The sequence below is a fragment of the Gymnoscopelus microlampas genome, assembly GCF_963454915.1.
Source record: "Gymnoscopelus microlampas genome assembly, chromosome: 21".
Taxonomy (NCBI): domain Eukaryota; kingdom Metazoa; phylum Chordata; class Actinopteri; order Myctophiformes; family Myctophidae; genus Gymnoscopelus; species Gymnoscopelus microlampas.
Window position 1 is genome coordinate 15,295,903 of NC_139958.1, and position 144,179 is coordinate 15,440,081.

Consider the following 144,179-nt stretch of genomic DNA (forward strand, 5'->3'; position numbering starts at 1 on the left):
CACCAGCAAAGAAGAGATGCACCCAGGGCCAGCCGCTAAATTCTAGGTGTGCCCTGGGATATTTTGGCTATGCCAGGTGTGCCTTGGCACCAAAAAGGTTGATAAACACTGCACTAGACCATACCCGTAGGGGAATATGAGCACCCAAAGTGTGCTGTTTGGCTTATGCGCTGAGAACAGAGAGTTTATCAGGGATCGAAAGTGAGTTTGAGATCCGTGACTGTGGAAACACAGCAGACTTTTTTCGCACACACGCTCACTTTTAGATCCAGTCCTATTTTAAAAGTCTGCGTATGGGGGACTCGCGTATCCGCGCGCCTGGTGTAGCCGGTATCATTGATAATCAATTGGATCTAAACAAACGGTACGCACAACGCATACGCTCGCTTTGAAAAGTCTGGCGTGTACTGTGTAGATCGGCCGACCCCTAAGAGTGCACTCAAAGAGTGGGCGGGGTCTATGGTGCAGCGTGGTGTTGCCATGTCGGCCTATTGTAAGCGCTACATAGTTGTTATAGTATATGATATATATCTTCTACCCACGGTATGCATTATGATTCATGGTGATATATTCAATGTGCGACGTCTTTCTCCATCTGGGCAACTGACTAGAGCCTGACAGATACTGATTTTAGAGTCTAATCAGACCACTGATTACCATGTTATATTATTATGTCATGTTATGACCTTTAGCCTATATTGTCAGAACATTGTCCAAATCAATTTGAAAAACATTTAAACAAATAAATACACACAGGCCTAAACACATAATGTTTTGATGGATAAATGCACAGACAGACAGAGAGAGAGAGACAGACAGACAGACAGACAGACAGACAGACAGACAGACAGACAGACAGACAGACAGACAGACAGAGACAGACAGACAGAGAGAGAAGCTGTCCTTCAGAAATCTTCTATCTCCGTATTTCAACTTTTTATATTTTTCTCATAAATAAATGCCCTACATCATCATACAAGAGTATCACACTAAAGTAGTGAAAATAGCAGATAGGCCTATACAAACTCACAACGCATTGGGATGCAACGCGTTGTGTGCTTGTAGATCGTCTATTTGCACTATTTTAAATTGTTCTTAAATTTAAAAAAAAAGGAACAGTTTTTGGACATAACAATCCTTATCCTTATATACAAGGTTTCCACCCGACAGCGACAACGTATAGCCTATGTGTGGTTCTGTATCAGTATATGAGTCAGTTTGAGCAGATTCCATTCCAATCACCTTCTATGCCTATGAATTTCACAGGCCTGGGTAGACAACCCGGCCTCGTGGGGATCTGGCCTGTTGCGTAGTTCCTTATCAAAATCCCAAAATTATAAGTCTTAATATCCAGCAAGCAGACATTAATAACTACAAACAAATGAAAAGTTTAGACTATCAATAGCCATCATACAAAAGTAGAGAGAAGCTGTGACCTCATCACTCTGATGGACAATGAATAAACAAATCATCCTTTATTCAAACAACGTCCATGTTCTGTTGGTCAACAATGATGAGTTTATTTCAGCAGCTAGAATCAGTCAGTTTGACCTTGTTTGAGCCCATTTTTGGTGCAACACAGTCACAAATTCCCCTCGTTGACGTTCAGTTTTCACCTGTTGTGCAGGTCTGTCACAATTATTACATAATCGTAATAATTATTAGATAATCGTCATAATCGTTTCCATGTTGAAACATTTTCACACATTTTCAAATACTAAAAATAGCAGAAATAGCTGATCTACAGACCCACCCAAGACCCACCCAAGACACCGCCGTGAGATTACTAGAATTATAGTAGGATAGTAGGATTATAGTAGGATAAACCCCTGAGATGATCACAATTTAGGAGGACCCCCTCTGGTGGTCAAAATAAATCATTACACATATCTCCAGTTGGGACAGTTTTTGGGAAGTGATAGATAGGCCAGTGCACAAGAGGATTTAATTTGCCCTTTTAAACCTCTCCCATCAATAACAATACCTAACCCTAACCTCAGTAAAACTATGCCTAAACCTAACCTTATCCCTAACCATAACCTCAGTAAAACTATGACTACACCTAACCTTAACCCTAACCCTAACCTCAGTAAAACTATGACTAAACCTAACCAGAAGAAAGTATTTTCAGATGGGGTTCTGCGGCCAAATACATGCATAGCAAAATATGTTTTTTCAACAAACAAAAAGATATATGTATTCAAAGATTTGCATACATTTTCACGATTTTTCAAAAACATTGCAGATAGCGTGGCACTCTGTGCTGCGCTATGAGCTTGTAGACCTGCTATTTTTGAATAGCCAAAGAAATGTAAAAATTACACAGATGCGTTCCCGGTCTTAATGTGTTAACTGCAAAAGACCCTGTGAGGGTACATTTTTACGCTCATGCACATCAAACTGGGGTCCTTGAATTAAAAAAAAGGTTATAAACCCACTGGTCTATAGCATTGGTTCTCAAAGTGGGGTCCGGGGACCCCCAGGGGTCCTTGAGGGAGTTCCAGGGGGTACCCAGCTAAATGAAGGATAGTTAGGAACCAAATGCACCCTTACGGTTCTGTAACTCTGAGTGTACAAATGGAACCAAATGGACCCATAAGGGTACATTTGGTTCCATGTGTACACTCTCAGAGTTAAATTGTAGTATATTGTACAAGTGTCAAACATAGTTGGAAGGTCCAGACAAGTACAAGTTCCTTAAGTTGGTTTATTGTATAAAACAGCACAGACGTACAGGAGGCCTTGCTGCTACATGTGGTCGGTGGAAGTGGCCGTAGCAAGGGCTCTGGGGCTATTGTCCTGTCTGAGGTACTTATAGGCTGGTTGTCCATGTATGTGTATGTATGTGCTCTCACTGTCCACACGTGTAGGTGGTCAGATGTCCGTGCGTGATGGAGATGCGCATACATGCGTGAGTGAGTGAGTGTGTGTGTGTGTGTGTATTAGACAATCGTGCACGGATGGAGATAGCGGTATTTGTCCCTATAAGGCATCGGAGTGAGACTGTGCGTGCGTACATGTGTCGTGCATGTATGTGCACTTAATGTAAATCATGTGTTACCCGATGTCCTTTGTCTCTTTAATGAGTGACTGGGTGTGTGTGTCCTAATTTATATAAGATGCTATGTGTCTGTGTGCATGTTTAGGGAATGTGTATGTGTGTGTGTGTGTGTGTGTGTGTGTGTGTGTGTGTGTGTGTGTGTGTGTGTGTGTGTGTGTGTGTGTGTGTGTGTGTGTGTGTGTGTGTGTGTGTGTGTGTGTGTGTGTGTGTGTATGTAGGAGTGTGTGTGTGGGGGTGTGTGTGTGTGTGTGTGTGTGTGTGTGTGTGTGTGTGTGTGTGTGTGTATGTATATGTGTTGAGGTACGTGCGTGTATTGTGTGTGTGTGTGTGTGTGTGTGTGTGTGTGTGTGTGTGTGTGTGTGTGTATGGGTGTGTTTGTGTATGTGTACTTATCTGTGTGACTAAGTTGTATGTGTGTGATTTTGCAATATAATTTGGGATCCCGGAGATAGAAATGCTGTTAAATGGGGGTCCGTAGCCTAATGCATGTCAAACTGGGGGGTCCTTGAAATTAAAATGGTTGAGAATCACTTCTAGAGCCGTAAAGATCTTCTCTTATGGGGGGGTCACTGGCATATCTTTTCAAATGGGGGTCTGCGGGCCAATAAGTGTCAATTTGGGGGTCCTTGACATGAAAAGGTTTAATAACCACTGGTCTATAGAGCACCGAAGTCTGACGTAATTTACTCATCCTACCTTGGTTGCGGTTTATTTCCCCCATTCAGAATTCCCATAGACTTGTTTAATATCGTGTCAAATAAGAACTGTGTTCCAAAAATAAACAAATGACCCTGGCGGTTTTACTCTTATGGATATGAAGCATCAACTGACGGTGAGAAAACACTAATGTTACTGCGGCCAAATTAGTTACATTTTCGCCAGAAACAGACTGTATCAAATGAGTGACTGACTATCATAAACGATACAGAGCCACCTCCCTGACAATATCGCCGAGACAGTTTGTTTATTTTTTAACTACAATTCTTATATGAGACGATTCTAAGATGGCCCAATGTTATTCTCCATAGAGAAATTACTTTACGAACCTGTGGATGAACGAGTGACGTCAGGACTTCTGTACTCTATAGAGTCAGACTATGTTGAACTTGGGACTAACCTCTGAGCGGCACAGGGACCATGCTTCGTAGCGCCATCGGTAGCAGGGTTTGACGGGACAGGGTTTCTGCACTGCTCCGTCTGGGAGGGACACGGCCTGCCGTCCCCCTGAGGGGCCTGGAACCACCAACCTCCGGCGCCACAGCTTGCCTGAGACATGAAGACACAACGTGGAGACAATGTGGTGGACAGTAACGGATAAAAGCGTCTGCTAAATGACTGTAATGTAATGTAAGGTAAATGTACTTGAGTGTGTGTGTGTGTGTGTGTGTGTGTGTGTGTGTGTGTGTGTGTGTGTGTGTGTGTGTGTGTGTGTGTGTGTGTGTGTGTGTGTGTGTGTGTGTGTGTGTGTGTGTGTGTGTGTGTGTGTGTGTAAATTAATTGTACGATTATTGGATTATTATTACATACTAGGTCATTATATATCATATATTATACATTATGTATAGCTTACAACATAACATGCACACAACACTTTTGTACACTTATGGCCCAACACAGAAGACCAAGCCCTGATAGACCGTAAACTGTGGGCTCGGACCTGTGTCCACAAAGTCAGTAACACACAACAGTGGACAGTGGGCTAAATTATGGATAGTTAGGAACCAAATGCACCCTTATGGTTCTGTAACTCTGAGAGTGTACAAATGGAACCAAATGGACCCATAAGGGTCCATTTGGTTCCATTTGTACACTCTCAGAGTTAAATCAACATTGATTTTACAATATAAATTGGGATCCCCGAGATAGACATGCTGTTAAATGGGGGTCCGTAGCCTAATGCATGTCAAACTGGGGGGTCCTTGAAATTAAAATGATTGAGAATCACTTCTAGAGCCCTAAAGATCTTCTCTTATGGGGGTCCCTGGCATATCTAAGCTAGTTTCTTCCAACTCCGACTCCTCACCAAGGTTAAGGCCTATCTCCCCCGACAACAACTAGAAATAGACATTCATGCCTTCATTTCCTCACGACTCGATTATTGCAATTCCCTCTACACCGGCTTAGAGCAGGTGTAGAGGGAATTGCAATAATCGAGTTGTGAGTTGTGAGTCAGGCGCCCTTCTGTTGTTTTAAATGTGCTTTATAAATAAAGTTTACCATAAGGGTCCATTTGGGCCTGCCGTCTCCCTGAGGGGCCTGGAACCACCAACCTCCGGCGCCACACAGCTTGTATGGAGGACATAGAGACATGAAGACACACCGTGGAGACAATGAGAGACTGATCAGTACTGTGGTGGACAGTAATGGATAAAAGCGTCTGCTAAATGACTGTAATGTAATGTAAATGTACTTGTGCGCGCGCGCGTGTGTGTGTGTGTGTGTGTGTGTGTGTGTGTGTGTGTGTGTGTGTGTGTGTGTGTGTGTGTGTGTGTGTGTGTGTGTGTGTGTGTGTGTGTGTGTGTGTGTGTGTGTGTGTGTGTGTGTGTGTGTGTGTGTGTGTGTGTGTGTGTCATAGATTCAACATCAGCGTTCCGATTCCACAACCTGAAAAAAAAACTGCATAGCAACATCTTTGACCACATCAGCACACATACGACACAATCACACATACGCCACCAGCAGCGTCCAACAGCATACGCCACATCCAACAGACTGCAGCATGAGCTGCAGCATCCAGCAAAGGTAAAGGAAAGGTTTCCTACTTTGAGGTGTCTTCAGAGGAAACGCCCGGCGGACGGAGGTCTTTGGCGGAGACCACCAGTGGAGACCGCCGTGCGGTGACCAGAAATCTGATCACTCAGCGATCAACCACAGTGGAGGTCCACCGAAGACCAGGGTCAACAGCGCGGACGAATCCCCCCCATGCGGGCGAATCCATGGATAGAGCGAGATCTCCATCTCTAAGGGCATCCTCGGGTTGAGCCTTCCAGCGGCGTGAGAACCTCAGTCTTCTGGGCATTTAGGGCACAAGAACAATCTCAGCACATTCTGTGTCTCCACTCTCAGAAAGAAAGAAACAAAGAAACAAATATTAATTCAAGTGACCGAGAGCCAAATATACGTGTAGTGCAGTGGTTCTCAAACTTTTTCATGTCAAGGACCCCCAAATTGACACTTATTTAGCCTGCGAACCCCCATTTGAAAAGATATGTCAAGGTCAGCTCTAGCAGCGATTTTCAACCATTACTTAAGTACAATTCTGAGGCGATGCGACGCGTTGTGAGCTTGTAGATCTGCTATTTTCAAACATTTTAGTTCTTTTACTTTTGGTACTTTAAGTACATTTTGATACCAATACTATACATTGTCTTCATTACAAGCTGCTAGAGCATGCTGTTGAGAATTTATCTGCATTTTTTTTTAATCTGTTTCAGACTTTTCACCAATGGCCTGATGCGGAAATATAATATGTCCGGTGGTGGGCAGCAAAACAAGAGGGCGTTCAAGAATACGAACTTCTTTTCCCTCATCCAGGGTAAATAGAACAATTGTCTGTGCTAGTTCTTTGTTGATGCTTCTTCGTGTTATAAATGTGTGACTGACATGATGACATACATTAACAAAATATATTTGTCACTGTTTTGATTGCAGAAGCTGTTCGGGAGAATTTCGCAGAGGCAACGGAGGCCCAGGTCAGCGCATCAATGGCCGACCACTTCAAGCAGGCGCCAGCTCGAAGTGGTGGCCAGGGGGGGGGGTACAAGAGGCCAAGGACCCCAAAATGACTTTATCAATTACTCACCCCATGGAAACTTTAAGTCATTGATTATTATTTTTGTCTCATTCATAAGCCAATAATTTGATGAGCATTCAATATACCAGAGCTGTTTCGCCAAAACACAAGCAGCAAGTTTGACCATTATTAATATTATGTATCAGTCACTCTATCTACCTGATTTGCATGCACGTGCACACATAGACATCAAAGGGGGCTTGAGCCCCTGCCCTTTTGTCTGTCGGTAAAAAGTGCCCTTGTCTCCTGACTCTCCTCTGACTGTAAACTGTAGAAACCCCTGAGCGCCCGTTGGCCTCGCACCTGCAGTAAAGCTTACTTAATTGAGGCCCGTGCCGTGCAGTGCTCGCGCAGAATTATAGTTGATTTACAAGCTCACAACGCGTCGCAACGCCAGGCATTGTGAGCTTGTAGATCGGCTATTTTTTGGGTGCGCGATACCGCCCGGCAAACAAAGTATATTATACACAATCGAAACCTAACTGAGGGCACAACAGAACGCAGTGAATGCACGCAGAACACGGACCAATTGTTTGAGACAGATTAGGTATGTATGGACAAAAAATATATATATATAGCTGTTAATTTGAAATTACTTGTCAAGCAGGAGCCTATATATATCTCTCTCTCTCCCTCTCTCTCTCTCTGTGTCAGCAGCAGTGGTGGGAAAAGTACTCAATTTCTTTACTTAAGTAAAAGTACTCATTATACAGAAGAATAAGTGGCGTCGTTAGGCGGGGGCTTCGGTGGCTATAGCCACCAATGTTTTATCCAAAGCCACCAATAAAAAAAAATATTTAAAAAAGTTTTTTTTATTTTTTTTATTATATATCTATAACCCTAACCCAACCCTACCCCTAACCCTAAAACCGAAATAAAGTAACAAAAAACGGGTAAAAAAGTACCCGAATCCGACGAATATCCGCAAAATTTCGCGCGCGCGTGCATGTGCCCTTTTTAAATTCCAGCCCATGCCTCTCCAAATCTCTCTGCACGTCTCTGCTGATTTGTATGTAAATACACAGAGACAGAGCCTCACCTCGGCAGAAGGAGCCCACGTTGTCCACGCTCTGGCGACACACGCTGCACTGACGTTTCTTCTTGAACGTCTTCTCCTTGAAGACGTGAGGCTCCCCCTTCCCCGCCTGCAACGCACAAACACACATACAAATGTACACTGTTACAACTACAGTACATGATGAGAAGTGCTGAATAAGTCTGTTGTGGCCAAGAATCCATGTTGGACCTGTTTCCAAGAGTTTGACAAATGTACAATCTGTGCTGACATCACTCTCATGGTTTCTACACAGCATCTTAGTTTTTCTTTGACAAGGTGACAAAAAAACGCATGATGTGGACTGACCTAATCTCCTCTCATCAAGAGAGGAATAGAACAAAAAGGTAAAGAAAGGCTGTACAGAAACATAAGGAGAAGTATGCTATTATTATTGTCCTGTGACAGCAGCTCTATGTCTGAGGTGGAACAAGGTGTGCGTGCGCGCTCTTTCTACCTGCCTGCTGTACCTCTGTTCTGGTTGAGTAACTGTCTTCTAGTACTAATCCTTGTGGTTCCCGTCCAGACCACCATAATCCTGCATATTTGTGTGTGTGTGTGTGTGTGTGTGTGTGTGTGTGTGTGTGTGTGTGTGTGTGTGTGTGTGTGTGTGTGTGTGTGTGTGTGTGTGTGTGTGTGTGTGTGTGTGTGTGTGTGTGTGTGTGTGTACTGTGTACACAGTACTGAGTGTGTGTGTGTGTGTGTGTGTGGGGAGGGATCAGAATGTGTATGATAGTCAAATATATATGTGTGTGTGCTTGTCTATAGCAAAGTGTACCCACAACCACAAGTATAGTAAAGTTCAACAAATTGTTATATCTTGGTTTGGTTCTTGACTCTTACCTGCACCTCTCCATTGTTTCACTCAATATGAGGTGAAAAATAAGTTAAGGAATAAAAAGAGTTCAATTTTGAATAATTGTTGAAACATGTATTGTGATTGAAATATAGTTGAGGGATAGTTCTGTTCAAAGTAGATCAATTTTAACAAAAATACATTTATTTATATCCTGTTGTACAGTATAAATAATTATGACATTAGTGTTACACTCAAAGCTATTTAAAATATCCAGAAAGATAACAAACATAATGTAAATAAATTGTCAGAACATCCTGGGACTACATTACCACATTTATCAAGGTAAGCATAACAGGCTAAATTTGGTCCCTTTAGTATTTTTTTTAAAATAGAGAAGCTGGATCTGCATTAAATATTGAGGCTGTTAAATGAATATATGTCTTGTAAAGGTAGTAAAGGTTTAAAAAAAAAAGGTTATAAACCCACTGGTCTATAGCATTGGTTCTCAAAGTGGGGTCCGGGGACAGTTAGGAACCAAATGGACCCTTATGGTTCTGTAACTCTGAGTGTACAAATGGAACCAAATGGACCCATAAGGGTCCATTTGGTTCCATTTGTACACTCTCAGAGTTAAATCAACATAGATTTTACAATATAATTTGGGATCCCGGAGATAGAAATGCTGTTAAATGGGGGTCCGTAGCCTATAATGCATGTCAAACTGGGGGGTCCTAAAATGGTTGAGAATCACTGCTAGAGCCCTAAAAATCGTCTCTTATGGGGGTCCCTGGCATATCTTTTCAAATGGGGGTCTGTGGGCCAATAAGTGTCAATTTGGGGGTCCTTGACATGAAAAGGTTTAAGAACCACTGGTTCATTTAGACACTTCAGCTCAGAAATAACCAGACTGTTAATGAACCATTTACCATTTATTAACCATTCCCATATTAACCATTATCATATATGCAATGATATTGCATTCAAGTTTGGCGGTGTGACTCTGCTCATGTGATATTAAAAGATTCCCTGTGCAAAATGTCACAGATCTTCAATCACAAACCCCCCAGAGCAGAGCATAAAATACAGTTTTACATAACATTGAACCTTCAATGCATAATTAAACTACCACAATCATAGTACAATCCATAGAAGACAGTACAATACACAGAATCATAGAACCACAGTGCAAACACAGAATCAACCTATAACAATATGAACTAAAAGCCACGGGGAGGAGGCCGGATAGGTGGAGGGAATTTGAAAACAAACCGCTGTACACCAAGCTTAGACAGCGAAGCACATAGACTGAACAGAGAACAGAGGTTGCTTAAATGAACCGCCAGAGTTGCACTGTGGGTATCAGGGCGTGAGTAAATTAGCTTGTAGCGAATGAGAATGACAAGAGGTTGAACGTACTGACTTAAAGGAGTACGACTGTATAACTTGTTAGCGAATGGGGGGGGGGTCCGGGGAGTGTGAATCAAGTATATCAACATTCTGCCTTCCGTGTCTACATGAACTATCGTTACACTGAATTCTACAGAGTCAGACTATAGTGTTGGACTTGGGACTAACCTCTGAGCGGCACAGGGACCAGGCTTCGTAGCACCATCGGTAGCAGGGTTTGACGCGACAGGGTTTCTGCATTGCTCCATCTGGGAGTGGGGCACAGCCTGCCGTCCCCCCTGAGGGGCCTGGACCACCAAACGTCCGGCGTCACAGCTTGCCTGAAGGACAGAGAGACATGAAGACACACCGTGGAGACAATGAGAGACTGATCAGTACTGTGGTGGACAGTAACGGATAAAAGCGTCTGCTAAATGACTGTAATGTAATGTAAATGTGTGTGTGTGTGTGTGTGTGTGTGTGTGTGTGTGTGTGTGTGTGTGTGTGTGTGTGTGTCACATGCCACAAGGTATTGGCATCAAAATGTACTTTAAGTACCAAAAGTAGATAGTACTCATTATGCAGAATGTCCTGTTTCACAAGTTTTTGTATAAAAATGTATAGGGATATATATATATATATATATATATATATATATATATATATATATATATATATATATATATATATATATATATATATATATATATATATATATATATATATATATATATATATATATATATATATATATATATATATATATATATATATATATATATAATCATAGAATAATAATTGTAATATATGGTTAGTAATAATCTAAATCTACAAAGTAACAAGTAACTAAAGTTTTCAAATAACTGTAGTGGAGTAAAAGTACAATATGTGTCTCTGTGTAGCAAATTGGAAATACTCCAGTAAAGTAAAAAATGTACTCCTACATGTAGGCCTACAGTACTTGAGTACATGTACTCGGTTACTTTACAGCACTGACTATAGGCCTGTGTCAGTAAACACAGCCCAATAAAACATATATACTGTATATACATATATTCACTTCACATATGCTACATTGTTGCTTTTTACAAGTAACATAAAAGTGAAATGTATTCTAAGCACTTAATTAGCCAAACTCACCTTTTTAACTTAGTTTTAACAACAAACACTCGGTTGTGTCTTGTGTTTGCTGGAATACCAGTCATTTCGCCCAAACATTCGGACATTTCGCCCAGACATTTCGCCCATAGATAGTGAAGCTAGCTGGCCGTTTGTGTGCGAGAATGAGAGAGGGTAAGGGTTAGATAAAAGCTCTCTCTCTCGCTCTCGTGTGTGTGTGTGCGTGTGTGTGTGCGTGCGTGCGCGTGTGTGTGTTGTGTGTGTTGTGTGTGTGGGGCGGCTGCTCCATTGGCGCGCTCTGCCCCTTTCATGTCGCCGCAAAGCAGGTCTCGCGGTGACATAAAGAGCGGGCATGAAATAGCCGACCTACAAGCTCACAATGCGTCGCACCGCGACGCATTGTGAGCTTGTAGGTCTGCTATTTTCAATTGGCCGCAATGTACATAGGGTTGAAAGTGGTTAATGTATGTTTTGTAATAATAATCCAAATCTACAAAGTAACTAGTAACTAAAGTTTTCAAATACTTGTAGTGGAGTAAAAGTACAATATTTGTCTCTGAGCCAGGTGTAGTGGAGTAGAAGTAAAAGTACTGAAAATTGGAAACACTCCAGTAAAGTAAAAAATAAAACCTCAAAATTGTACTTATAAAGTAGGCCTACAGTACTTGAGTAGCCTACATGTACTCGGTTATTTTACAGTACTGACTATAGGCCTCAATAAAAAAAACACATATATTCACTTCACATCAAACAATGCTTCATACTGAACAGTTGTTGCTTTTTACCAAGTAACATAAACGTGAAAATGACATGCTACGTCATCAATTCCTTTAAGCACTTATTAGCTAAACTAACAACAAACACCTGTAGAAAACTCACATTTTTGGAGACAATTCTCTTGTTTTTGTAGCTTGCTTCACCTTCCTAATAAACTACTGTGATAACACTCATATATAATATTACAGTATGAGTTGTTTAGTTCACTATAATAGTTTTTTTACAAACTTTAACAAACATTTAATCCTGTGGCTCTGCCGCCGCTCGTGCTGTTCTCCCTGCTGGCTGCTGGTCGCTCGTGCGAAGTGCGTAGAGAGAGAGTGACGTCACCCTTTGATCTTACCGAAAAGCGCGGGCCGGTGTGGGCGTTTCTACCCCAGGTCTCAGTAGCAGGGGGCGGGGGGCTTAAAAAAAAAAAAAAACAACGTGTTTATTTTATTTTACCTTACTTATATAGCATATTTTTTGCTCCAGCAAAAACATTTAGTGTTCAGTCAAAAAAGCAGTGGTGGAAAAAGTACTCACATTTTCTACTTAAATAAAAGTACCAATACTGCACTATAAAAATACTCTGTTACAAGTAAAAGTCCAGAATTAAAAATTTACTTCAGTAAAAGTACAAAAGTATTGGCATCAAAATGTACTTAAAGTACCAAAAGTAAAAGTACTAAATATTTGAAAATAGCCTAGGTATAAAATAGGGCTAAAGTGGTTAATGTATGTTTCATTATATCATAGTACATAGTTTAAACTAAAGTTTTCAAATAAATGTAGTGGAGTAAAAGTTCAATATTTGTATACGAGATGTAGTGGAGTAGAAGTAAAAGTACTGGTTTCTAAAATATTCCTAATTTTAAAAAATGTCTTCCAAGATTTTTTTGGAAATGGGCTTGTTTTCATAAACCTGGTTGCTTGTTTCTCTCACAAAACATGGCAACGCACGCTGTGTCACACCCGGAAGCAGTAGTAAATATTGACATCTCAGAGCTCAGAGTTCAAATCACTTTGATAAGTGATTATTTATTACATCATCACTAACCTCGCATCACCAGTCTTTCCACCTGCAGGTTCTCAAGCTATATACGATTTGAATTACTGTTTGGTGTAATCTGTGTCATGGGAGCTGTACTGACCAGCATTAACATGGTGAAGCCTGCTGTTTGCTTTGAGGAGGAGAAGTTCTGTCAAAGTGTGAAGAACCCTGGTTGTCTCAGCTATGATGGTGACAGCTTTGATCATCCAGACAGACAGACAGACAGACAGACAGACAGACAGACAGACAGACATCTCCACTCTATGTGAACAGGAGTTCAGACACACACATACATGACTTTGAAGTGAAGAAGCTCATAGGTAAAATATGTTTCAATGTTATGGGTTTACAGCAGGGGTCTTCAACGTTTTCAGGCCAAGGACCCCTTGGCTGAGAGCGAGATAAAGCAGGGATTTCATACTTCATAGGCAGCTTCATAGACTTGTTTCACAGCACTATCATGTTGGATTCATGTTGATGTGTATTTCCAGACATTTAACCATGCACTTAAACAATACTTAGTAAACCCGACCTTTCACTCTGTACTTAGCCTGCTCTTTTCCCCCCTAAACCACTTTGCCAAAAATAGCAGATCTACAAGCTTGTAGATCTGCTATTTTTGGCTAAAGTTCTCCTCAGAATAGGGATGCTTGGTTGAAGTGGTTAATGTAAAAATCACACATAGATTTGGCGGACCCCCTGTAGTAACTCTGAGGACCCCCTAGGGGTCCCGGACCCCCTGTTGAAGACCTCTGGTTTACAGTTTAAAAAAATACAATATTTAGAGCACAGTAATGTTATTTTGATAGATATAAGAAGAGTGTGCACTAAGAAAGAGTAGGCACTAATGAAGTGGGCACCTCAAATTTGCTATTTTGTCCAAAATGTAAAAAAATAAGTAAAGTGTACATATTTGAACATGCACGGTACATCACAATCACACTTAACTGTACCCTTCAACTTCTTGTTTATGCCCAAAATGATTGGAAATACAGGTTTTGTAGCAATTTAGCAATTGTAGAAATATTAGACCTTAATGGTCAAATGTTCATTCATGTTCTCTAATCATTTATAGCTTACATTGCTTAAGACCCTTTTCCAAATTTCTCTCTCTCTCTCTCTCTCTCTCTCTCTCTCTCTCTCTCTCTCTCTCTCTCTCTCTCTCTCCATTTTCGACCAAGTAGACAATTTTACATCGAGGTGCCCACTTTTCCTCTTACCAGATATACAAAGTGTGGTGTATAATACGGTTGTCTACTTTCATTCCTCTGCAGAAGCCTTCCGTCTTGATGAGGTTCCCGGTAACTTTGTCCGCTCTGTGAAAAACTGCATTTTCTCCAGATCCATTCCAACCTCTCTGAAAGGCCCGCTGAGACTGGCAGCAGTTTCTAAGGTGAAGTTTATAACATTGTCACATGTTGTGACTATAAGGCAACCTTTATGTAATAATGTTGTGAAGTAACATAAAAAAGCTAAAGTATATTAATACATATTTCTTTGGTACATCACGGGTGTAAAGAGCATTTTAACCACAGCCTGCCTGTGATATTATAAGCAGGTTTAAGCAACGGTGCTGTCAAAGCTTTGATTGATTGATTGATTGATTTATTTGATTGAATACTTTATTAGTCAGAAATGTAAACAGTTAGTGGTACAGTAAGACATTAAGGCTAAAAGAACACAAAAAAGTCCTGGGGACTGACTTGTTTCCATTGTGGTCCTATGTAGTCAATTCATCAACATACTGTAGCATAACAAATTAACACAATAATACTGTGACAATGACAATACATATCATCAACAAATACAGTACAAAACACTACACTACACTACAAAAAGGAAAAACGGTGGCAGTGAATGACACCTCCTTTCGATTTACCTCCCCTTGTGGTCTCCTGATAGATGTTTTTTCAGGACAATTTTGAAAGAAACCAGTGTTACACATCCTTTAATGGATGGTGTCAGGGCAGTCCACCTTTTGGTGGCAGAGCAGTAGAATGAGAATTATCTGTGCTGTCCAAGCTCACTGTCAGATGGCTCCTTGTGTCTCCATAGGATGTCATTGAGAACATCTTAGATTTGGAGGTGTCTTCAACACAGTCTGATGATTTTCTGCATTACGCCAGTGGTGGCGGACTGCTGCGTGGATCAGACCCATTGGCACACAGATATATGGGGGCCATCAGGTACACTGTGTTTAGGTATTGATGTTGCCCTGGCCTAGAATGGCTGTGATATTGTGATTGTGATAGATACACAGCCATAGATCACCCCCATGCCCTCGCGGGTAGCAGACTCATTGTGGCGGCATAAAACGTTGTGGCGCCCCGTGTGTACTCACCCAATAATTCCTTTCTGTGACTTATTTGGAGTCAGATATTGTCCTCTAGTACTTTAATTCATATCCATTTGAAAGTTCTGAAGGAAAACGTGTGATTAGTGAAATATCTTCACTTTTCCACAAGCTTCACACAGACAACATTCTCTGCCCGCAGCAGGGCCCAAAATGATTGCTGGACTGAACATATGAAAACGTCTATGGGGAGCACACACGTATGGGGCACAGAATTGACAGGTGACGATTAATTACCCCGCACCTTTCGCAAAGCACCTGTCGAGTTTAAATGCCACCACGAAGAGTCTGCTACCTGGGCGGGCCTAGGGGTGATCTATGGCTGTGTATTTGGAATACATGAAATGTATGCGATGTCACAGCCATTCTAGGGCTAGTATTGATGTTGCATCAATTTATTGGAATTGCTACTTCAACTTATTTAAAGAACTCGTATCTCTCTGTTACACTAGTAGTTTGGCTATTGGTCTGGGCAGCTGGGAGATGGTCGGGCACATCTCCTTGGTCAGCACACTAACAGGCAAGCAGGTTTTTGAGTTATACAGCTTAATATTTGCAAAAGTCTTGACTCACTCATATTTCTGTTTTAAACGTTCCATTTCTCTAGGAAGGGAGAAATATGGGAACTCCAGCTCAAAGGCTCAGGGAAAACTCCTTACTCAAGGTGTAACACAACGTTCTGACTCCTTTATCATTTAATTTCTCATTTTCAGTTTGACCAGTTAAATGTCTTGAGTTACCTGAAATGCAACTCAAATACAGATCCATACTTTATACTGGAGAGATCTCTAGAATACCAAACCAAAAACAACCACCCCAATAGCATAAGTTATATTGTCAACCTCAGTTGTGCATCAGTGCCTTTTTAATGATTTGCAAGGTCGATTGAAGGCAACGAAACACCACTACAAATTGATACGTGTGTGTGTGTGTGTGTGTGTGTGTGTGTGCGCGCGTGTGCGTGTGTGTGTGTGAGAAAGTGCATTTGGCTTCTTGACTGTTTGGATAAAGACACATCTAAGCCCTGTTTCAAAAAGCCCAACTACAAGTTCACAACGCCTCACAATGTCGATGGCCAAAATGGGCATGCCAGGCAATGTCAAGACAGTCCACTATGATAATCAAACAATTTAGTGCCCACAAGTTATTACCTCAACGGTCGTGGTCTTTCCTTTAATCTTCTTGTTTTCACCGTCATTCCTCCCATAGATGTAGGAGACAGTTCAGTCAAGACTCCTGGACCACAGGCCCATCACCCAAGGAGAGATTCGCTACTTTGTGAGGGAGTTTGAGGTAAACCACGTTGAGCAAGTCACAGATGCACTGTCGGAGATGGAGAACACCCACAACACTGACACATGCTCTGTTATTGAGATGTTAAATAGGTTTTCACTGTAACACACATCCTTGGGAAGCCACAGTGTATCTATCTGATGAAAGCTAGTCTAATCTGTGTTCGTAATGATGATGATAATGATCTTAATTTATATAGTACCTTTCATACATGGAATGCAGCTCAAAGTGCTTTACACAAAAAAGGAAGATCATAAAAAAATAAGTAATAAACAAGTACATAAAGAGGAAAGCATAAAGAAACAAATCAAATGTTTATTTTTATTTTTTTAAGAACAGAAAGAAGAAACGCTGTTTCCTGTAATAAAGGGGAAAAAATAACAGTGGTGTGAGCTATTAACTTCTATCATAGCAAGATATAGATTATATAGATTAAGATTTATATAGTGCCTTTCTCCAAAGCGCTTAAAAAATAATGTATATTTACATTTCCCCCATTCACACACACATTGACACACAGACGGCAGCGGAAACCATGCAAGGCACCAATCTGCTCATGAGGAGCAGTAGGAGGTTCTTAGGGACACTTTGACAGTAACCCGGGGGATCAAACAGGGAACCTTCCGATTCCCAAGTGGCCGATCTAGCTCCAGATTGGGGGGGGGGGGCGCCCCTAACTGTCACATGATGGCCTACATGTGATATTTTTTATATGACTTAGCACAGGGGTCTTCAACGTTTTCAGGCCAAGGATCTCCTAGCTGAGAGAGAGATGAAGCAGGGACCCCATACTCTATATTGTATAAAATTGTGTTTCAGATTATTATTTTTTTAACTTAGTCTGCTATTTTTTCCCTCTACACCTATAGCCTCTTTGCCAAAAATATCTCAATGTTCTCCTTTAACAGCATGTCCAAAAATGTATATGCCAGATTGAAAGTGGTTAAGTGTGTCTGTGGGCTTTATAAATGTTTAATCAATTAAAAGTATCAACAAGAGCTTGTGAGTAAATAATAACCACAGGACCACAGGTTCTATTTTCCAATTTCCTGAAAAGTTATGGTTTTGATACAAGGTTTCCACGTGACAACAACATGTAGGAAGGTAGGTCTTAACTAACACCCATTAAGACCTGAGGCTGGTTCTACAGTCTTCTGAAAACAGTTTTCTAAAAAACATATGTTTCGATTAATTGAGTAGCCTACAAAGGACCCCAATGGAAACAAGCCATAGTGCTTTCTTGGGTTTAAAATCCTCTTAACAGACAGTATTGAACTGTACTTCCCTGTGCTTGTCTTTGCAAACTGTTAATAAAGTATTCAATCAATCAATGCTATATCAGTGGTGCGCAAAAGTTTTTCATGTCAAATAATATATATTTGGTCACCCCATCTCAAAATGTTTTGTTCCAGGGATCCCGAGAAGCAAAGATTTGAGTAAAAACTGTTTGCTTAAAATAAATATATATATATATTCAAAGCAAAGTTTTTCCAAATATTTCAAAAATAATAGAGCGTCACTTCATGCCGCGCTATGAGCTTGTATATCTGCTATTTTTGGGAAATTGTGACACACACACAAACACACACACACACACACACACACACACACACACACACACACACACACACACACACACACACACACACACACACACACACACACACACACACACACACACACACACACACACACACACACACACACACACACAGATGCTTCCTAGGATTGAATGAAAGGCTCCAGCATTAAGTGTGTGAGACCTAAATTCATATTAACGTTTGATATCTTTGTCTCTGCAACCTTGACATGCTTCTCAGGTGTGCTTTTATTTTGTCAACCTGACACTCAATGTTTTCTCCAGGATTTTCAGCAAAGATATTGAGCATAGAGAGTAAAGGTAGGGGCCAGGTATACTCCTGGGGGACCCCAGTGAAATGACATTCGATAGCAAAACAAACATATTTGGAACATATATAGAACATATTTACTGAAATCTATTTATTAATATACATTGACCCACTGCTTACAGATGGTGTTGTATTAGCCTCAGTACCAAAGTTTGCAGCCTGGTTGCTGTTTTTTTCCCCATAGCTATCTCTAAAGCCTGATTTATATTTAATTGTGTGCCAGTGTCTCACACTCAAGATAGCAGATCTACAAGCACGCAACCAAGTATAAATCAGGGGTGTAGTTCTGTCAGAGGTGAACTGGACCAGAGGTGGCCAGGCCTGTGGATTCTCAGTAGCATGCCCATGGTCCCACTGCGGCCTGTTTCGCAGGTCTGTCTTCACCTACTGTATATCAAACAATAAAAACAATGAAACCAATCAGTAAGACGGCCCCTCCCGTCTTACTTTTATTGTATGTATGTTTTAATATCCCAGTAAACAAACAAGGATGTGTTACAAAGCTCTGGGACGGTAATGGAGGCAGCAACAATTAGCTTCTCTGAGAACCTAATTGTTACTGCCTCGTCGATTGTAGTTCGCAGCTAATATTTGTTCCATATTGACAGTGGAGGACAACGTTTTTCCTCCATTGTCAATATGGAACAAATATTTGTTAGGAACTACATACAGTAGACCACATAAGACTACATTATGTGTACTTAGTAAGGTGCTGCAGCAGAAAATAGATCCGTATCTGAAATTGGTCAGCATGATTCACCTCTATTTTATACAACCTGACTGGCCATCCTTTGCCATGTGTTGGGTGCCACAGTAGAATATTTTCTATAAAACTATCCTTGGCAAACTGCCCATAACCATGTACATAAAGTTTTAGTTTTTGTTCTTGCAAGGTAGTCACAATTCAGCAGGCATGGAACAAGTTGTCCATGTGGCATTTCTGCCAGACTGCCAGTCAGTCTCATCATGATTTGTGTGCATGGGGATCTCATCTTAAACAAGCTCAGTGCTTAATGAGTCTGTTTAGTAGACCTTGTATTGTGAATTTGTACTTCCATGTACTGATGTTCTCATGTCTTACTAAATAAAGTACATCAATCAATCAGTTTGTATGTAATTGCATGTGGCAGAGAAATATTCAACGTCTTGAGATACCGAAACCTTTATTAGCCTACAGACAGACTGATGTTTTCTTGCTGACATTTGCAGTTCAGATTCCATGACAGGTCACCTACTGAACTGAGCTCTCTTGGCCCGATTTAGTCGTTCCTCAAAAAAACTCTTCTGGAGTTTGTGCTTCTGCATCAGCCACCATCTTTCTTTCAGCCTGGAAAAGGGACAAGAGGACAGAACAAGAGAAGCAAGGGAAGAAGAGAGGAACAAGTATACAGAGGGAAGGTAGAGAAGGTAGGTGGGAAGGGAAGAAGAGTGAGGAATAACAGTTTATTGTCTAGTCGCACAATACAGTTTTGTGTCATTCCACACAACCACACTCCCTCTCAATCTGTAAAGACTGATAGAATGAGAGAAAAACTCCACTTTCCTCTAGCACTCCCTTTAGGCCAAATTTCCACTTATTTGTCATTTAAAAGGCACTTGGTAGGTCTTTAATGTTGGTACTATTTTTGATTCCATGTGGTTCAGTGTAATGAGCAGTATGGCCTCTAGGGGGCACTAGCAGGACTCTTAGTCAGTTCTAAGACTTCATGAGGGCTCTTGTTGTAGCCTGTAGGTAGGCATCTTTGCAGGCATCTATGTTTGCCACACACAGCTTGGTAACTTTATGAGCCCACAAAACACCAATGCGTTTACAGCCCTACGGTGGCTTTGTTAATGCCTTGTCCAGCCTTGTCAGTCATCACATAGTAGCCTGTGAATGTTGATTTGAGCCGGCGAGTTATGTGTTTAATGCCGGAGATCAGCTGATATCTGTGGGATACAATGACATAATGCTAGAGATGAAGAGGGGTTGGAGAAGAGGATGAGAGGGGTGAGAGCAGGTTAACCACTTAAACCTTTTAAGGTTACTTTCATAACCGCAGTTCACTGATGATATTTTATACGATACATCGTAAATAGCCGCTATACAAGCTCACGGCGTGTTGCATCGCAACGTGTTATGAGGTTTATAGATTGAGGTTTATAGATAGATGATGATGATGATGATTATTATTATTGCGGGGCCAGGCTTCCAGCATGGACCCGTTTTGATATTGGCATTATTCCATTTCTTCTTCTTCTTCTGACGTTTTTGCCAGTTCTGGCTGAACCGTGCATACGCTTTTTACGAAACTCGGCCATATGATAGATGGTCATAAAAAACTATCAAGAAATAAATCTCACAATCTTTCGTCAAAAGGTGGCGCTATAGCACTCAATTGAAAATGCCAACTTTCAACAGGTACAACTCATGCCCTGTTTGACCTACAGCCATGAAACTTCAATACACATATGCGTCTACTCATGATGAACAACTTTCACACTCTGACTTTTGACCTCTGACCTTTAGATCTACCACCATTTTGAATTACATGAAAAGCTGTTAAAATCTATCTCCTCCTGGGATTTTTGTGCAATCTGCATGAAACTTTTTACACTTTTTATTTGTGTGAAACTGTATCATCTCTGTCATCACCTTTTCCCAAATTCTTGTCTGTTGGTCCAATGGCTTCTTGCTTAAACGTGTGCCTCTCAGCCACAAGGTCGCCAGTTCAAGCCTCACTTGATGCGGACTTCATTAAAGTTGCATTGCACACAACATGATTTTGTCAATTAATTCATGTGCAATTGTTAAAGATAACCTGAAATGCTTATTTGAGAGTATGTTTTTTCAATGTATGACATACTTCATTCTGAATATAGCCAATCTACAATCTCAAAACGTTTCAGATAGCAACGTGTTTCTGAGCTTGAAGATCGGTTGCTTTCACTGGTTTCGGTTCCGAGGAGACATACAATTTCTCTATTGGTAAATGGTTTGTGAACGAGTGATCTTAGTGTTAGTGAAACAGGGGCTTGGTTCATGGAAGAAGGCAAAAGTTTATGATCTTCAACAGACAACTTCAGCCTGGATGAAGCTATAGCACTACAGGTAGTGTCTCTCCATGTCTCTCTCTATTCAATCTATTCCGTTTCCATGTCTCCCTCTCTCTTCAATCTATTCCGTTTCCATGGCTCTCTCTTTCTCTCTCTCTCTCTCTCTCTCTTCAATCTATTCCGTTTCCATGTCTCTCTCTCTCTCTCTCTTCGATCTATTCCGTTTCCATCTCTCTCTCTCTCTCTCTCTCCAATCTATTCCGTTTCCATGTATCTCTCTCTCTCTCTCTCTCTCTCTCTTCGATCTATTCCGTTTCCATGTATCTCTCTCTCTCTCTCTCTTTCTCTCTCTCTTTCTCTCTCTCTCTCTCTCTCTCTCTTCAATCCATTCAGTTTCCATGTGTCTCTCTCTCTCTCTCTCTCTCTTCAATCTATTCCGTTTCCATCTCTCTCTCTCTCTCTCTCTCTCTCTTCAATCTATTCCGTTTCCATGTCTCTGTCTCTGTCTCTCTCTCTCTCTCTCTCTCTCTCTCTCTTCTTCATTCACTGGCCCTGTATTATCGCTGCTTGCAGCTATTTTTGGAATTGTTGTTTGTGCAGAAACGTGCTATTGCAGTGACAGAAAAAGTTAAGCAAAAAAAAGGAACACAGGTTTCAAATCAGTGTAAAAATAAAACGCATTTCAATTAAAGGCCATGGTGTTGGTGACCAGCGCTTAGCACTTGTTCAGCAGACTGATTGTTGCTAGATAAAAACTGCTCAGATGTCTGGTGTTATGCCTCCTGCAGTCACTGCAGGACCCCGGGCCCATACTGTACCTCCTTGCTTTGTTCTGCTGGAGCTTGCACGACAGCCTCTTCTCCTTATAGCTGTTCTGATCCCTCTTCAGCTCCTTCTGGACTGACCTCCTCACCCCCTGTCTGCTGCCAAGAATGTCCTCTTCTTCTTCTTCTTGCAGCTCTGGGTTTAGGCAACCCGGACTGGCAGAGATGCGCTCCGCGGAGCGCACCTTTCTAGTTTATAATAAATGAGGCCCCATCCATGACCTGCATTTAGGATAGCACCTACTGGCACTTTGCAATGTGCCATCCAAATGAAGCTGATCAAATATTCTGAGGCTCAGAACACAAGAATCCCTAGCCCTAGAATGTCTGTGATCTTACATACATTTCATGTATTCCAAATACATGTAAGATCACAGACATTCTAGGGCTACAGAAACCCTAGCCCTGCATAATATGGCCATACTTTAACTGGCAACTTGTTTTACAATTTTTTTTATTTTATTATATCATTTAGGGTCTAAATTAGACCCCAGAGAGAGACATTTAATAAAAAAAATGTAAGTAAAAATGTAATGTAAAAATTAAAGATTTCGAGGGTCCCCCTCAGGGTAGAATCGGATTTGCGCCCCTGCGGGTCTGATATCACAGCGTCCCTTCCATATGGATCTTAGACGACTTCACGACCACCTGTCATTATGCCATATGGCCACTAGTGGTCCGTGGACCACTGGTTGAGAAACAGTGTTGTACTACTCTACTCCTTGGGACAATGACAGTCCATCAGTAAAGGTAGGTAGGCGGTGGCTCCAGTCAGATGTTTAGTGTGTGTCTGTGTCTGTGTGTGTCAGTGTCTGTGTGTGTGTGTTTACCTTTAGAGAAGCCTTCACTACGGTATACTGTAGTAACGTCAGGTTAATGCAACGTTAGCAGCATTAGCAGACAGGATTAGCTGCATTGCAGCTAGCCGCCGTTAGCCTGTTAGATGCTGGGGAGAGCCTCTTTATTTGGTGTTTCGACCAGGTGGGCGTGGTTTCGAAGCCATAGTTTTTTGGGTGGTTAGGGTTAGGGTTAGGCATATAACCACGCCCACCCGGGCGAAACACCAAAGAAAGGCGGAGTCCCATATAGATGCAGACAGACCTTCCTATCTGTACTGTATGTATGTTGTCGGTGTAACATGGAAATAATGAGAGACAATTTGTGTCGTTGTGTCGAATGCCCGCGTTTCGTCGCTATAGGTCATACTGGTGGAAAATGGCAAGGTGAATTTATGCTGTTCTGTAGGCTGTCATGTGGATCAGCTGTCACTACCATAGCAAACTGTAACACAGCAGCAACGGTGCTGCCAGCAATATGCTGTAAAAATAGCTCCCAACAGGCTAGGCAGCTAATGTTAGGCAACTCACATTATTAGCCAGAATGTTGAACTATATATATATATATTTTATACTGCATGTCATCACAGTTAATATCTGTTTTCCCCGGGTGGGGATAAACGTAGAGGTGGATAATGCAATGTTATAGCTTTTATCTGATTTGATTGTAAATATATATATATAGCCTTGGATCATATAGATGTATTTAATCTATTTGGACATTTTTGTATCGTAGATATAAAAATATCGATCATCAAAATCGATAAAATACATCTAGTCTTGATCCAAGGCTAGTATATATATATTTTTTTTTAAACATAATCATGCGTCATCAAGGCATCAATCAGTCAGGTATACTGATATCTTGCTACATTAGGTCTTATAGTCTTGATTTTAACATTTGATGTGAGTAAAATGCATGTAATGTGATGTGACTGAGGTGTGATTATAGCTGTACCTGCAGCCTGCAGAGAGAGAGTTGCTGCTGGGAGAGATCATGCTGCATGACACCTTTTGGAATTAACCCATTAATGACCAAGGTTGGTGACATCTTTCTTCAGAATATCTTGGTCTGCCGTAAAACAGATTCTCATCAAATCAGATCTGATCTAATGCTGCCTGCATTCCGATTTGGCCATTGGGTGTTTAAATCAGGACCCTGAGGGTGTTCCAGCGGGGGTCCCTAGCAAAATTATTTAATATAGCATCAAAATCTGTTTAACCTACTTTGGCTATTTGAAAATAGCACATATACAAGCTCCACAGGAGCTTGTATATGTGCTATTTTCAAAACATCTAGAAATTATTTGTCAATTTTTTTATATGTTAGAAACATTTAACCACACAATCTTGTATGCGGGTCCCTGGCACAAAATATTTCTGATGGGGGGTATGCGGCCAAATGGATATTTGGGTTTCCTTGACATGAAATAGTTTGAGAACCAATGGTTTAAATTATGGTTGCAAATTTGTGACTGTGCTGTGTAAAGCCTGACAGGTGTAAGGCAAGCGATAGCCTTTCAGTGCAGGAATTGACGGTTTAGGTCCTAAATGCTCATGTTTGATCCTTCCACACTGGAGGCGTCATGACATGGTCCCTTGCGCCCACACTACTGCTGGTTGGTTGTTATAATGAGGGAGTTGACTCAACTGTCAAGGCCTTTGCTGTATCACTGCTTCTTGTTATTTTTGTCAAGAGTGGAAACCATATAGCCGGCGGGCCATAGGCGAGGCAAGAGAGATGAAGAGCTGTGACTGCACAATACCGTAATGAAAGAGGCAGTCAGTAGGTCATATAATGAGACCGTGTACTGCTGTGCATGTTCCTCGTTGATGGAAGGTATGAATGCCAATGAGGAACATAAGAATGTGGTTTGGCTTGAGTATGGAAATAACCTGGTACAGTAAGTAGCTTCAGTGTTTTTTACAGCTCAACATTGTGCTATGAAATGTATATGTGTGTATTTTCTTTTTTTGTATTAGTTTTTGACTGAATGGCATGAACCAGTTTGTGACTTGTACACTTGGCTATAGTAGGCTTGGTAGGACTAGCCGTGTGCTTAATGTTATTCCTCAAAACTTTGCTGTTTGTTAGTTATGAAAGCAGGATGGGAATGTGGAGCATACAGGCTGGGTCGAGGCTGTGTGTGACCCTTGCTGTTTTTTTTTGCACCGTATTTGGATCGTGTGTCAAAGGGACACCACGTGTGCCCAGTTGAGAGACGATGATGACAGCTTTCTCTCTGAAACAGAACATATGTGTAGATAAGATCACAGGGGGGGAGGACGGGGACACGACAGGCATCAAGTTGCCTTACTATTTACTACTGGTGTGTTCCTTAGTCCAGGACAGGCCCTCTGTCGCTGACTTGACCCCACCATGGAAATCAACACGCACATATATTGATGAGTCAGCCCTTCCCAGTGATCCTATATACAGTATAATTTAACTCCTACATTCTTCGGAGTGAACTTAACACGATTTTACTGTGTACGTCTGGACTGGAGGGATATGTGTCTTGTCTTCATTTCATAGCTAATGGGTTGTGTGGCAACATAATCGAAGAAGGCAGTAATGTGCATGCAGTCATAATCACATCCATAGGAATTCCTCATCAATACAGCTAAACAGACAGATAGGCTACATCGCTTGGGTGATTATTTGGTTTGATGTTTAAAATGTCAATAAAGACGGAAGATCTTAAAAAAATGTTTTACCTGTACATATTCAGAGCACAAGTCATGAAGGATAATATCAATGCTTCGTTCTGGTTTGAAAATACCTGAATATCAGCATACATGTATTGTATGTATTGTATTCAGTCACACATAAAGTATTCTAAAACATGTGGCAATATATTGGTAAGAAGTCATTTTTGGCTGCCAAATGTTTATTTATTGAATTATTATTGCTTCCTAAAAAATCCATGTGGGACTATATATAACTACTGTTTAGTCATACTGGATTTGTCATGCCGTATCATGTCATGAGCTTCATTTTGGAGGCCCAGTTGACCCAGTTTATCATCTGCATAACGTTCCTGTCTGGAAGAAACCTTGTATCTTAATCTTTCATATTTTTACGTTTTTTTCATTAATTAATCTATCTGTGGGTTTTATTAAACCAATGAAAAATATTAACAAGAGCTTGCGATTAGATAATAACTACTTTGTGTACATTGGATCCATTGAAAGTTAACACAGGTTATTTTTTCCATTTCCCGAAAAGTAACGGTTTTAGACATACTGTACAAGGTTTCTGCCCGACAGCGACACTATAGAACACTTTCCTACATGGGCATTTGATATTAGTATATTAGTGTGGTAAAGCCAAGGAGAGAGTGGCTGGTACATTCCTGCAGAATTCTAAAGCCTTTGAAACAATATTGGATACTTGAGAGGAATAAAATATCGTCTACAAATATGAGAAACAAACATTGTAAGCAAATGAGTAGCTATACTGTATTTGTGCCATTTCCAAAATGTAAGAAGCGTGGATATGAGGGAAGGGGGGCATTGGCGCATGTGAATGTTGTTAATTGTTAATTACACACAGGTTCCATTAACTTATCCAATGGTTGTCTCTTTCTCTTAGGTGTACTCCAGAGTTGATTTAATGCTCTGACATGGTGCCTTTCCAGACCCATGTGATGAAAAAGTGGCAGGATCATCTAAACAGTGCCTGGGCGTCAGAAGATGGTGTCCAAACAGCCACGAGACATGGTGCCGCCACTCTCTATGACAAGCTGCTCCACAACAAGGAGGTGGTGGGCCTGTCGCAGCCTGTCCAAGAGCTCATCGGTCCTCGCCTACCGGACTTCCAGTACGAGTCTTGTGCCGTCGAGGAGAGGGAGGAGTATCTGTCGGCGTTGCTCGACTGCCAGCGGCGCCTCTCTAACCACGTGCTTTCGCGGAGCCCCTATGCTCTGGGCCTCCACCACAGACTGGTGGCGCTCCAGAGGATCTACTATGCCCTCCACAACAAGCACCACGACCGATTCCGCACACAGCCGCCGCCCCAGTCCACAACTACCGGGGAGGAGAACGGTGCCGTGGAGCCAGCCTCGGAGCCTTGGCTGCCTGGCGACACGTGCAGAGCAAAATCGGGCACAGATGTTCTGATAGAGATGGGTGTGAGGACTGGCCTTACTCTGCTGTTCTCCTTGCTACAGCAGAACTGGCGATACGCGGCATCTTTGGATCCCGGGGCGGCGCTCTGCAACGATGTGCTGGAAACGGCGTCCTCGGTGCTGGCCTCGCTGCCGCCACTCTCCCTGGCCAATGAGAACAAGATCCCGGCGGTTGGATTGGACTGTTTGGCGCAGGTGACTAACTTCCTGAAAAAGACATCTGTGAGCTGTGGAGCTGGCGGGGCGGACCGGGCTGGTCGTAGGCTGGCCCTGGAGCTCTTGCTGGGACTTGCTATGCAGAGGGGCTCCCTGAAGTTTCTGCTGGAGTGGGTGGAGGTAGCGCTGGCTGCCTCCGCTGCATCTTCTTCCGTGTCCTCCCAATCTTCGTCATCTTCAATGACATCCCAGCAGTCCACGACAGAGGCAGGTGTGGGCTTTGAACTCATTCATCAAACCCTTCTCCAAATGAAGCAGTACTCGGTACGTAAAAAACAATCCTTAATATTTGGGCCTATGCGTCATTGTCAGTCACTCAGTCAGTCTGTTCTGGATCATAAGCATAAATCACACATGTATTGTGCATTTGTCCTTCACCCTGTCATAACTATAGCTATCATTAATAACAGTGGGCATGTCGTAATAGGTGAACACGTTTTTGACACCAAAACATGTTAGTGTGTTGTTGCTGCCCTTGCCAGACGATAAAACATAAGGATTTGAAGTGAGTGCTGGTGATCTTGTGATTTTGTTGTATTGAAGTCGTGCAAAGACAGTTTTTTTTGTGATGAGTGCATCACACTCATTTTGCAGTAATCCATACACTACCCACAAAGCACTGTGGCTCCAACTAGCACAAAGGCAGCTGTTGTGTTTCCCACTGTTGCATCTGTCTCTGCACTGAGCTACTCTGGCTCAAATAAATATCCCTTGTTCGTTCCACTTACACAAAACCTGATTGGAGTTGTAGTCGTTCACCGTTTACCTGGCATCCAAGCTTCCTCGAGGCACTACGCTACATTATTCTCTCAGTACTTGACTATTTATCTTTATATTGACTAGAGAGTTCATGCTTACACAGCTTTGCCGATTCTGCCCTCTCTCTCTCTGCTAAATAGGGTTGCAACAAGTAATTATTTTCTAGGGGTTAATCCATCGATTACTTTTTGGCTTAATCAAATAATTGAGAAGCACCTTTTTTTCATATTCACTCATTTCTTTTTTACACTTCAACGAATCAATGAACCACTTAAGCATTATTTTTATTCTTCATCGTCCAACAGTGTCGTACATAAATAGTGAAAATATCAACAAGCTTGTCGAAGTTTTAGCCTATAGCCGAAATAGATTATTTTATTAAAATAACGATTATATTTTATAATCGATTAAATTGCTGCAGATTGCAGCCCTATACTGCTAAATGCCTACATTGTGGTTGTTCAATTACAGCAGTACAGACATCATTTTTTACAGAGGTCATTCTGTACTGTTCTCTATTTGCTTCACAGCAAGGAGAAAATAGAGAACAGTGTGACTCTCCATCTCATGCGGAGTGTGTCATATACACACACACACACACACACACACACACACACACACACACACACACACACACACACACACACACACACACACACACACACACACACACACACACACACACACAGTGTACACAGGTCTGAAATCTCTCCTGAGACTACTGTATGCTGGCATGGTCTCATTGGTCTGCCACATTTCAGATATACGTAGCTGTGTACAGCTTACAATTTCATGTACAGTTGATTGTCAACTTGTGTAGCTGTATTGTCAATTTGTCATTACTTCCTCATGCAAAAGACTTGCAAAGTGATTGTGGGACAGCAAAAACCTGACACTTACATTTCAAATAGCAACCTTTGATGAACTGGTGATTCAAACATAAGTCACACTTTGCAGATAACACATGCAATTGTAAGTGTGTTTCAGCACCACTATAGCAGCGGTGCTCAATGTCTGTCTGTCTGTCTGTCTGTCTGTCTGTCTGTCTGTCTGTCTGTCTGTCTGTCTGTCTGTCTGTCTTGTGTTTTTTTTAACTTATGTAGTATGGCCAAAATCGAGTATCGTAATATTTTTCAACATTCATATTGTGGGTAAGGCTATTTATGCTTTCACAACATGTTTACACAATGAGATTTTTGGTATAGCCTAATCATCAGTAGCGCTTATATAATAGTGGTTAAAGGCAGGTAAAGGAGGTAAGTTCAGAACATTACATCACTTTACTGCAATGCAGACTGCACAAAGACAACACTTTTGCCATACTGTATCTCAATATTACACTATAGCCAAAATCACAGACTATATCACGATCACAGATAATATAATATTGATATGGCCCAGCCCGGCTGTAGTACGATTATATATCATCTTCAAAGGTTGATTTGTTTAAGATCAAGATCAAACGCAGTTACTGTTTTTTGATACCTTCAGGGTTTCGCTGGGGACTCCGTCAATACTCAGGTACTGCAGAAAGATGCAGATGGACTCTGTAGACTCTCCCAGGTGGCTCTCTGTTTGTTTGAAGAGGTAAGAAATGAAACGTGTGAATCAATCGTGGATTTTACAAGGACTCGCAAAATGTTCATGTGATTTGTGTTTTTAATACAGAACTCCTTTACTGTCCACCCTATGACTGAATCTTTATCAGTGGTAGAAGTAGTGTTCAGATTTTGTCGCTATACCACAATATAGAAATACTCTGGCCTGTATTCAAATGTGTACTTGAGTAAAGCATTGGCATCGAAATACAGTACTAAGTAAAAGTACTCATTATGAATTTCACAATTGTTTACAAAGACTAGTTGATCTACTCACGGCGGAACGGCCATTTTCAAATAGCTGAAGTACAAAATATGGCTTTAGTGGTAAAAGCACGTTTTGTAATAATAATCAAAATCTGCAAAGTAACAAGTAAGAAAAGTTTTCAAATAATTGTAGGGGATTAAAAAGTACTATATATTTGCGTCTGAGATGTAGTGGAGTAGAAGTATAAAGTATTGATAATTGAATGGACATACTCAAGTAAAGGAAAAGTACCTCAAAATTGTATTTTAAGTGCAGTACTTGACTAGCTACTTTCCGCCACTGATCTTTATGGCCATATTCTCCCTCTCCCCTGTGTCAGATCTGTAACTTGGCCTCTTACTGCCAGTGCTCGTGCAGCACAGGTACGACCGTGCCCGGCTCAGAGAACGATGCGGTCTTGGTGTATGTGTGGGGCAGCAACAGCAGCCACCAGCTGGCAGAGGGAACCCTGGAGAAGATTCTGCAGCCCAAGCTGGCACAAGGCTTCAGCGATGCACAGATGGTACGGTACCGTGGCACTGGCCTTTTTCCTGTGTGTGTGTGTGTGTGTGTGTGTGTGTGTGTGTGTGTGAGGCTTTGAATAGAATGTCAGGGATGTGCTCGGGTGGCGCAGTGGTAAAGTACCTGCCCACCACCGGCATCCGGCTTTGTCGAGCGGCTATAATCGCTGACATGTACGGAACGTGCTTAGCATAGGTTGCCTCTTAACCGATTAAAACCGGGAACGCATCTGTGTAACCACTTCAACCATTATTTTATACTTTGGCTTTTCAAAAATAGCAGATATATACAAGCTCATTGTAGATTTGATATTTTTGAAAAATCTTGACATTTTTGTGCAAATCTTAGTTTGAATATATATATTTTTTAAAGCAATTTTTCTTAACTCAAACCTTTGCTTCTGGGGGGGTCCCTGGAACAACATATTTTGAGATGGGGCTCTGTGGACAAATACATATCATTTTGGCTGGTCCTTGACATGAAACAGTTTGAGAACCACTGATTATAGCAACATAAGTTTTTTCAAAAAACTGCCTCCAGGTAGTAACTAAGTTGTTCTTTCTTTGCGTGCCATAGGCTGTTGGGTTTGTGTAAAGTTTTGTGATAGATAAGGGATGGACAGCCAGGGGAACAGGTCACAGGGGAGGGAGAGCACTGGCTTGTTTTGAAACACAATGGCTTGTTATTGTAATTGCCCTTGTTTATCAGTAGGGGCTGCTTATCGCACAATGAAGCTTTAACCTAAAATATAGTCCTGATATGTTAAGATTGTATCTTTCATTTATGGGCCACAACCTTCCTTACTTATTTATTTAGCCCAACCTCTTTCTTTCAGCTGGAGGCAGGCCAGTATTGTACATTTTCGGTGTTTGCGGACGGCTCAGTGAAGGCATGTGGGAAAGGCAGCTATGGCCGCCTGGGCCTGGGGGACTCCAACAATCAGTCCATGCCCAAGAAACTGGTGCTGGAGCCCCACAAAAACATGAAGAAGGTGTCCTCCTCTAAGGGCTCCAACGGGCACACGCTAGCCATCACAGCGGAGGGAGAGGTAAGAGGGATTGCCTTGAGGGATTGCCTCTGGTTGTCTTCTCCATGGTGTTATGGTTGCTTCTGTGACATGTTCAAAGCATAAAGCATAAAGGGTCATGACAATTCAATTGAGAGGCTCTCGTATACTCTGGATTTCTTTCTGCCAAGACAGATTCTTGACCTCAAGTAAACAGAACAGGCTACGCGTTGTTGACAATTAATTTAAGCTGCGACAAATTATAGAATATGATTTTGTTGTACTTCATCACTGCGTTTTTAAGTTTAAAGACGGGGCAACAAATCATTTTTAATGTTGAAAACTAAAATAATGTGAAAATAATTGTTGTATACATTTAGGAAATCACTGTTTGAACAGCTCAATCTGCCCCCTCCCCCCCTAACATTAAAAAAATCATCCAGTATTTGTTTTGATCTTTCTTGCAGGTTTTCAGCTGGGGCGATGGAGAACATGGGAAGCTGGGACATGGGAATAGTGCAACGCAGAAATATCCCAAGCTAATACAAGGACCTCTTGTAGGGAAAGTAAGCCTGCTTTTAGCTCTTTGTGAAAAAGCATCTGCTTTTTGAGGAAATGACCAATGGAAAATATTAGCTGCAACTGACTTTTGTGATTCATTCTCACCATTATGCTTTCTAAACAAAGCAGCTTTATGTAGCTTGTGATTATTTGTTTCTTAGTGTTACATCTCCTTCTTTCCATGTGACATTTTCCTGATTGTCCTGTTTGTATTTGGCCAGGTTGTCGTTTGTGTGTCTGCTGGTTACAGACACAGTGCTGCTGTCACTAATGATGGAGAACTCTACACCTGGGGACATGGGGACTATGGCAGGCTAGGTACGTTTCTTATTTCTAGAGTTTTCCTTATCTGGTTCAACAACATCAATGTGGGGACTCGGGTGGCGTATGGGTAAAATTCCTAAGTCCTAATCCCAGTTTTGAACTCTATCTCTCTCTGTCTTTCTTAAAGGCCTTAGTGACAGTCACAATCGGAACGTACCTACACTAGTGAAAGACATCAGTGGCGTAGGTCAGGTGGTCTGTGGCAACTCGCACACCATCGCCGTTTCCCAAGATGGACGCATCGTGTGGTCCTTTGGAGGAGGGGACAATGGTATGCTTAAACATGTCTCTCCGGTTTAACTCAAGCATGTAATCGTCCTGTACTCTTGTTCTTTTGGTACATCAAAATTACACTTAACTGGGCAGAACATTTGACATATGTTGCTTGAATTGTATTAGCAATATTGCATTGAGAGGAATCCAGACATCTTGTGTGATGATAGTACTTGCACAATTAGAACCTAAATGTTATTTGTGAAGGACAGCACCCAAAGTATTATCCATATTGATCTATTACGACAGGAGTCTTATTGTTGTTGTACAGTATATTCAGTAATGGTATGTTGATGACAGGTAAACTAGGCCATGGAGACACCATCCGTGCATACCGCCCCAAGGCAATAGAGGCCCTGCATGGATTTGTCATCAGGAAGGTCTGTGCTGGCAGCCTGGCATCTCTGGCCCTCACCTCTTCTGGACAGGTGAGATAATATAGGATGCAACTACCTATTATACTTTTCTGTAGACATTCCTTTTGCCTGAACCTAGAAGGAGAAGTACAGAATCGCACATACTACTGTCTTCACCTGTACCGTTGGCTTAGATTTCTTTGTCTATTCAAAAATAGCAGACATACAAGCTCAGCTTGTAGATCTGCTATTTAATTATGTTTATCGTCAACATTTTTGCAAATCTTTGAATATATATATATTTTTAAAGCAAACATTTTAACTCCAATATTTGCTTCTGGGGGGGGTCTCTGGAACAAATTATTATGAGATGGGGGTCCGTGGCCAAATACATATAATTTTAATACAGTAGGTGCAGTGTTTGTTTTTCCCCCTCTACAGACCTTTCAAGGTACTTGAGGTGTGCAAAACCCTTCTTGCTTTTACTTGAACTATGTACAGTAAGGGTCATAACCCGGTATCATGTTAGATTGTACTGTATAGTAGATATATTATTACTGTGTGTTGGCATCCAAATGCTTTCCCTATACTGTATTACAGACATTTGTCTCCCCCAGGTGTTTGCATGGGGTTGTGGCCCGTGCCTGGGCTGTGGCTCGTCTGATACCACTTCTCTGAGGCCCAGGCTCATTGAGGAACTCGGCGTCACCAAGATCATTGATATTTGTTGTGGAGACAGTCATTGTTTGGCTCTGTCCCATGGTAAGACCATTGCAGACTACCACCTGACTGATAACTGTGTTCCTTAAATGAATGTTTTTTCGATTTCTTCAGCCACTTGAACCATAGCGTCCCAAATCTGGCCATGTCATAATAGGCAAACGTTCGGCACAAATAGCCTAGCTTGTAGATTGGCTATTTTTGAGAGATTTGGTGTAGAGTGGAAAAAGAGGGGGCCATGTACAGACCCCTAGGGGACCCATTTCAACGTATTATATAGGGTTTAAATGGTAAATGGTAATAGGTGCATTTTATAGCACTTTTATCCAAAGTGCTTTACATAGATTGTGCATTACATTCACACGCACATTCATACACTGATGGCGGAGGAAACCATGCAAGGCACCAACTTGCTCATTGGGAGCAATTAGGGGTTCAGAGTCTTGCTCAAGGATACTTCGACACTAACTCTGTGGGAGCCTGGGATCGAACTGGGAACCTCACGGTTGCCATCCGGCCACTCTGCCGGCCACTCTACCCCTGAGCCACTGCCGCCCCGTTAAAAGCCTTATTCTTTCATGGTGTGCTGAAAACAGCGAACAATGTTTTTTTGCCTATTATGACCTGCTCAAATATATATAGGGACACCAGGCTGAAAGTAGTTAAATGTAAGTGGATCATTCATGCATAGAGGTTTGCAGGTGCTATACATAATTTTGTCCTAGAATGTTCTGTGCTCTTCTCCTCACGCCCTGTTCTGTTCCAGAGAATGAAGTTTACGCTTGGGGCAACAATGCCATGGGACAGTGTGGACAAGGTCACACTACTACACGTGTCACCAAACCCAAGAAGGTGATTGGTCTAGAGGGTGTATCAATTCAACAGATCACAGCTGGCACCTCCCACAGCCTGGTTTGGACTGCAGTCCCCACAGATAGGTAACATCTCAATTAGACTAAACAAAACGTGTGCTTTTTTTGTATTTAGTTGAGTAGCTACCATAGAACCATGATCAGATAAAATTGGACAGTCTGCTACATGTTTACTTGATCATTTAAATGTCCCCCTAATTATCTCATGCTTTAAGACATGAGACATGCGTTGAGACACACATTTGTGTGTGTGTGTGTGTGTGTGTGTGTGTGTGTGTGTGTGTGTGTGTGTGTGTGTGTGTGTGTGTGTGTGTGTGTGTGTGTGTGTGTGTGTGTGTGTGTGTGTGTGTGTGTGTGCACGCACGTGTGTGTGTGTGTGTGTGTGTGTGTGTGTGTGTGTGTGTGTGTGTGTGTGTGTGTGTGTGTGTGTGTGTGTGTCTGTCCGTAGCTAATCTCTCATACTTCTAGGCCAATCAGCGTCATATTTGTGTGCACACAGCCAGCTGGCAAAGGACCGCAGTTAGTACTCAAATACCTTTCAAATCGGTCAATGACACCTGCCATTTATTTACATTTGTAATTGCAGCACAATCGTCCCACGAGGCTATGGGATAAGCCTCCCACCAGGCTGGCCAATCACAACACACAACCTGTCCCTCCAATATGGGATGTACTGTACCAGAACTAGTCAATTGCAAACAAGTTCAGCTTAACAGCAAAATATTCTTATAAATGTGACAACATATCCGTACATACTGTCATTATTTATCCCGTTTTACAGAGTTTAAAGTGTTGATGCTCGGCAAAGCTTACACTGAAACCGAGATATCGTGAAATCACAGAAGTAGAGTTACCAAACCAGCATGCTGGATTTGAAAATAATATGTTTTAGGTGAAGTGATCTGGACGTCCCGGGAGGTAAACGATAGAGACGATATACGCCTGGTAATCACATGCAACACTACTCTGTCATCATGGCTGTAGTTAGTAATTTAACTGCAAACATCACTATTATTATTAGACCACGCCTCCTGGTGGAGATTTGTGCTTTCCTGTGCGCATCGTGTGAGGCTGTTTAGCATACTTTAGCGGATCTCATCGAAATCGTCTTCAGGGCTGTACAATTGGAACCAGTTCAGATTCGGGTCACAGAGATAAAAAAGGGTATCAAATGGGGGTCTGTGGTCTTATGCATATCAAACTGGGGTACTTGAAGTTATAATGTATTATACCCATAATGACATGCTCAAAATAGTGTCCCCAGGTCAGACGCTGCCACCTCTATGCACATCATGCACCAAACTGTTGAACTGGGAACCCTTTTTCCTTGTAGACAGTTGGTGGCGTGGCATCGGCCCTTCTGTGTGGATCTAGAAGAGAGCACTTTCACCTACCTGCGCAACTTCCTGGAACGTTACTGTGACGGCATAGGAGACGCCACCCCCCCCACCCCATTCCCATCTAAAAGGTGTGCTTACCATGGTTACTAATCACTGACAATTTCGTCAACAATTAAAATAGACTATATGCTAGGGAGGGACTAGTGGAGAAGAGATCCAGTAGAACTAAGACAAGACATTTTACGCTTGGTTGTGTCACTCTCCGAAAATAGCTACAACGCGTCGCAGCGCGACACGTTGTGAGCTTGTAGATTTGCTGTTTTCGTCACACAGCTGAGTATAAATCAGGCATTACAACACCATCACGGTCGGCCAAAATACACTTTAGTCGACTAAATCAACTGTAGATTTAGTTGACTAAAATCTCATGGTATTTAGTCGACTAAAAGTAAAACATTTCAGATGACTAAAATATGACTAAAACTACATGGAATTTTGTTCCAAAGACTATGACTAAACTAAATAGAAATGTTGCTGTCAAAATTAACATTGGACTGCACTGGGCAGTTTGTCAGGGGCTTCAGTCTCTTTGTCTTTTATCTGTCTGCTCCTCAGGGAACAGCAGCAGTTTGTGCTGCTGTGTATGAAGCTGCTGTCCATCCACTTGTCCTTGGCCCACGCTGGGTGCACCGGTGCCACGGTCCTGGGGGCTCAGGGTCGACCCCTCAGAAACCTCCTCTTCAGGCTTATAGACTCCAACGTACCAGAATCCATACAACAGGTACAGTAAACCACTGGTTCTCAAAAGGGGGTTCCTTGAAGGGGTTCCAGGGGGGGGGGGTCCCCAGCTGTGGGTCCCCAGCTGTCATTTGTCCATGTGTGGTTTAGCCCTGTCGAATTTATGGAATGCATGTGAAAATTTTAAAAATGTTTTCTAAATCCTAACAGTTTTTTGAAAAAAATCCCAAACATTTTGTTTCAAGATTTTTCAAAAATAGCAGATCTACAAGCTCATAGCGCGGCACTCGGTGCCGCGCTATGAGCTTGTATATCTGCTATTTTTGAAGACTCGAGCCAAAGAAATCTAAGTGGCACAGATGCGTTCCAGGTCTCAATGGGTTAATACTTTCTAAGGTTAATATGAGCATCAAATCAATATTTTAAATATATATTTTTTGCAGGCGGTGATGAGCACATTGTCCACTGGGGCATCTCTACTACTCCCTCCACTCAGAGAGAGAACAGAATTGCTCCACTCCCTCTTACCTCAGGGCCCAGAGAGCTGGGAGAACCTCTCCAAAGGACAGGTAAGACACTAGTGGTGCCTTGCATTCCTGAAAAGTAAAAAGACACTAGGGCTGCAACTATCGATTATTCTATCCATCCAAATTTGAATATTTTCCCCAAATTGATTATTTTTATTACAATCGATTATCGTTATTTTTTTATAATCTATTAAATCGGTTATTTCCATTATCTGTTGTACCCCTAAAAGACGTGCTAAAACCTTTGTGTCCTTTTCTTGTCTAGCGTCTGCAGTTAGACATGGTACTAAGCAGCCTTCAGGACCAGAGCCATGTAGCTTCTCTACTAGGATACAGCACCTCTGGGGAACTGACAGGTTCAGGCATTCCCACAGATTGTCCACCCTCCTCATCCAGCCTTCCTGAGGCCTACGATCATCTCCACTTGGTGGAGGTTCTACTCAGGACCCTTCTCCTAAGCATCGGCTTCTACACGGTATACATTTTATAGTATTATCCATCGTTCAGCTTATATTATATTTTACTCCAAATATTGAGATGCATTACATTGACTGTCAGCTAAATGTTGAGTTACAGTTGCACTGGTTAATGTCACTTAGGTTTAGAGTAATTGGACATTCCAAGCAACTACAACTTGATGTTTGGCTTTATTTGCGTATGTTTGCTCCACACGATAATTCATGGATTATTTTTATGATACAAGATCAGAGTCTTGTCCGTTAGGGCAAGCATATGAACGTAATTTGACTACTGCTAAATGGGGCTACTTCTACACCGCTCTGTTAGATTATCAACTACATCCAAGTTTCAAAATGGTTTCTAACCCAAATTCAGAAAACATATTTAGCAACATTAAAGCCAAAACTCTGTTTTCTTAAAGTCACACAAGCCAGATCTTTGCATACGGTCAAATTGTTCCACTAATGGGGTGCAGATCCCATTGTGAACGGTAGCACAACATTGCCAGTGTCACAATGAATTCCTAACAGATTATTGGAAAACACTGGCACTCACAACCCACCCAAAGTCATTTAATTTGTGTGGTGGATATGTGTCTAATGCTCTCACTCATTTAATTTGTCTTAATGTGTGTCTACGGCCCACTCATACAGTCATTTAATGTGTGTTAATGTGTGCCCATGCAGGAGCAAGCATTTGGTGAACTTGAGAAGAACAGTGACAAGCAGCAGCCTAGCGAGAGTCAGAGACAGACTGATCCTCCCTCTCATTTCCACAATCTGCTGTCTGCCCTCCACAAACACCTGCTGGCCCACTGCTACGTCTACACCAGCATAGAGGTACACCAATCTGTTCACTCTACAACATAACATCGCTGTCGAGTGAAAACAGGGAACACAGGGTTTTGACACTGTGACATCATATCACTGTGACCAAATAATGGAGTTATTTGCCTCTCCGTTGACTTCCAGTATATCGTTTTAGTTATATAATATAAAGTAATATTTCATTTACTTTATTGGCCTACTGGCAGTGCATACAAGAAATATGGCGCAGATCGATCCAGTGGTTTATGTGATTAGTTCCAGACAGACAGACTCGCCCCATAGGAGCTGTTCTGTGTGTCTGAAATGGTACACCGATCTCATGCTAACACTGTCTTTAACCACTTAAACCCTATATATACATAGTTGACCGGCATCCCCCAGGGCTCTATACTTTGAGCGATAATCTTTTCCCTCTACACCAAATCTCTTTGATGTAAATAGCCGATCTACAAGCTCCGTGTTGTGAACATGTAGATCGGTTATTTTTGCCCCAGAATAGAGACACTTGGGTTCATGTGGTTAAACTGTTACCTTGCGTTCCATAGACAGACATATAATTTTAGATAGTGAATGATTCCACTGACGTCACTGTTCTGCAGAATGACAGCAGTGTGGCGCTGCTCCATAAGCACCTGTGCCTGCTGCTACCATATGCTGGCGAGACCTTCAGGAGGGCAACCACGCTGCTGGAGGAGAGCTCCTCAGACAGGCACATCACCCACAAGCTGCACAGTAAGAACCACGTGCATTCTCTAGTCTATACTGTCTTATTTTAGGCTCATTTGAATATAGCCCTTAAGTCAAGTCATCTTTATTTAGATATCACATTTAAAAACAACAGCAGTTGACCCAAAGTGCTTGCCAATCAAGGATGACCAGCAACAACACGATAGCCATATAACAGCAAGTTAAAAACAAGTAAATCACAGTACACACACATACACACCCACGCACGCACGCACACACACATATGCTGCGTGTCACTCCCCATCTCTCTCCCCATTTCCTGCCAGTCTATTGTCCTATCATTAAAGGCATAAAAGCCCATAAACTAATCTTTTCATCAGAGAACCGGGAAAAGAGAGAAATAATTACTCGAATGAGGCTATACCACGTTTAATGTGAATTTATTATGGAGAACCACAAGTCATTGGGTTGAATCAGACAATCCAGTCATTAGGGACAGACTGTACGAGAGGCACAGACAGAAGGATAAGTAAAAGAACATGGATGGTCATTCCATTTTGCATGCAGTTGCACACAGTGTTGAATTCCATTATAATTGTTTGGCTCTCCGTCATGCCACGTGGTGAATCTGACTTTGCACCCATCAGACCACATCCATCTACCCTCAAAGTGAATGTCACTCAGTCCAATCCAGGTCCGTCCCTCTAATGGGTCGAAGTTCTTGATCAGATCTCGGACAAAGTTGTGCTCATCCTCGCTGTGGATGGACACCAGGTTGGCATCCTGAGACAGACAGTTCCACTCTGCGTCAGCCCAGTGAAAGTCTGCAGCGACGTACTTGTAGCAGCGGCCGTTGAAGCTGTACCAGAACATTGGACAGTTTCCACGCTGTAGCTTCACCTCAGTCGAGGGATCGGTGTGAATGGTGCCTACTGCCAGGCCCAGCAAGCATAGGAGATGAGGAATCAGGAGCATGTCAGCCTGAGGTTGTCTCTCTGTCAGTGGAGCTTGGATCGGGGGCTTCTTTATGGGTGTCTGTTGCTGGCTGTTAGGCTGCTTGTCTTCACAGAGGGCGTCTGCAAAGCTGGCGTAATGTGATTGGTCATAATGCAATATCTACCAGCTGTGGCGTTCTCATGATCATGACCTTAACACACACATGCACACTCACAGGCACTCGTGCACACACACGCACGCACGCGCGCGCGCGCACACACACACACACACACACACACACACACACACACACACACACACACACACACACACACACACACACACACACACACACACACACACACACACACACAGTGAAAGTAGACGAGCTAACACCTGCAGCGTTACTCCGTCATACATATAACACCAAAATATACATTTATCATTTGTATACTCTCAGAGTTAAAGTAACACAGAGGATTGGTGTTAATCAAAAGGGGTATTGCAGTGGAATGTGTGTAGTCTGTCTACTTATTTTCTATCAATTACACACCCCATGAAGCCTTGAATTCATGGAGATTTATTTTGTTTTTGACGCATTCCTGAGCCAATAATTTGCCACACCATGTTTTAAGGAATCCTTAACAGTATGCAGCATGCATTACTAATTACTGTATGTATTGATCTGAACAATGTATGATTGTTTGGATCATATAGTGGATCATATTGATCTTGTAATACAATGATTCTCGTGTCTGAGGAGGAGTAGATAAGTGTAAGTTTGTGGCACACATCAGGTCAGTGTCATATCAAACTGGGGGGATCCTTGAAATGATAAAAAGGCTGATAATCAGTGGTGGAAAAAGGACTGACATTTTTTACTTAAGTAAAAGTATCAATACCACAATGTAGAAGTGCTCTGTTACAAGTAAAAGGCCTGTGTTCAAAATGTTACTTGAGTAAATGTACAAAAGTATTGTCATCAAAATATTCTTAAAGTACCAAAAGTAAAAGTACTAAAATGTTTGAAGATAGCAGATCTACAAGCTCACAACACGTTGCGATGCGACGCGTTGTGAGCTTGTAGATCTGCTATTTTCAAATAGCCTATGTATAAAATAGGACTACAGTGGTTAATGTATGTTTTATAATATAATAATTGATATCTGCAAAGTAACCAATCAAATCAAATCTTTTTCAAATCATTATAGTGGAGTAAAAGTAGAATATTTGCCTCTGAGATGTAGTGGAGTAGAAGTAAAAGTATTGAAAATGGGAAATACTCCAGTAAAGTAAAAAATCCTCAAAAGTGTACTTAATGACGGTACTTGAGTAAATGTACTTAGTTACTTTACACCACTGCTGATAATCACCCTCTAACCCGTTTGTTTTCTCTCTTTTTTCCCCCCAGCCGTGTTGTATAGTTCAGTAGCTGGCAGCCTGCTGTGTCAGGTGGTGTACTCCTTGCTGCTGCTGCCGCTGGCCGTGGTGCAGCCGCTGCTCACTCACCTCCTGGCCCTGCTGGAGCACCTCAACGACTTCAACAGTCTGCTGCCGGACAGACGGGCGCTGGAGGAGGAGGAGCTGCTCGAAGCCCCGGACAGCGCACCATCATCAGGTGGGCGAAAATGTCACTTCAATCCATTAAGACTGGGGGAAAGCATCAGTGTCTTTTTAAGATTTCTTTGGCTATTCAAAAATACAAGCTCATAGCACTGCACCTACGGGCTGGGGCAGCACCTGTCAGCAGGGAGTGTTGGGCAGGAGGAGTAGGACGAAGGCTCTATGTCCTCCCGGTGGGGGCTCCTCACTTGCAGGTGAGCCAGTAGGATACAACAGCAGTGACACCAAACAGAAATGTGTAGGGAGGAAACACTTGCTGGCAACTAAATTGGGGAGGAAAAGGGCTAAAAAGCGCAAAAAAACACAAAAAAAAACAGCAAAAAAGAATCTCTCCCTTAAAATAGCATAACGCAACACAACGCCTGACACGTCTGACAACGTGAGACTGAACTAAACTGTCATCTACTTGCTATTCTGACGTTCAGGGTCTATTATAATTTAGATGGAAAGAAGAAAATAATGTCTGCTTAAAGAATGTTGCACTCGATCCCACATTTCCTTCCAGACCAAAGTGAACACACATCTGGGCAGCTGCAGGAGGAGAACAAGTGGGTGTGGCTTCTGGACCTTGAGCGTTCGGTGGCTCTGGCGGCCGGCCGCTGCCTTGGTGACATGCTGCAGGGCCCGCCCCCCTCACCCCAGGAGAACACCTCCCAATTCTGGCTGTCCAATCTGCTCCTCAGGAATGGTCTGGAAATGGATGGAGATCAACTGGGTAGGACAATTTGACAGAGATCTGGTGGTGCTTTCACACAGTTAAACCTAGCCTTGGATCAAGACTATCATAGATATATTTTCTCGAGTCTGACTTTTACTTTCGTATCTATGATAGTCTTGGTCTCTACCCCCCTAATAGTCAGTGGACATCCGCACGGAAAGCCGTACATGTACACAAAAAAACATATAAAGTGCTGACCCTGTAGCCACGGATGTTAACTCGACATTTGGAAGCTGTGTGCACTGTATTAGTCCGTATTTTTCAATAGATATGTTTTAATTCTGTGTGTGTCGAATTCTGTTGGAAGTTCCCTGTATCCCTCAATGGGTGGTAGTGGCGGGGCGCTTCAGGTGAAAGCCGGTATTACACTCGATGTAAACGGGACGTAAAAGAGAAAATAAAATGGCTTTCAGACACAGACGGAATTAAAACATTCCTTTATTGAAAAATATGGATTAATACAGTGCACAATGATTCCGAATGCCGAGTTAACACCCACGGCTACCGGGTAAGCACCTTATATTTCGCATGTTTGGAGAAATACAGACTTTACGGTTTGAGTTGCTGCGAGGAAGTATACACTGTTCGAGTTGTCATGGCAATACAGCAGTTATGAAACACAGGTCAGATACAGAAAGAGATACAGCTAACAAATAATACTAATAATAAAGATAAAAAGAGTACAGATGTCGATTGTCAATTGATGGCTGATATATCTGAATGCCACTAATTGTAAGATACTTTAAGATGCTAATTTCTTGATAAATCACTGACTTTATGCTGCCCTGTTCTACATGATGTGTCCTGTAGACTATGACATGAAGTGGCTGACTGAAGCAGTGCTGCTGGGCAGCAGTGAGGTCAGGCTGACGGAGCTGAATTTAACAGAGGACACCAGCACGCTGCTGGAACTGGCCCTGGGCTCCTCCAGGGAACCGGCCAGCACCCTGTGGCAGAAGATGATGGACTATGCTTTCAGCAGGGGTACATTGAGTTTTGCGTGCATTGTGTTGAAGAGGAAGTCTAGTATCGTGATGATAATAAATGTTGTATAGTTTTATTTTCGTCTACTTTTCCTGTAAACAAGCTGCATGTTTTGCTTTTACAGCAGACTGGGAGAGTGGAGGCTCTTCAGGTGATCTTCTGTTGGAGACGGTTTGTCGCTGCAGCCTGGCAGCTCTTCTGAAACACACTGGACTGCTGGACGTGGCCTGTTCACAGGACAGGTCAGTGGTCTTAATCTAAATAACACTGGCTGTGAAGCAGTCTGCAGCTAAATGGCCTATATTTATGTGACATGACATAAGTGCACTGATGTGAAAGGATGTACTTTGTGTTTTCTGTTCATTTCATAATTTTGTCAAAGAAAATTAGCCACTTGAACCCTCATTCTGGTTCATAATGAATGCTTGCCTATTGTCGCCGAATGTTTGCTTATTATGACTTGCCCAGAAAAACAAACGCTCGGGTTCATTTGGTTAATGAAATTATAACGTACTGAAATATAATTGATCAAGACCAACAAGGGTATAAAATAAAAGGAATAGCTGTCCACTACTAAGTTGCTTTCCCATTCTGCTTTGTGACAGGTATGAGCCCTGTGAGATGCTGATAAAAGTCTATGAAATGGTCTTTAAAATCAGAAGCACCCTGTTGGCCTACAGAGACAATCTTGGAAACATTGTAGCTGCTGAGACTCTGGCTGCCACCAAACAGGTACAGTTACCACACAGTCTAGGAGAGGAATGGAATCTTACTACAAAGGGAGATTAGTTGCTACTTAAGAGTTTATTATACGGAATCTTAATACAAAGGGAGATTAGTTGCTACTTAAGAGTTTATTATGTCAAAAATTACCTCAGGAAGTAAGGATATGGTAAGAAGCAGCTTAATAACTAGATAGAAACAGGGAGTTACATTTCCAATATATTATTCATCAAAATGAAAACCAGCTTAGGGTGTGTTCGTGCTGTCTGCCTGTTGAAGAAAAAGCACTGATTAGAGCGTATTAACTGCACTTTTTACTGAAAATGAAAGACATCCTCCACCCTCGACAGCGATATGGGAGATATCACAAGATTGTCCAGGATTTCTGTCTGGACAGTCTTGTTTTAAAGCTTACCCTTGCTTCAGGCTATAAGCAAGGGCCATTTTGAAGACCTGTTTCAGAGGCTTGAGCGGCACAATTTATCATTGACTGATCAGCTAATATAAAGCGGTCATTTGTGCATTTTTCTAAAAGTTAACATACATGCCGTAAATAGGTGATCTACAAGCTCACGATGCATCAGGGATGCGACGTGTTGTGAGATTGAGAGAAATCGCAGCAGTCTTTAGACTGCATTAAAAAAAAATTATGTCCTTTCTTCTACTGCAGAGTTTGCAGGCTTCCCAGAGCCCTGGTGAGGACAGGCTGGAGGTCAGCTCCACAGGGGAGCAGGCTGGAACAGGAGATCAGGGTAGAGAGGTGGAGGAGCAGGTCTTCTCTACTTCCATAGCAAAACACAACCAGGAGGAGACACCAGAGGAGGACGCACTGGACAATAGTCGTATGTACCTGTCGGGTAAGCACACATTGGCCCCGATTCATAATGAGGGTCGTAAATATGGTGTAAATGAAGTTCGTAAAGGAGGTCGTATTTCTGGTACTCACTAACGGACGTGCGATTCAAAAGGGGTGTCGTATATGACAGAGACGTGAGTATGACCAGTGCGTATGACCAGGTGTGATGATTACTCTCTGGAAGGCTGCATCCAACAGCATCCAACTTCAACGTCACCGTGCTGAACCGTGCCAAACAGTGTTGCCATGTCCGCTTATTATAAGCGATTTTGGACTTATTTTTCTGTAAAGTTGCTTGTAAATATTGGGAGCTGTGGGATGCGTTTTTTTTTTGGCTTGTTTCTAAAGTGTAGTTAGTTATTTGGGCTTGCTTCACAATTTTTTAATTGTTTTAACCGGTGGTTCTCAAATATTTTCATGTCATGGACCCCCAAGTTAATATGTATGCTAATTTATCCCTATAAGCCCCATCTGAAAATGTTTTGTGCGAGCTGGAGGCAGATTTGTGTTGTTAGAATGTTTAAAAAATCTTCCAAATCTTCCAAATTTTATTACACGATTTTAAAAATAAATAGCAGATCTACAAGCTCACAACGGTTTAATTAAAGTGCTTATAATGGCCAAAGTGCCAGTTGCTTCTTTTGGGCTTGTTTTCCTAGACCTGGTTGCTTATTTCTCTCACAACATCTGGCAACGCTGAAGTTCAACTCTGCCGTCTCTCGTCTGATAACATATGCGGTGTCGCATCACCTTGACAACTTACTGTTCTGTCTGGAAGCGGATCACGTAATAAATGCTCTCATGTGTAATGAGAATAAAGAAGTTTACAAGGTTTAACCCCATTACCAAATAAAAGGCTAATAAAACGTGGAAAGGATATTATAAGCATTTTCTAATGAACATTGCGCACCTTAAATATGATGTTGAAAATAAATCCAGGGCATACAAGTGGAACGCTTCTATCCGATTATGGACCAGAGCTTATTGATTAAATTAGTTCATTTTGGATATCACTGTCCTACGTCGGAATGGGGAATGGTTCTGGACACAGCTTTCATCCACTTTATTTTTCCTCATCAGATGGTAATATTTATTAGGCTGTTGTGTGTGGCGTTCATGTGATCAATATACAGTAGCCTACAGTAGGCTTTACAAATTAATACCGCGACACGGACACTGATGCAGTCAGTCCCTCCGCAGTTTCATTAAGGCATCATAGCCTATTTTCATTATTACGTGACACTTTGGCTGAGATGGCCCGCTGGCAAACACACACCTAATAATTCAGCTGCGACTCATATAGCCTAGAAAATAAATAAAAAGCGGTGGAATCTACATCATGTCTATATTATGCATAGGCTACAAGCAATATATCGTTTGACATTTATTTTTAATGTTTTATATATATGTGTTGACAAATGTTGGGCACATATATATTTTATTTGAGGTTTGCCACTGTTGTAATTGATTTTGACATGAAGAATAAAGCATTCTAAAGACATACGCACATTTCAGCCCTGGTACGCCAGCCTCGGGGCTGACCTGAGAACGTGCGCACCTGACGCACAAAACACAGACCAAAAAATCTTTATGCATCAGGTGGATATGTACGACTTGTCCTAAATGCCGGTACGTACAAAATATGGTCGCAAATCCCTTTATGAATCGGGGCCATTGTCATTCATTTTGTCCTATATTTCAGTGGTGTAGCTCAGTGATTCTGAAACCTTTTTTTTTTTTTTTTCATTGACCCCCAGTTTGATATGCATTAGAGCCCACGGACCCCCATTTGATACAATCTTCATCACTAGGGACCCCAGTCTACACTGTAAAATCCTCGTTGTTTAACTCAGAGAGTGTACACATGAAACCAAATGGACAAGATTTTAATCACTTAAGTCATATACACTTCATTGTTTGCCAACTGTTGCCAATGTACCGTATGTACATAGGGCTGTCACGATTACAAATTTAAGTTGACGATTAATTGTCACTCAAATAATTGTGATTAACGATTTAATTGTGTTTTTGGCATTGAATATTGGAACATATGAATATTTTTTTTTCCTGTTTCGTAATAAAAAATTGCACAGTGCAGATATGACAAATAATTAAATATACAAAGAAATTATTGACATATTTAATATGAGAAATAGCTGATCTACAAGCTTACAACGCGTCACTTTGTGACGCGGTGTAAGCTTGTAGATCAGCTATTTAAAAGAATATCAGCTATTTGAAAGAATATTTGAAAATGTGTGAACATTTTTCAACATGAAAAAATCGATTATGACGATTATGCAAAAATAATTGCGATTATGACGATCATGTAATAATTGTGACAGGCCTAACTGTACTGATTTCACGAAAGAAGCCGTTTCCCTACAGAGGTGCTGGAGTCGTTCATGGCGACCCGGGAGGCCATGCAGCTCCAGCAGAACGTGACGGTGTACGAGTCCTTCGGCACCTCCACCCTCCCCAGCAGCATGGAGAGCCCCGCAGGGAGCCCGGAGAGGGGGGAGTCGGCCCCCGGGCAGCAAGGGGAAACACACGGGGAGGGGTCAGAGGAGGGGGGCACGTCATTCCCTGCTACCTGTCATCAGGTGGTGTCCCGCTGTCTGTTCCTCCTACTGGGGGTCGCGGCGGCCTGGGTGGAGCCCGGCACATGGGACAACCCACAACCCGTGATCATTGGAGACGGGTAAGAGCTGTGTGTGTGTGTGTGTGTGTTTGATCCAGTGAGTGATTTGAAGTCTTTGTTGACAAAAATGCGTAAACATAAACATCTATTTTGTACATACTGTAGCTGTGAAAAGGGTAAAACGCAATAAAGCTTGAGAGCTTATATCCATTGTGGTCCTTTGTGTGTGTGTGTGTGTGTGTGTGTGTGTGTGTGTGTAAACTGTGAGTATTGAGTATGATGTGTGTGTGTATATATATATATATCAGAGGTTTCACTAGGATTTTAAACTGCCAGTCACTGTGTCCGGAATGATTACAATTTTATCTGATATAAATAACATAGTAATAATCATTTTTAAAGCATGAATGACAAGCAGGTGCATAAACGTAGCCAATAACAACAGTTAAAGCATTATATTTGGGACTGAAAACGATTTGAATAGTAGGCTATAGAAAAAAAGGGCATAACTATCTATATTAAGCTACAATTGCGCTGGTTGTGTCCGTGGCTGTGGGCGTAGTGATTTCTCAACATGTTGCATCATTAGTTTCATGCTAACAGATGTCGGGTCTGCCCAAATCTTTCATAAGGTTGATTGATTAATCTGGCCAGCAATGAATCATCGCAGTACTCCTGTGAAACAGAGTGAAAGTGTCTTTGACGGTGACCTTACTGCGTGCGAGAGAGATAGCGACAGAGAGAGAGAGAGAGAAAGAGACACACAGAGAGAGAGAGAGGGGGGCGAGAGAGCAACTGCAGCCGCAGTGATGATAATAAATTACTGTGGGTTTTTTAATCGGTCAGGATGTCCAGAGGGAATTACATTTTTCGGTCTTTGCCATATAAAAACGGTCAAAACTAGCAATTACCGGACTAATGCGACCTCTATACATATACGTATATGTGTGTGTGTGTGTGTGTGTGTGTGTCTGTGTGTGTGTGTGTGTCACACTAACTGATAGTTATAATTAAGTACAGTTATTATTCAGCCAGCTCTTTATGGAGGACTTAAAGTTAACAATAGAGCATGTGTGGCTTCATAAACAGGGTATAGCTCTATATGTCCACTGTTTCTTTTCCACTAACTGTGAGTATCCTTGTCCTTCAGGAAATTATCTGTAGATTCTCCGCTCAGGCCCAAGTCAGAACTCAAGCTTAATATTGATGGTAGAAAACATGTAAGTTACGTATAATAAGCTACAGTATTGTGGCTCCTACTACACTACCGTACCATTGCTAAGTCACTAATGTGCCTTTTGTCTCATTTAGGTCGACCAGACAAAAAGCTCTCCAGGATCTTTTAAGAATAAGATGGGTAAGTAGAAAAAAAATTGTGTTCAAATATATTCCTATACTGAGGAAAAAAGTGAAACGACCAAGGCACCCATCTTGTGGGGAGTATTTTATTAAAACCGATGAGAGAACCACGAAACATAATCATGTTTTACCATAACCCTCTCTCTGCTCTGTGTGGCTGCTCTAGGGTTGCCTTTGTGTTCTCTGCACATCATGAAGGATGCCTGGGAACGCCTGCGCCAGTGCATCAGTCCCACCGCCACCACCATGTCTCCCTGCGGGGCCGACAGCTCGCCCATCCTCTGCCAAGTCTTCCACTTCTTATGTGGGAGCCTGGACCGCCTGCTGTCCCCCTCGCCCCCTTCGTCTCTGCCCGAGAAACAAATGTGTCCCGAGGCCGACCCCAAGGCCATCACCGTAGCCATATCCCAGCAGCAACAGAGAGCAGAGGTAATGGGATTTTCCCCATTTTAATTAAGCTACCAATTAAAGTGTGATAATTCTCTTATGATAATAATTAACCATTAACCATTACCCGCGTCGTACATCCATAGCAAAAATTGCGGATTCTCCAAGCTCACAATGTGACGCGTTGTAGAGCTTGAAGATCTGCTATTTTCGCTTAATGTTTGCCTATTTCCGCCGAATGTTTGCTTATTATGACATGCCCAGAATAGGGATGCTAAGGGACCAACCAATAGCTCATATAGCTCATATTGCTCATTGTGCACTTAGGCTCACAAGTCGGTCTCTAAACACTTCACTCAACTAGAGACTGAGGACAATGAAACAGCACACGTTGCTAAAACTGGATGCACACAATTAGAGAAAAAACAACTGCATTGCAGATGGTGCCTCATATTGGGGCAGTGATATGGTTGGTTTTCAAAGCAGTAGGCGTGTAGGTTTGTTGGCAACCGTTCTCGCCGCTGTTCTAGCAACTACATTCAATTTGGATGTCACCAGACCAGACGCAGCACCGAGTGCCACGCTATGAGCTTGTACTGTAGATCTGCTATTTTTGAATAGCCAAAATGTAAAATAATGCTTTTTTAGTAGGGTTGTCCGATATTGGCTTTTTTACCGATAACCGATATACCGATATTGTCCAACTCTTAATTACCGATACCGATATCAACCGATACCGATATATGCGGGGATTATTGTGATTAGGGTAAGCTCAAATTTCATATCACACACACCATATACAGTAAGAACTCCTGTAACTTATTTATGAAGCAAAAAAAAAAAAAAAAAAAAAAAAAAAAATTTATTTTTTCAAAAACCGATACCGATATTTTCCCGATATCAATTTTTATGCTAATATCGGCCGATAATATCGGGAGGCCGATAAAATCGGACATCCCTATTTTTTAGCTCAAATCTAAAAATGACCCAGATGCGTTCCCGGTCTTAATGGGTTTAATACTATTGGTTCCTCTGTGTTTCTCAGGTGCGGCTGGAGGCTTTGCGTCAGATCTCCTCCTTCCTGTTGGAGATGGAGGAGAAGAGCGGCGGCTCCTCCCTCCATCCACGTTTTCCTGGCCTGTTAGAGTCGGTGCAGCTGCAGTTCCTGTCGGGCTGTTTTAGTCTGGGAGCACCCATCATCGGATGTCCACCTGGAACTAATGATGAGATGCGGCACTACACGGTATCACCACCTTTAAGATCTACTGTGTACATTTTTCAATTAAACAAAAGTTATCTTTGATATTGTCTCTGTCGGACGGATGTCTCTGTCCAAAACCTTTCAGGATTCAAATTCAAAAGTAGCAAAAGTAGCAAAAGTAGCAAAAGTAGCAAAAGTAGCAGATCTAAAAGCTCAAAACGTGTCGCTTCGCACCACGTTTCGAGCTTGTGGATCTGCTACTTTTGATGCTTTTGTGTGACGCTGTAGTATGATGAATTAGGGCATTCATTTACGAAAGAACACCAACAAATATTGAGATAAGAAGTTTCTGTCCGACAGCAATGATATAATCTTTCACTGGCATTTTTTTTCACAATAACCAATCCACACAAAAAGTGTTAAAATAGTTCGGTAACTCGTTTCTCTTTTGCTGTTTGTCCAGTCTGGCACCCAGGCAGCAGCCATGATGACTCAGAGGGATCTCCAGTCTGCAGCTCACACCCTCTTCCAGCAGGTGGTGCATGTCCTCAGACAGAAGGCCCTGCTTGAAAGAGCACCCACAGGTTAGCTGGACAACTACTGTATATCTACGTTTGGATCTATTAACACACACTGGATAATTCATTCTTTCAGTGCGTTTTTACTGTAATGCAGGGCTGCTGCAGCTATCAATTATTACTTTTCGGTTAGTCTAATAATTGAGAAAAAAATGTAATCGATTTTTATAATAGATTAAACAATTTGTTTTATTATTCACATAAGCCCTATTTATCTTAGTTGTACAACGCTGTCATGCAAAAATACTGAAAATAGCCACTTTACAAAATAGCAGATCTATAAGCTGACAACGTGTCTGCTATTTTCTGTTTTTTTTCAACTTTCAGCAATTTTTTGAACTTTTTTTTGCACCTCTACTGCAATGCAACGCTTCCCCCTGGAACAAACCAGTTATTTTGTGTTTTTTGTTGTAATTGTGCTGTTAATGTTATTTCTCTTTCTCTCCCAGGCTCCAGTCAGCATCTCCTCCTAGCCTCAGTGTTTGCTCTGAACTTCCACTACCAGCCCATGGACGTGGTGTTGGTCGTCAAGTGTGGCATCCTGGAGACCCTGTCCATGTTAACTGACAACACGTGTGTACTGATGAACCAGAGCCTGCTGGCTGCCTCCTTGTCCGGGCCCATGCTGCTGAGCGGAGCCGTCAAGTTAGCTTGCTCCCGCCTGCTCCAGATATTGGCCATAGCTGCAAGGTGAATAATTCCAAACATCTGGACTTGAGTTTGAGCTGGACAATATATCGATATTAACCGAGAACGCATCTGTGTCATTTTTAGATTTCTTTGGCTGTATTGAAAAATAGCAGATCTACAAGCTTGTAGATCTGCTATTTTTGAATAGCCAAAGAAATCTTAAATGACACAGATGCGTTCCCGGTCTTCATGGATTAATATGGTTATCATGATATGATAGACTAGATACTGTAGCTGTTGATCTACAAACTCACTTGTGTCGTCGCAATATAATATTATGGCAATAATATCGATATCAAGGTATTTTGTAAAAAAATATTGTGATATTTGATTTTGTCTATATCGCCCAGTCCTAACTTGAGTGTATAGAACTGCTGCTATTATTCAGATTAGTGTATTATAAAATTGATATATAATTGAATTTAAATGAATACAGCTCCTGTGAAGGTGCACTGCCTCTGGATGTATCCCAGGCTTTAATGGAGGTGATGTGTAAGCAACTGCAGACTCTCCTGGACACTTTCCGCCAGCAGGAGGCAGCAGTGAGAAAAACAGTAGAGGAGACAGAGATAGACTCCTGTAGCAACAGATCAAAGCCAGATGGTAAGGCACGTTTAAGATGGCTTCTTTGTTCACAAAAAAAAAACATCTGGACATTTATTTTTCAACTTCAGCCACAATATTTCATTTTATGTGTATAATGTACAGTATATTCTCACAATTTTGAACAGTGAAAAAACCTTGGCCTTCTGACAATCATCTGTTACACCACAAGAATCATTATACACTACGGCATATAAGTGGTTCTCAAAGTGTGGTCCAGGGACCCCCAGGGGACCCTGAGGGGGTTGCAGGGGGTCCCCAGCCAAATTAGATCTACAGTCGCAAAAATCTCGCAGACAAATCTGCTTTTCCCTAATAAAATATATTTTCAGAAGGGGGTCTGCAGTCAAATACATATCAATTTAGGGGTCCTTGACATGAAAATGTTTGAGAACCACTGTTATACTATAAAACAGAGAATGATATTTGGTGGGTCTAATCTGGTTTAAATGTTCTTCCACACAGGAATAGCGATAATGCAGACAAGCAGAGTGGTAGAGTCTCAGCTGGCTGACTTCCTTGTGTTTCTGAGACGTATCCTGTCGCTAAGAGGGAGCAAAAGGGTCCCTGCTTTTATCAAGTGGATTGATCCACTTATGGACATCATCTCCCACAAGTGTCCTTTGGGTAAAACAATACAGAATGCCTGATATCTTCCACAATGTGCCGTTCACAATGTTTCGATGCAATAATAATTATTACTGGCCCTTGTTTACAGGTTCTCCACATTTCCGGAACCTTCGAACCAAACTTCTGTCCTTTCACATTCTAGAAGGACTTTTACCTGCATGTTCTGAGCCCGTTCAAATTCAACAGGTACAATGGACTGTTTAAATATGACGTCATTCATCTTGTGTGGTCATCTTGTGTGTTCAGTCAGTTGTTATGCTACACAGTAAAATCCTCATGTTATACAAATGTAACTAATGGACCCTTTTGTTACACTATTTGTATGCTCTCAGAGTTACAAATGGACAATTTAACACTGAGGATGTAGAAAGAACTGCTTGTTGACGATCGTTGAAGGAACATTTTCCAAAAGTCTCATGGGTTAATTCATTAATGTTGTACAGGTGAATGATACAAAAAATGCAAAGAAAAGCAGGATGTGATGAAGGGTTACTATACAAAAACGTTACTGTACATTTCATTCATTAGTTATGGATTGCATTTAAATGAACACATTTCCTTTTGTGTGTCGGTGTAGATCGTTGAGCAGCTGTTTAGACTACTCTCTGTCACCATGTGGGAGGAACCGTTAGCTCAAAAGAACCAGGAGGAGATGTCTGAAACCACAACTAGGGTAATATTTTCAATCTATAACATTTTTTGGTACATTTTCTTGACATTGTGAATATTATTGTATAATGTCTAATGTCTTGTTTTCTAGGATTCCGGCAGCGATGATGAATGTATTCCTATTGGAAATTTTTCTTTTGACCCTTATAAGCTGATCTGCTGTTCATTGGAAAATGGGAACATTGTTTCCCACGGCTCAGGAGGGAAAGGCTACAGTCTGGCCACGACCTCCATCTCCTCTGGTTGCTTTATATGGAAGGTAAGGATTTTTTTCAATCATATTTACAGTATAGACATTTATCTTTTTAATGCTTATTACGTATATCCCTCAATGGTGGTCTACCGCTAAAGGGACAATACTAGCGCTATCCAGGAACTATTTGTGTGAAAGCACAAATACAAAGCTGTGTCTCTCTATAGCCAGAAGCCAATCAAAAAGCCAGGGAGATTGCAGGTAGACGGGGCTTTACAGTTTATAGGAGGTGGCTGTCAGTTATTGGAGGACTCGACTCCTCCAATACCTGATGAGTGGTGTAATGGAGTGTTGAAGCAGAGTGTTGTAGGAGGAGGTGATATGTGACTGGACAGGGCTCCCTGGAGATGAATGAACCTGAGTTGAGGGAGCCAATTGAGAGACAGCAAAGGGAAAGACAGCGAAGAGAGACAATAACCCAATTATGTCATGTTTGTCATGTCATGAATAAATGCACAACATATACAGTAACAGCTTTAATAAGAAAAGAAGTTACTTAACCCATTAAGATCTGAGGCCGATTCTACAAATGCTTTCTAAATCAGTAGTTCTCAGTAGTGTTTCTAAGTCTTTTTTATCTGTCTGCCAACTTGTCCTTATCTCCTCAGTTTAACATCACCAAGGAGAACAAAGGCAACGAGGGCACATGCGTTGGCGTCTCTCGCTGGCCCATCGGGGACTACAACCTTTACACCACCACTGACATGTGGCTGTACCGCGCTTACAGTGGCAGCTTGTATCACGGAGGGGAGAAGCCTCGCACCCTGCCCCCCTTCACTCAGGGCGACACCATCACCTGCATCCTGGACATGGAAGCCCACACCATCTCATTCTCGAAGAACAACAAGGTACCAGTGTTCATTTTGACCGCATATTTAGATTTTAGTTCTAGTCGTGGTCTTTTGAATGAAATTCAATTTAGTTTTAGTCATATTTTAGTCATCTGAAAAGTTCAAATGTTAGTCTAGTTTTAATTGACTAAATCTACAGTTGATTTAGTTGACTAAAATGTATTTTGGCAGGCCGTGACGGTGTTGTAATGCCTGATTTATACTTAGCTACATGCCGAAAATAGCAGATCTACAAGCTCACAACACTTTCGTCTAGTTTTTATTTGTTGACGAAATTGTCAATAAGATTAAGTCATAATTTTGTTTTTATTTAGTCTTCGTCCATAGAAAAAGGTAGCCGACGAACCTTTTTCGTCATAGTTTTAGTTGACAAAATGAACACTGCAAGGTTATCTCCTGAACGGTACAGTTATAGTTGGGTCATTTATGGCACTTCCGTGACCGTGGAGAGCGAAGGTCCGTTTCTCAATGGATTTGTCATCTAGGAGGGTTATTAAACAAATTTAGCCGGGGTGTCTTTTTTAAAACGGCGGGGAAAATTTGTGGGAGACCAAAATCCAAAATGGCTGCCGTGAAAATGAACTTTTTAATGGTTTGACCTACAATGATGCACAATACATGGTTTCAGAGCTTATTTTGGTCAAGGAATACATATATGGTGTTTATATAATGATTTGACCTATTGTCGACCTTCAAATGCAAGATGGCTGCCAATTATGAGCTCCAAAAGGGAGTTTTTTTCAAAATCGTCACAGAGCCTTCATATTAGGCTCAAATGAAAGCTCTGCTCATGATGAGTTGAATAATATACAGTATAAGTACACAGAAGTAATCTCTGAGGTCTGAAGTCAATGTTTGTGTGTAAACAGCAGTTGCTGATTTGCGGTTTCCCATTAAATAGGGTAGGCTACTGAGAATATGGTGTCCAGTTCATCCCATCACATTTTCATAATGAACCAAAAAGTAATTGTGCAGTATAGCCGAACATAAAATAGTATTCTGTATGCAAAGCTAGAAAGGTTAGTTGCTTGAGGTGAATTTAAAGGTCAACTCATTTGTCACCCTTATTTTGTATTATTGATCCCAGTGTTTCCTGTCTAGTTACTTTTACCTGCCTTAACCAGCCTTGTCATTTTGTCAGTGTTTCCACCTGTGTCCTCCTAGTTCCCCAGCATATCCCAGTGTTGATTGTCTGTTGAGTTTGCCTGTGTCCTGTTAATCCCTGTCTATTTAAGCCCTGTGTTTGCATTGTGTTCTTGTGGTCTGTAGACCTTTGTCATGTGAGGTTTTTAGTCGTTGTTCTTTGTACTCAAGAATCTTGGACAAGTGATTTTGGATAAGAACCTCTCTCCAGAGCAGTATGCACCCCACGCCCCGTCTGTAGTTCTTTCCTCGTAGTGCTTGGTATACCAACCCCTCCACTACTACCCCTGCTGTAACCAGAGTGTCTGCAATTCCAGAGCCCTTGAATCGCTTGTAGATGGCATAGATGTAGGACATCAGCTGGTGGAAAGGTACGAGGATTGGGAGGATGTCCTTCATTCCAACATTTCTGGATTCTCCGCCTTGAGCTCAGTGAGCGTCTTGTAGGTGGGCAGGTCACCAACAAGAAAGGAGAATGGAATATTCTTCTGCCGCATGGCCTCCACATGTTTCAACATTATGTCATTCACCACTGACTTGCTTGAAGGTTAATTGTATGTTGTGTGGTAATAAGGCTTGCTCTTGTTGGGTGGTGGATGACAGCAGGACTGGGCACCACTGTATCCTGGAACTCGCTGCTCTTCGGGTGGTGGTCTTGTACCATGATTGTCTACACGAGACAGTGCATCACAGAGCGAGCACGCTGCGGAGCTCTGCTATCAACCTGGGAGTAAATGTCCATGGCATGACAAGGAGTAAAGATATGGTAGACACTCTGCACAAGAGCGGTGTCTGCATCAGCTATGGAGATACACTGCTCCTCTATGACCATTGGGCTCTGATGGATGTGGAGTCATCAGCAACCTGCCCACATGAGATCGCAGACAGCAAGCCAGCTATCGTGATCATCGACAATGACGACTTCAAGATTGACACTATGACAGGTGACTCTACAGGAGTCCATCGAACAAATGTCATGTACATGCAGCCAGAGAGCAATGAAAAGAAACCAGGCGAAGAGACTGCTGAAACGCTCACCAAGAAGAATGAAATCTCTGCACAGCTAAAGCAGAAGTGTGCAGAACTGACAAAGGTTTGCCAGTACAGATGCCCCCCTGGTAGCAAGAGTGAGTCACCTGCTTGTCCCAGGGTAGATCCACCAGTGGATGGGTCAGCTCCGCAGCGTGCTCGCTCTGTAATACATGCACTGTCTCGTGTAGGCAATCATGGCACAAGACCACCACCTGAAGATCAGCGAGTTCCAGGATACAGTGGTGCCCAGTCCTGCTGTCATCCACCACCCAACAAGAGCAAGCCTAATTACCACACAACCTACAATGAACCTCCAAGCAAGTCAGTGGTGAATGACATAATGGTGAAACATGTGGAGGCCATGCAGCAGAAGAATATTCCATTCTCCTTTCTTGTTGGTGACCTGCCCACCTACAGTATAAGACGCTCAACTCAGCTCAAGGCGGAGAATCCAGAAATGTTCAAGGACATCCTCCCAATCCTCGTAACTTTCCACCAGCTGATGTCCTACATCTATGCCATCTACAAGCGATTCAAGGGATCTGGAATGGCAGACGCTCTAATGTCCAAGATGCTTGAGCACAAAGAACAACAACTAAAAACCTCACCTCACAGGACTACAGACCAACAAGACCACAGTGCAAACACAGGGGTTAAATAGACAGGGATTAACAGGACACAGGTGAACTCAACAGACAATCAACACAGGGATAGGCTGGGGGAGTAAGAGAACACAGGTGGAAACACTGACAAAATCACAAGACTGGTTAGACAAGGCAGGTAACAGTAACTAGGCAGACAGGAAACAGGGAGCAATACCACAAAATAAGGGTGACAAATGAGTTGACCTTTAAATCAACTCAAGCAACTAACCTTTCTAGCTTTGCACACATAATACTATTTTATGTTAGGCTATACTGCACAATTACTTTTTGGTTCATTATGAAAATGTGATGGGATGAACTGGACACCATATTCTCAGTAGCCTACCCTATTTAATGGGAAACCGCAAATCAGCAACTGCTGTTTACACACAAACATTGACTTTATTGACCTCAGAGATTACTTCTGTGTACTTATACAGTATATTATTCAACTCATCATGAGCAGAGCTTATATTTGAGCCTAATATGAAGGCTCTGTGACGATTTTGAAAAAAACTCCCTTTTGGAGCTCATAATTGGCAGCCATCTTGCATTTGAAGGTCGACAACAGGTCAAATCATTATATAAACACCATATATGTATTCCTTGACCAAAATAAGCTCTGAAACCATGTATTGTGCATCATTGTAGTCAAACCATTAAAAAGTTCATTTTCACGGCAGCCATTTTGGATTTTGGTCTCCCACAAATTTTCCCCGCCGTTTTAAAAAAGACACCCCGGCTAAATTTGTTTAATAACCCTCCTAGATGACAAATCCATTGAGAAACGGACCTTCGCTCTCCGCGGTCACGGAAGTGCCATAAATGACCCAACTATTAGTCCAACATGCTGGTGTTCTCTGTCTAATTGTATTTTTCTATAGGAGCCAAAGTTAGCATTTGAAAACGTGTCCGCCACAGAGCTGTTCCCCTGTGTGTTGTTCTACAGCAGTAATCCAGGAGAAAAGGTACTTAACTGAACGATTTATCCTTCTGATCATACACTTAACATTATTTATCACGGCTAATCTGATGTTATGAAAAGTTCATGCAAATCATTCACAATCACACAAATCCACACATCATGTCTTTAACACATGTAATCTGTGTCATGCACAACACATACACAGTCAAATTGGATGTGTTTATATCCAATTCATTCTTGTTTAAATTGCCGCTCTTGCACACACACAGGTGGAGATATCTGATCTTCAGATGCGGGTCATGCCCTGTGACCTGCTGCCCGGGGAGCCCCTGTGTAGCCCGCGGACCACGGCGCTGCTGGAGGCCACGGTGCAGCTCCTCCACAAGCTGCACCAGTGTGACCAGTGGAGCCCGCACATCAACCAGCACATCCAGAGCCGCCTGGACCTCATCGGTCCGCACATTATTAAAGATGGGAGCTTAGGGAACCTCAAGTCAGGTGATTCAATATGTTCCATACAAGTAAAATAATACTGACTGTAAAACTAAGGGTAAGGGAGTAAGGGCATGTGTGTGTGTGTGTGTGTGTGTGTGTGTGTGTGTGTGTGTGTGTGTGTGTGTGTGTGTGTGTGTGTGTGTGTGTGTGTGTGTGTGTGTGTGTGTGTGTGTGTGTGTGTGTGTGTGTGTGTGTGTGTGTGTTGGGGGTGGGGGAACAGAAGGTTCAATACAGTACAGTATTGGTTCTCAAAGTGGGGTCCAGGGACCCCCAGGGAGGGGTCCTTGAGGGAGTTCCAGGGGGTCCCATATAAATGATGGATAGTTAGGAATCAAATGGACCCTTATGGGTCTGTAACTCTGAGAGTGTACAAATGGAACTAGGGTCCATTTGGTTCCATTTGTACACTCTCTAAATTAACATTGATTTTACCATATAGATTGGGGTCCTAGAGAAAGAAATGCTATTAAATGGGGGTCCGTAGCCTAATGCATGTCAAACTGGGGGTCCTTGAAATTAAGATGGTTGAGAATCACTGCTAGAGCTGTAAAAATCTTCTCTTATGGGGGTCCCTGGCATATATTTTCAAATGGGGGTCCACGGGCTAATAAGAGTCAAGTTGGGGGTCCTTGACATGAAAAAGTTTGAGAACCACTGCAGTACAGAACTGGCTTTCAACTGACCTGGGGTCCTTGGCTAAATGATGGATAGTTAAGAACCAAATGGACCCTCAAGGGTCTGTAACCGGAGTGTTTAAAAATGTGTCTGTATGTGTGTATACAAACCTGTGTACGTTTTGAGATATCAAACCGAGGGTCTTTGAAAGTAGAAAGGTTTTTAGAGTCACTGCAGTACAGTGTGTAGTATTGTATTCTTTGCTCACTCACGTTCTTTCTATTGAAGGCTCCAGCCCGCGATTCCATGAAGAGAAGGACAAACATAAAGATCAGGCTCGTAGCGCCACTGAGAGCTTCATGGCTGGTTCTTTGGGCTTGTCAGAGGCCCAGCTGGCAGACCTATGCTTTGAGGTGTGGCCTGTGCTGGCCGTGATCGGCGGGGTAGACAGTGGACTCCGGGCCGGTGGCCTGTGCGTCCACAAACCCACCGGGCGCAAGGCCACCCTGCTGGGAGTGATGAAGGAGGGAAGCTCTTTGGCCAAACTCCAGTGGGAAGAGGCTGACCTCTCCTTCAGGTACTAAACGTTCATGAATCAGCAGCACCCGATTTGTTGTTCCGATTCTATTGATTTTCTAAAAGGACGCCTGAATGTCTGAATGTATGTAGAAAGGAAAAGAGCAGTTAAAAAAGGGCTTTTCAATGGATGTGAATGCCAGTTCCTCCCAATGCCATCTTTTATTATTTACTTTGGTCTGAACATTAAATGTTCAGACTCCAAATTTCAAGTAATGTACAGTAACTGTGTAAACAGCTCCTTAATGTGCAAATATATGAAGAGATTAATCTAAGAATGTATGAAGAGATATTTAACTGTCAAAGTCCTTCTCAAGCAGTTTTTATCAAGAAAAATATAATAAACTTTGAATAAGAATTGTTTTATGTTTATATATGATATCTATGAATGGACATGTGCCATGTATTGATGCTGGTACTGTAAGTCTTAAATCCATTTTGGTTCATTCATTTAATTTTGAAAGCCTTATTGACGACACATGCATCTATACCCTTTTTTATTTTTCACAAATTTGTCTTTTCTGTTTTCATTTTAAACTTAACATTTTATTTCTGTTAACCCCTCTGATCTTCACCTAGCTTCTTTTCTTCCTTTTTCTCCCATTCTTTTTTTTCTCATTTCATTCTCCAATCCATTGACGCTCTTTCTCCTTCCTGGCACTGCCATGCTGTCTGCTGTGTCTGTGGGTTGTGTTCTTTGCCCTCCTTCACTAACCAAGCTTCCTGAATTCTTGGTCACCCAGTGACACGCTCATCACTTCACTGGAGCCATGCGAGTCGCTGCACTTTGACATCACACGACTCCGAGGCATCAAACCATCGGTGTTGTTGGATCTGGTCTGTCTGACGGGGCTCCTGGAGGAGCCTGAGGGACAAGGGCCTCAAAGCCAATGTCAGTCCTCGGAGAAGAGCTGCTCGGACGAGGAGAACGTCCTCCGCAGTGAGTTAGAGCGGAATCTGGATGAGGACATTGCCCGTGTCATGTCGGATGAATCGCTGATGGGCGATGATGAGAGGCAAGAACTCAAGGAGAAGGTCGAAAGAGAAACTTTACTATTGAGCTCTTTACCCAAAGCGGCCACGAAGGTCTGCGACCAACAGGAGATCACTTCCACTTTACTTTCCCAAACAACCCAGACCCAACAAACTCCTCAAACCCCCAAAGCAGAGGCCTTTGCCCTCGAGTTGAGAGGAATCAGAGTGTCCTACCTACTCCTCGGGGCTTTGAAATCTCTGGCTGTCATTCTCAGCAGCGGGAAGTTCACGGACGTGCTCCAAGTGCCCAAAAACGACTCTCCCACAAGCCCTTTTCCCAGCCCCAACCTCAACCAGGCCGCAGCAGTCTGCACAGCGGGGGATGACGGCGCTGAACTGAGGTCAGTGCTGCAGTACGTGGTGCGGAGCATGGTGAAGTGGGCGGTCAGGCCGTGTCCCATCAAACAGAGCGTGGCTCTGGCCGACCTGGAACGGGCCCAGGTCATGATCTACAAAGGAGCTCTCAGTAAGCTGCATGAAAACAAAAGACCCAAAGAACGCAAAGGTAGATGGATTTTGGATTTTTCATCTTGATTCTGATTGTTGTTTTGTTAACCACTCTCACCCTGGCATTCCCTATACGCAAAGATAATAATAAATACATTAACCCATTTAGACCGGGAAAGCATCTTGTGTCATTTTAGATTTCTTAGGCTATTCGCTAAGAGCTTGTAGATCTGGAACGTTTGTGTTTTAAAGCGAACATTTTTAACTCCGATCTGTGCTTCTGGGGGTCCCTGGAACAACATATTTTGAGATGGTGGGAACGCGGCCAAATACATCTGATTTTGGGGGTCCTTGACATGGAAAAGTTGGAGCACCACTGATATACTGTAGCAACATACTGTTAGGATTTAGAAACACATTTTAGACATGTATTTGGCCGCGGACCCCCATCTCAAAATGTTTTGTTCCAGGGACCCCCAGAAGCAAAGATTTGAGTTGCAAATGTTCACTTTGAAAATATATAAGATTTTCACAAATTTTCACGATTTTTCGAAAATTGCAGATCCACAGTGCTATGAGCTTGTAGATCTGCTATTTTTGAATAGCCAAAGAAATCTAAAAATCACACCCAGTGTGAAGTGAGCGGTGCTATTTAAAAACAACAGTGGTCATCACAGTGATGGAAGCTCAGTGAGTGGTGATATTTATGAGTTATTAATTTCGTCATGCGTCTCGCTAGCCAATCACAGTACTGAGCAAAGGGTCTGAATACCAATCAGCCAATCACAGTACAGCGAAAGACACATTTTCACGACGGAAAGAAAAACTTTCGCTACGGATGGGTCCCAAACCCACTTATAAGAGCGGCTACACCGCTCAAAAATGACACATATGCGTTCCCGTTCTTAATGGGTTAAAAGAGCAAGAAAGTTCAAGAAATTAAAAATGTTACTGTATGAGTTACTGTACATGAACAATTATGAAAATTGGTTAGTTAAATGTCGGTATTCATATCCTACTTCCTAGTACTATGCCGTTTTCTTTTTTTATTGTGATCTTTCACCGTTGATCTCTTCTCCTACCTCGTCGCTACAGACCCGGGCCACCACTCATCTTCTCAGCCAGTCTCCAAGTCCTCCAGCTCTGTGTCCCTCTACAGCACAGGCTCGGAGGGTACTGCCATCTTCGGCCAATCAGACGGAGCCTCCGCCTCGTCATCGTCTAACGACCTCGCCGCCTCCCTGCTGACGGGACTGCAGACGGACGGCCTTGAGAACTTTAACCCTTTCCTTCCCATCACTCTCCTACAGTAAGTAGAGACCACTGCCCGATTCACAGACGCTTACGTTCTTAGTTATTATTCTGACTTTTTTTGATTAATCGAATAATCGAGAAGCATATTTTTCGTTTTTTATTTATTTTTATAGATCAACAAATCGATGTGAAACGTTTTGAAATCATGTCACTTTTTAAAAATAATCAATTAAGGGAGTAGTAGAAAATAAGTAACACAAAAATTGGGTGAACTACTCCTTTAAATTCATTAGTTGGATTAACTGTTGCACCCCTACTCTTGAGTGGCTACAGATTTGGCTCTGTATGAACGAGAGTTAAAACGTTAACTGGAAATTCAGAAATGTTCTCGAGATGTTCTTAGGATCAGTCAGATACAACCATAGTTCTAGACTATGGTGTTGTTACTGATTGCAACAGATCTCTGTCTGTCAGTAGCAGCAGTTCACCTGAGGCCCAGCGGATGGGTGAGTTAGGGCGTGTGGGCGTGTGAAAGATTCAGACTGTGCTTTGTTTAACCCAGCATCCAGCTCGATCTGCCCATGCCTTGTTTGTGAGCTAACCAACTGATCCCTGTGCCAACCAGAGGAAACATGTAGGCCTTCACGCAAAACATTACAGTTCAGCACAACAAAAGGGGAGTGCGGTGTTGTGCGTCAAAGTGTTCATTAAAGCCTATTTATGCTCTGGCAACAAAGTATCGTTATATATCTGATATCAAAGCAGATACTTTCTGCCATTGTGATGATGCTACTTCACAACTCTGCTACTTGTTTTTATGAATGAAGACATTTGGCTGCCATGTTTGTGGAAGGTAAACAAACCTCAGCTGGGCTTGATGTCTGGTTGCTATATTGTAACAAAGCCACTGAACCGCAAATCTTTGGTCGGCCAACACTTTGTAGCAGACACCCAAAATATAAATCAGGCTTTAGCCATGGCTGAGTAGGACTAATTGTCCTCCCTCACTTGGAGAATGTTTGAACTAGTTTTTGTATCTTCCACCCTCGCTCCAAAGAACAGAACCGTATTTGCACCTCGGCTTGAGAGAGGGTTCAGTCAATATTGGCAAAAATATCTGCAGTACAATTTAGGGTTGTCACGATACCAGAACTTTAAACTTTTATACAATACTAGCTTGAAGAAAATGTACTCAATACCTTTTTCAATACCACGTCAAAAATAAAAAAAAGTGCTAGGCAAAATTTGGTGGTATAAAATTGCATGCATTTATACAATTCAAATAATAATTGTTCTGTTGAGGACCAGTTGATTTTCTTCCCTGCTGTTTCATCTGTGCAGCCTTGGGTTGAAAATCGAATTGTAAATATTTTTCTTTTAAAAAATCCTTTCGATACTATTGAGATAAATGGAATTAAAGCGTTTTAAACACGTGACGTGACATCGAAAAAGTACCAAAGTATGGATACTTTTGACAATCCTAGTACACTTTACTTTTTTTGAACAAGGGGAAACGTGGTTTGTTCATTCTTGTGACGCATGTGTTGAAAGTCGACCTGGAGCACACACGTTATACTATAGTTGAACTTTTCAAATATGACTGCCGTCAGCTTCCGTTAGCACAATATATTGTTGTTATTGGTATGTGTCTTGGCTCCCTCCAGGCAGATGGTGCTAGTTCGGTTCCCTTCGCTTGCCGGCTTGGTAAACACTTCCCCCATGCACCACCCTTGCTTCAGCCTGGCCAGCTCTGCTTCCTGTGAGGCCTTCACAGAGCAGCAGACCAGCTTCCTGGAGCCTGGCCCTAGCAGCACACTGGCCAGAAGCAGCCTGGGTAAGGACAAGTCACAGACTCTACTGCAGTGGTTCTCAAACTTCTTCATATTCTACCGGAACCGTTGCCTACCGGTCATCAAATTATTGGCTTAGGAATGCGACCATTTTTTTTTTAATCCATGAATTCAAGTCCATAGAAAAGTGGACGTGCTGACCAATTATATGAAGATAATGTGAATTATATGAAGAAAATGGGTGAAGTTCTCCTTTAAGTGGTTAAAGTTTAGCTATCGGCTTGCTGATATCCAGGGGGTCAATGCAAAGGGACTGATGGTCAGTTTGGTTTTAAATACTATCAACTATATACTTGTACTAGGTATAATTTTTCTAAGGATTTCAAATCCAGTCCCGCAGCTCAGTAAAAATAATACATGAACAATTGCTCAATGGTACAGTAACAGTCTGTTGTGGGTGTTGCATGGTCTGATTAATGTCCAGTTACTTTTTTGCTGTGAGTTGGTGCCGAAATAAAGCATGTTAATGTGCTCTACCAGTGAACAGATGATGTAGAACAACTGCATGCACTGCACTCACAGTTTGTACCCGCCACTTGCTTGAATGGCAACAGTGTTAGTGTTGTTCTTAATTAATTACAAATGATTCATAAAGGGTTAATTCAACTGTGCTTGATGTGAAGTAACTCTTCATTTACTGTAGGTATTAAAAATATATAACAAAATATTTGACGACATTGGAAGGAGTTGATGACTATGTTGTCCTCGGAAATCTGCCGATGGAACTATAAGGGAACTGTTAAATGATGGATGTGTGGGATTGTTTTTGTTTTGTGTTTTTCTATTCCTTTTCCATCTTCTCGACCACTAGAACGGGCTCAGATGTTTGTCGCCAGTCGGCTGCTAGAAATGGGCTTCTCTATGAGACACATCTACAGGGCCATGGAGGCAGCAGGTACTGCCGTCTACCATCAGTGCTTTTAAAGCTGCATTTCTGTAACATTTGTGTTTTTTTTAATAAATTATCTATTTTAACCACTTGAACTCCAGCATCCCTGTTCTGGGGGCGGGGGGGGGGGGGGGGGGGGGCATCGCAAAGTGACATGTTGCGAGCTTGTAGATCTGCAATTTTTGCCAAAGAGATTTGGTGTAGCCAGTCCAAGTACAGAGCCAACTCGGGTCCAATTTACTAAGTCTATTCTTAGTTAAACGGACCTGAGTTGCAACCGTACTTGGTAACACTGGTTCACTCTACACCAAATGTCTTCGCCCCCCAAATACCAAATCTACAAGCTCACTATGTGTCACATTGCAACATGTTGTGAGCTTGTAGATCTGCTATTTTTGGCTTTACCCCTAGAATAGGGGTTCAAGTGGTCAACCCATTAAGACCGGGAACGCATCTGTGTCATTTTAGATTTCTTTGGCTATTTTTGAAAAATCGTGACAATTTGTGCAAATCTTTGAATATATATATATTTTTAAGCGAACATTTGTAACTCAAATCTTTGCTTCTGGGGGTCCCTGGAACAAAACATTTTTTACAAATGTTCGCTTTAAAAATATTTATATTCAAAAATGTGCACACATTTTCACGATTTATTTTTGAATAGCCAAAGAAATGTAAAAGGACAGAGATGCGGATTGAATGGGTTAAAACTCTTGACACGTCACATCTCCTGTGGACTTTCCCCAGAGGTAGAGGGTGAGGTGGACTCTCGAGCCATCGAGCCGCTGGCCAGCTGGATGCTGGAACACCCGCTGACCGAGGAGGGTCGCCAACCGGCCGGTGTGTCCCAGAGATTGAACAGTGCTCCTGATGACAGCCCTTCTCCTGACGGCCCAGAGACAGTGCAGTGCCCAGAGGCCCCCACCAGTGAACCCACTGAAAGGTCAGCCATTCACCATGGACAATGCCGTTTTGATGGTATGCTGTGTGTCCCCACATTGAGAACCACTTTTGTAGGAGGTACCAGAGGTAACATGTGCCATCTTGTTTTGCAGCATGTTGCCTGGGTTTGAATTGGTTGAGAGGGAGAACTTCCTTGATGTCCACCTGACCAGGAACAGACCACCTCCAGCACGACGCCGACGCTCTGGCCTGGGTCAGAGGACCCCCTTCAGGAGGGCAGGTGAAAGTACAGCCTAGAGCAGGGGTCTTCAATGTTTTTCAGGCCAAGGACCCCCTTAGCTGAGAGCGAGATGAAGCAGGGACCCCCTCTATATTGTATAAAATTGTGTTTCAGATTAAACTTTTTTTTTTTGTATTGTCTGCTCTTTCCCCCCTCTACATCTCTAGCTCTTTGCTAAAAATAGCAGACCTACAAGCTAACAATGCCTCGCAGCGCGAGGCGTTGTGAGCTTGTAGATCGGCTATTTTTGGCTAAAGTTCTCCTCAGAAAAGGGTTAAGGCTAAGGTTCAAGTGGTTAATGTAAAAAGTCTTCAAGATTTGGCGGCCCCCTGTAGTAACTCTGAGGACCCCCTAGGGGTCCCGAACCCCCTGTTGAAGACCTCTGGCCTAGAGGCAGAATGGAAGTGTACACACTCAATCAGGGTTTTTTTCTCCTTTTTTTTCTTACAGGATTTTTTTTTACACTATATATAGTGTAAAAAAAAGCTATCCCCCAAAATGTTTGTATTTGGTAATCTGTCATTGTGCTTTAGAGTAATCAACCTCCCATACATATATGTTTGTTGCTGTGTAAAGACAAAACCTAGATGGTTCCTAGTAAGTTCCAATAAACTGGAACGTCTGTCTGGGGATTTTATAGAGCGTGTAACTAAATAATAACTACATTGGGTCCATTGAAACGCTTAAAGCAGGCTATTTTTTTCCATTTTATGAAAAGCAAACCGTTTCTGCCTGACAGCAACGATTGTGCTCTTCTTTTTCGCTTCAGAATTGCCGTCCCCGTCACCCAACCCTCTCCCACAGCTGTACCATCCAGACATCGGGGTTTCTGATTGGCCAGAGCAGCTGGAGTTCCACCCCTACTCCGTAGAGGAGGAGTCAGAACTGGGGTACATGGACGACTTTGATGACGCGTACCACGAAGAACCCTACGAGGAACTGCTCACGCCAGCCTTCTTCAGCTTGGAGAGAGAGACGCTCCAGATGGTGGAGGTGATGTACAGTGACACACTAAAAAGCTGCTATATCCGTTAGGGCTGGACAGTATTGTCGCTGTTCGACAGAAACCTCTTATCTCCTTTTCTTTTTTTTCTGTGGAAGAATGCCCGCTAGTTCGTCATACTATAGTGTCACACAAAAGTTGCAAAAGTAGCTGTTCTACAAGCTCAAAACGCATCGCATCACAACATGTTTGGAGGTTTTAGATCTGCTATTCTTGCTATTTTTGAATTTGAATCCAGAAAAGTAACAGTTCAATTCAATTCAATTTTATTAAAGTGTCAAATCACAACAAGTTGTCTCAAGACACTTTACATGTAGAGCAGAGACCCGACAGTCCCACCCTGAGCAATCAATTTTGCGACAGTGGCAACAAAAAAACTCCCCCTTAACTGGAAGAAACGTCAGGCAGACCCTATAGGCTCTAGGGTGGGGGCCTTCTGCCTCGACCGTGTCGGGGGGAAAGAAGAGAGAGAGAGAGGGAGAGACAGAGGAGAGACAGAGAGAGATACAAGTAGGAACAATAACAATAGTAGCAAATATAATAGTGTAAGATAGTATATGATAATATAGTATAGTACAACAATAATGTGTATACAGTATATAATGGTATAAGAATGTTAAGATAATATACAGTATAGTGTAGTGGTATAGTGTAATGTAGTAGTTGCAGTTGTTTTTTACATATGAGGTTTCCACCCAACAACAATGATATCAATAATGAGATTTTTCGAATCGCTATATTTCGCAATATCGTGATATGGTCTCAGTCTTTTTCATTTCAAGGACCCCCGGTATGATGCATTAGGCCACAGATAAAATGTTTTTCTCTCTGGGATCCCAATATACACTACAGTCTTTTTTTTTACTCGGAGAGTGTGCAGATGGAGCCAGATAGACCTGTTTAAGGGTTCATTTGTGGGTGTATGTGTCTTGTTTGTTCCCAGCAACTATCCTCAGACCACTGGCCAAATGTCTTGTGCACGCTGCCAGTAGGTCAAGAAAGTAACTCCCTGCATTTATTTTTCACATATTTTACTTTATATTCCAAGTCAACAGACATCAGATTGGGCTTTAACTTTGAATGTGGAATGACTGATATGTCATAATACTGATGTCATTGCACTGACTTCATAGATCATGTCTGTGTGTTTCGTCTATTTTTATGGCGTGTCAAGCCACACCAGCTCATTTAATGAGTGCATACTCCCCTGACGTATCTCTGTCTTACCAGAAGGGGGGCCCATAGAGTGTTCTTATTAGTGTCCTTCATGTGTCCTACGTCATGAACTACCTCTATGAGCGAACCTGTGTGTCAATCCCATTGGTTGAGTCATGAACTCGGGGGCCCAAACTTGCAGTACCAGAGTTGGCCACTTGTCAAATATTGCTTCAAAAAGCCCTCCTGGTCCTGGGGGAGGCCCCCCAGGACGAGCTGTCTAGACGAGCTGGTGGCGAGCTGTCTAGAACAGTGGTTCTCAAACTTTTTCATGCCAAGGACCCCCAAATTGATATGTATGTGGCCGCGGACCCCCACCTGAAAATATGTTGTGCCAGGGACCCCCAGAAGCAAAGATTTGTGTTAAAATGTTTGCCTTTAAAAAAAAAAGGTTTCAAGTTTCTCAAAAATAACCGATCTACAAGCTTATAGCGCGGAGCTTGTATATAACACGTTGCAAAATAACATTTATATTCAGTGCCAATGAAATAAAAAAAGAATTGCAAACTGTGCCAGCCAAAAATACATATTTAAAACAAAGTGCTCAGGAGCCGAGATACAGCCTTTTTCAGCAATAAGTTAAATAAGAAGTGAATGGAGCGGCAAATCTTCAAATTATGATATCTTGGATGATATCTTGGGTTCTGAACGAAAAACAAAACAAAAAACACATCATTGGCATGTTGCGCCATTGCGGTAAAACACGTGAAACACCTCAATGGCACTCAATGAGTTAATTTAGCTGGGGACCCCCTGGTATCCTGGATCATGGATCATGGTCATGGATGTCAGTTCCCACCTGATGTCATGTGGGAGTCCCGACTGTTCCAGACCATACTGAATAACTGCCAGCTTGCATAATGTCTTAAGACTAGGACTCAAGTCCAAAATGTACAGGTCACCGCGTGTGTTGAATCCTCCAAAGAAGATGATGCGATCTCCCACCATGCAAGAGCACATGCCAGACATTCTGGAAAATGTTTTCCCCTTGGGCTCAACCTTGAGCCAAGACAAGGACTCTGGATTGAATTTCCACACATAATTGAAGTTCCGGTTCAAGCTGCAGCCACAAAATATGTACAGCTCTCCATTGTAGGCAAAGGCTGAATGATCCTCACGTTGTCGTGGGAGAAGCTGTGTAGAAGGCATGCTCAACCAGCAGTTGGTCTCTATGTCAAACACTCTGACGTCATGGTGCTGGTGCCGTACGCCCCCAAATACAAGCATCTTTGTCCCGATGATGGTGGCGGAGTGACGCGATGAAGCCGGTGCCTGAGTGCCTCCGGTGTTAATTAAAGACCAGACCATTGTGGTAGTGTCTAACTTAAAGAGGTCATTAGTGTATCCAGCCAGCTGGGTGAATCCTCCATAGATATACATGACCTTTCCAAAAACACAGGCTGAGTGGTCGAACCGCGCCTCTGGAACAGTCCCAGAAATCCTTGGCTTGAACCATCTGTGGGTGCCGACATCAAATGCATAAAGCTTGTTGTAGTACCTCTGTACGTACTCCAACCCCCCCAAGATGTAGATGACATCTTCTACCAGCACGGCTGTGTGGTCCTCGAGCATGGAAGGAACCTCAAGGGGACTTTCTCCTCTTCCAGTTGTCACCGGAGGCAACTTCGTCCAGCTTAAAGCGACTGTGTTGAAGATGTGTACATCAAGCTGATCAGTGTTGCACATGGCGGTCTCCCCACCAAAGTTACCTCCAAAGGAGTACAACTTGTGTCCCACTGCCACAGCAGCATGATCATATCTCCTTGGTGCTCCTTTCAGATGCACGGTCCAACAGAACATTTCACACAACAGTCTTTAGTGCGTAAAGGAATGGACTGTTATTGTGCGTGCGATCTCTTATATTGGTTCAGCTGCACAAATGTCATGCAGTGTTTGGCCAATCCACGAAGCCGATGGAAGCTGATGCCTGTTGATCTCCCTAATAAGGCAAATTGATCACCATAGCAACCCCATAGCCCAGGTAGACTCTGGACATCCCCATGTTACACAGCAAACAGTCTGTTTAGCAGGGCTAATTTGCATGGCAAGTTGCTTCAGGCAGGTGCTAAACGAGTTGCTAAATGAGATTTATTTGACATTTCCTTTTTAAAGGACATCGTTGTGATGACGACATTAGATATCCTCCATAGATATACATCACAGCACTGAGAGCAGAGATGTGCTACAGCCAATAAGGGGACAGGACATGTGGACACGGGTGCTTGTTTGATTGTGCAAACAACAAGAGTTATTTAAAAAATCAACAGCGTCCCATCTCACACATGGTATCATATAATTTCATGTTTTCATGATCAGACAGACGGCAGAGATGCGGAGAATAGAATAGATTAGAAATAGGCCCATGTTATTGATCCCAGTGGAAAATTACAGTTGTCCTCATCAAGTAAAACAAACATGAAAGATGAAAACATTAAAATGCATTGAAATAAAAGTACATTGCCCGTTTGTATATTACATCTGTATATCGCATCTGTATATCACATCTGTATATTGCATCCTTGTAAAATCTTGTACTGTGTAATCCCCTGTCGCCAATCAGTCATGAAGTCTGGAAACCATGACTTTTGACGGCCGATTTCAAGAAAGAGAGTTGTGTACAGAACGACAGCTTTCTTTCTCTCTCTTCTCTTTAGGGTGGGGAGGAGCAGAACCAGGTGGTGAAATGTGAGCTGTGCAGCACCCTCACCCTGCAGTTCAGCAACCACATGAAGCGCCAGCACCCAGGCTGCGGGCAGACCACCGCCCGCCGGGGTTACGACAGCACCGGGGCCTACGTGGACGTCTGGTTCAGAGGCGACTGTGGCTCCAGCTTCCCCTTTTATCTCCTTTGCAACTCCTGTAGGGAAATGTACCTCGCTGCCAACCTGGAGGAGCTGAGCTCCAAACATGATAGGTACAGACAGTAGAATCTTGGATCAAAACTGCAATCCAGAACTTATTTTAAAGTCATACAGTGATTCCAATGTGGGTTAGTTTGGACACTGTCTCCTTGATTTTTGCAATTGTTTGTAAAATAGGCCCCTCCTGCTAACTTCAAGGCAATAATAGCAGATTGGAATATGGAAAATATGAGTCATACATGTGTTATCTCATGACTCCAGAGATGATGTGTAAAATCTGTTGGAGTAGTCGCAAAAGGGGTGTTTAGAAGAAAGTGCTAAATGGTGGAAAATCTAGTTAGGTGAAAATGTGTCTAATAATAGGGACTTACGTCATGATCCAAGGAATCAGAGAGAAAAACATTTTGATTGTACAACCTAGAGTTCTTCAGTTTTAGACTAAAACGTAAAGTAGCCAGGTTTAACGCCACCATTAGGCCGATTTGTAAAATGTGGGGTGGAGTGTCCCTTTGCCTATTAAGGGTGTGTGTTTGTGCATGCAAAGTTGGACACAGATCGCTCTTGCTGTATCTGAGGATTAGCTGTACACAGACGGATACAGTACATGGACAGACGGACGCATGGACAGGACACAGACTGAGTCACACCGACAGGGGCAATGTCTCTCATATGGGAGGCCTGGGTTTGAATCCCGGCTAGGACATGAAAGTTCTGGATTGCAGCTTTAAAACACTCTCTTCATACCGTTTAACTTATCTCTGTGTTTCCTCTTCCTTAGGATGAAAGGTCTAACCTATGATTTGATTGGCCAAGTGGACAGCACCTCTGATGGTAGAGAATCTCATTTTATCCTGCTCTCATTGAAATGTCAAAGTAGTAGGGCTGGGCAATCATTTTGACTTCTAATCAATATCATGATTTTTTTCAAACTTTTGCCTCGATTATAATTGATGATCTACAAGTTCACAACGTGTTGCATTGCAGCGTGTTGTGAAAACCCTGCTTCTTGATTGTCAAAGATTAACCCATTTAGACCTGAGGCCGATTCTAAATAATGCCTTGTTAATCCTGACCTAAGTTTTCTGAAAAATATATATATTTTCGGTTAATTACCCAGCCCTACAATGTAGTATCATCAGTTTAAGCTAATGAATAATGTGTTTTTTTTCCCTCCCTCTTCACCTCAGATGACTGGGAGATGGGTCAGCAAGATGACAGTGACACAGACAAGCTCACAGGACTGGAGGACTTTGGGGTCTTGCTAAGACCGTTAGGGCTGACTGAAAAAAAGCTGATTCCAGATGCCATCCCTTTCACAGAGCCAGACCCCCTGGGAGCCCTGGTCCACAGCTCCTCAGATAATAACAACACCAGAGCACTGGTTCCTAAAGGTACTGGATGCTTATTGCTGCTGTCAGGCACAAACCTTGTATCTCCATATTTCATTTCATATTTATTTTTATGGATATTATGGGCGCAAATTAATGCCCTACTTCTTCATACAATGGTGTCATGCAAAAGTAACGACAATAGCTGATATGCAAGCTACTGTCTGTTGAATAAAATTGAAAGTCTGTGGGTTTTATAAATATTTAAAGGAGTAGTTTACCCAAAAAATGACTTATTTTCTTTCAATTACACACCCCACGAAGCATTGAATTCATGGAGATATTTTTGTTTTTGTCGCATTCCTAAGCCAATAATTTGATTACCGGCAGAAAGATGCTAATGTATCCGGTAGGAGACTCAAAGGAGACTCTTTGAGTCTCCTTTGAGTCTCCTACGGAAACACACACCGGTCATCAAATTATTGGCTCAGGAATGCGTAAAAAACTAAAATATCTCTGTGAATTCAAGGCTTCATGTGGTGTGTAATTGATAGAAAATAAGTAATTCTTTGGGTGAACTATTCCTTTTAACAAATTAAAATTTTAACAAATTAAAAGTTTTAACAACAGCTTGTGACAAAATAATGCGACGCGATTATACTAGTTATTACTAGTTCACTGGCCCAGATTAGGGACTCTAGGGTTAAATGTTGAATATTGTGTCTTTTTTTGCTCCTTGTCCAGGCGCTGAGCAGAAGGGCTCTCCTCCAAGCTTAGGGGAGCAGGCTGCATCTCTGAAAGACTTCCAGGACAGACTGAAGGCTTTGAGGAGAGTCACTTCCACAGCACAGATACTGTTGGCTTACAGCATGGTGATGAAAGCACTATCTCAAACCGCTTCCAGGTAATAGTTTGGAGCAGCATACAGTGTAATGTCACTACTTCTCTGTGCTATCTTGAAGTCAATGGTGTAAAGTAACTAAGTACATTTACTATTATTGGAATATTTCCAATTTTCAATACTTTTACCTCTACTCCACTACATCTCAGGGGCAAATATTGTACTTTTACTCCACTACAATTATTTGAAAACTTGATTTAATAGTTACTTTGCAGATATAAATTATTATATTATAAAACATACATCAACCACTTTAGCCCTATTTTATACATAGGCTATTTGAAAATAGACGATCTACAAGCTCACAACGCGTCGCATCGTGACGCGTTGTGAGCTTGTAGATCGGCTATTAAAAAAAGAAAAACTTTTACTTTTGGTACTTTAAGTATATTTTGATGCCAATACCTTTGTACTTTAACTCAAGTAACATTTTGAACACAGGCCTTTTACTTGTAACAGGGTGTTTCTACATTGTGGTATTGCTCCTTTTACCCAAGTAATATATCTGAGTACTTCTTCCACTACTGCTTGGAAGTTGAGAATCTTTTTTTTTATATTATCTCAATAGTTTTTTTTCCATCTCCCTACGCCAGTGCATCAGCGTCTAGTCAAACCAGTGGGCTGGAGGCTTTGGGTCTGGCAGATATCCGGATCTTAGTGCGGTTGATGTGCCTCGCGGTGGCCGGACGGACCCACACCAGCATGGATAACCAGGGCTGTAAGGAGCAGAGTGTACGGAGCCTGTCTGTGGATCACAGCAGCTCCACCATCATCGGCTTCCTCAGCTCAGCCATCGGCAGCCTGGTGTCTCAGAATTCTACCGCTTATAGAGAATTGATGGACATTTGCACTCAGGTCAGACTCTTGCGCTGTGGTAATGGAATACCCATGTTTCTATGCAAATGTTTCTCGATTAATCTACTTTTAACCCATTAAGACCGGGAACGCATCTGTGTCATTTTAGCTTTCTTTGGCTATTCAAAAATAGCAGATATACAAGCTCATTGCATGGCACCGAGTGCCGCACTATGAGCTTGTAGAGCTGCTATTTTTGAAAAATCGTGAAAATATGTGCAAATCTTTGAATATACTGTATTACATTTCTGTTACATAACTGTCAAATGTCTCAACAAATGTCTTCATTTTTCTGAAAAACTATTGTTGCTATATCAGTGGTGCTCGAACTTCTTTTTTGTCAAGGACCCCCCAAATTATGTTTTTGGCGGCCGATCCCCATCAAAATATTTTGTGCCAGGGACCCCCCCAGAAGCAAAGATTTGAGTTAAAAATGTTGTTTCCAAAAAATATATGTATTCAACACAAAAGATTTTTCAAAAAATAGCAGATCTACAAGCTCGTAGCGTGGCACTCAGTGCCGCCCTATGAGCTTGTATATCTGCTATTTTTGAATAGCCAAAATAAATCTTAAAATGACACAGATGCGTTCCCGGTCTTAATGGATTAACGGTCGGATGACAATCTAAGATATGATACTGAGGCATGGTTACGTTACCTCCTGTAGGACCTGATGGCTGCGGCCACTGGAATGAACATCGGGGCGATCAGTGGCCCTCAGCAGAGAGGTCGCTTGAGCTCCAGTCTGAAAGCTGGCCTACAGGGGACACCGCACAAAGACTACAAGGACCAGACTACTTCTACCTTCCTGGTCACTCAGAACCTGGTGGCCCTGCTTACAGAAAAGGTCACCCCCTACCGCTACACCCCAGACAGGGCTGAACAACATGAGGCCAAGGGTAAGAGGCAACCTCATGCAGTGGTGTAAAGTAACTAAGTACATTTACTTAAGTACTGTACTTAAGTACAATTTTGAGGTGCTTTTACTTTACTAAAGTATTTCAAATGTTCAATACTTTTACTTACTGGTTGTGTTCCATAGATCCAGGTAGCTGTGGGATGCCTCCTCCTCCCCCGTCACCCATAGGAGCCAGAGTGGGTCCCCTGGAACTGGCCAATGCGCTGGCAGCATGCTCGCTCTCTGCCCGGCTGACCAGTAAGCACCGTCAGTGGGCAGCCCAGCAGCTGGTGCAGGCCCTGGCCGCCTCGGAAAGAGACAATCCCTCTCGGCCCCAGACCTACAGTGACGTAGCAGGAGACCTGCGGAAGTGTCCTCTGAAGAAACTGGAGGGACACCATGGCAGGGTGAGGTGTCGTTCAACACAACGCGAGTTCAACACTCCAGAATCATGGAGCAATACACCACTACTAAAGTGTTTATTCATTTGTTTTGTCTATTTATTAACTGCTGCTATGTGTAGTCTTACTTACCCTGCGGTACAAAAGCACTCCTGTCCAGTGATAATGTAGTTAACATAGTTGATTATATTAGTTGCGGTAGATCCATCTTTCTTGGGACTGATGAACATTTGCCTGTATTTGGTTTGTTGAAATAGTTATGGAGCTCTGGCTCCAAAATCGATTATCGATTATTGTGGAAAATCCTGGACAGAGCTTAGCAAAAGGTCTATCGTTGCAATACAATGCAATGGACACAGTGTACAAGTACAGTATGAGTGCATATACAGTGACTGATGCGTAGTGAATTAAGTAATGTTATTTATAGTACATAGCATGCCGTTTAGGGTAGACATATGCTACAGTAGGTTCATCATTTAGCTTTCAACCTAGTTTATTTTCTACGTTGTTGTCTCTGCACTCTTATGTGACTATATAGGTTGATGTTTGATGATTAGCATTCATACTTACTCTGCTCATCCCGATCTTGCACTTGAAAGTCGCACTGGATAAGAGTGTCTGCTAAATCCCTACATTTTAATTGTAATTGTAGTCATGAAATGTGTCTGGTGCAGATGGTAGTGCTAATGTTGGTGGGATGGTAGTAAAGCAACTGTTGTTATTACTACTACAAACCTCAGGGAATGCAGCCTTTTGGACTGATTTGTTGTGTTTAGGTGACGAGCTGTTCCTGGAACGATGAGCAGAACTTACTGGCTGCATGGTCTCAAGACAAGATGGTGCAACTGTGGCACATCAGCCAGACAACTACAGAACTGCAGACCATGTTCTCCTGCACAAGGTTACCATCTGCTTGATTCTGTTTGGGGCTGCATGATACGATATATTGTTTTTTTGTGGACGATTCTACAAATGCCTTCTAAATCAGTAGTTCTCACACTTTCAAGATCTTTCAAAAGTGTTCAAAAATAGCAGATTTACAAGCTCACAGCGTGGTACGAAGTGACGCGCTGTGAGCTTGTATACTGTATCTGCTTTTTTTTATAGCCAACACAAAAATGTCCCGGTTTTAATATTCTGGTTAATATTGTAATTACAGTTTAAACTGCAGTAAAGCGTAAATATCTGAATTATAACACAGAACACCCAATCTGGGAACCCATTCGGTTGAAAACAATTATAATAATTTAAAAAATCTGTCTTGAGAGACTCCTTACACTTACAGCATATTTTGATAATTATCGGGATAATGTCTTGAATCACAATTATTTTGGCCAGGATAATCGTGACATTACATTTTCATGTTGTCCCATGCCTCCCAGTAATTGAACATTTATAACTCTCCAGCAGACGTTTGCCTGTTAATTAGTGTTCTATAAGGAGAATACTGCGACCAAAATCCCAATGTTGTGCAGTTTAGATGTTGCACATTACAATAGTAATAACTTTTCTACTGTCTCTTTTCAGCCAAACAGAAAAAGTAAGTGCTGAGAAGACACCTGGAGCTCATGTGATGTCCACCATGTTCTGGAGTTCTGGAGGAACCCTGTTTGCTGCTCACCAGAACAAGCTTCTCAACATCTGGGCCATCAATGGTCAGTGCTTTGATATTATCATCCAATATGCGTGGAAGATGGAAGATTATTTTCTCTTTTTTGAGGTTAGGTAATTAGTGTTGCATGTTCAGGTCAGGAACTCAGGATAGCAATTTCATCCAATCAGGAGAGAGAACTCATACAGGACGCAGCATAAACAAGTGAAATGAGCAGACAACATTGGAACTGAAACACATAATTGAAGCTGATAAATGAGTTCTCTCTCATGATTGGGTGACATTTGTAACCCACCTGAAAATGTATTTTCTGTTTAGTAAAGAGCTGGATACCGCTGTTACTGAACAAACAACTCTATAGCAATGATTACTATCAGACTATAGAGCTTTAATTTAAAAGAAAATGCATGCCCCGGGCCGCTGGTGTAGCGGTCCGGGTGTAGCGGTGTAAACCTGACAGAGCGTTGCGGGTTCGAGTCCCGATCCCGACGGCCTTTGCTGTGTGTGTCACTCCCCATCTCTCTCTCCCCTTTTCCTGTCAACTTACTGTACTATCAATTAAGGCATAAAAAGCCCAAATAAAATCACTTATGGCACCTTTAAAGCAGGGATAGGAAAAACAGAAGAAGTCACGCTTCTGTTTTTTTCTTCAGGCTCTCACCATCATTTGGAGGCCCACAGGTCACGGATCACGGCCCTGTGTTGGACCCAGGTCTCCTTACCGTTTGTCACCGGCCAGACAGGAGCCTGCAAGAGCAGCTCTGCTGAGAACCTGTTGGTGGGAAGGCTGGACGGCTCCCTCTGCTGGCTGCAGGTGGTAGTGAATGAATACCTGCTGCAGGTGGAGGGCACCGAGCTCACCCACTGCTACAGGAAAGAAGGTGAGGTCAAGGTCATACAGAGAGGAATGCATTGCACATAGATCACAGTTCGATTTCCTTCATTAATGCATTTAGTTTTAAATGCCACAAAGCGGACGCCCAGGGCTCCTCAAGGGGGATCCAGGTGGTCCCCAGCTAAATGATTGATGGTTAGGAACCAAATTAATCCTTACAGGTCTGTAAGTCTGATACTGTAGTATACAAACGTTTTTTACACTCTCAGACTCCAATTTACAGTGTAAATTTGAGTTTCAAAGAAAATTCTTTATCAAATGGGGGTCCGTGGCATAATGAATATCAAAATGGGTGTCGTTTATAGATGGGGGGGGAAAGGAAGGGACGTTTGCACACTGTAGCTCCATGTAGAAAATGTATTATAGAGTTTTTAAACAACCATTGTACCATTGTGGCTCTTCGTCAGGTCTGTTACATTACATGAAGTAATAGATGTAATCAGACGCGTCGCTAGGTCTCTACTAGGTCGGGGGCTTAGCCCCGCAGGCAATGGGCACATGCAGGCGCGCGCAGCGCGCGTGCTTGTGCCCCTCCTCCCGCGCGCGCGCGCGATTTTTTTCGCGGATTAGGGTGCTTTTCCCCCCGTTTTTTGTTACCTTGATAGGGTAATAGATATATAATTAAAAAAAAAAAAAAAAAACTTTTAATTTTTTAATTTTTAATTTTTTTTTATTGGTGGCTTTGGACAAAACATTGGTGGCTATAGCCACCGAAGCCCACCCCTAACGACGCCACTGGATGTAATAGATAGTGTATAGATGCCATAAAAGTACTTGTACAGTAAATAATACATTGTGTTATAACAATGTTTTTAATGGATGTGAGTGATGATTTAATCTGGTTGAAGTTTGGCACCAGCTCTGTACTGTACCTAACAGAATGTCTCTTCTCTTGACTATCTCCCAGCTCCTCAGTGTTTAGCCTGGCACAGTAAAGACAAGCCGTTTGCAGTGGGCTACCCGAATGGAAAGATCCTCCTGGCCACAGCAGAGTCCTATGAGACCGAGCAGCCTGTAGTGCTGTCAGCTTTCCCTGTGAGTCGTCCACAAAATGCCATTACATTTAGGGCTGCCTGCAACTATCGATTATCTTTTAAGCGATTATTCTGTCCATCGCTTTTTTGATGAATCAATTACTTTATACAAATTATTATAATAATAAATTAAATTGATTATTTTGATTAACTGTTGTGTTGCATCCCTAATCCAATTGCCAGTGCTAATTTGCGTGTCAGAAATCGTTTATTGGTTAAATTGTGGATTTTGGAGTAATATGAAATGCAACATTTCGTGGTAGAGTTAGAATAGAGAAAGAAAGAATGAAGATGGATGAAAATAGAAAATCTTAATACAAAAGGCAGAAACGTATGCATCATATGAACTGTAAGTGTATACCATACGTAACTGATCATGTTAGTGCAGCAGCAGAGTGCAGACATTCTAGGGTTCGAAATTGACCCCAAGTCTGTAACTCTGACAGTGTACAAATAGAACCAAATGGACCCTAACGTTCCATTTCGTTCCATTTGTATACAGTCAGAGTTCAGGGGAGACCTTGAAATTTTAAGGTTTGAGAACCACTGGTATATAGTACGTACATAAGCTAAATGCTAAATGCCTAAACTGCAAACAAGACAACACCAGGGCTCAGCGCTTGTTCAACAGGCTTATGGTTGCCAGGTGCATGCTGTTCAAAAGCCTGGTGGAATGGCTTTTGTTACACAGGTATCGCTTGTCTGGTGGCGTGAACAGCATGTTGCTGCAGGTGACGAATGTCTTGATGATTCTCTTGTAAATTGGTTCACCTTGTTTCTATCGTCTATTGTTTTATCCAGTTTTCTGTTTTTATCGTCCTATTATACTGTTTTAATTTTCATGTAATTATTTGTCATTTTGTAGCCTGGTAAACCCTCCCTCCAGAAATCTCATTTCCATTTGATTTCTGGAGTGAGTCTGGCCTGATCACCCATTCTGCAATATTGGCTGTGGGCTGGAGTTGGGCGGGAGTAATACCGTTGACTGACAACCCCTTCAGCCAATGATCGTTTTTCCCCTTCAGCCAATCAGCAGTTCATTTTTACCACCTCCAGACTATGTGACGCAACAGGACTTTTGAGACGGCCATGCCCAAAATAGGTTGCCTTATTGGGATACATGCGTGTCACTCCCCGCCCCTGCCGGTTCTCTAAATTTATATTTTTAAATAGGCTTGATTAATTGACCACATATATGAAGTTAAACAACTAAATTCTATCCAAACGATATCTTAATACTAAATTCCGTGCCTCAAAAAAGAAGTTTGAGACCGTTTTAAAAACGAAAGTAAGAAGTGAAGGCACTCGCAGAACAACAATGGCTGCCGTTCGTCTTTTTTCGGCGTCACTCAGGCTGCACTCGGCTTCATTCGGGCTCACTCGAACTCGCCACCTGATTGGCCAACTGTCACTGTCAATCACAGAACGATGAGCGACGACGCTGATAGGCTCGGTTATTTGGTAATGCACTAGAAACCCCTACAATGGGCGTTCAGGCCAGACTCACTCCAGAAATCAAATGGAAATGATATTTCTGGAGGGAGGGTTTACCTGGCTAGCCATTTGGTACAGCACCTCGTAAATTTTGTTCAATACAATTTACCACAGCTTTCCGTCTCACCTTTCCTTTCCCCATTTATTTTATTTGCACAGGAGAGCATGAGTTCCCTCAGGTGGGATCCCACGGGGCACCTACTGCTGTCGACGGGGCGGAGCGAGGTGGTGAAGATCTGGGGTCGCTCCGGAGGCTCCTGGACCACCATCCACTCCCTCTTCCACACCAGTATGGTCACCGTCGCTGACTGGTGCCCGGTCCCTGGTAGAGCTCAGAACCCCAGACTCATGATGGCTGTGTGAGTATACTCACACATACTGTACGTATAACGTATTGTATACATACTGTGAAGACTGAACCAAACCAACACTCGGAGGCCAGTATGTTGAAAGCCTTAAATGGGCATTTATTTAGAATAATGGCACAGAGGTAATGGAGGAGAGCTCCAAAGGCAAATAAATAAGGTCAGATCAACCTGCGGTTGCCTAGCGACACTCCACAATACATATTGCCCTCAGTGAATCTCTCTCATTTCCATGTTTTATTTTATTTGCCCGATGTTTCTTTTCTGCTCCTCCAATTACCCTCGCCTGTGTTTGGTTTTACCTATATAATATATCTACTGTATGTATTATACATAGACCTGACCAATAGTCTAAAGTAAATTTACCACATAAGCTCTATCTATACAATCCAACCCTTGATGCTGGGTGCCATGCAGGGAAGGCATTTCTCACTCTGGGAGGCATTTTTACAGTCTTTGGTATGACTCTGGCCAGGGATTGACCCCTGACCTAACATTATCAGAGCAGACACTCACCACAAGGCCACTGAAACATAAGTGCTTTTAACACTTTCATAATAAATGTATCCATTATTCTCTCTCTTTCTCTCTCTCTCTCTCTCTCTCTCTGTTTCTCTCTCATTTGAACAGGGGCTGTCAGAATGGTGGGGTGCATGTGTGGACGCTGCCACAGGGAGGCACTAGTGTGTCATTACCCAAAATCCAGAGCAGATCCCCCTGTCTGGACAAGGGCAGTGGTGCCAAGGTCAGTCTGGTTCAGATTTTTGAGACTCCCGACTGGTTTTAGATGTTTGACAGGTGCTATACAGATTAAAGCTGCAATCCTGTACTGTCCTACCTGAGCTCCTCTAAGATGGAATTGCTTGACCCTGGGGATATAATTGCACTTATGAGCTTCAGGCGGTACTACTGGTCAACCAGTAGGTGTCCTACTACCCGACACCAGGTCTCAATGGAACTACTTATATTGCATACTCTATCATACAGATTGGCTAATATAATGTTTTATTAATTAAAATAAGATTGCAGCTTTAAGTGCATTTGTTCTAGTGGCTTTGGTATATACAGTATATAAAAAATACTCTTATTACTATGATAATGGTTGTGTTTTTGTGTTCACCTGTACCAAAGTGGTTTTGGTACAGGTGAATATCATTTAATACAATACTCACATTTAAAATAGAATTCACTTCTCACTAAACTACACAATCGTGCTTTATTTGTGTGTGTTGTCTTGCGTAGTGTGACAGCGCTGTGTGTGCGTTCACCCTGAACGGCCACATCACGGCGGTGAGGACCCTGTCGTTCTGCCCCAGCGGGCTGGCTCTTGCATCTGGAGGAATCGGGGGTCTTCTGAACATCTGGTCTCTAAAGGTAACGTTTCATCAATTGAAAATATTTTTTTCTCCGAACCCCACATTGAGAACCTCTGCTTGTACACAGTCAAAAGGATACATAACAACCTATGGGTCTGTAACTCAGAGAGTTCAAATAACACTGAGGAGTTTACTGTGCAGATTGTGGTCCCAGAGAAATGTTATCAAATGGGGTTATCTAATGCAGTGGGTCTCAAACTTTTTCAAGTCAAGGACCCCCAAATATATTTGGCTGCGGACCCCCATTTGAAAATGTTTTGTTCCAGGGACCCCCAGAAGAGAAGATTTGTGTTAAATACATTCCAAATTGTTAACCAATCCTTCCTCTTTCTGCTTCTTCTAGGATGGTTCTGTCTTACAAACAGTGACAGGATTGGGTTCATTAGTCAATATTACCTGGATACCGAATGTGGGAGTGGTCGTATGTTCGGGAAGGTCAAAGGTACATTTCTTTTTCTGTATAACTAAGCTGCATCAGAGCTTAGAGTTGCTGAAATATTAAAGCTTGCAATCCAGAACTTTATTTAATGAATGAAACATGATTTCAACCAATCTGTATGTTAATACAATATAACAAGTACATCTGCAGTGGTTGGAGGTGGTCTCCCTACTTTTCCACTGAGACAAATAGAGCCTGGTGTTGGGTAGGACACCTACTTGTAGACAAGTAGTACTGCCTGAAGCTCATAAGTGCACCATTTCCCACTTGCCAATGCAGGAAATCCCGGGTAGGACATAAAAGTTATGGATTGCAGCTTCAACATAGATAAACGTCTTGTATAAATCTCCATGAGAATTACAAAAGTATTCTTTGACATTCTTTGACAAAGCCGAGCTTGAATTATGTTCATATGTATTGTAATCTGATATACTTATAGCCTAGTTTATACTGCAATAATAAGACCATCTATGGCTCATGACTCAAAGCTCTGGGCATTTATAGTCAACCAATCAAAGCAGTGAGACGTTAATGACGCCGTGTCAGCCGCTAGACATTCCAGGAGGTACAGCATGAGCCAAGTGTTCTCCCAGCCTGTGAGACGGTCCAAATTATATCCATGAGTCACAACATCTGACTCACAGGGATTGTCTTACACTGCATACGTTAGGCTGTGATGTTGTACAGTGTCTGTAGATTGATGCAATCATTGTTTTGTCATCGTTTCTTCCGACAGGATGTTCTGTTGATCTGCTGCAGCCCAGACTGGATCAGTCAGAACCATGTTCTGGCCTCTTGTCGCACGGTCCTCAGGACCCAGGGGATTCTGGGTCTGAACCGAGCCCCTTGCTTGGCTGTCCTACTGGAGAGGCTGCCTTTACTACTGCAGGAACAGTACAACTATGAACGAGTCAGTACTCACGCCATAATAACCACTTAAACTCTTATACTTCGGTCCGGTAGTATTTCCCTCTACACCAAATCTCTTTGCCGTAAATAGCCAATCTACAAGTTCACAGCCAATCTACAAGCTGTGAGCTTTTAGATCGGCTATTTTCGCCCCACAATAGGGCCGTTATGATTCATGTGGTTGAGGTGTTTGTGGTGTGTGTTGTTCACCTGCTTTTGAACATGCACTGCAACCTTGAAGTATCTTGACAATGTATGTGAAAAGGTAAATATCATGCAAAGGTAGAACCTGACATGCAACTGACTTGACACAGCTAGCGCCCTAGAACTAAGACTTAAGCCTCAAACATACTCCATGCAAGTACGCAAACGCACGCAGACATTTCAAGCTTTGCAAGATCGATGTTGCGTTGTGGAAAGTGTCGCCTGAAAATCTAAGCGCAATGTAAGCGTGACCACTCGGTGCCGCGCTATGAGCTTGTATATTTGCTATTTTTGAATAGCCAAAGAATTTTCAGATTTCATTTCCCACTGTGGGAGGAAATTAATACAAAAGATCATCCTCATGTCACCCTCACACTGTGGGAAGAGCTAACGCATGCTTCTACCCAGACACCACCCCTTGCACATCCAGAGTATTTACAGTTAACACGTCTGGCACGGAGAGTCTCCATGTGTGCTACATGCATGAAAGGTCATCTCCAGACCGTGTCCTGATCTGATTATCTGGACATGATATATCTGGATGTAATAACATCACTAAAACAAAGCAAAGATGGAAAGTATTTAGAGTAGTGTTAGTTTGAGATGTTTGTCTATATGTGGACAATGGAGAACAATATATAATGACACCAATGACATATGAGAGGCATATTTAGTAACTCTAACTGCCTGCAAGGTCGATCTACGGTAATAACCGAGGGCAAAGCAGCTCATAGACTTTACTGGAGGTTTGCGTCATCACTGGGTCTCAGGGACTCCTTCTGTCCCTAGGATGCTGATATCGCTGCATCAGTCTCTGTTAATCAAGTTTCTCTTAGCCCATTCAATCCGGGAACGGGTCTCTGTCATTTTATATTTTCAAAGCGAACATTTGTAACTCAAATCTTTGCTTTTGGGGGTCCCTGGAACAAAATATTTTACAAATGATCGCTTTAAAAAATATATATTCAAAGATTTTCAAGATTTTTCAAAAATTGCAGATCTACAAGCTCATAGCGCTATGAGCTTGTATATCTGCTATTTTTTAATAGCCAAAGAAATCTAAAAATTACACAATATGCTTTCCCGGTCTAAATGGGTTAATATCTTTCTACCACAAACAAACAAATAATAAAATAAAAGGTGAACGTTTCATGCCCATGTGATGTGAGCCTCTGTCATCATAGCTCACATCTGAAAGTGTTTCCTCGTTAACAGAGCCGCGTCACCGCGTGACAGCTGGTGACATCTTACTGTATATGTGTTGTGTTTCCTCGCTGCAGAGCCATGTGACAGCTGGCGACCAGCTGGTCCACAGTGCCTTCTTGCAGAGCTTGGCCTCGCTGGCGGTGGGCTTGTCTCTGGACCAGCAGCTGTGCTGCTACCCGCTCCCCCCTCACCACAGCGGCCCCGAGACCACCCTCTGTCCGCGAGAATGGAGTTGGTTGGCCGCCTACGCCACCACCGTCCGCAGCGCCGAAGCGTTCGCCCGGGGGTCCACCTTCCCAGAGTCCTTCAGTGTGCCTGAGTTCCAAGAGGCGGGTGCCATGGAGATCATCAAGCCGCTAGTGAGTTATGAGAACTTCCTATGTGTGCATTTACTTTGTGTGTGTGTGTGTGTGTGTAAAGTGAGTAAATGTAAAGCAACTCGACAATCATCTTCTATAAAGAATATAAATCGTAATAAATCATGTTCTGTCCTATGTATATTAAAATTGGCTACTGTGAGGGCCGGCGGGCCAGCCAGCAGACGACGGCCACGTCACTCTGACTCAGACATAACCATAAACAAACCCGATACGCCCATATAGGCATTTCACTATGACTCAGACATATCCATAAACAAACCTGATGTGCCCATATATTGTTCACAGGCATATATGGGACCGATTGACTTCAAACTCAGCGCACGCATTGGCAAGGACTCGAGGGAGTGCGCCACAGTGCGGTGCCCGCCGCTGAGTCGTTCAGATATGCGGTAGTCTAGGACCACCGATCCGACTGATATGTCCATATATGGGCATGGATATCAAATTGTCTAGAACCATCGATCCAACCAATATGCCCATATGGACATGCCAATATGCAGGGTATGGGCATAAACTAATGAAATCAGGGATCTCCATACCTGTATATGGGCATGAAAGGGACGCCTGTTGACAGATAGATACAGAGATCTCCATATATGATCACAAAAGGGACACAAACAACTGTGTACAACGGGTACTCTGACAAAGCCCCTGACACTATGACTCAGATATATCAGTCGGATCGGTGGTGCGACGTAGGTGTTAGCGCCTCTAGTTCTATAAAGTTGAAGTTGTGGGTCTGTGTGTTTGTCTGTGTTCCCATATTATGCCCAAATATAGACATACTGCACTGACATGCTGACATCTTACAGTAGATGACAGACATCATAAACTAGCCTCAGTAGCCTGGGCAACCCTGGCTGGATACCAATAGAGGGACTCGCACAGTGTCGTCATAGACTGGCATCCAAGCACTCTGTGCCTGAAACCTGAACAAGCTGACAATGCGTTGCTTACTGCAGTGGTTCTCAACCTTTTTCATGTCAAGGACCCCCAAAATGTATTTGGCCGCGGACCCCCATCTAAAAATATTTTGTTCCATGGACCCCCAGAAGCAAAGATTTGAGTTACAAATGTTCGCTTAAAAAATATATATATTCTAAGATTTGCACAAATGTTCACATTTTTTTTTAAATAGAAGATCTACAAGCTCGCTATGAGCTTGTATATATTCTTTTTTTGAATAGCCAAAGTATAAACTATGGATAAAGTGGTTAAAATGATTGTGACGCTTTATTAACTAATTTAGCTGGGGACCCCCTGGTACCCTACCAAGGACTCCTGGGGGTCCCCGGACCACACTTTGAGAACCAATGGCTTACTGTATGTATATTGATCCTGTGTATACAGTATACTATACATAAATGCCACTTCATTTCTTCCGTCTAGGATAATAGCAAGTGGAGTTTCAGGATGGATGAACAGCTGATGTCATGGGCCACCACCAGACCTGAGGTAATACCCATCTGTGCTGACACGATGTGACACGATGTGACATGCCCTCATTTAGTTTAGTTGCACATTGCAATATGGGGATTATATTCACTCGTGTGTGTGCCAGGCTTGATAAACACTGCTCTATTTTATTCAAGGACACTATTGGAACATCTATTCCAAATAATGTTGCTTTTCTGTTACGTCTATTAAAATTACCTAACCCTCCTGAAAGAATTACTTTTCTCCACTGCAAAAAGCTGAATGTAAATTCAACTCTTTGAGGGTGAAAATGTACCCATAAGTGTCCTTTCACATTATTTCCATAGATGGAGAGCACAAACTTAAAGAATGCTAATGTAATCACTAATCAGCATAACGTAACATAAACCTTAGCGTTTTGTTGAAAATAGTCGATCTATAACCTCACAACACCTCGCAGGTTTGCAGCCTTTGGACGTAACTATTTAGAGTTTGTTAATGGTCATTGTTTTATATTTTTTCCCCAGGACTGGCAACAAGGGGGAAAGAGTGATGTGTATCTATGGGGGAACGGGCGTTATGGGCATATGACAGACACAGGGACCAACTTAATGGTGCCAACACTTGTCCCCTCTCTCTCCCAGACGAAACAGGTACAGTACACCAGTGATTCTTAACCTTTTTCATTTCAGCCAGTTTGAAACGTGCCCTTTTGGTAACATTTTGTGTACTCTCAGAGTTACAGAACTATAAGGACACATTTGGTTCCTAACTATCAATCATTTAGCTGTGCTTAGAGTGAGACTGGGAGGTTGTCTGTTCAATCCCCGGGCGAGTCATAACAAAGGCTATAAAAACAGTACCCGATGCCTCCCTGCTTTGCACTCGGCAGCGTCAAGGGATGGTTTGGGTGTAAGTTCCTGTGACATAACTACTATAGTGTCATGTCCAGGGGGTGTACTTGTACATACAGCTGCCTCATGCTAAGGAGAAACAGACAATAGGCTCCTGACATAATGGGCCACACAGCTACTCACTTTACTTTATACCTCCTGAGCCCCTCCAAGGATCCCTGGGAGACCCCTGATGGCACATTGAGAAGTAGTGCAGTACACTATCTGAAAAGTGCTATATATATTAAAAATAATAAGTGTATTATATCTACAGACCATCTTGGCAAAACCAAACAATATTTTTTACATTTATTTTTACTCTAGTGCAGGGGTCTTCAACGTTTTTCAGGCCAAGGACCCCTAAGCTGAGCAATGAAGCAGGGACCCCCCCACTACATATTATATAAAATTGTGTTGCAGACAAAACTTTTTCATAGATTTCATAGATGACTTCATAGACTTGTTTGACAGCACTGTCATTGTGTAGCGTTGTGTTGGATTCTTATTAATAGTGTATTTTTCAGACATTTAACCAATTAAACCGTCAATACTTAGTAAACTTGACCTTTCCCTCGATACCTGATCAGCTCTTTTTCCCCTCTACGCCAAACCTCTTTGCTGGAAATAGCCGATCTACAAGCTCACAATGCCTCGCAGCGCGAGAGAATAGGGATTCTTAGGGAAGTTCAGAATAGGAATTCTAGGGTGGTTTCAAAGTGGTTAATGTAGTTCCTTTCGCACAAATATTTGGCTGCCCCCCTGTAGTGACTCTGAGGACCCCCTGTTGAAGACCCCCTGCTCTAGTGGCGTCCTACTTTCCCGTGCCTATGTTTAGCCTCATCCAGATATTTAAATGTTTTTTTGAAGTGTTGTCTATGTTGCTATTTATTCATACGTGTTGTCAATGTGTTGTGTTGTTTTGTCTGTCAGGTGGTGTGTGGTCAGAACTGTACATTCTTGGTTCTGATCAACGGGACAGCGTTGGCTGTTGGAGAGGGTCAGTATGGCAGACTGGGCCTGGGGAACTCTGATGATCTGCACACGCCCACCGTCATCTCTGCCCTGCAAGGTTAACACATTACTCACTCCTTTTTCGACACGTTTCTGCTGCATCCAATGTTGTTGCGGCGCGGCAAGTGTGTGTGTGTGTGTGTGTGTGTGTGTGTGTGTGTGTGTGTGTGTGTGTGTGTGTGTGTGTGTGTGTGTGTGTGTGTGTGTGTGTGTGTGTGTGTGTGTGTGTGTGTGTGTGTGTGTGTGTGTGTGTGTGTGTGTGTGTGTGTGTGTGTGTGCGCGCGCACGTGTGTGTGCGTGTGTGTTTGTGTTTGTGTGTCCGTGTCCTCGGCTAATCCTGGCAAACCACTTAATATTATTCACACTTTGTGAATTCCTAATCTCATACCCAGCATTACACCACCTTCCCTCCATATTTGGGCAAAACTGACATCTTCTAATATGATGTCATCAACATGACGTTAAAAATCCACAGGGAAGCCATGCCATTATTAGAAACTGTCTTGTTTTTTTCAGATGTTGGAGATGGGAAATCATTATGCTTTGGATGTATCAGGGTCGTTACAGACAGGGAGCGGTTGACGGGGGCTCTCGCTCAGATCAGCGGGGATTGTGCCGTGATCATTGTTGTTTTGTCCTCCTGCGCCTAGCGGAGAAAAAAAGCAATCCAGCTCTTGCCGCCCGCGTGCACAAACGAGCATGAGTGTGAGAATTTCACGGGACGGCGCCCGCCTGCCCCTCAACTTCTCTGCGCGTCCCAAATAATCTCGCGCCTCTCATTGAAAATGAATTACATAGGCGCGTCGGCCGCTCCCCGTCTGAAACGACCCTTAGTATTTGTTTGGCATCTGTTTTCATCTTTTCATCTTTCATCTGTGCAGGTTACGTAGTGACGCAGCTGGTGACATCATGTGGCTCAGACGGTCACTCGATGGCCCTGACGGAGACGGGGGAGGTGTTCAGCTGGGGGGATGGAGACTTTGGGAAGCTGGGTCATGGCAACAGTGAGACGCAGAGGAGACCCAAACAGATAGAGAGCCTGCAAGGAGAAGAGGTGGTTCAGGTAAGACTGAAGATTATCCTCAATTATTTGGAACTCATGTCTACTTCAATGGGGTCATTCTTAACATTGCTGCTGCTCTTAATAAAAAGATGTGGGAATTGGTTATTTGGTAGATTCCACTACTAAAAAGTAAAACAATTAAATAAAAGGGTAGTGCATATAGTGTGCTTCTATCCACTAGGCTGAAAAAAACTACTTTTGTTTGTTTTTATTATGTTACGTTATTCTCACCTTGTTCAAAATTATGTGTAGTAACTCCAGCTGCAGTAAGGCTTCTAAGTACAGTAATGCTAAGGTTATTTACATTAACCCTGTTTTACTTTTTAATACTTATTATGGGCGGCAGTGGCTCAGGGTTAGAGTGGCCGGGTAGAGTGAACTGGAAACCGCAAGGTTCCCAGTTTGATCCCGGGCTGGGGCGCTCCCCCAGAGTTAGTGTCGAAGTGTCCTTGAGCAAGACACTGAACCCCTAATTGCTCCCGATGAGCAGGTTTGTGCCTTGCATGGTTTCCTCCGCCATCGGTGTATGAATGTGTGTGTGAATGGGTGAATGGCACAATCAATGTAAAGCGATTTGGATAAAAGCACTATATAAATGCACCATTTACCATTTATAATATTACTACTATGTATGTACTAACTATAAATTATTTTTTGAGGTGTTTTTTGTTTATTTAATAATTTATCTTGTTTCATGTGCCTTAGAATTTCTTTTTTAAATTACTCATTTATTTTATGCATTCATTTTACAAATAATGAAGGCAAATCGTTCTTCTGTTGATTTGCACATTATAAAGACCGCGACTTGACTTGTGGAAAACACTGTCATAAAAAAACAATTATGCACAACCAAACAGAGCTTCATAATGCTAGGGCTGTTACCATTACAACATTTACGTTGGCGATTAATTGTGTTTTTGTCGTTGAACATTGAGCACATTTTTTTTAACAAAAATTACGTTTCTGTTTGGCTTTTAGGCTTCGAAGTAACACAGGGCAGATAATGACAAATAACCTAAATATACAAAGCAATGAATGGCATATTTAATAACTTTATACTTAAAAAAAAAAACATGAATAGTGGAAATAGCGCCGCGATGTGTTGCGAGCTTGTACATCTGCTATTTCCACAACTTTTCGAAAATGTTTGAAACTTTGTGAAAATATTTCGACATGGGAAACGATTAGACGATTATGCAATAATTGTGGCAGGTCTACTAATGCTTGTGTCTTTGTCCCTCTGTTCCCAGGTGTCTTGTGGCTTCAGGCACTCTGCCGTGGTGACAGCAGATGGTAAGCTGTTTACCTTCGGCAGCGGCGACTCTGGCAGACTGGGTCAACGGTCAACGTCCAACAAGATGCTTCCCGAAAGGGTGGCTGCTCTGGAGGGATATCATGTGGGACAGGTCAGCATCACCACGTTTCTATTCTACTGTAACTTGTCAAGTTGTCATGTGGATTATTTTACTTATGCTAAGACAAAAGGATGGCCATGTTGCATTTAATTACATATCGCCGCTGTTGGGTGAAAACCTTGTACTTCGTATGTCCAATAATAAGCTGTGTTCCAATGGATCAAATGTTGTTACAAGCTCTTGTTAATACTTTTCATTGATTAACCTTTTATATAAAACCCACAGAAGGACCACTTTCTCTTTAATCTAAAAAAACTTTCAGAAATAGCCGATCTACTTTTAGCCGGCTATTTTGTGCAACAGTCTCGTATATGACAAAGTATAGGGAATTAATTTGATTTATGAGGGGAAAAAATTACATTAAAAAGTTTAAATATGGAGATACAAGGTTTTGGCCCAACATCAAAGTTATGTAAAACAAAAGGCTGGTCAGATTGCATAACTATTCTGTTCCTGCACCTACTGTAGGTGTCCTGTGGCCTGAACCACACGCTGGTGCTCTCGTCTGATGGCATGACGGTGTGGGCGTTTGGGGACGGGGACTACGGAAAACTGGGCACAGGTTCCTACACCGCCAAGTGCTACCCCCAGGTATGTTGGTGCTGCACAGCAGGTTCTCTCCAATCATAAACCCAGTCTTCCCGGTCTTAATGGGTTAAGGATTGTAGCTTTAAAGGACAAAAACAAAGATTTTTCTCTGTAGCTGTTGTTCTTCCCACTGAATTTGAAAAGTACTTACAATTTTCTTCTCTTTTTTTCAGAAAATCGAGCAACTGTGCAACAAGGGAATTTGGAAGGTCAGCTGTGGAACTCAGTTCTCTGTGGTTCTGGCCAACGATGGGCATGTTTACACCTTCGGACAAGGTACTTTATCATGGAAAAATCCAGACACATAGGTTGCATAATTGTCGATAATTGTCATGAAAAGAAGCAAAACAATGTTTCTCTAATTTAAATGCTGTTCGGCTGCCTTTCTTGGCCAGGTGTCACATCCTGTGTCTCACACGACCTTTGACATGATCTAAATGTCTCAATAGAAGAGCAGGAAGACAAAATACAACCACCTCAATTGTATAAATTATATTGTATTACATACTCTACCATACAGATTGGACAAAATTAAATTGTATTCATTAAAGAAAAGTTACATAGTGCCGCTTTAAATAAAGGTTAAATACAGTCACACTGTGTAACCTTTTCAATTCAAGGTAGGGTAAGTGATATTTTTTGGTTAAAACAAAAAGTGTTATGTTAAATGGTCTATATTGTGATAGTAATCATTGCTATAGAGTGTTTGTTCAGTAACGGGAGTCTCCCTGTCTCTCCAGCTTTTTATTAACACATTGAGTGCCAGGTACTATGCATCCAAATCATCCTCAGAGTGGCATCGTTTTTTACAGTGTTTTGACGATCTTTGGACATTTTTCTTTTTTTTGGAAAAGATGTAGATCTACGTTTATGGCACTCAACGGTTGGATTTGAGACGACTTAGATCTACGTCCTTTGCACTCAATGTGTTAACATACTCTACCATACAGATTAGACAAAATGAAAATGTATTCATTAAAGAAAAGTTACATAGTGCCGTTTTAAATAAAGGTTAATACAGTCACACTGTGTAACCTTTTCAATTAAATAAAACCATTCCACAAACGAGTGCAGAGTGTCTGCCCCTGACACTCACGGCAAAATGACGCAGGCATTGTGAATCGCCAAAAAGACTACTCAAATGGATGTTACACGGTAGGACTTTAATTACTCTGCTATAATTTGTTGTCCCTTCTCTTCTATCCATTAGAGCGCCTGATCGGCCTGCCAGATTCCATGCTGAAGAACAAGATCCATCCTCAGGTGGTGCCAGCGCTGGAGGGTCTGTACATTGTGGACATTGCTGTGGGCTCTGAACACGTCCTGGTGCTGACCTCCACAGGAGACGTCTATGCCTGGGGCTGCAACAATGAGGGGCAGGTGAGGAAACATCTCGAACCTTTCAACTGTATAGTCACTCAAAGCTTGGTATTGGTTGCACACAAAGAGATCATCTAAGCTTTCAACCACTTTCTATCCCTTTGAGCCCTATATACTTTGTCGTATGATGAAATCGGAGAAACAGCCGATCTACAAGCTTTTTTTTTTAACAAAACTTTTGCCTATAATGACATGCCCAAAAAAGGAGATGCCAGGTAGAAAGTGGATAGCTCAGACACTGATCATTGTCAACGGCAAGGTCTGGGAGACAGAGTTTTTTTTACTTTTTCTTTTTGAATAAAGAACGGCTGTGACCTCAGGACTTTGAATATTTTTTGGGACATCATGACCAGAGCGAGACAGCTCTGGCCTTGTGGCCACTACGAAATCCCTCTGCCCTTCTGTGAAATAAACTGAAGAAGATATCTTAACGATTCATTAATGATTAGAATTAGTAATGAGAATGTTGCTTCATCTTGACACATACAGTAAGAGAAATTAGGGACCTGTGTATGCTATTAGGAACAGTATGTTACAGTATGTCAAACATAAAAGAATATAGATATTTCTCTCCCAAAGTTGTATCAAACAACCAGCTCTCCTAATTGTTGCTATACGCTGCTGTTGTGTCGGTGTGTTCCAGCTCGGGTTAGAACACTCCAACCCAATAAAGGAGCCCACCTTGGTGACGACCCTCCAGGGGAAAAGCATCACACAGATATCTGCTGGACGGTGCCACAGCTCAGCATGGACCACTCCCTCTACCTCCACTAAAGCCTCAGGTACACACGCACAACACGTTCCTCTCTCTCTAATATCCTGTACGTACACTGTTGATTAAGCATTTTTCATAAATTAATAACTATTAAAGGTAGGGTAAGTGATATTTTTGGGTTAAAACAAAAAGTATTTTGTTAAAAGGTTAAAATACTATATTCTGATAGTAATCATTACTATAGAGTGTTTTTTCAGTAACAGATGTGTCCCTGTCTCTCCAGCTCTTTAATAGACAGAAAATACATTTTTCGGAAGGTGTCAAAATCTCAGCCAATCAGGAGAAAGTACCCATTTTTAAGCTTAATTTGTATAGTGTTCCAGTTCCAATTGTGTCTGCTCATTTCTTAGTGTCATCACTTCCAATTTCACTTGTTTAATTTGTATCCTGATTGAGTTCTCTGTCCTGGTTGGATAAAATTGGAAATTAAACTGAAACGAAAATGCATTTTCTGTTTAATAAAGAGGTGGAGAGACAAGGAGTCTCCTAATACTGAACAAACACTCTATAGCAATGAGTACTATCAGAATATAGAGCTATTTAACACTTATTTTAACCAAAGCAAATCACTTACCCTACCTTTAACTAACTATTTTGTATCACAGGGACACATCAAATTTCTCTTTTGGGTCTCGGGCTAAAATGTTTGGGAGCCACTGCTGTCCAGACTACACTTTCAGTAGTATCTAACATCTTCTTTCTTCTCCAGGTGGCTCCATCAGTTTCCAGCTGGGTCTACCACAGGCAGTCCCTCCCCAATACAACACTCTGAAAGACTGCGACCCCGATGCCCTCAACATGCGTCTCAGAGTGCTCTACCACTTTTCTGACCTCATGTACAAGTCCTGGAGGCTGCTCAACCTAGACCCCAAGAGTCAGGTAAGAAGGACCAGCTCCAATATGAAAACCCTTTTGTCTTCAAGCTACAATCCGCAAATGTTATGTCTTCCAACGGAGAGAGGTCATTGGAACAATGTATGCACTACAGTTAAGATGGCGGTGCATTGAGTGTTCAATCCGAGGCGGCGTTTGCTTCAAATAATTTAATTGTCACCAGGGTCTAAATATAACAGAAGAGTAGGGCGACCTCTGCGCCAACCACTGCAGATGTACGTTATATTGTATTAACATACTGTACTCTACCGTAGAGTTCGGTTAAAGCTTGTAGATCTGCTATTTTTGAATAGCCTAAAGTGTAAAATAATGCTTTATAGCTCAAATCTAAAAATGACACAGTTCCAGGTATTAATGGGTTAAAAGAAGTCCTGGATTGTAGCTTTAAAATCCATGTCGTCCTCCCTGTGATCCCTCATTTTCAATCTTTTTTTCTCCTCTGTCCTTGGTGTCCTCCCTCCCTGCAGGGGTCAGCATCACGCTACAACTCAGGCCCAGCAGCTATCATCCAGGGCCCGCTGAGAGGGCTCTTGTCCCCCAAGGTCAACACTCTGCCTCTGGTGCGCTCCATCGGCAGGACCATGACCCAGGGCAAGACCTACGGCCCCCAGATCACAGTCAAGAGGATCTCCAGCAGGTAATGACGGCTCTGTTGGTACTCAGTTTGGCAGGATGTTTAACTTGTTTTGCCTCACTTTTACTTGGAGACCATTATTATTTTTGTTAATATCGTCTCCCTCTATTTTCTTTTTCTTTAACCAGTTTCAACCTGGTGCTCATATTTTGGGCATGTCATTATCAGGCAAAACTGTAAAAAAAAAAAAACAGGGATAGTGGTTAATATTCTTTATATTATATACTTTAATCTCGCCCTTATCCTTGCTATGTTATTCCCTATTTTCAGTTGTTGTTGTTTTTGTCTTATATCAATACCTGCTTTTAATGTAAGGTGATTGGTATTTTTATTGTACAAAATGTGCTGTATAATATTTGATTTGAACTTCGGTAGTAAGAAAGGGACTGTGAGATGTTTGAGTGTTGACAGTGTATGCATAATCAGAAAAAATATGTTTTGTTTTGTCATGCCGGTTTTGACGGATCAGATTAAAACAGATCGGTGTCTACTTGACACAATATGGTCATGTTCTACGTTGTGTTCCCTTTAATGTTCTACAGAGGGCGCTCCAGCAAACCCATCTTTGTGCAGATCGCCAAGCAGGTGGTCAATCTGAACCCTCAGGAGCTGCGGCTTCCGTCGCGAGCTTGGAAGGTGAAGCTCATTGGAGAGGGAGCTGATGATGCTGGAGGCGTCTTTGATGACACCATCACAGAGATGTGTCAGGTGAGAGAGAAGGTCCACCACAGTAGCAGTATGAGCAGTGCAAATTCATATGTATTTGTGGCCCATTTTGACCAATGCTGGGTTATTCAACATTTTTGCCATCCCACCTGAAAAGATTTTGTTCCAGAGACCCCCATACGAAAAGATATGTTACGATATTTTGTCAACATTTTCCTACGAGGTGTTTCTACAATGCAACTTGTAGATTGGTTATTTTCGAATAGACAAAGTATTTTATTTGTTTGGAAATGTTTTTTCTTTTTTTTGTAATTGGCCCCCTCACGTATTAGTGACTGACAATATCAGTGACCAGATCTAAGGACGTGTGTTGACAATGAATTTAACATGTTTAAAATGGAGTTTAAGGTTACAATGGGTTTGTACAGGAAGGGGGCGTGTCTGTTAAAATGAATATCAAATATCTAAATTCTGAAACAATTAACTTAACTCTGGGGTGCACACAAAAGCCAGAGTTGAACGTGAAATATCCCTTTAAGTGTTTAAAATGTTCCTCATTTTGCTGGGGACCTCCTGGAATCCCCTCAAAGGCCCCTGGGGGTCCCCAAACCCCACTTTGAGAAACAGTGGCTTAAATCGATATCAAATGTCTCCAAATCATTAATGTAGAGCTTTACTACTATAGCTGGTCTTCAGACTGAATCATGTTTGACACAGATCACGCAACCCTGGTGCAGTGGTATTGGAACATGGTATGATGTCTGTTTTTTCCCCCTTTTTTCCCAGGAGATCCAATCTGGTGTGGTGGACCTTCTCATCCACTCTCCAAACACCTTCACTGATGTGGGCAGCAACACAGACAGGTACACAGGTCTTTACTAAATACACCGAAAGCAGAAAAAGAGGAAGAGGGGGGTTGGGGTGACAGCATTCTGATTAGTAAAGAATCAAATGTTGCTAGAAGGTGCTCTTTGGTTCAAATGGGGAGAAGAAAATTCCAGAGCAGGCAGCTGAAAGCTTTAATAATACGGTCTAGTTCATCCTTGAACAAAAACACATGCCTACAGTACATGTTTCGGCCTCAAATGGCCTTCTTAAACGTCTTCTTCAAGGCCTTCTTCAAGGCCTTCTTCTGGGACTCAGGGCATTTGAGGCCAAAACATGTAGGCTAGTTCACGGATGAACTAGCCAGTTTTATTAAAGCTTTTGACATTGAGAAGAGTGCCTTGGAATCATTTTCTTTCAGTACTGTTTATAAAACACTGATCATACCGGCCTGTGCTGTGCATTCACCCCAAGCACAACAACAGGAACCAAAACGTAGCCTGATGACCCTAAATACAGCCGTATGATGATATAAATAAGACTCACCTCTAATGTGTTTTCTATTTTTGGCCCGCATGCTTTGCCAGGTTCCTGCTGAACCCAGCTGCTGTTTCGGAGGACCACATGGTCCAGTTCCGCTTCCTGGGTATTCTGATGGCCGTGGCCATCCGCACCAAGAAGCCCCTGGACCTCCACCTGGCCCCTTGGGTGTGGAAGCAGCTCTGCTCCATCCCCCTGTCTGGAACTGACCTGGAGGAGGTGGACCTGCTCACCTTCCGCTCCCTGCAAGGGATCCTTCACCTGGACAACAACAGTGAAATCACTGAGGACAATTTCCCTGTGGTGAGATGTTGTCTTATCGCTTTAAGCCATTAAGACCGGGAAAGCATCTGTGTCATTTTAGATTTTAGCTGTATATACAGTATATAGCACGTTGGTTGGCTATTCAAAAAATTCAGATATATAAGCTCATAGCCCGGCACGAAGTGACGTGCTATGAGCTTGTAGATCTGCTATTTTTGAAAAATCTTCCCTGGAACAACATATTTTGAGATGGGGGTCCACGGCCAAATACATATCATTGTGGGAGGTCCTTGACATGAAAAAGTTTGAGAACCACTGACATAGCAGCATACGTTTTTCTGAAAACTGTTTAGATTTAGAAGATCATTTGTGGAATCGGCATCAGGTCTTAGTGTATACAAGTTTAGATATTATCAACTTTCGCACCACTTATCACAGTGCTTTGTTAACCAAGAGCGGCAAGTACTGTACAGCGGTAACAAAAACAAAAAATAAGCTCTGTGGACCAAACCCTGTGGTTTCTGAATCGATGCGTCTTGGTGTGATCACCCCCCCTTTTGTTGTACACCTACATGCGATACTGAACAGCCTTCTTTACATTTGTTGATCCCATGTTTTCTTCTCTGCTCTCCCTCTGCTGGTTCTTAGATGATCCCATTGGACTCGTTCATGGCCCACAGTGCTGATGGAAAGCTGGTTCCCGTGGTTCCTGGAGGTCACAACGTCTCCCTGACCTTTGCCAACAGGACTGAATATGTGGAAAGGGCTCTGGAGTTTAGGCTGCACGAAATGGACTCTCAGGTCGGTGGATTTACTGAGAGCAAACTAATAGTAATAATAATAATATGGCTGAACAATTTGGTCAAAATATCTAAGTGTGTTTTGCAATATTACGATTGCAAGTCAATTTGCAGTCGAGCTTCAATTCTATATACTTTTTACCCTACTTAATCCCGATCCCGACGACCTTTGCTGCGTGTCACTCCCCGTTTCTCTCTCTCTCTCTGTTTCCTGTCCATCTTCACTGTTTGTCAAGGCAAAACAGACCAAAAATATCTTAAAACAAAAAAAAAGATACAAAGTGACATATCTGTCGCTGTTGAAGTGTTGATCAACATGCTCGTTGATGTCAGCATGCATCCGGCGAGCAAGAAAAATATAATGGAAAATATATAGGCTGGTGTTAAAAAGCACACAAAACTGTCTGACTGAAATAATTAGTCTACCCCAATTACAAGCAGGAATTGTGTGGAGCGCAAATGTGAGTAAAAATAGTTAAACAACACTTGGTTGTTTTGTACCTTGCCTTGTAGATGCAGGTGAAGCCAGCTCAACTTGGATTGCAGCCTTGTAGATTTTGTAGCAGCTACAAACGTCGGGTGTCTCTTATCTTCACGTCACTGGTTTCCTTTGAAAATGAATGGTAGACTGTAGCTTCGCATCTGCCAGTGTGAACGCTAGCATCACTATCAATCATTTACTGTAGCTTGGGACCCCTTGAATTCCCCCTAACCCCACTGAGAACCTGATGTTTCGCTGAACTGTTCTGTGGTGTATATCCTGCAGGTGGCGGCAGTCAGAGAGGGCATGTCCAGCATCATCCCGCTGCCCCTCCTCTCCCTCCTGACGGCGCGGCAGCTGGAGCAGCTGGTCTGCGGTCTGCCCGAGGTGTCGGTGGAGATGCTGAAGAAGCTGGTGCGCTACCGTGACATCACCGAGAGCCACCAGCTCATTGGCTGGCTGTGGGAGAGCCTGGAGGAGTTCACCAATGAGGAGCGGGTGCTCTTCCTCCGCTTCGTGTCGGGCCGGTCCAGGCTGCCCACCAACCCGGCTGACATCACACAGAAGCTCCAGATCATCAAGGTCGACAGGGTAAGGATTCTCTCTAAATCCCCAAACGCTGGGATCGGGGACACATTTTTGGGTCACACACAACCATTTTTATGGGTCAGGAGTAAATATGTGAAGGAAAAAGGGAATGTCTTGCACACGATAACTGCTCTCCCGTCTTTTTTTCTAAATTATTTTAACCAAACAAAACAACGCGACCATTCCCCTTTTCTTCACTTGATAATTCTTTGGGTCCAGCACCGTGTTTAACCAATTAAGACCTGAGGCTGATTAAAAAGAAAATCTTCAAAATTCTAACTGCTTTCTAAAAAAACTTGTTGGTACAATGGTGTGTTCAAAACCTTTTCATGTGGAGGACCCCCAAAATGATATGAATTTGGCCGCGGACCCCCATCTCAAAATATTCTGTTCCAGGGACCCCGAGAAGCAAAGATTTGAGTTAAAAATGTTCGCTTTGAAAAAATATATTCAAACTTTCAAAGATTTGCAAAAAAATCTGGATTTTTCAAAAATAGCAGATCTACAAGCTCATAGCGCGGCACTATGAGCTTGTAGATCTGCTATTCTTGGAAAACCAAAGAAATCTTAAAATGACACAGATGCGTTCCTGGTCTGAATGGGTTAAAGAAACTGTGGGGATGTACAGTACATATCATACCCATTTTTTCACAAATATTTTTTTTTTCACTGTACTCGCGCCGTATTCGCCACGCGTTGTGAGTTCGCAGATTGCCTACAGTATTTTCAGCATGCGACACCACAGGCACTACGAGTATGAATCAGGCTTCAAGCCATCAGCAACGTTCTCCCTCTCTTCTTTCCCTTTCCTCCTCCGCTCTTCTCGCCAGCCGATCAACGGTCTCCCCACGGCTCAGACCTGCTTCTTCCTGCTACGTCTGCCTCCATACACCAGCCAGGCGGTCCTCACCGAGCGCCTGCGCTACTCCATCCACAACTGTCCCTCCATCGACATGGACAATTACATGTTGTCACACAACACGGACGCAGCGGACAGCTCCGACACAGAGTACTGACAACAGCCAATCATGGTACGCTGGACTATGAATGTATGTATGAATGTATGTGTGTGTGTGTGTACTGTATGTATGTACTGTATGTATGTCTTATGATGCCATGCACATTATTATGCACTGAACAGATTTATTATTTGCCAAACCTGTACCGTTAGTGTACTATTTTGGGTTATGTAATATCATTTTCATGGGTGTTCTGTTGTTTTATTGTCCGCTGTAAATGTGTTTGTGATGCAGTGCTTGCTTCCTAACATTATAGGAATTAATTATAGAAAGAGAGATTTTTTTTGTAAATTTATTGTCCGGATGGCGACAATATAGTATCACTTTGAAAATATTTAAGATGGAAAAAAAAGATTTATTAAACTGTCTTGGAAAGTCATTGTAAAATAAAACTTGATTATATAAGCGGTGTGGTGTGGATTTTGTCTACAAATCTCTATCATGATGAGAAGTTTCCAGTGGAGTCGTTGAAGACATTATTAGATTCACTAACAGTTACAATCACACAAGTAACTTCCTGACTAGAAAATCATGCATGTTGCATAGTGGTATTTCATGCAGGAACAGGAAGACAACCTAAAACTGTCTTTTAAGCCTGAAATGTAATGACATTAACCCATTCAATCCGTGGACACATCTGTCATTTTACTTTTTTTTATTTTTTTTTATTTTTTTTGCTATTTTTGAAAAGGTTTTAATAAGCTACACCACCTATAATAGCATGCCCAAAATAGGGATGCCAGTTGGAAGTGATTAAAATATAATAATATTAAATAATAATAATAATGAATTACATTTTATGGCGCTTTTCTAAGTACTCAAACTTACTCAAAGCGCTTTGCAATGGTTCATTCATTCATACATTGGGAACAGTTAACACCAGCGTCCTCAATATTTTTTTTAATGTACTAATGTAGTAAATAAAATCAATAATTCATATTTGTTTGTTTAGTTACATACTACTGTATAGCTAAGGTTCATCTGGACACTCGCAGTGGTGTAAAGTAACTAAGTACATTTACTCAAGTACAATTTGAGGCATTTTTTTACTTTAATGGAGTATTTCCAATTTTCAATACTTTTACTTCTACTCCATTACATCTCAGAGGCAAATGTTGTACTTTTACTCCACTACAATTATTTGAAACTTTAGTTACTTTGCAGATATAAATTATTATATTATACAACATGAATTAACCACTTTAGCCCCAGTAAAAAGGCTATTTAAAAATAGCCGATCTACAAGCTCACAATGTGTCGCATCGCGACGCGTTGTGAGCTTGTAGATTTGCTATTTTCAAACATTTTGTACTTTTACATTTGGTACTTTAAGTATATTTTGATACCAATACATTTGTACTTTTACTCATGTAACATTTTGAACACAGGCCTTTTATTTGTAACAGTATTTTTATGTTGTGGTATTGCTACTTTTACTTAGGCAAAATATCTGAGTACTTCTTCCACCACTGGTGCCTCGGCACACTGTTTTGGAACCACTGGTATAGACTACAACTCGAACAATGATATATTAATACAGTTAACAAAATAAGGTTTATCAATAACAAACTGTCACCGCTGTCTCCCAACAAGCCCACATGCAATGCTAATTCAGACCTAATCTAATGTATACTATCTATATCGGGCACTACATTTTCCTGGCCATGAGCTTTGAGATCAAGTCGTAGTCTGCTGGAGCAGCTATACAATTGTTTTAACTTGTGTGTGTGTGTGTGTGTGTACTATTAAACTTGTAGATCGGCTATTTTGGGCAAATGATCCCCCCAGAATAGTGATGCTAGGGTCCAAGTAGCTACTCATAATCAGCTACATATTGGGTGTGTAGTGTTGTTGTTTTGGTTTTGGTTTTGTTTTCATTTCAGAAACCCATTGGCCCATAGCTATAATTACATGTTTTGTGCACACCAACTATTTGCATTTTCTAAGCCATTTTCTTTAATCCATCCTAATTCAATTCTCCTGAGTGTAATGTTGTCCTGAGTCAGCACAGCTGAATATAGGTATGTCTGCCATTTGTCTGAGGAAGTGAGAAGTGCTTCGGCTTGTGACCTTATTATCCATCTGTTTCCCTCTCTGTGCTGCTTGGGATTCAGCCTGCAGTCAGCAGCCTTGCAGCTGAGAGGGAGGGGGGAAGCTTCTTCGTGAGGGCTCTCGCCGAATATAAATAGTACCATCCATCTATCAACATAATTAGTACACAAATTTAGAAAGGCCAAAGGAGGGGGAAAAAATGTGCCAGGATTTTCTGTTGCAAGTATGATTACTGCTGAACTGGAATGCTTGTGGTCTACTTGTCATCCTGCGTGTTGTTTGTGCACACAGGTGTAGGCTACTGTATCAACTGTAGGCAACTCTAACACACACGCACTAACAAAACATCTTTTTCATGAATGCTCTACCTCAAAAAGTGATGAGACAAGCAACTAGTATTGAAGATGTGTAACAACCTAGGCTAGGGGGTGCCGTTTGTCTACTTTAGCATGTCCAAAATGACAGCACACATCCCCACATTTGGCTGTTAATGCATCGTTTAAAAAGACTAGATCAAATAGTATATGGCTGGACTGTGTATAAAACAATGGACGGCTTTTAATTTGAAACAACGGATGCAGTAAGTGGTGGCGTGGCCCGTCCGGCGGTAACGGGAAAAGGTGGGCACTTGGGAAAATTGGGCACCTAGGAAGAGTGGGCCACTAGGGAAATGTCGGCACTTTGGGGGGATGTAAGCGGAGAGATTGCTATAAAAATGCGGCTACATTTCAATATTTGGTCACCAGGCACACTTATGTTTTATTTTGGACCTGCTAAAATATACAAACAGCACCTCACCTTCAGCAGTTTAATTTGGCAAATCCGGATGGACAAATATACTGTGTGTGCAATAGACTCTATGCACAGCAGCCATATTGGGAATGAATTGGGCCCCTTCCTTACTTCCTTCACAGGTGTTACCAATGACACTAATTAAGGCTCTGTTCCATTTAGTGTGGCATAGTGGTTGTCTTTTTTTCAAGGACCCCCATAACTCTGAGAGTGTACAAATGGAACCAAATGGACCCGTAAAGGGTACACACCCACCATAAGGGGTGTTTCTAGTGAGCCAACATGCACGATATCAGCACCCTGACCAGAATGGAACAGAGCCTTCATTAGTATCATTGGTAACACCTGTGAAGGAAGTAAGAAGAGGCACATTTTTTTTCCAATATGGCTGCTGTGCTTGGAGCCTATTGTTAACCAGATGTCCTTTCTACATTGCAGTGTTTTCTTCCGGTGTTTGAAATAACAGCAGAGAAGGAAAGAGATGGGTGTGCGTGTGCGTGGAGATTGATTTGGTGAAGGTAGTAGTCGTCACAGCTTGCGCTTGAGATAATAAGAGATTTCAGCCTTGATCCGCAGGGAAAAATGTTGTGCAATGCACTGAAAGGAGAATGCCCTCAGCAGCTGATGAGATGATGTGTCATCTTCCCATTACTGTGCCCGGCAGCTGGAGCTATTTTGTTTACTGTAGGTGAAGAATGCAAGCATTCACATAAATATACATACATACAGTACACAAACACGCATAATTGCACAAGCACACACAGGCCCACACACACATGCGTGAATAGATGCACATATAGCAGCACACGCAAGCAGAATGTCACTTGCATTACACAAATGAGGAAACTTTGTTTTAGGTCATGTAAAAAGAAAATAATGATGCATTATGACCTCAGAGAAACCACTTGCAATTTCTTTGGCAACAGTCATCAGCATAAAGCTTGTTTAGTTTTTTATTTGTATTAACACTTTTTTTTGCCAAAGCATGACTTAGGCTTAAGGTAGCGTTAAGGCCATATTATTACTAACATCTACTCCTATATTCATAGGATAGGAACAGGAGGGATAGAGGAAAGACCATTATGTTCTCCTGCATTGCAGGGGTCTACTGTGGTTTAGGATGAATGGACACATGGGAGTACTATGGTGGCCGTGGAGGTCACATGTAATCACTTTGAAACTGGAATATACTTCCTTTGGATGATGTTGGTCTTTTCCTAACACATACAGTCAGGGCCGCATTAAGACCCCTCAGGGCCGTGGAACACCACAAAACCAAAGCCCCCCCCAGCGGCATAATTTCACGCCACTGGGGGGCACATGCACGCGCAGGTTGCGCGTGCACAAAGCACAAGATTTTTTTCGGGTCTAATTCGGGTCTAATTCGGTTCTATTTGACCAATATAAATCTTTTTTATTTTATTTAAATACACAAAAATTAAATACACAATTCTCACAGGGCCCTGCAGGCTGCGGGCCGTGGAACACAAGTTCCACTAGGTTCCACGGTTAATGCGGCCCTGCATACAGTGTACAGCACTGGTTCTCAAACTATTTCATGTCAAGGACCCCCAAATTGACACTTAATAGCCCGCGGACCCCCATTTGAAAAGATAAGCCAGGGACCCACATAAGAGAAGATTATACGGCTCTCTAGCAGTGATTCTCAACCGTTTTAATTTCAAGGACCCCCAGTTTGACATGCATTAGGCTACGGACCCCCATTTAATGGCATTTCTATCTCTGGGACCCCAATTTATATTGTAAAATCAATGTCAATTTAACTCTGAGAGTGTACAAATGGAACCAAATGGACCCGTTAGGGTCCATTTGGTTCCATTTGTACACTCTCAGAGTTACAGACCCATAAGGGTCCATTTGGTATCATTTACCTGGGGACCCCCTGGAACTCCCTCAAGGACCCCTGGGGGTCCCCGGACACCACTTTGAGAACCAAGGCTGTACAGTATATATCACAGACATCACACTATGTACAGTATTTCCTGTAATTCTGTTCCAACTGGCTGAAGTCTTGATAAAATATTTGACACAATCACCTTTAACCACGCCTTAATGGTGTCACCTGGTGAAGGTAGCAGATCTACAAGTGCGACACTGGCGTACAATATAAATGAAGCTCATAGCGTAGGCCTACAGGCCTATAATTACCAGTTTGAAAATGGGTCACATCTCACAAATGGAACCACATCTTTGCATCCAGTCAGCCAAGAACTTTAAATTGATTTTTTTCGCAAAGAGAGATTTAACATTCTGCATTGTTTATTGCCTAAAGCTGTGTCATGACCTTCACTACACTGTATTTTGCTGTATTATAACTCATTAAATGTCGCCGTTTCAAGACTGAGAGCGGTGAGTCATTTACTGATGACTGACTGTGAGACTGGCTTTGATTTGAAAGCCCAGACCATAAATAATGCAGGCATTGGCAATAGTAATACTTACTATTCCCACAGGGGGGCACTAAGGTTGTTGCTATTTTGATGCAGTACTTCTGTAGCACTAAAGGCTGTGTTAAGAACCATCACAGCAGTTCAGATGAACACATTGTGATCATGTTGATTTGACCATACAGAAAGATGAACATTGTGTGTGTGTGTGTGTGTGTGTGTGTGTGTGTGTGTGTGTGTGTGTGTGTGTGTGTGTGTGTGTGTGTGTGTGTGTGTGTGTGTGTGTGTGTGTGTGTGTGTGTGTGTGTGTGTGTGTGTGTGTGTGTGTGTGTGTGCGTGCGAGCGTTGTTTTGACCTCAAAGTCACTCTAATAATCTGCTCTGTTTTCTATCACTCCCTTGTTCTTTATCACACAGTTGAGTGCCAACTATGCTGTTACACTCATCATGGTAGATTAATCAGTTGGTTTTGTCTTATTTGACCGAGACTGTTAGTTTATTTTGACATCTTTTATACTTTTTTTCCATGCACATCTCTTATAATCTAGATACTCTATCTAGATGCATGTAGTGTTGTAGTTTAACAAGACCTGAACTCTTTAAACCCTTAGTGGACGTCTGGACGCTTAGGACCAATTTCAGCACCCGGCCACACGTGCATCAATCATTTACAGTTTGTCAATGAAAAGCTTGTCGTAATTGTCATTTCTTTTAACACATTTTGTTCTTATTGCATTTTCTTTGCGGGATGATATTTGAGACTTATTTCCCAAATTTCAAATGGCAGCGATCCCACAATACACACACAAGTGTGCCCTGTTGCAAATGTCACAAGTTTTCATAGTATGAAAACTTTTACTCATGTGGAAAGAATTACTGTTGTCTTCTTATGCATGAATCATTTTAACCACTTAAACCTCACATACCTGTACCTAATTGACGGGGGTCCCCTAGGGCTCTATACTAGGCCCGCTCCTTTTTCCCCTCTACACCAATTCTTATTGCCAAAGCAACATTTTTGTTCACACAATAGGGTTCATGTTGGTTAACGTTCTGCACTAAACGGTTTGAACTTAAATTTTGACTATGTAACTCTAACCATATACCCATGAGAGGTTCAGCTGGCCATGGTTCGCATTGGCAAAGAAATGTATGTTGTGAAAACCAAGGAGTACACACCAGACACCACACAAAAGGTTATTTTTGACACTGTACTAAAAAAGGCATCCATTCCCATGATACTAGAACTAGAGCCTGCTCCAGCATTCCAAATACAGTAGACCTCCACACAGCTGCCCATGTAAGTAGGTAACCTGGGCTAGGCTCGTCCCAAGTTCAACCCAGATGCATAGCAAGCTAAATTAAAACATAGAAGTGCCCTTCTAGCAGCCATTGCCCCTCTTAACTTCTGCTCTAGATGACTGCATGTACGTACTTTATATATGCTTTCATCCGTTATGGATGGAATTCAAATTAGGGTCGGGGGACCCCCAGGAGTCCATGAGGATGTTCCAGGTGGTCCCCAGCTAAAAATAGTTAATATAGCATCAAAATCAATTTAACCATTCATGAGTAGCCTACTTATGATTGCTTATACCTGTAATTATACGATGCAGATTACATTGCATTTATACTTGACGTTACAAGTCATTATATAATGTTTTATAATGTCTTATGATTATTGTTATAAAGCACTATGAGTATGTATGAGTTCTTATAACTATAACTATACAGTGTTAAGCAGATTACAATGCATTATAAGACTTATGTGCATTATAAGCATACTTAATATTATTAAGTATGCTTATAATGCATTATAGACATGGGATGCATAGCAAGTGTTACCAGAAAGGCTGTAGGTTTTATTTTTACAAGCTTTTTTGTGAGATTGTAACTACAGCTATAAGCTCACATCTGCTTTTTTTTTTTACATTTTTCAAAACCTTTGAAAATGTTTGAACAATTTCACCTATAATGGTGACATGCCCAAAATAGGGTTGCCAGGTCACTGTGGAAAGTGAGAGAGTGGATGGGTGTGAGCAAGATTTGACATGTACTTTACAGTCAAAGTGTGAAAATGCCAAGCACTCTGCAGGACTACAAGAAACATTTTCTAAACAAGCTACCTGTACACCATGCATTTTATACCGATGTCACGCGTGTGTGTTTTCATTCTCCTCTATTTGCCATGCAAATATCACAACCCTGAACAAACACAATCCTATCATTGCTGTCAGGCAGAAACCTTGTATCTTTACATTTCAACTTTTTTTTGATAGCTGCTCTACAACAACGTGACGCATTACGGCGCGTTGTGAACTTGTAGATCTGCTATTTTCAGTATTTTTTAAAGTTATCATTAAAAAGCAACAATGTTGGACACTTTCCACCCGACAGCAACGCTATACTATAGTGTTCATGACCTGTAAAGGACTCTGTGATGTTCTGGTGATGAACTGCACCGGTCTCAGGCATTGAGTCGTAATCATGATCAGATCAAGATGATATTTGCTGAGTGTGTGACCTAATTCCATACACACACGGGATAATCAAGTCCTGCACAACATGGTGTCATGAGAAATATTAATCGTGCTCCCTGCAAATTGAATTCCCAGCAAATGTTAGATGCCAGGCAATTTTTATTACTATATGTTATGCTAAGGGTTAATAAATATGACTGATGTTTGTTCATGCGATCTCATTATGTTTTCATATTGTCTACGTTCCATCTCATATGTCCATATTTTCCCTTCCATTTTTGGACAGTATTAAATCAAATACCGTTATCATGATGGAGAAACCATTAGAACCATAAGAAATATTTCTGACAATCTCCAGAAGCGGAAATGAGATTAAACTGGATGCTAGGTATTAGAAATTGTGTACATTCAGGAAACAGAGAGGCTGCAAGATGAAGGCAAGTGTTAGTTTCAGTTTGGAAACAAAAAAGCCATGTTACTATCCTGAATTAATTTCCTGAATATTGTATAATGTGATGCTGACGACCAAGAGCTGCACACACACACGCACACGCACACACACTACATACTGTACAGATGGATCATGTGGGTCCATGCTCATCATGTAATCATTGTGGGACAAGGTGCATACAGGCAGAACTGAAAGGTCACAGGTTGAAGCAGAAGGCTTCAACTTCTCTGTTTCTCTATTCAACCTTGACCAGAAGCTAGACCCAACCATACATTATGAAATGACTGGAATTAGTTTTTTATTTTATGCAATTCAGAAAGACTTTGGGGGGACTATTTTAAAACTTTTCACAAATTAATTTGTGTAGGCCTGTAATTTCCCTCTTTATTGTCTCCGCCAGGCCGAAAGGCATGGCGAGAGAGTATGTTTTACCCTCTGTCCGTCCGTACGTCCGTGTGTCCGTGTGTCCGTCCGTCCGTCCGTCCGTCCGTCCGTCCGTCCGTCCGTCCGTCCGTCCTGTCCGTCCGTTAGCAGCTAATCTCTGGCACCGTTGGCCCGGCCGCTGCGAAACTGTGCACGCACACTCCCTGGATGCCAATTCAGAACCTCTGGCCCAAAGTTTTCAGATTGGCCCGTTATAGCGCCACCAGGAGGCCGATATGTGCAAAACACATTTATTGATACTATTCCTACAGATTTTGTCCAAACATCACACAAATCGGTACACAGTATCTCTATAGTCATGTGACCAACACGGATTTATCTAATTTCCCATATTCCATCCTGATTGCCTAAGATTGGCTTCCAAAGTTTGCAGGAGTGCTCCGTTTTGAACAAAATATCTCAAATCATGAACACAGCATGCACTCACTTGTAGATCGGCTATTTACACATGTAATATTTCAGACGGACGGACGGACGGACGGACGGACAGACAGACAGACAGGGTGCAAAACATAGTCTCTGCCATGGCTTCAGCCTGGCGGACACAAAAAGTAGAATGACACTTAAAAACATGGTTAAAATATTTTTTGATACACTGTAAAATACATATTTTACCACGCACACTCCCAGTAGGCCAAGGAAGAACCTCTGCCCCAATTTTTTTGAAATTGGCCTCATGGCTATATAACAGGGCCCTTCACGTTTTGGCCTATAACTCTTGAACAGTAGGCCGGACAGACCTTTCCTTTGATCATGACGCAACTCCCCATATAGGCCACTCCCATTTCTGCCAGATATTTTCAGCCATTTTGCGTTTTCTTCATCACCTAATCAAGACCTATCTTTTAGATTTTTCAGATTCCATTACCATTAGTCCACGATTAGCTTTCAAAGTTCGCGGGAGAGGCCCCTTTTGCACAAACTGGCACAAATCATGAATGCTGCGTCCGATTGCCGTGAAACTTTGCACGCACTACCCACATGTTTTTCAAATTGGCCTCATGGTGGCGCTATAACAGCCCACTTCACGTTTTGACCCATAACTCGAACCATACAGTAGGTCATACAATCAAAATATTTTTTTCCCCTGGATTCCTTGGATCATGACGCAACTCCCCATATACAGTACGTCCGGTTTGTGCCAGACTACATTTCGCCATTTTGTGTTTTCTTCAAAACACATTTGTGTCCTACTACTCCTACAGATTTTGTCTAAAACTCACACAAATCGGTACACATCATCTCTGGGGTCATGTGATAAAGATGTATCAGTCAGATTTTTTAGATTCCAAATTTCGTGGGCCTGGGTAGGCAACCCGAGCACACTTTTCAAATCTTCCTCTGTGATTAAGCACACACTGTATCCCATAAGCCTGTAGAGCTGGCCAACCGGGAGCTCCTCGCCACTGCTGTAGGATGTGCACACAAAAAAGTCTATTTGCAAAAAGAAAAATTACCTTTTTTTGCAGTGGCAAATGGTCTTCCATTGATGGCGGATCTTATCTATACGACATTGGGAATCCGATCATTGATTGCAAAACTTATATAGATAATTCAAATAATGGTTAGGTTTGTTCATTTTGGATGCATATATACAGGTGCTGTATCTAACTACATTGTTTATGGAATATGCTTTAGGTATCATATTATTTTAAGCTGAGCAATATTATTTTTCCATTCCTCTGAGGAAGTCTCTCTCCATGCTGAATATTTAATTTGTCAAATGAGGATGTAATCTACATAGTCTCACTGGGGCAATTGAGGAATGTGATCCCTCACCACTTACCACCTCGCCACCTTACCACCTCACCACCTTACCACCGTACCACTTACCACCTTACCACCTCACCACCACACCCCCTATCCTCATCCTCTATACTGCTTCCAAGCAGAGGAAACCAGGTAATCTAGACAGTGAATGGATGAGAGAGACTTGAATGTGGGTCAATGAATTGGCAAATTAACTGGGTGACGTGATGATGTGTGCCTCTGTTGCCGCTGGCTTGTTTTCCTAGTATCCTGGCTGGCACCCTCTCTTCTCCTGTTACAGGATAGGACAGCCAGTGTGTGACCCGTGTACCTTGGAGCCACTTAAGACTCTGGTATCGTTTCGGTCAGTGACAAGGATCTATACTTGCCCGGCAACAGTCAGACATTCAGATAACTTTGGGATGCGGGCCAGACACGCTAAATGAGATGAATGCATGAACGTGCTTTGAGTAAAGTACAGTGGATGGGCCAGATAGAGTTGATGAATGCATGAAGTGCTTTGAGTTAAATACATGGGCATTGGGCAAGATAGAAGATGAATATATGAAAGTGCTTTTGAGTAAAGTACTCTGGACTCAAATATATATATTGTATCTGCCTATAATCATTCACCAACATACCTGATGCAGTTGACTTTTTTCATAGAAGCCCCTGTTCTCCATTCTGTAGACCCCTTCCACAGCTAGAATGGAGCCTAGAGCATAAATCTAATTCGGCTATTTTTGTCGCTCCAAACTTTTTTTTTCTTCACGAATCCTCTCTATGTAGTGTCCTGGCACTCACACATGCACTGTTTGTCACTCATGAGCTGCCGTTCGTACAGAACGGCTCTGATGCGAGAACTCTCACTCATAAACAGTGCATGTGTGAGTCCATACTTTTACTTAAGTAAAAGTATCAATACCGCAATGTAGAAATACTCTATTACAAGTAAAAGTCCGGAATTCAAAGTACAAAAGTATTGGTGTCAAAACGTACTTAAAGTATACTCATTAGGCAGAATGTAACATTTCACAAGTTTTCAAATGCATAAAGATCTTTTGAAAATAGCAGATCTACAAGCTCAAGCTTGTAGATCGGCTGTTTTCAAATGGCCGAAATGTATTTAGGGCTGAAGTGGTTTTGTAATAATAATCAAAATCTAGTAACTAAAGTTTTCAAATATTTGTAGTGGGGTAAAAGTATAATATTTGCCTCTAAGATGTAGTGGAGTAGAAGTAAAAGTGCTGAAAATTAGAAATACTCCAGTAAAGTAAAAATACCTCAAAATTGTGCTTAAGTACGTATGTATTTAGTTACTTTACACCACTGAGGGTACGCAATAGCATAGACATAATTTTCAAACTAATTATTGTTATCTATTAATTAAAGTAGCATCGTTGCACCTTCTGTCTGGTAAAATGGTAATCATACCTTTCATCACAGCTTTTTCTCAAAGCATTTGAGGGAAGCTGTAGCTGTCCTCACATGGCCCGCGGTGTTAAAACTGAAAGTCTGCGATAGGAATCAGGGACAATTTTAAATGGGGATCTGGGGAGACTGTGCTTATTAAAAATGCAACAATGTGTCTAAGGCGCAACAGGATCTCTTCACTTCACCTGGACCTGCTGGAAATAGGTCCAGAATGGGAATTGTTGGATGACAACACTGTGTCGAGTGACTTTGATTAAATGTAGGGTAACCTTGTTTTCACCTCTGTGTGTCTATCTGTCTGTGTAAACGAAATAAATAACTTTGCTAGACAGCATCTACAGGTCAAAAGGAAGAACTGTATTTGATTTGGATGGCAATTTGTATTTTGAATCAGATACATGATTTATTTTTTCATGATTTCCAACAGCCATGTACAGTAGGGAGGTTAAGTGTAAACGTCTGAAGCTACAGGTAATTATCGCACAACTTACCATAGACGCCAACAAGTTCTATGCACCCTAATGTGAAATGTTATAAGTTGTAGGCCCACTGGCCTAGCGGTCCAGGTGAATACCACCTAGGCATTATTATGTCTGCTGTCATCACAGACACTGGACTCATCAATTCTTTTTCCTTTCCCAGTCTTAACTTTTTGCCATACTTGGCCCATTTTGTCTGCAACATTTTTATGTTAGTATTTGTTTTAGGTTCATTAGGAAGCCATATAGGACAGTCTGGGAATTCTTAAAAGCCCAGAATAAAGGAAACATCAATAGAGTACAAGTTAATTGATTATTTTGTTCCTAACAAAAGGACTTATGTTAGTCTGTTCTATTTAATCACACAGCACATAGTCTACATTGTACAAGGAGAGCCATTGATTCCCGCAGACTTTTCTCTGCAGTTCAGATATCAATAATCGGCTGGCTACTGTGAGACTATAGGGCCAATACTAAACAACAGAGCTTTTCCATAAATATTACATAATAACATCTGGTCATGGGAGCTTGCAGGGCCAGACGCTTTCATAAACTAACACCCCCTGGACAAAAAACAAACAAACATGAAGGGCATTCCTGTTTACTTTGTTGATTCCAAGCCAGAAACAGGATTTTCTTTTGCCCCCCTATTTTTTTTTATTTGCTAATGATGTTGAAATCCGGAATCATTTTGCATTCTCTGTAATCATGAACATCTGGTCGGCACCATCTGGCCATGTCGTTGGCTGATTGACTTGACCATGATTATGAAACCAAAAGGATGCACGTATTGATTTGTGTCTGACATGCTTTAAGCAATTCCAACATGGCATCCCAATTTTGGTCGTTATACTGTAGGTGAAAATGTTCATAAATCAAAAATCTAGACTTTCACTCTCTCTCTCTCTCTCTCTCTCTCTCTCTCTCTCTCTCTCTCTCTCTCTCTCTCTCTCTCTCTCTCATATACTAATAAATAATGGTTGGAAAGATTAGCACCAGCTGACAGGGAGGTGTGTCATATCAGTGTGTGCGCAGCTGAATTCTTCCCCCCTGATAATAAGAGTTTGTCTGGCAGCAAAAACAAACACTGCTCAAGCATCTCTGAATCCTGTCTGGTGTTCACAGGAAGATACTGTAGTAAAGACAGGTTTTCTGGGACACCGCCGCCACCCCATTAATCTGCACCAAATACAACTTAGTGCTCACTTCTTGCATGGGGTTGGCGTGGGAGGGGGGGGGGCACAGGAAGGACATAGGGACAAAGTGATGGGGGACCTAGTTAAGCTCCTCTGTTAGCTGACTATAACCCAACAAAGTAGGCCTGGACTGCATGTACCTGGCACAGGAGTATGCACACGCACATGCTGGCACACACGCACACGCACACGCACACGCACACACACGCACGCACGCTGTCGGGACAGACTGTGCCACTCAAAAGGGTCCTGTCACTCAGTGTTTGTGTCTCTCTTCTCTTTGATGCATGAGTCTGCATCACTGCAGCCCACACACACGTCTCGTCGGCTGATTTACATGCCGTCTGAGACTCACATTAATCTCTTCAATTAATTACCTCAAAGAATAGGTTACACCACCTCTATCTTTCTATCTGCCTGTATCTTTCTCTCTCTGTCTCACTCGCTCTGCACACACACACATGCACGTAAGCAAGCACGCACACGTAAGCAATCACGCACACGTGCACGCGCACACACACACACACACACACACACACACACACACACACACACACACACACACACACACACACACCATATGTGTTGGCGTGTGTGTGGTGGCTTAGCTGTGGCATGACAAACCTTTTTTGTGATTAAATAATAAGTCCAATGATGTACAAGGTGACATGAAGCTCTGGAATTGCCCCCTATAAGCCTGGAGAAGATGGCAGCCATCAGGCCAATGCAATAAAGCAGCATCTATTCTAGCCTGATGTTCTGCTGTTCAGGATTGTTTGTGTTGATTCAATGAGTTAATGTTATCTACTTATATTTCAATAAATATCAATAAAGGTGTTTTGCATTACTCTACAAAAAATTGAACGAAGCACAAACAAGTACAAGTACTGTTTGGGGGGGGGGGGGGGGGGGGGGGGGCACACATGAAGAAAAGTGCACATTTTCTTCATTTCATCCAAGACTCTTTTTTAGGACAGCTCAAGCGAAGCGAGCTGTCCTCTATGGAGAGAGATGAAAGGCAACTGAGGTATGTGGGATGTAACCTCTGCAGGCTTATAAAGAGAGGAGGTGGCTTAGGCGAAAAAGGGGCGTAACGGGGCGTGATTTGGTCAGGGACTCTCTGTTTGTGGGAAAAAGTGGGCCGGCTTGCTAAAAAAGGGTCTGGTTGCCACCGATTGGTTGCTGCAACTTGGATTCATGCAGGGAGACGCCCCCTCTTTGCTCCAAACACCGATTGGTTGCTGCAACTTGGATTCATGCAGGGAGACGCCCCCTCTTTGCTCCGAAAAATTTGGAACGGCTGCCTGTTGTCACAGGCACTCAGGCACTGCAGAGAAGTAGACACAGTGGTGGAAAAAGTACTCAAATTCTTTACTTAAGTAAAAGTACCAATACTGCAATATAAAAATACTCCGTTACAAGTAAAAGTCCAGAATTAAAAATGTACTTGAGTAAAAGTACAAAAGTATTGGCATCAAAATGTACTTAAAGTACCAAAAGTAAAAGTACTAAATATTTGAAAATAGCCGATCTACAAATATTTGAAAATAGCCGATCTACAAGCTCACAAGGCGTCGCGATGCGACGCGTTGTGAGCTTGTAGATCTGCTATTTTCAAATAGCCTATAGGTATGAAATAGGGCTAAAGTGGTTAATGTATATTTCATTATATCATAGTTTATATCTGAAAAGTAACTAGTAACTAAAGTTTTCAACTAAATGTAGAGTAAAAGTGCAATATTTGCCTCTGAGATGTAGTGGAGTAGAAGTAAAAGTATTGTAAATTGGAAATACTCAAGTAAAGTACAAATACCTCAAAACTGTACTCAAGTACAGTACTTTAGTAAATGTACTTAGTTACTTTCCACCACTGAGTAGACATGTAGACTATAGACTATGGAGGCATCAGAATTTTGTATTAAATTATAGAATGCACCAAAACATTAATAAGTGTTGACTTGAATCTATTTAAGCCACAATAAAGCCCCGCTTTTATTTTTGATTTTTATTTGGGGTTTATTTAGCATAGTTTTAGATGATTTTCTGTGCACATTTCTTCATTTAAGCATCGCGAGCTGCGAACGGCCTTTTTGCATGTAGTTGAAGCGCAAGGGGCGGCGGGGGGGAGAGAGTCGCAGATAGACAGCTGGAGAGTTGAATAACCTCCTCTTCAAATAACCAGATTTATTTACCAAAGTAGCCTATGTAGGCGACCTACATGTTTATGTTTTAGCTTAGACACGGGTAGCCTACAATAGTTGGTAGATGATTGGTAAATTATTAACCATGACAACGACTCAAAGACTTTTATTTTGTACTTTCTTGAACCACAAGCATATCGCTGCACCAGTAGGCTACATGAGAGAGAAAAAGGGGGGGGGGACCACTTGATACACAAAAACAAAGCTGGCAATGTATTGCTAATATCCAGGGATGCTTTGTTAGGCTACAGAGTGCAAAGCACTACATTTAGCCAGTGAGAATTGCAGTGTACATAAAGTGCGCTCGGAAAGGTTTATTTTAGGAGCGCTTTGTGATGCACCGTGCAGTCAAATCCGCGGTGTCAATAAATTCCACTGCCCGCTCTTTGATGAGTCCTCCATCCTCCATGAATCGAATACAAACTGCAACTAGTTCCCGTTTGGAAAGCGGGAAATCTTTATACGCGAGTAGGCCTATTGCAAAATATTGTCCAATGTCCACTGAGTTCAGCCTTTATTTTACCAAGCAGGACTGATGCTGCAGCCTGAAGCAGCTTGCCCTGAAAGTGGTTTAGGCGACCGTTCGTTTAGGCGTCCTCGCGTCGCTGAGTTTGCTCTGGACAAACTTTTTTTTTTACGCTGGTGCCATTGCTGCCTCTCTGCTGTCTCAAGAATCAAACATGAAGAGAACGAGGCCACTCAGGCCAGGACATGTGTGTGGTGTTTATATTGTGCGCTTATGTCAATAAACCGGTTCTGTGAATGAGGGACACAGACAGACACATTTCACACTCGAGTGTGAAATGGGATTCTGAGAATACACATTGGCTCAATTGCTCAAAAGACCCAACATCCTCCAGACACGCAGGACGTAGAGAGAGAATGGATGTGTATTACGTTATTTGTCAGCCTTAAGTATAGGGGCGATATTCATAGTAAATACACAAAAAGCTGTCTGGCGGAGTTAAGGCACAGTGGCCCTCATTTATCAACGCGGTGTAGCCCGAATAATGAACGTACGGCGATATCACCGCACCTTTCGGCATTTATCAATATATCCTGACGTGGGCTTCATCCTACTTTACGCTGAGATCTCACGTCTGGTCGAGACCAATTGTTGACGTTGGCTGCGCCCGTTTATTCCATTCTACACCTGCGGAGCAGACGGTCTGACAGGCATCTGGACACATATATCCACTCCAAAATGTATATCTACACTAATAAATAATCCCTGTGAAAATATAACATTTTATAAAGTAATTTAAACAAACTGCTTTAACAGTCATTCGGTTAGGCTTGCAGATCTGCATGGCTGCGTTGGCTATTTGAAAATAGCAGATCTACAAGCTCACAACAGGTCCCATCACTACGCATTGTGAGCTTGTAGATCTGCTATTTTCAGCGCAGCAGCGATTCTGCGAGATAATTTTCGGGAGCCCCGAGTCCCCGACATTCTTTTCATGGACAGTGAGGTCCAGAGAGAGAGAGAGAGAGAGAGAGAGAGAGAGAGAGAGAGAGAGAGAGAGAGAGAGAGAGAGAGAGATAACCACGATAACGCAATGGTGATTATGAACCACGTACCCAAACCCGTTAAAGGCTGCTTTTCCCAAGCTGAACTATACTATTGTTCAATGAAAAGCATTGTAATCCGATTAGTGGCCATTTTTTCATAATGTATTCGAGTGCAATACACCTACCAACCGATAGGGTCACTCTGTTAAAAGCATATGGCCACCGATCAGATTAAAATGCTTTTTATTGAACAATACGGATGATACAGGTACTTTTGAGAGCCCATATATACATGTAACCTCCGTCGCCATGGGATAAGCACTTTATCTTTGAAATATGAACGTTTATGTAGATGTACGGGTCATAAATGGAGAAAGTGCAAACACTAGGTTGAAGTTCATCCATGACGGTCGTGACAGTCGACCGTCGTGTATCCGTGGCTATTACTCCCTCTAACATTTCCCATGTTTTTAGCAGTGGTGGAAAAAGTACTCAAATTCTTTACTTAAGTAAAAGTACCAATACTGCAATATAGAAATACTCTTGTTACAAGTAAAAGTCCAGAATTCAAAATTTACTTGAGTAAAAGTACAAAAGTATTGGCATCAAAATGCACTTAAAGTACCAAAAGTAAAAGTACTAAATATTTGAAAATAGCAGATCTTCAAGCTCACAACGGGTCGCGATGCGACGCGTTGTGAGCTTGTAGACCGGCTAGGTATAAAATAGGGTTAAAGTGGTTAATGTATGTTTCATTATATCATAATTTATATCTGAAAAGTAACTAGTAACTAAAGTTTTCAAATACATGTAGTGGAGTAAAAGTACAATAGTTGCCTCTGAGATGTAGTGGAGTAGTAGTAAAAGTATTGGACATTGGAAATACTCAAGTAAAGTACAGATACCTCAAAATTGTACTTATAAGTACAGTACTTGAGTAAATGTACTTAGTTACTTTCCACCACTGGTTTTTAGTGTATTGAAATAATGTCATGCATATTTGTCCAGTGCATAGCCTACTGCAGGCCTTGTTGACTAGATTTAGAATAGATTTTTAAGCTCTTGCTCCTGAAATGATCGATTATTTTTTAAGGGGAAACGCCATCATTTAACATGCAAGTCAATGGGTGAGAAGGACATTGCCAGGCACAAGTGTAGGTAATTAATGTATTTGTGCAAGATGACCCTGCTACTGTATATAAAATGTGTATATTACTCGTTCATCATGGTTCATGTTCAAATAGCTCAATCCAAAATATAATGCTGTAGGCCTAAGTGTTAGGCTGTATTTACGCACCTGCTTAATTGTAATTAATGCTTAAATATAGTTATGACCGGTATTTTTTATCAGATGTCTGATACATTTGATTCATTCCGGACATTGGGACCAGCAGGTTACAATCCTATATCGTAACCCCTGGTATTGACCACATTGCTTAGCAGAGTTCAGTGATGCAAATGCATGTCAAGTTGATCAACAGATTGTATTATTCTCCAATGCAATAACAGTACTGAAATGAAGGCTACAAGGGCAATAATGGGAGCCCTTTCTTTTTTAAAGTAACTTCAAAGTTACTTTTCACAGTAACGCATTACTTTTTGGTGTAAGTAACTAGTAAAGTAACTGAGTTACTTTTACATGACAAGTAACTAGTAATGGTAACTAGTCACTGGTTTTCAGTAACTAGCACACCACTAGCACAACACTACAACGGTGTCTAACCGAGAGTTATACTTCTCCAGTACAACGGTGTCTAACCGAGAGTTATACTTCTCCAGTACAACGGTGTCTAACCGAGAGTTATACTTCTCCAGTACAACGGTGTCTAACCGAGAGTTATACTTCTCCAGTACAACGGTGTCTAACCGAGAGTTATACTTCTCCAGTACAACGGTGTCTAACTGAGAGTCCATGCAGATCACAGTTGACAAATATTATATATTATCGGAGCTATTATTAATGTTATCGGTTTTATCGTGATGACGTCATAATTCCTGATATCGAACCGATAATTATCGGGCCGATACTTATCGTGCACTAATAATTTTATCGCAAATTATTGTCTCCGCCAGGCCGAAGGCATGGCGAGAGAGTATGTTTTACCCCCTGTCCGTCCGTGTGTCTGTGTGTGTGTGTGTCCGTGTGTCTGTGAACAGCTAATCTCTGGCACCGTTGGCTTGATCGCAGTGAAACTGTGCACACACACTCCCTGGATGCCAGAGCAGAACCTCTGCCCCAAATTTTTCACATGGGCCTTTTATAGCGCCACCAGGAGGCTGATTTGTGCAAAAGACATTTTTGGACAGTACTCCTACAGATTTTATCCAAACATCACGCAAATCGGTGCACAGTATCTCTATAGTCATGTGATCAACACAGATCTGCCTGATTTTCCATATTCCATCCTGATTGGCTAAGGTTGGCTTCCAAAGTTTGCAGGATTGGTCCATTTTGAACTAAATGCCTCAAATCATGCCTCAAATCATGAACGCAGCTTGTGATTTATGTGAAATTTAACACGCATGTTCCCACTAGGCCGAGGAAGAAATGCCATTTGAAAATGTTCAAATCAGCCTCATGGTGGCGCTATAAAAGGCAGATTTGTGTTTTTAACTATCTGCACCGATCTGCGTGAAACTTTGCACACATACTCCCTAGAGGCCAAGGAAAAATATCTGCCCTGCATTTTTCACATTAGCCTTTTATAGCGCCACCAGGAGGCCGACTTATGGTAAATAAGTCGGCCTCCTTATGTAAAACTTTTTTTTTTTTAGATTAAGCCTTCACATTTTTTCCAAATTTCACGCAAATCGGTACACATGATCTCTATAGTCATGTGATCAAGATGCTTCTGTTTGATATTTCATATTCCATCGTGATTGGCTAACATTGACATCTAAAGTTTGCAGGAGTGGCCCGCTTTGAACAAAATGCCGCAAATCATGAACACAGCGTCCAATTGTGGTGGAACTTTGCACGCACATTTGCACTACGTTGAAGAACAAACGCCACCCTTTTAACATTGCCCTATTATAGCGCCACCAGGAGGCAGATGTTTCTTTTTTATATTACTTTTAATTTTGTCCAAACATGCAAATCAGTACACATGATCTCTATAGTCAAGTGATCAAGATGGATCTGTCAAATTTTTTATATTCCATCCTGATTGGCGAATTCCGAAAATTGCTGGCCCACAATAACCTACCTGACCTGGCGGAGACCTGTGCTCCGAGGAGCACTTTTTCTGGTTTTTATATTTTTCTCTGTTGTTGGTGACAACTCTAGTACGACGCCACGACGGCACGACGGTGTCATGAATGCGTCCTTTCACAATATTGTGCGTCAGCGACGCAGGACGCAGGCCTATGAGCATCTCTGCTCAGTGCGGCTGCAGAGTTCATGTGCAACATCGCATGGCTGTGGCTTTACAGTTTTCCTTCGCCGTGTCTGTAGGTCACCCCCAGGGACCCCCAAGGGTCTCCAGGGACCCCTAAGGGGGGGGGACGACCGCGTACCTCCTTTTTTTTTTTTTTTTTTTTTTTTCATCCCATGCTTTTGTACCCCCAAAACTATTTTCTTTTTTTTGGGGGGGGGGGGGGTCCTGCGCTGTCCATCATGACATCTATGTCATTCTTTCTTGTTTATTAACTCTGTAGTCAACTGAGGCATGGTTTCTGAATTGTGTGTTGTTGTATGTTTTTTTATTGGGAAGATGATGGAAGATTGGCTAGATTTGTAAGTGTTGAATGGGGTTTGTCCAGGTGGAAGAATGTCTGGAAAGGCTACCCAATTTAACTAATTTAAGGCTAACTAATTTATACTCCGTTGTACGATGGTGTTACTACAAGCTACAAGCCAACAACTTGTCACTATGCGACGTGTTGTTGATACTGACCGTACATGATACTGACCATGATACTGACATTATATTGACATGATACTGACCACGATACTGACATGATACTGCCATTATACTGACCATGATACTGACATGATAATGACATTATACTGACCATGATACTGACATTATACTTACCATGATACTGACATGATACTGACATTATACTGACATGATACTGACATGATACTGACCATGATACTGTCAGAATGATATAATACACACTAAAAGTAAAGGTTACATTTGTATTGGGTGTGGTATATAGATACTGAAGGCTCTACTGATATAGAGCCTTAAACACAGTGGCCTTTTGTCCATTTATTATTTCCTTCATTAGCCAGAAGTATGAATCCCAATCCCAAATGTTTTAAATAATCTTAAGATATACTATAAACATTGTATGACCCTGACCTACATGAGGTTCCTTGTAACCAGTTGAACACTGGGCCAGTGATTTATCCTCAGCTAACTACAATATTAATCATGCAGGGTCTGTGTCTTGTGTGTAATTTAAGACCTGCTGCAAATGCAACCAACTTTCTCAAGCCGTCCAGCATGTCCTTGTTTATGTTCTGCGAGGAGCAACATGGAGAAACACTTAAATGATGCTCTGTCACACAACAAAGCATATATTTGACTGATGCAGTGGTGTATGATAAGTTTGTAGTAGTATACAAAAACGACAATTTCATTGCATTCATTGCAGTTTTTACTGTTAAAAGCAATGTATTTGAAACTGCATGTAGCAACATTTTGAGACACACGATAATTTGGCACATTGCGTTATGCCCCCTTCGCTTATTTGCCTCTGTGTAACAGAATCTTGTTTTCATGTTACATAGTTATTAATTAAGCTCAGATCATGTGACATACATAGGGTAATTATTATCATTTTGATCTGAGTAACATCACTTAGGGTTGTGAGCCGTCGGGCCCGTTTTTATGGGTCGCAAGTAAATATAAATGTTCACCTTTTTCTACACAAAATTATTTTTTACACTTTCAGAAGTGTTAAAAAATTATTGCAGATCTACAAGTTCACAACATGATGCGGTACAACACGTTATGAGCTTGGCTTTTTTTTTTATAGGGCATAAGTGGTTAATTTGTGATGTATATTTGGGTCCCGGGGAGACACCGAATTTCTCTTTTGGGTCTTGAGCTGGGGAACCCCTGCTGCAGAGTAGCTATAATCTGCACCCTGGAAAGAATGGACAGTATGTATGTAAATCACCTCTCAGTTGATTGAGGGCAGTTGTCACCCACATTTTGTATTCACATTTCCAATACTCAGATTGTCTTTATTTTGCCCTTCAATAAGGTTCCTATGTGACCGGGCCAAACCTTATACATCTGAGGTGGCGTGGGTGGTGATGTGGGTGCACTTCTAGGGTTACACACAAAGTGTCGGGTGCCCAGGGTGTACCTGTAAACACAACCCAGTAAGTAGGCGGAGAGATGTGGCACAGAGAAAACCGAGCCGCTCTGCCCATCTTGCCAAGGAGACGACTGGATGATTCTAGCATTTAAGAAGAATGATCCTTATGTTAACCATATGCACACAAATAAACAAGCAGATGTAAATACTGTAGCAGATACACAGGATACCTCACAGAGTGGCACCGTGGCTCAGTTTGCCTCACAGTGGATGCTAATCTGCCCGCCGTGCCTTTCTGTTTACTGTTCACAGCGCCTGTCCATGTGGGCTTCCTCCAGGTGCTCTGGTTTCAATTCATGTCAATTCAAAGAGGCTTTATTGGCATGAGAAACAATGGTTTCCGGTTTCCTCTCCCACACCTGAATCACATGCAAGTTGGGGAAGTTACTTTAAAAATGTAATATATTGAAAGCGATTAAATATCAAACATGGTGGAAGACAAACAACTCAGAAGTGGCAGAACCCTCTAACTGTGCAGGCTGTTTAGAAATTACATTGTCATCAGACTACCAATTTGTCTACCATCTGTTTCTGAAAATCTCTGAAATGAATGTGTTACTTGGCATAGCATAATTGTTAGTCATGCAAGTAAAGTTATTATCTACAGTACTGTAATGCTTTACTTACGTAAAGGCACCCAGACAGGCCCCAGTCAGACTCACACCTAGAATCATTTTGCTGTGAGGAAGTGCTAACCATTGAACCACTGTGCCACCCCACTTAACTGGATCCCTGGATACTATAGTTAGGATAGGTCAACACTCAGTGCACTGCCTGGGATTCGTCACAGGCACAGGATCAGTTTACCCACGGATCAATTAACTTAACTTGACTTGACTTTGTGTACATTGGAATTGCTGAGTTTTTATCGCGTAGCACCTAGGAGCTGAATCGTCTCAAAGAGGGTCTTGTAAATATGACTGTCCGAGGCTAATCTCGCTAAGTACTCACCGTACCCGTTGTTAGATTACCCAGTGCAGTACCCGTTGCCACATACTAATAATGTTAGATATTACAATCAATGGGTTATTTATAAACGGGCACCGGCCTACTCAGGAACGGTGCAAGTCGGGAACGCTGCAAGCAAGTTGTGAATGCATGCCCCCACCGTTTAATAATACTCAAAGAAGTAGTCAGAGTACCCAGTGCGGTACCACTAACATACGACCAATGGACTGTATACTGTATGGAGATACAGTACAGGGATCCCTGATGTCATCAACAACTGCCGACATCGTGTTGATGATGTACATGGCACGGGCATACATGGGAGACAGACAGACCCATAGACAGATTCAGAAAATGTGTGCATTGCTCGGCAAAGAATTGTAGTTCTATTGTGCATGCTACCACTTATTTTAGTGCAGCGCACACACATGATGCAAAGCTTGGCCAACCCGTGCAGGCTGATGGGTTGAAGCTGGGCTGGCTATAGTCAGGGGAGGGACAGAAGCACAGACACAGGTTTCTAGAATGTATACTGTAGATAAGATAATGAATGGCCTCATCTCCCTCATTAGCTGCAAGAAACAAAAACAAAAGAGAATAATACATCATAAATGCACACACACGCACGCACGCGCGCGCACACGCACACGCACACGCACACACACTCACTCACTCACTCACTCACTCACTCACTCACTCACTCACTCATTCACTCCCAAGAATGTCTAAAGTGCTAATGAGGAAACATTTGCGCTTGAGTAACAGCCAAGTCTGTGTCATTCAACATGAAATGCATTTGATCAGTGAATGTAGAGCTGTATAGTAGCGTATAAGTAGTGCAGGCTATATGGTGTAGAATACTAATAGAGCTTATTCCAAGGGCTTTATTTGTTATTTAAAAAGATTTATGGGCTTTTATTGACAGGACAGTATAGGCTGACAGGAAATAGGGAGATGGGGAGTGACATGCAGCAAAGGCCGTGGGGATTGGGACTCGAACTCGCAACCCACTGTCAGACTACACTGAGCCTATAGGTGCCTGGACCTTTACACCATGCAGCGGTCCAGATTCCAAGGGCTTTATTGTCATCTATACAGTATGAATTTATGGAGAACCTTTAACATTCTATGTCTAATATCTAAAATGAACATAATGTCAATATTTATAAATTATGTCAATGTTTTATATCTTTAAAAGTTATTATGTTGGAGATACCATGCTCCTTTTGACACATCATATCACTGCCATATACTATGTCTCATCGTCAGTACATGTATATGTATGAATGCCTGATTTCTTGCCAAAAATAGCAAGCTCACAATGTGTCGTAAGGCGACAGCTTGTAGATCAGCTATTTTTGGCTCACAGATCTCTGCTATTCTTTTGAGATATCTGCTATTTTCCGAGACATCACATCACTGCCACACACACTGGGTGCGTTCGGAAATTACGCACCGGAGCACACTCGCCTATTAGTTTGTATTGGCCAGTGCGCTCAGTGCTGTATTTTCGAACGCGCCCCTTGTCTCATCATGGGTGCATGAACCGTATGTATTGATGCCTAAACAACAGCTTTGAAACGGAGGGTCTGCTGCAGCCTTGCTGCTGATGTGTACAAATCTCCCAGAGATTATTGCCTCGCGTTGACCTCCCAGTAGCACATATGTGTAAGCTCTGCGTGGTCTTCACGTATACCATTGTACATGTATAAGCCCGCCTTATTAAGGGGATTTAGTGATCACATGTTGCACAATATAGAGTCACACATGGCCTTGGCAAAGACACAAAGTCAGATCATGCAGTTGGTAAATCTGCATGATCCTACTGTAATTCTGGGAAAAATAATTTAAGGGATTTTTATTTCATTTTAATTTTTTTTTTGCTTTTTTTTGCTTTTTTTTTTTTTGATAAAACAACACTTTTAGAGAACATGCATTAAAAAATAACGAGGGTGTGTCAGAACTGTTACCTTTATGTAGAAAACTATTAATAATTACGGTAAAACCTTTTTTAAAAAAAATAATTTCAAGCGAGAATTACTTTGTCTCTGTCGGGTGAAAAAAGTCCAAAACTGTTACTTTTCAGAAATCAAAGCAAAAGTAGCAGATCTGCAAGCTCAAAACAAGCTTGTAGTAAGCTTGAGCTTGTATATCTGCTACTTCTTATTTTGTGTGACATTGTGGTATGATCAAGTACGGCATTCATTTACAAAAAAATACAAAAAGTTAGAATATAGAGATAAGAGGTTTCTGCCCGACAGTCAACGACTGGATGAAATGAAACAAGTGGAGCCTGTGGGTAATAATGCTGCTGACATGGCCAGTGGGGGAGGGAGTGCATTTGGACTGGTGGCCACAGCAGCTGGTCACCACTGGTGATATAGTGTAGTTATTAGTATAATGACGAGGGCAGATAATATATGAAGACAGGTTTTATTGTTGCATAAGGGATTTGGGCATATAAGCCATGAAAGAAAGAAATGACTGGAGGGATGGTAAAAAATGATAATGAGGTAGCGTGAGAGAGACAGAGATGAGAAAAACATGGGAAAAGGAGAGTGATGAAAAGGGATAATAAATAGTGTGTGTGTGTGTGTGTGTGTGTGTGTGTGTGTGTGTGTGTGTGTGTGTGTGTGTGTGTGTGTGTGTGTGTGTGTGCGTGCGTGCGTGCGTGCGTGCGTGCGTGCGTGCGTGCGTGTGTGTGTGTTTGTGTGTGCTGTACATTTGTGAAGGTGTGTGTGTAGGCAACATACATTTGTGAAGGTGTGTTTCTGTGTGTGTGTGCGTGCGTGCGTGCATATTGCGCGTGGATGTGTGTGCGCGTGCGTGCGTTTGTGTATGTGTGTGTGTGTGTGTGCTGTCTGATATGCCTGGCTGGTGCACTCAGTTCAATTAGGGCAACGTTTGGGCTTATCAATCATGATATAGCTCATTCCCTCTGTGGTGGGAACTCAGTCACATGTCCCAGACACAGTGCACGCGCGCACGCACACGCACACACACACGCACACACACACACACACACACACACACACACACACACACACACACACACACACACACACACACACACACACACACACACACACACACACACACACACACACACACACACACACACAGACAGCTGCTGTTGTTGTGTTGCCGCTGTTTGCTACTTTGCTGTGCAGTGCGATATGGTGAGTTATGGCAGCTTTTTATTGGCAGTCAGCAGGGACACAGTGTTCCGATGGTGTCTGTACGCACGAATGTGCGTAGATTATGGCAGTGGTTCTCAAAGTGTGGTCCGGGGGATCCCCAGGGGTCCTTGAGGGGGTTCTAGGGGGTCCCCAGCTAAGGTAGTTAATATACCATCAGTTTAACCAGTTTAATGTTTTTTTTTCCATTTCATAAACACAAATCTTGTATGGGGATTCCTGGCACAAAATATCTTCAGATGGGGTCCACGGTCAAATACACAGAATTTGGGGGTCCTTGACATGAAAACGTTTGAGAACCAGTACTGGATTATGGACATGATGCTGCGGACATACCAGTATAACCATACACACACGCACGCACCCACCCCCCCCCCCACACACACACACACACACACACACACACACACACACACACACACACACACACTACTTCCACTTTTCCTCATTAGTGAGACATGCTGTATTAGACCGGCTTTCTTTTTGAACTATCATTGGACTACCTTGCGTCTCTCTCTCATCTCTCCGGTAGGAAAGGAGAAATAATCTCCCCCGGGCTGATTCCAGTCAAGGTGAAAAGTTGAGGGCAATCCATCAGCGACTGCATGTTCCTGCTCTGAAAGCTCATTCGCTTGAAAGCCCCCCTCATGCTTATAACATCAGTCATGGGCTGGGCTCCAGCCAAGCTTTCCGCTGTAACCTCGAACTGTGAAATACGACAGACAGTTCCGATTCACTCAGCTGTAACCGGCCAGTATCAATCAATAGCTTTGTGTCGATGGGGTTATAGCTTGCAGTGCCAAGGGTTTTCCTCATGTGATGCATGAGTGTGTGGTGTGTGGAGGTGGACTAACTCAACTATTCATCCACACAGACTGTCCCTGGATGTGGATTTATTGTCTGTTCTGAAAGCTTAGAGAGCAGTGCTGGCACGGGGGATATCTTCCATCCTGTTGTTGTTATGAGTGTCTCTCTCTCTCTGTGTGTGTGTGTGTGTGTGTGTGTGTGTGTGTGTGTGTGTGTGTGTGTGTGTGTGTGTGTGTGTGTGTGTGTGTGTGTGTGTGTGTGTGTGTCTGTGTCTGTGTGTGTGTGTGTGTGTGTGTGTGTGTGTGTGTGTGTGTGTGGGTGGGTGTCTGGGTGTGTTTGTGTGAGTCTATGTCTGCCTGCTGTCTGACTGCCTGTCTGTCTGTCTGTCTATCTATCTGTCTGTCTAGGAGATAAGCCATGTATTACTGAATAAAATCTTACCCTCAAGTTTTAAAATCAATTAAAATATTTTTAATTGAGGCATAAAAACACTTTTACACTATAAGACAGATGACAAAACAACCAAACAAAAGAATATATCACTATCATCCCAGCCCTCCGCTTAAACCTGGAACTTTCTTATCACAAGGCAAGGGGCTATTACCATAGTCCGGGTGATTAGATTGAGTTATCAATACATTGGCGTTGCCAAATCTTGTTGAACTGTTTCAGTCTGTTTACAATCAGGCATCAGCCTTTTGAAGCCACTGTTGACCTGCTGTGTTTGACAACCCTATCAGTCAGTGCTATTGCTAGCCATTTCAACATGTCCTGATCACATTGCTTGGGTCCGGAGTAGAGGAAGAGGAGTTTTGGCCCGTGCAAAGACCTGGCCCAGAGTTCCCCCATTAATGCCAAGGCTGATTGATGATCAAAATGGCAATTGCTTTATACCAGGGAATATATTACAGCTAGCACAGAACGAAAGATTTTCTCCACACATACACACACACACACACACACACACACACACACACACACACACACACACACACACACACACACACACACACACACACACACACACACAGAGTTATGGAAATGACAGAAGTTAAAAGTGGCCGGCCAAAGAGACAAGTGACAGATGCTGCACTTGTTTGAATTAAATAATAAAGGAGTTGTGGGTCTGCTGCATGGCCCAGAGGGGGAATCACAAACACAGCATGCAGAGGAGCACAAAGCACAGAACGTGTGTGTTGTTGTACACACTGGTGACGGCCTCCTGAAGCTGGGCTTGATATACAGAACTACGTATAAGCACTCTGCTTCCAAATGAATGTGTGTGTGTGTGTGTGTGTGTGTGTGTGTGTGTGTGTGTGTGTGTGTGTGTGTGTGTGTGTGTGTGTGTGTGTGTGTGTGTGTGTGTGTGTGTGCGTGCACGTGCACGTGTGTGCGTGTACATAGTATGTGGGTGTGTGTGGTAAACTGTGTTCATGGGCATGCTGTTCTTTGTAAATATATAGCTATATATCTATGTGTGTGTGTAATTTTGACCATAATATTGATATTGAAATAACTAAGTTGTACAGTATTGTTGGGGCGGCAGTGGCTCTGGGGCAGAGTGGCCGGTAGAGGGGCTGGATGGCAACCGTGAGGTTCCCAGTTCGGTCCCTGTCTCCCCCAGAGTTAGTGTCAAAGTGTCCTTGAGCAAGATGCTGAACCCCTAATTGCTCCCGATGAGCAGGTTGGTGCCTTGGTTTCCTCCGCCATCGGTGTCTGAATGTGTTTGTGAATGGGTGAATGTAATGCACTATCTATGTTAAGCGCTTTGGATAAAAGCGCTGTATAAATGCACCATTTACCTTTATGTAAAGTATTTTTTGATTTTCACAGAGATGACCAAGAATGTAAAGAACATACTTGTGTCCTTGGAAAAAGTTAACTTTGGGGAACGTTATCATGCGACTAGTGGACAAATCTTTCTAGTTTGAGAATGGGGAATGAGTTCCTTAGCCAACTGGCAGCGTGCACAAGAACTTTTACGCTGACCGGTGCAATAGTTCGCACCATTAGCCATGGACTCACAGGCACAAACAGACCTAATTTGCCCTATACTGACAAACACATACAGAGACAGAGCACAGTTAGTTTCTATAGGAGCCATGCCGTAAAAGATTCCAGCTATCCCTTTTGAACAACCAATAGAAGTTTAACTTCGACTCATTTGAAACTTGAAATCATGGTTTGCAGACATAGACACAGACACATACAATACATACAAAAAATCCTGGAATATGGCCTGGGCCGTAGCGTGATGGTCCAGGCACACCAGGCTTAAATGCCAGCCTGACAGCGCGCCGAGGGTTCGACTCCTGTTCCCGACGACCTTTGCTGCGTGTCACCCCCTATCTCTCTCCCCATTTTCTGTCAGCCTATCCCTCTCTAAATAAAGGCATAAAAAGCCCCCCAAAAATGAATGAATATTCATGAAATATTACAGTATAGCCAACAACACATTCTGAATAGCCCATCTGAGTTCAAACACAAAATCTGTTTGGCTGTGCACAAACAGTGTCCAAACCAGAGTCTGTCAACTGCAGAGACAGGAGACTTTGATAACCACTCCTGACTGTAATCTTCCCGTCACATTCCCCTCAGGTCCGGCATCAGAGGGAAGTCCGAGCTTTGAAACCTCACGCTAAAACAGACACCCAAGTGTTGTTAGTTAAATGTTCACTCTGGTAGTGTCAAGCTTGATGAGCTAAGTGAGTCATTAGTGATTGATTCATTAGGAAAAGGATCGAACCGGAGCATACCCTGCCATGGAGGGCACCTGAATGATTCATGAGGCTCACTGCCAGCTCACTGGACTTTAACCTGGGATTTAATGAGTTTGTCCAGGGCCCTGTGTTTGCTCCTAATTACCGTAAAAAAAAGACACAAATGTAGTGGTGGAAGAAGCACTTTTACTCAAGTTAAGAAATACTCAATTAAAGTAAAAGTAACTCAGTACAAGTAAGTACAGTACCTGACTAAATGTACTTACAGTAGTTACTTTCCATCACTGCAAAAATGAATGTCAAGCAGTGGTTAAAGGTACTTTAAGTACATTTTGATATCAATACTTTTGTTCTTTTACTCAAGTACATTTTTAAATCCGGACTTTTACTTGTAACAGAGTACTTCTACGTTAGCAGTATTGATACTTTTACTTAAGTAAAACATTTGAGTACTTTTTCCACCGCTGATGTCAAGTGACAAGAAGGCTGTAGCTCCACTGCAGGAACCGCTTTAGTCATTATTGGTAATTCACTGCACCCACTGTGTGGGTAATGATTTTAGTGAGAGTAAATGGTCCCAGTTATAGATCCACTTGACACATGTAAGATTTGCCAGGTACTTTTGTAAAAAAGGCCCTTTTACCAGTGTAAGGGGTCACCGATCACAGGGTGTGTATTTCGTTCAATTCAAGTCATGTGATGTAGAGAAAACACACTAGGAACATCGATTACACACATTACTACTGCCTGTGGCTACCTGCAACACACAGCTTCTCCACTCTTAATTTAAGTAAGATTGTGTAACTTTTTCAATTAATTTTTTTTTGTGGATATAATCTTTCACTGGTGTATTTTTCACTATCACAACTGTGTTTTTTGGCCAAAACAAACAATGTTTTTGTCACGAGTGTCTGCCCCCGACACTCGGGGGCAGACGCAAAATGATGCAGGCATCGGAAATGTACCAGACATGTTTGTATGTACGTTTTGTCAAGTTAATACATACTGTTACTGAATATGTTGTTGCTTTCCAAAATAGACTCGTCATTAGGACCCTGCAGCATTAGTTTTAAAGTGATTTTGTTTAGAATTGAATTCTGTGAATCACAGTTCCAACAGACAACGAATGAACGTGTAAGGGTCCATTTGGTTCGATTTATACACTCTCTGAGTCACAAATGGTCAATGGATAACAAAAATACTCTGCTTCATGCTTGTATAGCACTAAGCGTGGATTTGTTTGTTTGTTTTCTGCATGTAGGCAGAGACTAACATTTCACTGTCTCTGCTGTCACCCACGACCCGTCGCTGCGTCACCTATCTCTGTGTCGGCTGATGGAAGAAAGTTGAAGGAAAGTTCAGGTGAGAGACTGAGCATGCCTCACGTTCCCCACCTATTAACCTGTTCACCTTGTCTGGCCCTGCTCCGATCAGATCATTGGAGCTCATTGACAGCGATCCTTTAAAAGGACTCCCCTCTCTTTCCCTGTCTTTCCTCTGTCTCACAGAACACAGTGCCAAAACATTGCCACATGTTTCTGCAGATCACAACATACGTAGAATGTGGACATTTTTTTTACCCCTAAGACAGCGATTCCCAACCTGTGGGCCATGAGGATATCACAAGCCAAGCAGCAGACATGACAGTACTCAAGTAAAGTAAAAGTGCCAGAAAATTGTACGTAAGTACAGCACTTGAGTAAATGTACCGTCCACCACTGGCTGGCCCCATCTACAGGCGTGTGGGCTCTAGAGTCCCCTGCCTTCTGTCAGGCAGGATCTGCTTCATTCAGTGCCAAAGTGATTATCGTACATACTGTACATTGTGATTAATTGTAATACATATAATTGGCAAATACATCCTGTGCTGCCACATTTCTGTAATGTTGAAGTGACATTGATCCTATATTAAAATTGCCTAGAGGGTGGGTGGATGGCGGACGGACTTGCGAGAAGTGTTGTTGCTCCAATCCGCACCAGACTTGGCAAAAACATTGGTCAGGGGTCCGCCATTACTATAGCCACACCAGGGGCCACGTGTGGCCCCCATGGGCCATGTTAGGGGCCCCCGGGGGGCCACAGGCACACTGTTGCTCCAATCTGCAGCAAACTTGACACAAACACTGTTCAGGGGTCTGCCATGTCAATAGTCACACCAGGGGCCTCGTCAGGGTCCCCCAGCAGCCTCAGGCACATCATTGCTCCAATCCTCATCAAGCTTGGCACAAATGCTGTTCAGGTGTCTGCCATGAAAAGTGTTACAGCAAGTGTTACAGCAGTGTCTAACATTTCAAATTACCATAATTCGGTGACCATTGCTCTATCAGCACAATATAGGACTGGATTTGCAGCCTGAAAATCTAGTGTATTAAATGTTCATAACTTATCAATAAAATAACATAAATAACTAGAAAAAGTGCTCCTCGGAGCACAAGTCTCCGCCAGGTCAGGTAGATTATTGTGGCCTCCTGGTGGCGCTACAATAGGCCAATGTGAAAAGGGTGCACTTAATTCTTAGGCCTTGCACGACAATCGGACACTGCATTCATGATTTGAGGCATTTTGTTCCAAAAATGTGGTTTGCTAAATTAGACCTGCTGGTGGCGCTATAACAGGCCAATGTGAAAAGGGTGGCATTTCTTCCTCGGCCTAGTGGGAATGTGCGTGCAAAATTTCATGGAAATCGCACACTGCGTTCATGATTTGAGGAATTTTGTTCAAAAGGGACCCATCCTGCAAACTTTGGAAGCCAATGTTAGCCAAGTAGGATGGAATATGTAATATCGGACACATCCATCTTGATCACATGACTACAGAGATACTGTGTACCGATTTGCGTGATTTTTGGACAGAATCTGAAGGAGTAAGAGCAAAAAATGGGTTTTACAAAACTCAGCCTCCTGGTGGCGCTCTAAAAGGCATATGTGAAAAATGCAGGGCAAAGGTTTTTCCTTGGCCTCTAGGGAGTGTGCGTGCAAAGTTTGACGCAGATCGGTGCAGTTATACTTAAAAATGCAAATCGGCCGGTTATAGCGCCACCATGAGGCTGATTTGAAAAACTTTAAGTGGCATGTCTTCCTCGGCCTAGTGGGAATGTGCGTGTGCAATTTTATGGAAATGGCAGGCTGCGTTCATGATTTAAGGCAGTTTGTTCAAAACTAACCAATCCTGCAAACTTTGGAAGCCAACCTTAGCCAATGAGGATTGAATATGGCAAATTTAACAGATCCAGGTTGATCACATGACTATAGAGATACTGTGTACCGATTTGCATGACGTTTAGTTAAAAGCTGTAGGAGTAATGGGAAAAAATGGGTTTCGCACAAATCGGCCTCCTGGTGGCGCTATAACAGACCCATGTGAAAAAAATGGGGCAGAGGTTCTGAATTGGCATCCAGGGAATGTGTGTGCGCAGTTTCGGAGCGACCGGGCCAACGGTGCCGGAGATTAGCTGGTAACACACAGACAGGACGGACACACACACACACACACACACACACACACACACACACGGACACACACACACACGGACGGACGGGGTGGAAAACATACTCTCTCGCCATGCCTTTCGGCCTGGCGGAGACAACAATTGGGAAATTCTGGGCCGATACTGATAGAGATGATTAAAATAACTATTTGGCCTATTATGGCTGATACAAATAAATCTTCGCCTATCTGATCCAAATCTGTAGCTTGGTAGGCTGCGGATGCCCAACACACCAACATTTAGCCAGCGCAAAATTGATGAGTCAGATAAACATCAGCCACTGCTATCTTGCTTATTTGCATATATGCCAATGACAGTAAACGAGCCGATTATCTGTATACCAATATATGGCTGATATATCAGTGGATCTCTAAACAACTTTATACATTTATTAATGCTTCATACATTAAATTATGCTTGTGTGTATGACAATCAAAATCTGAGTAATATTTTAGTTAAATAATTGCATCATCCCATAAGAGGATATATAGTATATACTACTTCACCATTCTGTTCTGAGTGTCACTGACTACGTAGCACTTAAATTAATTAGACCGTCGGCGTCAACTAATCAGACGTCTTACTGCAGGATGTATCGCTTAGTGACAAGTCACTTTATACACCTTGGATCCAGGGGTGCCACGCTATTGGATACCGGCCACTTAAAAACTTGATTCCTATTGGTCAATTAAACATGAAGGTATCCTGCATAGCATGGCTGAGAAGGGCCTTATCTCACCCTGTGATACTGGTAGACAAAGCTAGAGCACAATGAATATTGCATCAGTCTAGAATGCTGAACAGTCTGAGGAGCAATAAGTAGAATTGACAGAATACACAGTCATATACCACCAAGTATAAATTAAGCATAAAGTCGAGGGTTCCTGTGCACACGTGATTCATTCAAATCAAAAATATATTTTATCAAACTGTCGTTTGTGTCATGAGTACAAGGTGAATATTACACGACAATAAAGCAACTTATTTTTGATTGGGAACAAAGTAACATTTTCTGAGCTTCCACACCGTGAATAAAGGCTGTATGAATGAGGCAAGTATTGCGCATTTTTGGATCGTTTATTCGTTATGCTATGACTATGGTGGTGCATTTATAGCGCCTTTATCTAAGGCGCTTTACAATGTATGTTAAATTCAACCATCGGCAACAGTGGAGGAAACCATGCAAGACACTAACCTGCTCATCGGGAGCAGTTAAGGGTTCAGTGTCTAGCTCAAGGACACTTCGCCACTAAGCCAAGATCAAGTGGCCGCTCTGCCTCCTGCGGCACTAGCACCCCATGATCCATACATTCATGGGGTCCCAAGTTTGGGACCGCCTATTATTATAAAACTGAAACAACAGGGTTTATTTGTGTGACAAATAGCCTATATACTGTAGTTGCATGTGATGACTGAAGACTGAGCTGCTGGTTTGTTGTACTTGGCTCAGGGTGCAGGCTGTGATTCCCTTACTCAAAATGACCACTTGGCACACGAACAAAGTACAACTAAATTAGGTCAAGACAAATCCTAACAGTGGAACCTGAGCCAGGCACATTTGTTTCCTCTTGTGGCCATGCAGTTCCAAGTCAGTAATGGAAAACAAAGAGATGCTATATTCAGACAAATAACACAGATGATGCCTTCTGCTTTTCATATTGGACTAAATGCATATCAAAATCACCACATATGTACAGTTTACACCGTGTCTGTCTGTCTATGTGTGATTCTCTGTCTGTCTGTCTGTCTGTCTGTCTGTCTGTCTGTCTGTCTGTCTGTCTGTCTGTCTGTATATGTGTGATTGTCTGTCTGTCTGTCTGTCTGTCTGTCTGTCTGTCTGTCTGTCTGTCTAATGTGTGACTCTCTGTCTGTCTGTCTATGTGTGATTCTCTGTCTGTCTGTCTGTCTGTCTGCTGTCTGCTGTCTGTCTGTCTGTCTGTCTGTCTGTCTGTCTGTCTGTCTGTCTGTCTGTCTGTCTGTCTCTCTCTCTCCCCACCTGCTCCCAGACAGTGATGAATTGCAAATAACACCTGCACATAATTCCCGCCATCAGCTGGGCCGCTCCAGGCCCAGTTATTGTGCAATCCATATTTTTTATTATTTTTGTTGAAAAGAACGGAGCTGAGTCATGCCTTTTATATATTTCCCAGTGAGAGTGCTCGTTCATTAATTTAAAATCAAAGCGTTTGCAAAGCAATGATTGTCTAGAGCTGTAGTAGTAACGTTATGAAGGGTTGTTATATATGTGTCTGGTCAATACAGCAATAAGCCTCCGAACAGAATCCAATAAGTAGACATGGTGAAAAGCACAATAAAAAGCAATTAAGCTGAAGATAACAGGAGACAGATAGTCCATGTGAGACTAGTAAATCAATATCTTCCAACTCAAAGAGCCATTGAGGGACTCTGACGTGATTCTTAATGATCTCTGAGAATTGTTCCATTATATTGCTGTCTCTAGTTTGCGTTATTACCCAGGTAGAGACAATGGCACACAGCATCATTTTTAATTCAAGGGAAATTTTCTACTAGTATGTGATTCCAATAATAAAACTAGACAGACCCAGTCGCAGAGATTGATTTTTAATGTGTTTGGGTGAGACGTCTAGAAGAGTGTGTGTGTGTGTGTGTGTGTGTGTGTGTGTGTGTGTGTGTGTGTGTGTGTGTGTGTGTGTGTGTGTGTGTGTGTGTGTGTGTGTGTGTGTGTGTGTGTGTGTGTGTGTGTGTGCGTGCGTGCGTGTGCGCACGTGTGTGAGTGTTTATCCGGGGCTAATCTCATGACTGCTGCAATAATCAGTTGGTAAATATCTTGTGCACGGCTGGTCAGAAAATCTCATAATAATGTGGAACATTTCAAATATTTTGGAACCAGTTTAATCTTGTATGGTCGTCCCTGGCACAAACATTTTTCAGATGTAGGTCCACAGCCAAACACATATTCATTTGGGGGTCCTTGACATGAAAAAGTTTGAGAACCATTTTCATAGATGACTGACATCATAGACTGGCCACATGAAGACCACACGGGAGCAAAAGCCTCGTTATACCAGTCTTGTTATGTACAATTATTTAGCAGTCCTCACCAACCAGCTCAATCAAAATCCAACTACTTTTTCTGTTTTGCTTGTTTCAAATATTTGTCATTCACACGGTGGAACAGTGATATAATGTAAAATCCTCCGAGTAACACTCTAGTTCGAGACCCAAAGGAGAAAGATTGTCTCGCCAGCCCAAAACTTACAAAAATACATAATGAATGAATCCCTTCTGAGAAAACATTAAAAGAAAATAATATATATATTATTATTTACTCATGTCATGACCCATAGAAACAGGTCCTCGACCCAAATTGGTTCGCGAGTCGCCACGATGTTTGGGAAACACTGCTCTTGTTCACCTTTTTTCATGTGGAATCTATAATGAAGGCTGAACAGCGTGGCTCTATTGATTCAAGGGCACAGTGTGAGCTAAAGAGTGGAGCCGCAGGGAACCTCCTGCTTTTGGGAGATTCAGCTGTTCCATGATGCTGAGGCAGCAGATCAGCATGTCGACCGGGACAGGAGACGTCTGATGGGATGAGCTTTGAGCGAAAAAACAAAAACAAAAAAAAAAACAATTGGGTGAGAATAAGAGGTTAAGGGAGGACAAAGGAAGTGATAGAGACCAACGGAAAGGAGAATTGGAAAAGGGGATTGAGAAGGATAAAGAACATGAATGCTTAAAGGGATAGTTCACCCCCCAAAAATCTTTTTTTCTATCGATTAGTCACCCCATGGAGACTTGAATTCATGAATATTTTTTTTGTTTTTGTCGCATTCCTAAGCCAAAACAAAACAAGACATATCCATGAATTCAAGTCTCCATGGGGTGACTAATCGCTAGAAAAAAGAGAGAAACTATATTGATAGTATAGGCCCGGGGTATATGTTTTATTCTCCCCAAGGGTAAATGTGTCTTGGACACAGTGCTACACTTTGTTGCATCACATAACAAACATCACAAAACAACGCATGGGTATTGGGTAAACCGGTGGTCTCCGCTGGTGATCTGCCAGCTTGGCCGGGAGCTGGCTCCAACAAACACAATTGGCCATATTCGTGGGAGGGAAGCCAGCAGGGCAGGCTGTGTTTGCTGCACTAGCAACTAGCTCCTACAGGTTGGTGCTTGTTCAGTAGGGAGCAGAACACGGATCCAAACAAAAACAAAACCTGAGAAGTTGAAAAACTCCCACACAAAAGTGAAATGACAAAACTCAACATATAAACTACGCCGATGTACTGTAGTAACAATGGTGTAAAAAGACCATAATAATTCTCCAAACTGTGCTGTAGCCTGCCCTGCACCACACATTGCTCTGCCTGTCTGTGTCGACAAGTACTGCAAGACTCAGCTCTCCTTTTAGCCTGATCTCTGCATGTGTTCTAAGCCTAAAGCAGAGAGAGAGAGAGAGAGAGAGAGAGAGAGAGAGAGAGAGAGAGAGAGAGAGAGAGAGAGAGAGAGAGAGAGAGAGAGAGAGAGAGAGAGAGAGAGATCAAACCACACCCACACAGGGTGTGCAACAGTGTGCATTTGGGGCTTTCACCCAGTGCCATGTAAAACAGATACGTGTTGTTTGCTTTGAGTGTTGATGCGGAAGTATAGAGGGTCAGAAGGAGTTGCGGTCTATGTAGACTGTTTGAATCTTTAATATGTTTCATCCTTTTAATCATATAAAGTACTAGGCCTACAAGGACTGGGCCCACCAAGGCCTTCTTGTTACATGTATCCCAAAATCTAAGCATCTGCTCTGCCATCTTGCTGCTCTGCTCTGCTGTTGCTCTACTATGCTGCTGCTGCTTTGTGCTTGGCTCTAAGAAGTTGTTGGAGCTCACTCCACCACGCCAGCACCACCTGTGAGCTCTGTTTCCAGCGCCGTAGGAAGCCATTCCCAGTTGGGGGGGATATATTTGTACCGGCCCACACGCACGAGCTGCGCGCGTGTGCATGTGTGGCACAAAAGTGAGATTTTTTCGCTGTTTTTCGCGGTTATTCCCCTTTTATTTCCGTTTTTTATTACTTTAATTCGGTTCATTCGGTACCAAAAAATGTAGAGGGGGGGTGGGGCCGCTCTTCCACCTTCAAGCAGCTCACACAGTTCATTTGAGGCTTTTTTTTCCTCCTCTTTTTCCCCGTGGCCTCGCGGCCCAAATACCGGTTCGCGGCCCACGCGAGGCCGCTCCTGTCTGTTTCTATATGATTCCCTTAGGGGGGCATACATTTTTTGAATAAACAATATTTATGCTCAATAAATATTGTTTACGCTCAATAAATATTATTTACGCTCAATAAATACATTTGTTTATATCCAAGCATCGTCCAAATGAAGTTGACTTACTTCAATACTTAGAGAAAACACACATGGTGGCGAGAAAGGAGGTTTGGTGTTGTATGAAGAAGTCGGGAGTGGTAAAGAAGTGTGGATGAGGGCAGTGTGACAGTGGTGAGCTGTATGGTATAGGAGTGACGGATGGGTTCAAGGTGGAGGTGGAGTCACATCAAGGATCAGCTCTGAGCCCCATCTTGCTTACAGTGGTGACGGACAGGTTGACTGACGAGGTCGGGCAGAGGTCTCTGTGGACTGCGATGTTCTCAGATGACATTGTGATTATGGAATGATGAGAGGAGGGAACAGGTTGAAGAGAGTCTGGAGAGGTGGAGGTGTGCACTGGAAAGAGGAATGAAAGTCAGCAGGAGCGCGACCGAATATGTCAGGAAAGATGTCATGACAGGGTGATTTGAGACAGAAGGCTAGCGAGAGTGAAAGGGAAGGTTTAGGTTAATACAATAAAACCAGCTATGTTGCAGCCAACAGTGGCACTGACAAAAAAAAAGACAGGAGGTGGGGGTGCCAGCTGGCAGAGTTGAAGATGTTAGGATTTTCATTAAATTGGGAGTGACGAGGAAGGACAGCATTAAGAAGTGTATTAGAGGGACAGTCCATGTTGTACACTTTGTAGACAAAGCAAGAGACGAGGTTGAGTTGGTTTGGGCATGTACGGAGGATGCAGTACTTTCACATCTATGGTACATGCTACATCCCCTGCAGAACTAAACTTAAGGATCATGATGCTTTCATGTCAAAACTAGGATTGTTGTGTTTTAACTTGTTTTTATTTGGACTTAGAGGCGAGGGATTAATCCTGTAACGTTACTGAATGATCATATGAAAGATGGACAGTGACATCTGACAGCTGACATGATTTAAGAACAGTAGTGGTGCTCTTGTGTGAAATAATGGAGTAAAGGAGGGATGTATGCATCCATGCATGGATTTTAAATTTGCACAGAGAGTTCGGTTTTCGAAGTATTCAAAGATTCTGAATCTGTGTTTTGTCCAAATTCAAATTGACAGTGTTCACAATTTAAAAAAAAATTCAATGTCAAACAATTGGCAATATCAATAGATACCATTTAGGTCCAGTTGGGTGTAAGGCACAGCACAGCCACTGGGGGCTCCTAGCAGGGCTTTAAGACTCCTAGTCTTGTGTTTAGAGCTATGTATAATATTTTTAAAGTTAAAATTAAATGGTATTTTGAGTATTTAATTTCCACAGCCTGACGTATCAAAGGGAAACGGGAGCTGGCAGCATCTCAGCCAGTCAGAGATGTAGGTGGGGTTGGTTGGTTACGCACCGAACCTTCATGAGTCCAACCTCCACACACCGGCTGTCCGCACATCGTTTATCTGGCAATGAGTACTGATTCTGGGCATTGCCGATTCAGAGTACCATCGCCTGCCTGGATGTCAGGTCGATCAAAGTAAAAAAAATCAAACAAGACGGTGCTGAAACTCATTCAGTGCCAGACTTATTTCTGGCTGTGTTGTCCCAGTGCCAGCCAAAACTTCATTGTAAAAAAAAAAGTGCCAAGATACAGCCCTTGGGTTCAGAATTTTTTTTCCCCCCCCATTTTTTGGGGCGGTGTAGCCGACCCCTATAAGTGAGTTTTGGACACCGACCAAAACAATGTGTGTACCCCCTAACCCTTCCATTGTTAATGCAAATCGATACTTTTTTCATATCAGCCAATCACATTACAGCTAGTGTCATCACCACTAACTGTAATGTGATTGGCTGACTTTGCAAATTCAGGACTGTGATTGGCTAGCGAAACACATGACACATGTGCAGCCCTATGAATAGCAGTATGGACTTTAAAAAAAGTCATTTATCCTTTTAAAGTGAGTCATGTTGTGATGACCACACACCGCCCACTTCACACTGGGTGTGATTTTTTTAATGACGTCTTAGACGTCACGTGGCACTCAGGGCTTAACAATGGCGATAAAAACGGACGTCTTAGACGTCATGTGGCACTGAATGAGTTGTTAAGTGTCTCCACCATTCACCAGCACATCCATTCTGTACCATGTACAGACAAGGGTATTCTAGTGTACTTACTGTTTAACTTTAAAAATAGATTGTATCACGTGCCAGCCATATTCGTTGACATTCAACAGAGTAGCACGCCCTAGTACTGTAGCTCTGATTGATTCATATTGTTTGTTAGAATTGGTTAGTACCTGGCTGCCACTGTAATCATGCATTATGTTTTCGTTTGACTGGTAGTAATTAAGACTTTTGATATAAAAATACACAACAGGCATCTATTGTTAACTACGCCCCATTATGACCACAGATATGCTCTAAAGGGCGAAACATTGGGTTTAAACATTTCAAAACCTCTTTGCAGTGACCTGCATTAAAATGTATTTCTCATCTTGTTGCCCATTGTATCTCATCTATTAAGGGGTTTGCAGTATACTGTATAGTACAAGCACACACGCACACGCACACGCACACACACACACACACACACACACACACACACACACACACACACACACACACACACACACACACAGACAGGTATAGACTCACTCGCACACAGACAGACAGACAGGCACACACTCACTCACTCACTCTCTCACACACACACACACACGCACGCACGCACGCACGCACGCACGCACGCACACGCGCGCGCGCACACACACACACACACACACACACACACACACACACACACACACACACACACACACACACACACACACACACACAGCACACACACAGCACACACACACAAGCACACACACACATACTCACTCGCTCACACGCACACAGACACATAAGCATACAGATGCGCGCAGACTCAGACATACAGACACACACGCACACAGTCACACACGCACACACACCAGTGCTGCAGTGCAGCAGATATGTTTGCCCAGGGATCATGCGCACGACAGACATAGTCTGTGCGATATAAGATGCAACCTTCACTGCTGCATAGCAACTGGCTCATGACCTCCCTGTCAGATTGAGATAACCAACTGTGATGCTGAAGAACTCTCCCCGCTCCCTGGTGAGTAGTCACAAGGCCATGGAGGTATCAACATTTTGATTCATAAACAACTTGGGAGCTCAACTTTGAACAGGTTAACACCAGACACATGAAACAGGTCACGATCAGACACATGCACACATGACAAATACACACTTTTACACGCAAACACAAGCTGCCATGCGCACACAACACAATTTACAACAAATTAGGCATTTAGCTGATGTGCTTCAAGATCGGAGTAAAT

General features: G+C 42.3%; 1 protein-coding gene across 3 annotated transcripts; it reads left to right on the forward strand.

Moving 5' to 3' along the window:
• The first annotated feature begins 23,132 nt into the window (after positions 1–23,132).
• Positions 23,133–102,259, forward strand: LOC311037148 (putative E3 ubiquitin-protein ligase HERC1). Of its 3 annotated transcripts, none has more exons than XM_084046248.1 (81): positions 23,133–23,188; positions 24,227–24,314; positions 26,870–27,884; positions 29,871–29,966; positions 30,565–30,747; positions 31,582–31,794; positions 32,220–32,318; positions 32,535–32,631; positions 32,765–32,908; positions 33,211–33,338; positions 33,884–34,028; positions 34,753–34,924; positions 36,192–36,326; positions 36,814–36,979; positions 37,380–37,505; positions 37,729–37,938; positions 38,609–38,761; positions 39,349–39,481; positions 41,784–41,990; positions 42,501–42,710; positions 43,524–43,697; positions 43,822–43,939; positions 44,303–44,429; positions 45,091–45,277; positions 47,665–47,977; positions 49,068–49,137; positions 49,229–49,274; positions 49,443–49,705; positions 50,709–50,906; positions 51,328–51,448; positions 51,892–52,132; positions 52,569–52,735; positions 53,201–53,362; positions 53,454–53,551; positions 53,943–54,038; positions 54,126–54,293; positions 54,896–55,135; positions 58,842–58,925; positions 59,152–59,380; positions 60,281–60,569; positions 61,288–62,108; positions 63,146–63,359; positions 64,969–65,138; positions 65,966–66,049; positions 66,791–66,986; positions 67,099–67,226; positions 67,996–68,219; positions 72,099–72,358; positions 73,084–73,136; positions 73,493–73,696; positions 74,378–74,537; positions 75,128–75,389; positions 76,057–76,288; positions 76,432–76,694; positions 77,465–77,589; positions 78,216–78,343; positions 78,954–79,181; positions 80,103–80,230; positions 81,883–82,082; positions 82,719–82,833; positions 83,331–83,462; positions 83,808–83,906; positions 84,640–84,813; positions 86,297–86,581; positions 87,992–88,057; positions 88,546–88,671; positions 89,842–89,980; positions 90,804–90,985; positions 92,236–92,391; positions 92,869–92,991; positions 93,162–93,264; positions 94,199–94,368; positions 95,012–95,150; positions 95,853–96,022; positions 96,505–96,674; positions 97,214–97,379; positions 98,124–98,200; positions 98,750–99,005; positions 99,615–99,767; positions 100,533–100,838; positions 101,666–102,259. In XM_084046248.1, the coding sequence occupies exons 3-81, from the start codon at positions 26,901–26,903 to the stop codon at positions 101,849–101,851; spliced, it is 14,565 nt and encodes a 4,854-aa protein (XP_083902374.1). In that variant the 5' UTR covers positions 23,133–23,188; positions 24,227–24,314; positions 26,870–26,900; the 3' UTR covers positions 101,852–102,259. The 3 variants fall into 3 exon arrangements, with proteins under 3 accessions (XP_083902374.1, XP_083902376.1, XP_083902375.1); XM_084046250.1 differs by having other exon boundaries at positions 61,312–62,108; XM_084046249.1 differs by having other exon boundaries at positions 43,825–43,939.
• Positions 102,260–144,179: the final 41,920 nt, after the last annotated feature.

Coding starts and splice junctions, on each gene's coding strand:
- LOC311037148 (XM_084046248.1), top strand. CDS start 26,901: ATGGTGCCTTTCCAGACCCATGTGATGAAAAAGTGGCAGGATCATCTA. Junction 32,319..32,534: donor AAGGACCTCTTGTAGGGAAA/GTAAGCCTGCTT, acceptor GTATTTGGCCAG/GTTGTCGTTTGTGTGTCTGC. Junction 96,675..97,213: donor GTCAAGAGGATCTCCAGCAG/GTAATGACGGCT, acceptor AATGTTCTACAG/AGGGCGCTCCAGCAAACCCA.